Source organism: Vulpes lagopus, chromosome 9 (genome assembly GCF_018345385.1).
Source record: "Vulpes lagopus strain Blue_001 chromosome 9, ASM1834538v1, whole genome shotgun sequence".
NCBI classification, from domain to species: domain Eukaryota; kingdom Metazoa; phylum Chordata; class Mammalia; order Carnivora; family Canidae; genus Vulpes; species Vulpes lagopus.
The window spans coordinates 1,499,210-1,602,624 of record NC_054832.1 but is presented as its reverse complement, the minus strand read 5'-3'; the positions used below and the strand labels follow the sequence as shown (position 1 = coordinate 1,602,624).

General features: G+C 66.4%; 6 protein-coding genes across 9 annotated transcripts; 2 read left to right on the top strand and 4 right to left on the bottom strand.

Annotated features, from left to right (window-relative positions):
- Nucleotides 1-23,464: 23,464 nt before the first annotated feature.
- LOC121499128 (maestro heat-like repeat family member 5) lies at nt 23,465-49,071 on the bottom strand. 3 transcript variants are annotated; one of them, XM_041769663.1, is made up of 10 exons: nt 35,294-36,815; nt 34,738-35,017; nt 29,367-29,515; nt 28,251-28,425; nt 27,580-27,696; nt 27,127-27,246; nt 26,513-26,662; nt 26,263-26,385; nt 26,059-26,135; nt 23,465-25,492 (listed from the first exon to the last, which is right to left on the bottom strand). In XM_041769663.1, exons 1-10 carry the CDS (start codon nt 35,366-35,368, stop codon nt 25,157-25,159), a joined length of 1,602 nt encoding a protein of 533 aa, XP_041625597.1. In that variant the 5' UTR covers nt 35,369-36,815; the 3' UTR covers nt 23,465-25,156. The 3 variants fall into 3 exon arrangements, with proteins under 3 accessions (XP_041625597.1, XP_041625598.1, XP_041625599.1); XM_041769664.1 differs by having other exon boundaries at nt 28,251-28,334; XM_041769665.1 differs by lacking the exons at nt 34,738-35,017; nt 35,294-36,815 and adding an exon at nt 48,423-49,071.
- Nucleotides 30,502-34,862, bottom strand: LOC121499130 (collagen alpha-1(II) chain-like). Its single transcript, XM_041769666.1, has 2 exons — nt 32,022-34,862; nt 30,502-31,861 (listed from the first exon to the last, which is right to left on the bottom strand). The coding sequence occupies exon 1, from the start codon at nt 33,652-33,654 to the stop codon at nt 32,590-32,592; it is 1,065 nt and encodes a 354-aa protein (XP_041625600.1). The 5' UTR covers nt 33,655-34,862; the 3' UTR covers nt 30,502-31,861; nt 32,022-32,589.
- Nucleotides 49,072-55,474: 6,403 nt separating the features above from the next.
- On the bottom strand, nt 55,475-58,997 carry ARC (activity regulated cytoskeleton associated protein). Its single transcript, XM_041768525.1, has 3 exons — nt 56,890-58,997; nt 56,525-56,649; nt 55,475-56,298 (listed from the first exon to the last, which is right to left on the bottom strand). Exon 1 carries the CDS (start codon nt 58,694-58,696, stop codon nt 57,506-57,508), a length of 1,191 nt encoding a protein of 396 aa, XP_041624459.1. The 5' UTR covers nt 58,697-58,997; the 3' UTR covers nt 55,475-56,298; nt 56,525-56,649; nt 56,890-57,505.
- A 19,013-nt stretch (nt 58,998-78,010) lies between these two features.
- JRK (Jrk helix-turn-helix protein) lies at nt 78,011-90,620 on the bottom strand. Of its 2 annotated transcripts, XM_041769218.1 has the most exons (3): nt 90,569-90,616; nt 89,871-90,020; nt 78,011-88,716 (listed from the first exon to the last, which is right to left on the bottom strand). In XM_041769218.1, the coding sequence occupies exon 3, from the start codon at nt 88,281-88,283 to the stop codon at nt 86,658-86,660; it is 1,626 nt and encodes a 541-aa protein (XP_041625152.1). In that variant the 5' UTR covers nt 88,284-88,716; nt 89,871-90,020; nt 90,569-90,616; the 3' UTR covers nt 78,011-86,657. The 2 variants fall into 2 exon arrangements, with proteins under 2 accessions (XP_041625152.1, XP_041625153.1); XM_041769219.1 differs by lacking the exon at nt 89,871-90,020 and having other exon boundaries at nt 90,569-90,620.
- A 142-nt stretch (nt 90,621-90,762) lies between these two features.
- Nucleotides 90,763-93,103, top strand: LOC121498936 (collagen alpha-1(I) chain-like). The gene is made up of 2 exons (XM_041769351.1): nt 90,763-91,011; nt 92,149-93,103. The coding sequence occupies exons 1-2, from the start codon at nt 90,980-90,982 to the stop codon at nt 93,044-93,046; spliced, it is 930 nt and encodes a 309-aa protein (XP_041625285.1). The 5' UTR covers nt 90,763-90,979; the 3' UTR covers nt 93,047-93,103.
- A 3,616-nt stretch (nt 93,104-96,719) lies between these two features.
- On the top strand, nt 96,720-99,921 carry PSCA (prostate stem cell antigen). The gene is made up of 3 exons (XM_041769606.1): nt 96,720-96,847; nt 98,026-98,133; nt 98,946-99,921. Exons 1-3 carry the CDS (start codon nt 96,796-96,798, stop codon nt 99,158-99,160), a joined length of 375 nt encoding a protein of 124 aa, XP_041625540.1. The 5' UTR covers nt 96,720-96,795; the 3' UTR covers nt 99,161-99,921.
- Nucleotides 99,922-103,415: the final 3,494 nt, after the last annotated feature.

Sequence of the window (103,415 nt, the reverse complement as noted above, 5' to 3'; positions counted from 1 at the left end):
TTCAAGCCTCGACTCCAAGCCTGGCCCTCAGGAGGGTGCAGGCGACAGGGGGGCCTGTGCCGGCCCCTCATTCCCCAGAGATGAGGAAGGAGGCTGGAGGCCCCTGGGAACGGGGTGCAGGTGCAGAAAGTCCTGAGCCCTCCCCCAGCCCCTCCCCTCCTTGCACAGGGCTCACCACTGCCCTTGTGGAGTGACCCGGGCAGGATCTGGCCAGTGACCTGACCCCCTGCTCACATCTGCAACCACAAAAAACCCTGAAAGGAACCCAAAAACCAAGGTGGACCCAAGCCACCTGCTGCCGCAGGGACAGTGGGGTCGGGGTGGTGGCGGGGGTCAGGGTCAGCCGCCAGCAGGCTCCGGCTCCCCTCCACCCCGCTCCCTCGGTCCCTCCGAGAGGGCTGTGTCTTTCCAGGAGAGGCCGCGGCCTCGGTGACTCCTCCTGCCCGCCCCGAGTGCAGGAACCTGCCAAGGAGTTTCCCCCGATTCGGCCTAGCGTGGGTCAGCGTGCACCCCCTTCTGCGGGGCCCCGTGCGGGCAGGGCTTCGGGCCGACGGCCAGCAGGTGCTGGGAGCTGCTCTCGGGGTGCCCTCCCACCCGGTCATCCTGCTGTTCACACTGCGGTGCTCTGGGCACTGGACCTGGTCCTGATGAGGAAACAGAGACTCGGGGGCCTGAGTGATGCTGCAGGGGGCGGGCGTCCCGGGGGGTGAGCCCCGCTCCCAGGCCCTAATCCCTGGCGCGCCCCTCAGGGCAGCCTGGGCCTCCCCCTGCTGTTCCCTCCACCAGCCACTCCTTTCCCTGGACCTCTGTGGCCTCGTCGCCCCTGCATGTGCCATCCTCCTGGGCCACCCTCCCCTGCCGCCCGCGGTACCACCGTGCCCCAAGGATGGGGCGACCGTGCGGCGGTCACCGTGGCGGCAGAAGCGCATGCAGCCAAAGCTGTGAGGAGGTTTCACGGCTGGAGCCGGGGCTCGGGGCTCGGGGTGCTGATGGAGGGGGGCGATGTCGGTGCTGGCGGCGGGGCTCCGGGAGGCCAAGGGGGACGTCACCAGGCCCTGTCCCCACGCCCACCGAGGAAGGGAGGAGCACCTGGAGGGTGGATGGACGGGGGTGGAAAGGAGGGCGCGAGGACGAGGACTGGCCCCAGTCCCCCGGGGGCAGGGCCAGGAGGGGTGGGCAGCCAGCGGTCCCTGCACCCCTGCGCGGAGGCAGGTGGGCACCCTTCCTGGAAAAGCCCTCGCCACCACCTCTCAGGAAGCCCCTCTTCCTGACCAGCCTCCGGCTGCCGCAGCGTGGGCGGCTCCCGGCCGGGCAGCAGACGGTCCTCGGGCTTCCCCCCCCCCCCGCACCCGGTGGGGCCACGCCGCAGCATCCTCCGCCTCTCCTGGCCTCATTCGGGACGAAGGACCCGTCACCTCCCAGGCCCCGCATCCCACGGGGCGCCCACCTCCACAGAGAAGCCAATCCACAGGGTGCCTCGTGTTCCGGGACTTGTTCTAGAACCTTCCACCAGCTGAGAGGGCCCTTGCTGCCCCGCTGCCCCACCCCCTGCTCCCTGGGTCCCCCTGCTGACCCTGGAGCCGTGTCTGGGGACAGAGGCACCTGTTGGGCTGCCCTGAGGTGACCAGGCAGCTGGGATCCCACAGACGGAGCCGGGAGGCCGCCAGCCAGCCTGCTGGCCACCCCACGGCCCTGGGAGCTTAGCGGGCTGCCGGCTCCAAGCTGTGAAACCCGGGGTCCTGGCTCCTCTGGGGGTCTGAGCTCCTCACCCTGAGGCGTCTTCACCCCCGGGCCCGGGCAGCGCCGGCCGCACTGGCCCCTCCCCGCGTTACGGCTCCGCCACCTGCTGCAGTGGCCAAGGGAGCTCTCAGCCCCGCTGGGGAGTTGGGGTCCCCCCTCCGTGTGCCTCTCCCTACACCGGGGGCCCAGAGGACTGGCCGGGCTGCTCCAAGCCCACGGAGGGGCCCACAGGGGGGCTGGCTGGGGGCAGGAGGCCTCGGCCAGGGCCGGCCCCGCCCCCTGGGCCTCGGTTTCTCCCCTGGCACTGCGGCGGCAGGACAGGGTGACCGACATCCCTCCGGGGCCAGCAGTCTGGGGCTCTGCCGCCTCTTGAGGCGTGGGGAGCCGCGGGCTCCCCAAGTATTTTTCAGGATCTAAAAATAAGCCGGAGGGGAAGGTGTCTCTGAATAGCTCAGGAATGTGCCAGTCACTGCCCCACTCGGAACTGCCTCCAAATAAGGCTCTAGCGGAGCCGGAAGCCGAGACAGTCACTGCTCGCGTCAGCCTCCCAGCTGCGCGGCTCCAGAACCTTCCCTCCCACCCAGCCAGCCCTCAACCGCCCCAAGGGTCTCCCCCCAGCGCCCCGAGCCGCCAGGTCCTGGGGGCCCCTGGGGACAAAGAGTAAAGAAGTCACAGTTGCGGACTCTGCGACTTACTCTTCTAGAAACTTCCATTTACGCATCTGGGAACTTAGGACCATGCAGTTCAGACCCCTCCCCCCAAACCTCAGAAGACGGGAGAGCAGGGCCCCCCCCAGGAAGGGAGGGTGGGCTTTCAGGCACCCCTGGGCGTCCCGGGGAGCGGGGGCAGCCTGGCACCTGCTCAGACCAGCCGCAGGGCGCAGGCGTCCCCAGCTGTCCCAGGAAGGCAGAGGCGGTGTTGCTGGACGCGGTATGGCTCTCTGGGAACACCATCTGGACCCTGCCCAGGAAGGGGAGTCGGGAGGAGGCAGGGCGCCGCACCCCACCGGCCGCACCCCCGTCTCCGTCGCCAGGAGGCCCCTGGGGGTCAGGGCTCCGGACGGTGCCGCGGCCTGTGACCTCTGGGGGTCTGGGGTTCCTCCGCCCGGCCGTGCCCACCTCTCCTCCCCCAGACCCTTCCCAGCTCAGGGGGCCCCGACCCTCAGAGGGGAGGCAGCTCACAGACTCCACCCCAGTCCCTCCAAAAGGCAGCCCTTCAGCTCCCAGGCGGACGGGATGGGCTTGGGGGCAGCAGGTGGCAGGACAGGAAAGAGGAGGGGTGGAGTCGCGGTGGAGGGGGGCCGCTCCCCCGGAGGGGACGAGGGGACATGGCCTGGGGATGGTGCCCGAGAGCCAGAGCAGGGACGGGACCCACCCCCGGGTTCCCTGGAGGAGGGGGACCAGGCTGAGCCCCGAGGCCAGTGGGGTGGCAGGTGGGCACCCAGGGGGCTGCAGGGGCCCACCTGCCCTGGAGAGGGAGGCTGTGCTCTCAGGCCCCACCCGGGGACCTCCGGGGTCACCCCGGGGCCCGACACGTCACCAGGACGGAGGCGTAGCTGGGTCACACGGCTGGTCCCGGCCCCGACCCCCATCATCCCCGCAGCCCCCGCCCGTGGCTGTTGGACATCCCTGGCGTCGCCCCACCCTCGGCTCTGAGTCTCTCTAGAGTCACCATGTGTCCTGCGTCAAGGGTTGGTGTCGGGGTCCGGCCCCCCTCAGACAGGGGCCACCCCAAACCCCGGCGTGCACATGGGATCTACTCCCCCGGCAGCTGAGGGGGTCCCAGGAAAGGAGCCCCACCAGACCGTGCTGGGAGGGTGTGCAGAGCACCCCGCATGCCCCAGGATGTGCCAAGGCGGTGGGGCGGCTGGCGGACCAGGGGAGGACAGTGCAGCGGGCGGAGAGGGCGGGACAGGGAGCGGGGACAAGGCACGCTAGGCTGTGGTCCAGGCTCGGGGTGCAGATGCCGGGGGCAGTGAGCCGCCAGGCTCCCAGAGACAGTCAGAGTGGGGGGGCTCCTGGGCAGGGGGGACGCAGCGGGTGGAGCTCAGTGGGGACCAGGCGTCACAGAGTGACCGGCCAGGCGCTGGCCCTGAAGGCAGAGGCGGGTGATGGGGGGCATCCTAACGGCCCGCAGGCCCCCCGGGAGGATGTGTGAGTGCCGGCCCCCTCCCAGATGGGGAGACTGAGGCACGCAGACGGGGTGACTTGCCCAAGGTAGCAGAGGCACTGCGGCTGCTGCGGGGTCTGCAGGAACGGGGTACTGGCGGGGACAAGAGTCGTGTCCCCCGTGGGACTGGAAGCAAAGCGCGGAGTGAGACCCAGGTCGACAGATTTGTTACCGCGGCCTCGGCTGGTTTTGTTTTTGAAGATTGTGTGGATTTATTCGTGTGAGACGCAGAGAGACGCAGAGCCGCAGGCAGAGGGAGGAGCAGGCTCCACGCGGGGAGCCCGACCCGGACTCGAATCCGGGACCCCAGGGTCACGCCCTGGGCTGAAGGCAGACGCCCAACTGCTGAGCCACCCGGGCGTCCGGCTGATTTAAAGTGCCAGCGGGGGCAGCTGGGGTGACCCAGTGATTTAATGCCACCTTCAGCCCAGGGCGTGATCTGGGGTCCCGGGATCGAGTCCTGCGTTGGGCTCCCTGCGTGGAGCCTGCTTCTCCCTCTGCCTGTGTCTCTGCCTCTCTCTGTGTCTCTCGTGAATAAATATATAAAATCTTTTAAAAATAATAAAAAATGAAGTGCCAGCGGGAGGCGGAGTTTGCGCACACGCCAGGCCCTGACGCGGACTTGGGCACAAGGAGGGCGGCGCCCGCTTCTCCGCTTCTCTCTGCACCCGTCTTCCTCTCCCTCCCCGGGACAGACCAGACGCCCGCTCTCCCCTGATCCCGCTCTCCCCTGCGGGGTCCAGTGTCCTCGCCCACACCCGCCTCCAGCGCCCCTCCCTGCAGGCGCCTCAGACCAGGGATGCCCCCTCCCGGCCACCACCTCACCCCCAGCTAGCGCCCGCTTCCCCACACCCCATGCAGGCTTTGCACTTCTTCACCCGCTTCTCCTAGGGCGTTGCCTCCTGTGAGGGCAGCACCTCTACTAGGCTTTCAAATGTGTCGGAGAGAAATTGCTCAGAAAGTTCTCTTATCACCCTTTGGGCTTCTGACGGGTCTGCAGCGGGGTCCCCTCTTGACCCTGCGCCCCGGGGGGGCCTCCTCCTGCAGGACCCTCACCCGCCCCGGCTGTGCGGGCCCCTCCAGCGGCTCCCCTCTCTCCGCTCCCGCCCTCGTCCTTGTCCCGCTCTCCTCCCTTCGTCTTCGGGTTTATTACGAACAAAAATGATTCCCCAGGCGGGTGCTAGGACAGTAGCCTTCGGCTTCCAGCATCTAATATAGGTCTTCGGGCGACAAATTCCCCCCAAAGCGTTGCTTCAGAACAGCCCCCAACTTTCCCTACGTGTCATTTCCATCATCATTCAGCTTCAAAGGCCTTTATTTATTTACTTACTTACTTAGGAAGGGGGGGGCATGAGTGGGGGGAGGGACAGAGGGAGAGAGAACCCTCAGCAGGCCCCACGCGGCTCCACCTCACCACCCAGACACCACGACCCGAGCCAAGATCCGGAGTCGGGTGCTGAGCCGGCCGAGCCACCCCGCACCCTGAACGCCTTTGCAAACAACACGAGGACTCAGACCATTTTAATCCTTCTCTCTGGACTTAGGGGCCTATTACTGCAGCTCTGTGTTTCTGAGCTCCATAAATTAGACACTTTTTTAAGAATTACTTATGCGTTGAGCAGTTACCTTGCTCACCATTTGGTGGGGTTCTGACCCAAATCCGGGTCGTGGGTGTTGGGGTGGGGGCCCCTCCTCCAGGCAGGGCTCGGGACGCTGCAGGATGCCCTGCGACCCAGCTCAACTCTCACACGGCATCTGAGCGGAGGCGGCATCCGAGCCGCAGGTGGAGGGCTCTGTCCCAAGGACGCCCCCACTTCAGGGGCCACCTGCAGGTCCACCTTGTCACCTGCGCTTCCCACCAACCACCCAGCTGCAGGTCAGGGGTTCCTGTGCCCCCCACGGGGTTGGCTCATTTGCTAGAGCGGCTCACAGAACTCCTTAGGGTCCCAGGAGGATCTAACCCAGAGCAGCCGACGGAAGAGGCGCGCGGGGCGCCGTGCGGGGAAGGGGTGCGGGCTTCACTGTGTCCCCCAGCACCCGGCGGGGCTCACCAACCGGGAGGGGACTGAAGGGATCCTGGGCTCCCCAAGGTCAGGGGCGGGGCTGGAGCATTTCCAACCCTCCAATCCCAGGGCGGGCTCCCCAGGCTCCAGCAGGGGAGGGGGGCACCCAAAAGTCATCTATTAACACCACAAACGACGCCTTTCTGGGTTTCCTCACTTAAATTCCAAGGTTTGAGTAGCTCATCCACGCGGACTAGAAACCACAGCCTCACACAGTCCGCCTTCTGGGGTGCATTCCCTCAAGGGCCTGGTATGAGCGGAGTGGGAGACAAGCAGCCCCTGCTCAGCCCCCACCCTGGCCCCTGGCCCCCGCCCCACCCCACGGCCCCCAGACTCGGGCCCTGCCCTGCGCCCATCCCTTGGTCCCCAGACCTCTGGCCCTGGCCCCCCACCCGCACCCCACAACCCCCAGACCCCTTTCCCACCCCCATCCCACAGCCCCCAGACCCCCACCCCGGCCCCCACTTCACAGTCCCCAGATCCCTTCCCCAGAGGACCCCCCCAGCCCCCCAACCCCCCACCCCAAGGTCCCCAGACCCCACAGCATCATCCACAGGTCCCCCCTCGCCCCCTGCTCCATCCCCCTGCCCCACCCCCCATGGTCCGGGGCCCAGCCCCTAGCCCCCCCAGTCTCACACACCCTGGCCCGCAGTCCCAATCCCTAGTTTATTTCTCCCCTTTTGCACCCATAACCCTCCCACCAGCCCACAAACGACTACTCTAATTTAGCTAATGTGTCCTTTTTGTTTGTGCTTTCGGGGGAAAAAAAAAAAAGCTCTTTTTTTTTTTAACTTTTTAAAATAATTTCAGGCATATGGAAGAGTCGCAAAAATAGTACAGAGGTTCTGTATGCCCTTCACGCGCTTCCTCTAACGTGAACATCTTATCAAAGCGTAGAGATTTTTAAATGTATTGAAATTAGATTATATAGCTCATTCTGTTTTTAATTTTTCCCCTCTAAGCACGTTAAAAAAAAAAAAAAGATTCGTCTGGGTTGCTATGTGTCTGATCTGTTATTTTTTTAAAGGTTTTATTGATTTCCTAGAGACACAGGGAGAGAGGCAGAGACACAGGCTTTCTGCGGGGAGCCCGATGTGGGACTCGACCCCAGGACCCCGGGGTCACACCTTGAGCCGAAGGCAGACGCTCAACCACTGAGCCACCCGGGTGTCCCTGTTATTTTTTTTTTATTTTTCTTCACATGACTTATTTCAATTTAAAAAATACTGCTGGGGTTGAGTTTTGCCAAGTGCGCGCGTGCGTACCTGCAGAGCCCAGACCGCGACTGGGGGTGGGGTGGGGGGGGTGGCCAGGGCGTCGTTGGCTCTGCAGCTGCCGCGGTGCAGGGCCCAGTCCTCTGTGGCCTGCGGGGCCTCCTCCCCCCCTGCACCTCTCTCCCGCGCCCCCAGATTTGGCAAAGCGCAGCTTCTTAACCGGAAAGAAGTCAACCCTAAAGATTGTGCCTTCGGTGCTAAACCTCCAAACTCGCCGTCCCCCCTCTCTCCGCCCCTGCCATCCCGACACCATGGACTGTCTCCTGTGTGACCTTCCAGATGTTTCCTAGTTCTGCGTTTTGCCTTCAGCTTGAGGACCCACTGGGATTGGCGCCTGTGACTGCTGAGGCCCCGCCTGGATTCCCCTTTTCCTCTTTGAAGGAGGGGGGCCGGGGGTCTGGCCACCTCCCCACGAGAGGACGGGCTCCCCCCCGCCGAGGATCGGCTGCTGTGATCGGGCGGGTGCGTCTGGGCCCCCTGCTCTGTTCTCCTGACCCGTCGATGCCCTTTTCTGCCAACACCTCTCACTGTCTCGAGACTCTGTCCCTTTTCTGTCCCCGATTTCTCTACTGAGAGGTTCCGGTTTTGCATCATCGCACCGCGTCTTGGGGTCACAGGCGTTGGCTCGCTGAGGATTGAGACGGGTGTGCATCCTCCCGTCCCTGTGTCCTCGCCCCATGCGACGTCCGTGTTCCTTCGAGGATCAAGCCAGTCTGGCCTGCGTCCTGGACGCGTGGACCCCTGGCTGCGAGACTGGGTCCTACTGACGCTCTGCGGAGAATCTTGGCGGGGGCCTGTCTTCGCAGCGGTCAGGCCGGGTTCGTGCTGCCCGTCCCACCTTCTGTGAGCTGTGGTCCTAACATTCGCCCCGTCTGAAAATCCTTGCCCCATGGGGCACCTGGGGGGCTCAGCGGTTGAGCGTCTGCCTGCTTGGGCCCACGGCATGACCCCACGGTCCCGGGATCGAGTCCCGCGTTGGGCTCCCTCCGTGGGGCCTGCTCCTCCCTCTGCCTGCGTCTCTGCCCCTCTCTCCGTGTCTCTCATGAATAAATAAAATCTTTTTAAAAAAGAAAGGAAATCTTTGTCCAAGCTGTTGGGCTCTGTCTCACGTGTGCACAGGGGCAGGTCTACCCCCGTCCCAACTCTCTCCGCCACCACCAGGCATCAACCCGCTCGCCGGCCTCTGCACGCCGGGAAGGCAGAGCGCGGAGCACCGTTTCGTTCCCTGGGCACTTCCCCCGTGGCTAGGGAGCGTCGCCCTTGCGCACGCCTGTTGGCTCCGGGCGTCCCCCCGCTGTGGGAATGCCCGCTGGTCTTTGGGCCCCGTTCCTCTGTGGGGTGGCTGCTGCCTCCTGACCCCCACCGTCTGCTCCGCCGTGGGCAGCGCCCTTCACCCCGCACGAGCCCCCGCGGGGGCGCCGCCCGCCTCTCTCTTCAGCTGCGTCTCGTGTTTGCAGGCCCCTGTGGGTGGCATCAACCGCGTCCATCCCCGCCTCGCGGTGCACCCGCCCGACGCCGGTTCTCGGGGCCCTTCCTTGTCTCAGGTCCCGGAGAGATTCCGTCTTGAGGGCCCGGACGTGGCCGACGCCTGCCCTGTGCACCCGGAGGTGCTGGGGTGGGGGGGTGCCGAGCCAGCTGAGCTCCTCTCCGCCAAGACCCGTTATTTCCAACGTGACCACGGAAACCACTTGTCCTTCCTCCGCTCCTTTGTCCTGCCGTCCTTCCCGCGCCCCTGTCCCTGCCCCTGCCCCCTGGGCCTCGGCTGCTCTGTCCACCTGCCCCTAAGCCAACATTCCCTCTTATTTTACTGTTTATTTTTTATTTATTATTTATTTTTCCTCCTCCACCGGCGGCCACGCCTGACGGCACCTCTTAATCCTGGGGAAGAGCCCCAGGGCTCCGCTTGATGCACGCGGTGCCCCCATCGGTGTGGACGCGCGGCTCCCCCCAAACCTGGGGAGTCCCTAGTGATTCCCTACACAGCTGTGCCCCCGTCGGAGCCTCTGAGATTCTAACGTAGCGACTCTATTTCCCCCAAAGCCCTGTTTGCTTCTTTTCCAAATTGGCCGGGCCCCTCGTGGTGTTTACCTTCGGCTGTTCCCGGTTGTCTGAGGAAGAACCTCCGGGGAGGGCCGCGGGGGACGGCCCCCCACCCCCGCCCTGCCCGACACCCCAAGGGCTCCACGTCCCCGGCAGACCTCAGTGCCTTCCGGCCCCGGGGCGTGCACCGGCAGCCTCCTCCAGGCTGGCCTCTGGCTTGCCCCTCCCCACCACGCTGCCCTCAAGTTCCCAGCTGGAGTCTCCGGCTGGTTCTCGGCCTCGAACAGCTGCCAGCTGCCGGGGTGCACCCGCACTCCTCCCCACGGGCCCGCGGCGCCTCAGGAGGCTGAGAGCCGCGTCCCAGGCACCGGCTTACTCACTGGTCTGACTCACATCCACCAGGCGCTTACCCCGTGCCCAGAACTTTCTGAGCAGCCGCGGATGCCATCCCCAGAAGAGCCACAGAGACGAGGGGGGCCGCAGGACGCAGCTGGAGGGCCCCTCCCCGGGGGCTGGGGCGGGAGGGGGTTAGGCCCAGTTCGGGGGGCGCTGGGGGAGAGAGGAGGCAGCGGGCCGGCCAGCGCAGGAAGGTGGGGGCCAGGTCCCAAGGGTCCCAGGACCACGGGGGGAGCAGGAGGAGAGGCTGGGGGTCCGGACCGGGGCGGGGCGCAAGGGGAGACTAGCAGCTGGGTCGTGGGGAGCACTGGGGGGCTCAGCACCCGCAGGCGGGGTTCTGGCTCACGCGGCCAAGGCGCCCCCGGCCGACGACCCCGGGACTGAGAGCCTGGGCCCATGAGGCCACTGGCCCACGGAGCGGCGGCGGCGGCACAGCCCGGGAGGCCACGGCGACCTCGGTCACGTTTAATAGAGAAATCTCACAGCCGGTACGCGGAGCCGGGTGCCGGCAGCCGGGCGTCACTGCCTCACGAACTTCGACAGTTCAGTGATGTCTTCCAGAAAGTTCTGGTAGAACCTGCGGCTCACGGAGTCTGAGTCCTGCTTCAGGACCTCCAAGTCTGCAGCAGAGAGCCCAGGGCTGATGGACGGGCCCCGGGGGGGCAGGGGGAGCAGCCTGCTGCGGGTGCTGAGGAGGGTGCAGGTGGGGGGACACAGGCCTGGCCCGGGAGCTGTGTGGGGTGAGCGGGGGCCACAGCCCTGATCTGGAACTGAGTCCCCAGGAGAAGACGATGCCCCGCCCTTGGGACAGACTAGTTGAGGGGCCTTAAGAGACGGGAGACAAAGAGGTCCCATGTCCTTGGTCCCCGGGGGCTCACATTTCTTGAAGATTTTCAGGTCGCCCCTCTTCAGGGAAAAGCAGAGGTCGGTAAAGTAGTCCTGCAGGATGCCCCCTGGATCAGTGGGGAAGGCGGTGGGTACGGCTGCCCCTGCGGCCCCGAGGGAGCCAGCCCGGCGCGAGGGGCCCATCAGCGGGTGGGGGGGGCGCGGAGCTGCAACCGCCCACCGCCCAGGGCTGCACCACGGGCCCTTCGGGCTGACCCCAGGGCGCGGGAGCGAGGGGCGCCTGGGGAGGGGGTACACGGCCCCGGGCCGCACCTACCGATGAACTTCATGGCCATCCGCTTCAGGTTTTTGTGGGGGCTGCCCAGGTAAATCAACGCCTGCATGAGAAACTGGTGGTAGCTGCCGAAGTTGCTCTCCACCTGGGGAGGGGAAGAGATGGCCCGAGGCTCCTGGCCTCGCAGCTGGCTCTGCCCCAGGCCCCGCCGCCCCGCAGTCCCAAGGCCATGACCCCGCCTGGGTCCCTGGCTCTGCAGCACCAGTTCCCCCCCCCCCCCCGGCGCACCTGGGGGGCGGGGGCCTGCGTCAAGGCACCTGGGACCTTCCCCACGGTCACCCCGCCACAGCGTGCCCGGGCGCCCTCCCAGAGCTCCAGAAGTCACCTTCCCCCTCCCAGCAGCAGAGCCGAGGGGGTCGGGGATCCTGTGCACCAGAGCTGGGGCCCCCTCGGGGGTGGGGCTGCCCTTCCCAGCAGAGGAGAGAGAGCTGCTCCCGGACAGGGGCTGCCTCTGGATCCCAGGACAAACCCTCGAGGGAGGTGGCGCAGGGAACGCACGCAGCCGGTGCTGGGCCAACCTTTCTGTGGCCACGTCCGCGGAGCCTTTTCAGGGGTAGAACCCGCTTTGTTTCAGCGGCCAGGCCTGCCTCCCCTGGCTTTTGTGCCCTTGGCTGCTCCGAGGATGAGGATGCCCCCGGGCTCACGCACTGCGCGTGCCTCCGCCCCAGGCCACCCAGCCGCAGGGAGCCCCGGGCCCTGCTGTGTGGCCCAGGCCAGGCTCCCCGAGGGGTGCTGACTCAGGCCGCGCCCCCCAACCACGGGCCCCCCGACACGACGGTGTCCTGGAGCCCTGCCAGCCCCAGACAGCAACTGCTTCCTTTTGGGCAAAACTCCAGAACTCCTGGAAGGTGTGAAGATGGGAAAATCTCTGCAAACCCAGGACGCCTCCGTGGGGAGGAGCCGGAAGGACGGCCCTGGGGGGCGGTGGCGGTGGGACTGTGCCCACGACCCTCCCCCAGCGCCCGGGCCGCCCCCAGGTCCCCATGGTCACGCCGAGGCTGCTGGGGAAGGGCCCCACGCCGGTCAAGATGTCTGTGGTGGACACAGAAGCACACGCACACGGAAACGGGTAAATCCACGAGTGTAACTTAGTCACAATAAGACTAGATGAGGAGGTAGATACCGACGGCAGGCGCTCCTGCCTGCAGCCAGGGGCACACACGTCCCCGAGGGCGGACGTTGGGGGACAGAACTGAGCCGCACCCCACCCCACCCCGCACCTCCAGGCAGGGCTCCCGGGTCCACGGGGCGGGGGAGGGTCCCCACGTGGTGCACCTGCTGGCCGTGAGCTCCGTGCCTTGGTCCAGGGGCTGTGGGGGCCCCCACCAAGCCGGCCTGCAGTCCACACCCGCTGGACCGAGTCCGATGCCACCCGCGGGGCCTCCAGCATCAAACCCGTCCCACCCAGGTGCCCTTTCGAGGGTGCCAGGCCAAGCCAGGTCCCGGAGGCCCCTGAGCATGCACGGCCCCTGTCCACCTCCCTGGTGGCCTGGCCCCCCGGCCCAGGAGGGCGCTGGCACCTTACCATGTAGATGAAAATGTCGTTCTCGGCGCCGAGGCCATGGCCCCACGCCAACTTCCCGAACAGCTCCTTGCGGAACTCCCACTTGAGCAGGATGGCACAGCGCAGGAAGGTCAGCTTCGTCTTCTGTGGGCACCACGCAGCGAGAGGCGGGGCTCAGCACGTCCCATCACCAGCGCCTCCCAGGGACACCCCAGGGAGTGGCCCTCTGCACGGAGGGTCCCGGGCCCTGCAAGGGCCCCACTCGGCTGTGGCCAGGCCGGGGGGAGCTGCCCCCGTGGGAGGAAGGAAGGGGTGCCCCACAACAATGCCCTCACCCCATAAGCCCCGTGGCTGTTCTGCTCGGGGTCCCTCTAGCACCCCGGCCTCCTTTCTGGCCTGAGGGACTCTCAAGGGCTGGGGGGCGGGCACCCAGGGAAGGACCACTGGCCCCTCGTTCACCCGCCCCGGAGCCACAGCCTTTAGGAAGTGTCTGTGCCCCCATGATGAGCAGAATGGTGTCTCCCCACATAATCCCCAGGCCCTCAGCAGGTGACTGTCTGGGGGTGGGGTCCCCACAGGGACCAAGGCAATGGGGTTCCTGGGTGGCCCTGGGCCATCTGACTGGGGTCCTTCCGAGGAGCCGGAATCTGGACCACGGAGGGCACGGGAGGGCTCGGGGCCCCCGCCCAGGAGGGAGGCCTCGGGGGACCAGCCCTGCCACACCCCAAGGCCTGCGCTCAGACAGGCCTGTTCCCAAGCGGCCTCCCTGGTTGCTGAGCTGAGCAGGGACTGGCCCACCTGGTCCTCTCCCCGGGGCCCTCAGCTTCCTCCTAAGTCCATCTGCCGGGTGCTCGGGGCTCCGTCCCCAGGAGACTGGGCCCCATCACAGGCCGGGCACTTTCCTGCGCTCGGTCCCCCTGGCTCAGAGTGACCGTCCTCCGCCACCCGGGGGCCCTTGGCCTCGGGCCGCTCAGCCTAAGATCCCAGCTTCTGAGCCTTTATTTGTAGGCCAGCCTCCTCCAGGCAGCCTCCCCTGCTGACCTTGACCCTCTCGGAACTTCCAGCTGCACCCGTCCACCTCCCACCCGGCGACACCCCTGCCTTCTCCTGGTCTCCCGTGCACCCCACCACTCATCCCTCCCTTCAGCCACATAGGCAGGCACTCGGCAGCCACCTGGCAGAGGGTCCAGCGGGCTGGCTCCCGGTCCCACAGGTCCGGGGCAGGGGCAGAGAGGAGGCAAGGGGCCCGGGAGCCCCTCTGGAAGAAAGAAATGGGGCAGGGCGTCCTGGGGGGGATGCTGGGGGGAGTCACTAGAGATTGAGGGTGAGGATCGGAGGGGCGGGCCCCGGAGGGCGGGCGGGGGCACTCGCCATGACCACCGCGGGGCAGGAGTCCACCAGGTGGAAGAGCAGGGGCACCAGCGCCTGGAAGGCCTGCCTCTTCAGCGCCGGCCGGTACTTCTTGCCGCCGCTGTGCACCACGTCCCCGAACAGGGAGATGGCTCCGCCGCGCACCGGGGCCTGCTCCTGCGGGAGGGGGACCCGCAGCCGCTCCAGCTCGGCGCCCCCGCGCCCCCGCCCCCTCCCATCTTCCTCCCTGGCCCCTCTTGCCCGCCCTCTGCAGCTCGGGGGCGGTGGACTGCACCCCTGCGCCCCGTGCCGCGCTGACCTCTATGCCTGGGGCCCCCCACACCCCGGCACTGACACTCCGGCCTGTCTCACCAGCGGGGCCTGTCCCCGCGCCTCGGGCCACCCCCTCCAGTGGCTGCAGGCCTCCTACTCGGTGGGTCCCCGCTTCCCTCCTTGGTGAGTTCTCTGGGGGGCCTCGGGCCACGGCGGCCACCTGTCCACTCCCAGGCACACCCGCTGGGGGCTGGGGTGCAGGCCCTGCGCTGGACCTGCTACTTTCTAGCTCTGCCATCCGGGGGGGCCGGGGATCCTTGGGCTTCGGGGCTTCGAGCTGGGGGTCATGATGGGGCCTCCCCATCTGCTGTCAGCTTGCAGGCTGCACCCCACCCCCTGCACCACCCACCCTGTGCTGGCCTCCCTGATGCCCTGGCCCCAGCCACCTCCACGTGGCTGCCCCGGGAGAGGGGAACTTCCTAACCTCCACAGTTACACCCCTGACCCCCACCCCTGCCTCAGTGCCCCACAGCCCACCTCCCAACTCTCAACTCCAGCCCTCCATGTGGGGGAGCACATGGCTTGGGCAAGGTCACAGTGAGGCAGCCCAGAGGCCTCCCAGAACCTTCCATCCCACAGGCCAGGCTCCGGGCTCCCGCACAGCTGCCCCAGCCCTCACATCCTCAAACAGTGACAGCAGGTGCTGGGCCATCCTGATGCTGGTGGCGCCGATGCCCTGGGTGCCCAGGCTGTGCAGGATGTCGCCCAGGATCTCCATCAGGCCCATGAGGTCCTGGGGCTCGGGCCCCGTGAAGCTGTCCAGCAGCCCGGCCAGCTGATTGCGGAGCAGCACCACCTGCGGGGCGGGGGGGAGCCGCAGCCACTCCCCGCCCGCCCTGCTCCCCCCTCTGGGACGCCCTCTGCCTTCCGCACCTGCTCCACCCGCCTCACCTCCCCAGCTCCGGGCCCAACCCGCCTCCCTCCACCTGCACTGTGGGGCATGGACTCATCCTTATGGGCCTAAAGGGCAGGACCAAGGACATCCCCGTCCAGCCAGGTGTGAGTCCCCCATGTGCCGGCTGGAGCAGGCACGGGCCCACCTAGGAGGCCAGAGTCCAGCCTTCCCAGGCCCCTCCAGCCCTGTGCACAACAGCAGGGTTTCCCACACATGCCCACCCTCTCCTGCCTTGGCCGGGCTTGCCTTCTCCGTGCACCCCTCCCAGCCAGACCCGCCGGGGAGGCTCTCCTCGCATGCCTCCTCCTTGAAGCCTTCCGGGCACAGGAGCGTGCAGCCCCTCCTCTCACCTTCTTGGGGTCCATCAGGATGCTGGTGAGGCCCTTCAGGCTCATGGCGCGCACCAGCTGGTTGGGGCTGCTCAGGCCCAGGCTCAGGAAGTTGTCCATGGCTCTCCGGGACATGTACTGCGTGAGCTCTTGGCTGTTGAGAAACTGGGTCGGGTTGGCACCGTCAGCTGCAGGGGAAACCGGCCCATGGCCCAGCGCGAGGTAGCGGGTTAGACGTCGGGAGCGCCTCCAGGCAGCGGGCAGTACTGGAGGGAGGAGTGGAAGTCCCAGCCTCTGACCTTTCAAGGGCCAGAGGACGGTGGTGAGGAGCAGGGCCAGGGCAGAGCCCAGGAGGGGCTGACCTCGGTGATGATGAGGATGGCCACGATGTTGTCCCGTTCCTCGGAGCTCTTGAGGGAGATGACGGCCTGCCCCAAGACAGCCTTGACCTCGCAGTCGTAGTGGGCCATGGCCCTGTCAGACGGGACGGGCCTGAGGCCTTCATCCTCCACCAGGAGTTCCCCCCAAGCTCCCCGCCCCCCACAGACCTCGCTCGCTCAGGGACCCGGCCCAGGTGAGGGAGTCTAGAGTGCAGGGCCCGCTACGGGGTGCGGGGGCCCCTCGGGGATGCCGTCTGGGGCCAGGCCCCTCCAGGCTGTGCTCACCGAGCCAAGAGGGTCACCCCCTCCGGGAAGGTTTCCAGGTGCTCGAAGAGCTCCCAGCCTCTCAGCAGCTGGAGGTAGGCAAACACCTCCCAGTAGTTGGTCGTCCAGAAGAGACCCTTGAGGGCCTCCAGGCAGGTCCTGGGGGCATACGGGGGTGTCTAGGGGAGGTGAGTCAGGGCTCAGGGCCGGTCCCCCACCCTGTGCCCGCCCTCGGGCCTGGGCCTGGCTGCGCTGCCGCCCGCTGAGCGCCCTCTGTGCCGGGATTCCGGGTCCTGCTGGCCTTGGGCTGCTGGGCCCCTGCTCCCCGCTGTGGACCACACACCCCCAGCAGGGGGTCCCAGGGGTGTGTGGAAGGAACCCAGGACAGGGCGTGGCTTGGGGTCCTACGGGGGGTGGGGGCAGAGTCCCGGGGCCCGGTCGGAAGTCTACCTGCAGGGGCTGAGAGGCTTCGCTTCCAGGCTGTCCTCCTGGTAGTCCGAGATGCCCTCCACCACGTCCAGCTCGAACAGGTAGTGGAGCTGTGTGAGCAGGCCCACCAGGATGCCCGCGAAGGCCCAGCGCACCGTGGCCTTGTACTCCCGTGTGTACAGGAGCTCGTAAATGGTACCCAGGGCCTGCAGCGGGCGACGGGGCCAGACTCAGAGGGGCGGGTGCCTCCCTCGGGGGCTGGCCCCAGTGAGCAGAGGAGCTGGGAGCAGCAACCACAGGGCGCCCCGACCTCCCCCACCCCCCACTCTGAGCCCAGGGCCCTGCTGTCCAAGCCTGGCTGGGGCATGGAGAGTCCCAGGGGCTCCCACTCTGGGGCTCAGCATCCAGAGCCCTCGGCTGCTCTTGCTGGGACCCTCCGCCTGCCAGGTCACCCTGGCACCACCCTGGCACCCGCAGGGTCCCCATGACAAAGCCCTTGGTGGGGAGGGTGCTCACCAGCAGGGAGATGAGCTCCGTCTGCTGGCTGAGCCTGACGAGCTCCTTGGGGGGCCGCAGCTTCAGCTTCATGTAGAGCAGCATGAGGACCTTGCGGGCCAGCTGGTTGTTGCTGGCGAGGGCCTTCCACAGGGGCAGCACCTGTCTGGGGAGGCAGGGAGCCCAGGCCCACCAGCTGGCTGGCCACACGGGGTGGGGGGCCGGTGGGACACAACCCTCAGGGCAGCGGGATGACCTGCCAGGCGTGTGGAAGGGGAGATGCCCAGGCCCCACGGGAGCAGGAAGCCTGCCCTCCCTCGGGGGGTCCAGGAGGCTGTGTCCGATGGCACTGAGCTTCAGCCTCCTGCTCGAAGCCCTGAGCAAAGGCTGGCTTCCCCTAATGTTGGTGCTTATTCCCACTTTGCCCCAATCCCCTGCCGTGTGACCCTCGTCCCTCCCCAGCTCACTTCCTCCCTGGGGACATGGGGCTCACCCCTCTGGCGGCCTATGAACAGATGATCCCCGCAAAGTGGAACCTCACTGGGTGTGTCTCCCTGGGGAAGGAGGGGCTCACGGACCTGCACCCCTGGGAACTCTGCTCCCTGTCACGGGCCAGTGAGCCCCAAGATACTCCCGGGGGCACGCTGGTCCCCCAGCACCTCTCAGACTTCAGAGTGCTTAGACTGTGGCTTGTCCTCAGCAGCCCGGGGCCAGCCCGCGTGTGTCACGAGCTCCAGCCTCAGGCTGCTGGGCCTCATCTGATGTCCTGAGGGGCCGTGTGTGGGCCCGGGCCAGCTGGAGGGGGTTGCTGGGGGCCAGTTAGGATTTCAGGTCACCCAGCTGACCTCCAGCCCCTCTGCTGTTTGGCCCCTAAGGGCCTCTGAGCCTGAGGAACCCGTCCATGCTGAAAGCCCCCTTCCTGGGACTGCTGGAGCCTCCGCCCTAACCCCTCAGCCTGGAACAGCTCCGGGGACCACCCCCGCGCCCCCGGCCCGGCCCGGGTACTACAGTCTGGGAAGGAGAGGAGAGTTGGGCCAGTCTCGTGCACACCGCTGCCTGCCCGGGGGCAGTGTGTGGGCTGGGAGGGCAGACCGCAGACCAGGCACAGGTGTCCACCTCGGGGGTGTGGTGCAGGTGACCTACCTCTCAGAGGGGTGGCACAAGGACAGCATCACCTCGACTGTCTCCTGGGTGTGCTGAGTCCCCAGCACGGTCACAGCCTTCATCATGGTCTGCAGGATGTTCTTGACGATAGAGGGCAGCTCCTGGTACAGGCCCTGCAGGATCTCGGCCACCTGCCCGTGGGAGTGCAGGCCAGGAGAGGGCCTCGGAGCTGCACCCCAGCTCCCGCTCTGTCCCCTGCTGGGGCTGGAGTCCGCCTCCCCCACAAAAAGTCTCTCAAGCCGGTGATCCCCACCCCACGACATGGCATCTGGACACGGCCGGACCCGATGGGGCAGCAGGTGGGAGCGGCTCTGCGGCTCATGGCTAGTGCTGCCCGCCTCTGCCACAGCCTCACCCCAACCCCCTTGTTCCGGTGAAAATGAAAAGCAGCCCCGAGGAGGGTTGATGGGCCTGGCGGCCCCTGAGAGACGACAGTGTGTGCGTGGGCTGTGGACCAGGTGGGCCAAGCCAGGTCCCGCGATTAGATCCCCAGGGGCTGGGCGGGGCCGGAATCGTCTCCCCCACTGAACAGGGCTGAGTGAGGCTGAAGGAGCAAGCGGGGCGGCCGTGATCACCCCTGGCAGGGCCCTGGGGCATCACCGGGACTCTGCCCCCGACAGTGGGGCCACGGGGGTTCGGGCCCAGGAGCAGGGCTGTGCACTGCCGGGGGCTAGGGGCGCCCTGGGGCCCCACCGCCTCCGCGGCTCGGGGTGCGGTCTGCATGGGCCGCGGGCGCACATACACCCAGGAGCGACCTTGCGCACACACTGGCCCCCTCGCCACGCCGCCAGCCCGCTGCCCACCTGCTCCACCTTGATGCTTTGGTTCTGGAAGATCATGAGGAGCAGCTGCGAGGCCAGGTCACACTGCAGGTGGTCGTGGCTGCAGAGCCCTCCCAGGAGGGTGAGGATGAGCTGTGTGTGCTGGGCCGGCGTCAGGCTCCTGTCCAAGGCCTGTGCCAAGGGGTCAGGTGAGGGCCCGAGGGGTCGGGTGAGGGCCCGAGGGGTCAGGTGAGGGCCCGAGGGGTCGGGTGAGGGCCCGAGGGGCACCTTCCCTGCTCTGCAGCTGCCCAGGCTCCGCAGCGTTGGGCCCGGGACGGGGGTGCGGCAGGGGCACTGCTCTTACCCAGAGGTCGAACGGATGCCAGGCCCGCAGACTTGCAGGGACCCCCGAGGGCCCCCCCCCAACCGCCAACCACCTTGGCTACAGGCTGCCCTGCTCTGGAGATTGCCCTGGGGACGGGGGGAGTCAGCAGTTTTGTCCAGGGGCCAGTGATGACACGGGTACAAGGGTCCAGCCCCTGCTCGAGGAAGGGGTGCGCTTCGTGCCTCCATGCCCCTGTGGTCAGGCTGAGACCCCCCCGCCAGGCTCTTCCCTGCCCTGCCCGGCTCCCCTCACTCCCTCTTCCAGGGCACAAAGCTTCGTCCTCATAACTGCCCTGGGACTCCTGTCTCGAGCTCTGTTTCTGGGGACCCACCAGGACAGTGGGCTTCTGAGCCCCCAGGTCCCTGGGTGCGGCTCCCCGGGGACGTTCGTCTGCACGGAGGTCGTGAGGTATTGCTGCACCTGTCCCAGCAGGCCTGGGCAGGTAGGGGTCAGGCCCAGTGACCCCCACTGGGAACGGCAGGGCAACCGAAGCGTGAAAGGCTTGAGCAGCCACCCCATTATTCCAGGTGGAGCTGAGACTCGAACCCAAACCCTGGACTCCGAGTCCACCTTGAGGGCAGGGCCCGCTGGGAAAGCACGGGACTGAGCAGAAGCGGTAAGCGCGGGACGGTCCCGCAGGCCTGCTTGTCACCCCCGTGAGGAGCCACAGGGGAGAGGACACAGGGTTGGGGGGGTTGCCAAGGGGGAGACGTGGATGAGAGCCCTAGACTCTGGCCTTCTGGTCACGGGTGGGAGGGTGCAGGCCCAGGCCTTATGGGGCAGAGCAGCAGGGCACAGTCCCCGAAGGGAGCGTCCGTGCCCCAGCCCCACCTGACGGCTCCCCTGCGCCCGCTAAAGGATGGGCCGGCCGGTGGGGGGCCAGACGGGCCGCGCTCTGGCAGCAGCTGGCAGCCTGGGCACCCGTGCGCCCCTCCCCGCTGGGCCCTGAGCGCCCACCTTCACCAGGTTGTAGAACTTCATTTCTGACCGTCGGAGGGCCTTTGCGTCAAAGTGCTTCATTTTATTCAAATGCATGAACTGCCCCATGCTCCCTGCCGAGGGGTCACCAGGTCAGAAGGCCCAAGCCCCCAGCTGCCCGTCCCCGGAGGGGCTCCCGGCTCACCCTTCTGCTGGATCAGAAGCTGCAGGAGGAGGTAGATGCATTGGCGCGAGTGGCTCCGGGTGACCGGGTCCCTGTCCCGCCACAGCAGCGTCAGCAGGCCGATCTGGTGGCCCAGCATGGAGGGGGTGGCCTCGTCCTGCGGCGGGCGGGCAGCGGTGGAAGCCTGTGCCTGCATGTGCCCCTGCTGCCCGCCGGCCTGTGACCCGGCCTGCGCTCACCCTCGGCCGCACCCCGCCACCCAGTCTCCGTCCCCATCTCCCTTCGTGGCTCTGCTCCCGGGCGGCCTCGCCATCGCCATCTCCCCAACCACCCGCCCTACTGAACTGTGGCCTCCAGCCCGGGAGCGGGGGCACCCCAGGGCCCTTGTCCTGTCCCCCAGCACGGGGCCCAGAGGCTCCGTGCTCCTGTCCTCACACAGGCCCGCCTGCCCCCGGGGTGCCGTGGGGCCACTCACAGCGAGCTTCACGTAGTCCACCACGTACTTGAGAAGCAGGAAGATGGTCTGCACCACCCGCTTGCACTCGTGGCTCTTGTCCGACTTCAGCCAGGGCTCTGTGTGCTGCGACGGGGAGGAGGCCCAGGCCCCGTCAGCCCCGTGGACCCACCCCCGTCGCCCAGACACGGCCCGGGACGCGGCCCTTGGGTGTGAGTGATGATAAGGTGACCTACGGTTCGCCCTCCCTTGCTGGGCGGCCAGCAGCCCAGCTCCCCCGGGTGAGGCCCGGTCTGGGACCACGGGACAGCCTCCTCGGTGACCGGGGTCACCCTGGCTTTGCCGCAGCAGCCGTGGAGGCCAGCAGAGGGAAGCCAGGATGCTTGAGGGCAAGAAGAGCCCACTGACCCCTCGAGTCTGTTCCTCCCTGCCCTCGGGGTGCAAGAAGCTGAGGTCCGTGGGCCGCTTTAGTGCTTCTGACACCCCCACTGCTGCCTTTATAAGAGATGACACCCCCAGAGCACCTGGGTCAGCGGTGGGGGCAAAGCTGCCCTCTTGCCACCCCTGGACACGTGGGGCCCACCCTGAGGGTAGTCCAAGGCCAGGGTCGAGGGGCACAGGGAGGCCATTCTGCACCCCGTGGCACCCCAACCCTCACCTGCAAGAGGAAGCACACCTCATCCATGCTCTTGTTCTCAGAGATGAAGGTCTGGAGGAGCAGGTCTAGCGCCTGCATGGACTTCTGGTACAGCACCTGACGGGACAGACGGCGGCCTGGTCATGCCACCAGGTTGGCCTGCAGCACCTCGGCACACGGTCCACATGTCCCGAGGGACCCGGGGAACCGCCCCCCCGCGAGGGCTCGGCCGCTCCTCCCTGCAGGGCCCAGGCCTCACCCAGACCGTGCCCTCACGCTGCCAGGCCCCCAGATCATGTCGGGTCTGTCCCCACGAGCCCAGGGGGGCGGGAGCCTCACGATCCGAGCGAGCTGCGGATGCTCCCGCGGGCACGCTGCCCCACCCCGGGCTCCTCGGGCCGCACCCCTAGGTGTTCCTCCCAGCTTGGAAACTGAAGCCAGAAAGCACTTTGAACTGAGTGACCGTGAAAACACTGGTCGGACCTGATCATGTCCGTGCAGAGCAGAAGCATTTGACAAAGTCCGACATCCATCCTCATCAACATGCTCAGCAAACTGGAAACGGAAGAGAACTTTCTCAACCTGACCAGGAGGGTGGAAGGACCCACGACAAGCACAGCGACCGACCGACCGCCTGACGGTGAAGGTGGGTGCGTCCCCCCGGACCAGCCCAAGGGCGTCGTCAGCTCCCGCCGCTGGGCCTTGCCCACGGAGGAGGAGGAAGGAGACGGTTCACCGAGGTCACGTCTAAGACCCTGGGGCCTCTACACAAGGCTCCAAAAAGCTAATAAGAGGCTCAGCGGAGTTTCGGGAAGGTACGAGATCCACGCAACGGAAGTCAACTGTGTTCCTGTACACTAGCAACGGACAGACGGAAGCTAAAATTTTAAACATTATTGGCAATATCAGAAAAAAATACAAAACATGCAGGGAAGAATTTGACCAAAGACGTGCCAACGCTGTACGCAGACGGCGGGGGAGCCCTGTGAGGGGCCCGGAGAACCTCACTGAGCCGAGCGGTGCGGTGAGCTCCTGGATGACACGACACAATGAAGTCAGAATGACGGTTTCCCCCAAATCGACCCATAGATTCAGTGTGACCCCAATCAAAATCCCAGTGTTGCTGCTTAACAGAGGGTGACTGGCTGGTTCGGACGTTCACGCGGAAATGCACAGAACCTACAACAGCAAGACTCTCTCCCCTGCTGCTCCTGCCTCCTGCCCTCTTTCTCTCTCTCAAATAAATGAATCCATCTCACAAAACGAAAAACAGGGATCCCTGGGTGGCTCCGCGGTTGAGCATCTGCCTTTGGCTCAGGTCGTGACCCGGAGTCCCGCGTCGGGCTCCCTGCATGGAGCCTGCTTCTCCCTGTGCCTGTGTCTCTGCCTCTTTCTCTCTCTGTGTCTCTCATGAATAAAAAAATTAAAAACAAACAAAAACACCAACAAACATGTCAATAGGCCCACGGGAAGGAATAAAGAGGCCGGAAACGGAAGCAGATACATGACCAGTAATTTCCGGAGGTGCAAAGATGACCCAGGAGAGAAGGGATGGTCTTCGCGACCTGTGAGCTGGGACCTGGGTGGTCCTGGGACAGCCCGGCGTCCGCATGCGAGAAGCTAAACTTTGGTCCATGTCATTCGGCACCTAGGGGCTCAGAACAGGTCTCGGACCGAAGGGTAAAACCTACGAGACAAATCTTTGTGTCCTTGGTTAAGGAGACGACGCCTTGATTCAACACCAGAAACACGATCCATGAGAAAGAAATAGGTAAATTGAGCTTCCTCGAGATCCACAACGTCTGCTCTTCGGGAAAGGCTGTTTCTTCACGAAGACAATAGGAACCTAAGCCGCTGATTGGAAGCAGGTAGTTTCAAATCACTGTGCGGGGGCGGGGGGGGGGGGTTGGGTTCTAGAAACTCAACCAAACGAGTGATGCGGTTTAGGAACAAGGTTTGAACTGACGCCTCCCCAGGGAGGATGTACAGATGGTGAAAAGCACGTGCAAGGATGTTCCACATCTTAGCCGAGAAAGGACTTTTTTTTAAAAGATTTTATTTATTTATTCATGAAAGACACAGAGGGAGAGAGAGAGAGAGGCAGAGACACAGGCAGAGGGAGAAGCAGGCTCCAGGCAGGGGGCCTGATGCGGGACTCGATACTGAGACTGCGGATCCCGCCCTGGGCCCGGGGCAGGTGCTCAACCGCGGAGCCCCCCAGGCGTCCCGAGAAAGGACATTTTAAGCCGCCACCAGACACCACCACGCACCCACTGGAGTGGCCAGACTCTAAGAGCCGCTACACCGCGGGGCGACCAGGGCGTCCAGCGCCCCGGGCACCCGATAGGAGCGGCGCGGCCAGTCTGGTTTGGACGGCGGTTCGGCAGGTTAAACACGCGCCTGCCTTGTGACCCGGACGACCCGGTCCTGGGATCTGGATCCCCCAGATCAAAACACAGTCAGTACGGGGACCCGCACACGGACGTGCACGGCGGCTGTATCGTAGCAGCCCAGCCTGGGAGCATCACGACGCCCCTCGTCCTGTGAGGACGCCGGACACGCGGGAACCCGGACAGACACGGCTCCGCGGCCAAGAGGGACGCGCCGTGCACACGAGCTGCGGCGGAGGCGCGTCTCCGAACCGTTGTGCTGAGTGCAACGAACCGGGGCAAAAACAAGCGTGTCCCCGTGTGATCGCACTTCTACGGAGGTCCAGGAGACGCAGGCTGTGACGACGACGGCAGCGAGGAGAGGGGTTCCACGGTGGCGTGACGAAGCTTCGGGGGGAGATAAGCAGCTCATCGTCTTGATCTGGGGGATACTTTCACCAGTAGAGGTTGCAATGTCTAGAACCGTCCACTTTCGCGCCGCTTTGTGTGTGTGGCGATCGGCTTCCTGTGGTTCATCCATCCCGTGGCCTCACTTCTCCTGCCCTGGCCCGTCCCTCCCGGGACTGCGCTCCCGTGACGCATTAGACTCGGGGACCCCCAGGCACCCAGTCCCGGCTGCTGGCCGCTCAGGGCCCGGCCGCCAAGCTTCCGTCCCCTCACAGAGGGCCACCCGTGGCCGGTGGCTGGCCGGGGGCCTGGCGGGGTGGTGCTCTCGTGGAGCGGCCTGGGCGCCAGAGCTCCCCAGCGGGCAGCCGAGTCCTCCCCGGCGGTGACCCCACCCTGCCCTCTCGGCTCCCCACGGCCTCCCCGACTCTGAGCTCACAGTCTCTCCCTGGGAGCCCAGCCCCTGCCGCGTCCTGTCTCCAGGCGGGTCTCCGTGTCCTCCTGACGACACCCCCCCCACCCCGAGCAGGAACGTGTGCGGCCCTCAGCGCCCCGCTCAGCGCAGCGCAGCGCTCGGTGGGCGCGACGACTCCCTGCCTGCCCTGCTTTGTGTTCGTGGGACCTAACCTAAAGTCCTTGAGAAAAGTGGTTCTTGGGGGACCCTGTCACCCAGGCCTCCTGTCGCTGCGCACTGGAAGGACACCAGGACTCTGGCGGGGCTCCCGTGGACGGGAGCTCTGGGCATGGCCTTGTGACCTGCCTGCCTGGTGGCACGTGGGTGGACGTGTGTCTCTGCCACCCCGGGGGGACAACGTGTGGTGCAGGCGGGGAGCTGGGTCACGCTGGGCCTGACGGGTGGGGATTGGGGCCGCCCTGTCCGCACATCGCAGGCCGTGTTTGTTAGGGCTGCAGGAGCCCGTGGGTAGGCAGCTGGAAGCTGCACACGTTTGGGGGGCTCGGGGGAGTGCTTTTGCACCCTTGTCCCATCTGAGCCACAAAACATCAGTGGGCCGCGTGGACACCAGACCCCACCAGAACTCAAGACGCAGACTTTTCCAGAGTGAAGACAGGGCTGTGGTAAAGTTGGGGTGAAAGCTGGGCTGGGCCAGGGTCCTCTCTCCTGGGCTCCCTCATTCTCTCCCGCAGCAAGGGCTGGACAAGCCAGCCCAGCCTCCGGCCCCCAGCCCCCGGCCCCCAGCCCCAGAGACGGGAGAGCGACGCCCAGAACAGGCGGTCACCATGACGTCCGGGGCCAAGTCCAGCGGGGGTAAGCAGCTCTTCAGCATCTCCATGGGCGGGAGCTCGTACAGGCTCTGCAGGCAGGTCTGCAGGATCCTCGACTTGACCACGGGTTTGAGGCTGGGCCGCAGCTTGCTGGAAGAAACGCGAAGACCGTGGACTCGTCACAGAGCCCAAGGTCCAGGAGTGAGAGACGCGGCTCGAACAGGTCCCCTGCAGGGAGACGCTTTCACGACTTAAAAAGTGGAAGTGGGCCTGGATTCCAGGCAGGACTGAGACCCTGGCTTGGTGCGGGGATGCTGTTGGGGAAAACAGAGCTCGTGTGAACTGGGGGAGGCCACCCCAATCCATCCACGTGGGTTTACTGACATTTATTTGTGAGAAAACTTAGGAATTATTCTGTGGTCAGTGTCAGCTCTGTTAATGGGATCAGGGGTCAACCTGTGAAAAAGGTCAGGGCTCAGCGTGTGACCGGGGTCAGGGCTCAGCGTGTGACTGGGGTCAGGGTCACGGCGTCCCCGTGGTAACAGCCCGTCTCAGATGGGAGCGAGGCCCTCTGTCCCTGACCATACGTGACGTGGCTTCAGCAGGCCTGCCCCACACTGTGGCCCCTTCGTCACACCCCGTCCCCGCACACATGGGCTCCCACCGCACACACAGAGGACTTGGCCCGTCTGTTCCTGGAGCCAGAGGGGAGTTACCTGAGCTCCATGATGACCAGTATGATCTTCTGCCGGAAGAGCGTGGCCAGGAAGTTGGGCTCCTTCTGGAGGATGGCCTGGGGGGTCAGAGCAGGAGGTGCTCGGCGGCAGCTCGGGCCCAGCTCGGTGTCCCCCCCCCCACCCCCCCGCCGCCCTGGCTGCCCTGGGCGCCCCTGCTGGCGGGTCCCCGCGCAAGCCCCTCACCAGGAGACACTGGATAAGCTCTGGTATCTGCGTGAATCTGTATCTCCGGGCGCTGTGCTCCTGCTTCAGGGCTTTCACAAGCATGACGGCCGCCGACACAAAGCTGGTTTCCAGGACATTGTCCTGCCCGCGCGGATCAGGACAGCCTGAGGGGGGGTCCCTGGCGCCCCGCCCCGCGGCCCCGCCCCCCCTCCCCCCCCCCTGCCAGAGGACGCCCGCACCCCCTGCTGCCAGGCGGGGCAGGGCTCACGTAGCAGCCGCAGGAGAAGTAGTAGACCATCCTGGAGATGACGTTGTCCACCCAGGGCAGGATGCGCTCCCCCGCGTGCACGGCCATGTGCCCGTAGCAGAGCAGGGAGGTGCTGCTCACCCACCTCCAGTGCACGTCGGCGTCCGGCTCCTGCCAACGGGGCGGGCGGCCTCTGGGGACTGTGCCCTGTGCCCTGGGTCGGGATCCCGCTCCCAGGCCCAGCGCCGGCCCCACCCCGCCCCAAAAGCCCCCCGGCTCTCCCCCCCCAGCGGGAGTCACCGCTTCTGCAGGCAGTGCCTCTCGCTCTTCCCAGCACGGAGCCTACGACTAGCAGAACGGGGGCGCCCGGCATCCCCCCCAGGGCGGGTGCCCAGGTGGGGAGCTGGAGGTGCAGGCCACGCCCTCCACCCCGAGGCCGAGCTGGCCCACGGTTCCGGCCATCAGCCCCTAGAGAGGCTGTGGATCTCATGTGTGGGGCCCCAGGGACCAGGCTCACAGGTGCCCGCCCCTTGGGGAGGTGGGCAGGGCAGGGGTCACCCGCGCAGTTCCAGGGAGCGAACTGAGGCTCGGAGTGCCCGGACGACAGTCTCCAGGTCCCAGGCCGCCCTCCCTACCTGGTAGTCCGGGGACGTGCATGCAGTCCTCAGGACCCTGGTGCGGCCCAGGTGCTCCAGCGTGGCCCACACCTCCTGCAGGTGCGAGGACGACGCTATGCCGCTGGCCACTGCCATGCCCTGCCGGCCAGAGGAGCCTGTGAGCTGGGCCCCAGGTGGCAGTGGGGGACGTGGCCTCTATCCCCTGCCCCCTCCTCCTGAAAGCCCTACAAAGGTTGGCAGGTGAGGCCTGCTCCGGCCCTGAAGGGCGTGCACCCCACTGGGGCCACCGGGTCAGGATGCAGCCGGGACGTGGCTGAGGACGGGACGCAGCCCCGCGGTGATCAGGCCAGCGCTGGGTGCTGAGGGAGTCACCCCAAGTGGTGGCATCAAGGGCAGAAGGGCCCCCACCGTCAAGTAGCAAAGTCCACGCCGCGGGCTCGGGCGTCCTGGGGGCCCGGGCTGCGGACGCACCTCCCGCTGGCCAGCCGTCTGGTGCGACAGCTCCAGGAGGCGCGTCAGGTGCCTTCTCACCAGGTCGCCACTGGCACACTCTCTGAGGATCAGCCCGTAAACCAGGAAGAGGAAGGCCTGGGAGGAGCAAGGGCAGGTGCCAGGGAAGGGGCAGCCCCGTGGCGGGTGAAGGGGGAGCCCCTCCCGACCCGCACAGCCCCTGCCCCGGGCCGCAGCGCCCCTCCCCGCCCGCCTCGCGTGGCTTCCTTGCTGGACCTGGGCCCCAAGCTTTGCGGCTCCCGTAGGGCAGCACCCAGGCCCTGTGCCCCGGACGGGCCCTTGAGGCCCGACCTCACGTCGTGTGGGTGCAGGAGGTGCCCCCGGCATCACCCAGGAATCCCCGTTGGCTTTCTCTCAAGGATACTGAGCGGGTTTCCCAGAGCGTGAGGCCCACTGCGTGCAGGCCCTGCCGCCCTGGCCTCACCCAGCAGGCTGGTAGCCGGCGCTCAGCAGGCGTAACGTGGCCCCCGGGCCCCCATCCCCTTGTGGTAAAGGCACCCCTGCTGCCTGTCCGCCGGGTCGCGCACCCAGAGCTTCAGGTCGCAGCAGCCACACGCTCCGCTGCCGGCAGAGGCTCGTGGGCGTCTCTGGGCACTCGTGGGGACGCCTGGGCACGCCGCCCAGCCACTGACCTTCTCCACAGGCTGCTGGGGTTCCAGGTTCAAGGGCGCCAGCAGCTCCCGGATGCCGGGGTCGGCCACCTCCTTCCAGAGGAGCTGCAGACAGAACACAGTGCTCGGGCCCCAGCTGACCTGCCCGGGGAAGCTGGAGCCCGAGTCCACTGGAGCCCCCAGGGATGGTGGTCACCTGTGGGTGGCAGAGAACACGAGCTACTCCCAGGGAGGTTAAGGAGAGATTTGGGGGTGCCCCCCGCCAGGGGGCTCACTCAAAGTGTGATTCCGGCCAGGCCGACCTCTGCTGATCCCTGCAGCCCCTACCTGCAGGACACAGGTTGCACCCCTTAAACTGGCTGGTGAGCCCATGACGCCTGGCCCTGCGGCCTGTCCTGAGAGTGCTCCCCAACCCTGCCCGGCCACCACCCTGCTGGCCTCAGGGCCTTTGCACGGGCCTTTCCCACCGGCTGGGTTTCCCTTCATCCCCAGTCCGAGCCAGGGTCTCAGAGGACGGGCTGGCCCTCGGCCAGTTTCCAGGGCCCCGCAGCCAAGCTCTGTGGCCTTGGAGCCGGGGTCCCTCTGGGGCACAGGTCCTGCCGTAATCCCTCCTGCTCGATCCTGTCTGGCAGTCCCACCCTACACCCTCCAGAGAATCTGGAACAGGAATGGGAAGGACCGGGGGCAGGATGGCCCTGCCCCACCCAGCCCCGTGGCCCCGCACACCCCCCACCCAGGGGTGGCTCAGGCCCTCAGAAGACAGAGCAGGGCCTGGCCCCCACAATCGCAGGGGCCTGAGCTGGGGAGCCCTCTGCGCCCCCCAGGCTGGGAGGGACCCGGCTGCAGATGCCACCCTGTCCCTGCAGCCCCCAAGGCCGAGAGGTGGAGGCAGGCTGTGTGTGGCTCCGTGGGGCTCCGGGCACTGAGCACCCCTGGCATGGTCTCTGGGTCCCACCTACCCCTCACTAGTGTCCCAGAGACCTCCTGCCTTCTGGCACCTTCTGCCACACTTCCCAGAAGGTCAGGGGCGTCAGGGACCCGGAGGCCAGTGGGGGCCGAGAGGCAGTGCGAGCCCCGGGGCCCCGGGGTGGTGGAGGTCGGCATCCTGTGGGGACGACCAGGGGCCCCGGGCCCCACCTGAGTGTGCTCCTCGATGCGGTGCTGGATCACCTCCAGCGCTCTGCTCCTCTGCGAGTCTGACATGGCCCTGATCTGGCCCAGGAGTGCTTCCTCCCATGGTGATCTGTCACCCAGGGACTCGTCCAAGGTCGCCCTGCCCGGGTGCCCTGCGGAGGACAGACAAGCAGCCCTGCACTGGGGGTGCCCCTACACCTCTCAGCTCCTGCCCTGGCGGGGCCCACGCCACTGTCTTTGTAGTGTGTCTGCGGAGAAACGGTGGGAGAGCAGCCAGGAGGCTGCAAGCATGGGACGGGAGAGGGCAGAGGCCACTGGGGCGCTGGGACACGGCCCTGGGCACAGCCGCCTGCAGATGCCAGCCAGCCCCGCGGAGGCAGAGGGAACGCAGCTCACGACAGGAGCACAAAACTCCAGCCCAAGACAACGGAGTCCCGAAGCTCATCGTTTGGAAGAAAAAACAAAACAAAAAGAAGGAGAAGGAGAAGGAAAAAGAAGAAGAAAAAGGAGAAGGAAGAAGGGGAGGAGGAGGAGGAGGAGGAAGAAGAAGAAAAAAGACTAGCCTGGGTCCCTACTCACAGCAAAATCAAGAGCAGGCTGTTACAATATTTGAATTTCCAAACAACAACTTAAATATACAGAGCAGACTGGGCTTTGTTGTTTTTTTTTTTGTTTTTTTTTTTTTTTTTTTTAAATTCATGAGACACACAGAGAGAGGCCAAGACCCAGGCAGAGGGAGAAGCAGGCTCCCTGCAGGGAGTCCGACGCGGGACTCGATCCCGGGACCCGGGACCCGGGGCCAGGCCCTGAGCCGAAGGCAGAGGCTCAACCACTGAGCCCCCCGGGCGTCCCTGGGCTTTGTTATTAGGAATCCCGGAGTAGAGAAGGGCTTTCTAAATAGGGCACCAGGGCAGAAACAAAGGGAGAAGAGTTTTAGGGTTCGTGGCCCCGACCCGGGGCGCAGTCTGCACGGCCGGCCACGCGGGGACCCTGAAGAGATCTCAGCCGTGGGCACAACAGCTCAGACTGTTGTCTCGGTGTCGGGAGAGGCAGTGGAGGCGCCCCGAAGACCCCGTGGCCAGCGGAGAAATGGGAAGGCGTGCACCCCCGCACCCCCGCACCCCCGCACCCCCGCACCCCCGCCTCCCGCCCACCAGTGATAAAGGAGATGCAGAGTAAAAGCACAAGGACCTAGGACTCCAGCCAGCAAGCGGAAGCTGGTCTCCCACCCCTGGGGCCGGGGGGCGGGGGGGGGGTTGGGGGGTGGCGGGGGAGAGGGTTCATCTTCGAAAGGTAATTTAGCACCAGGTCTCAAAAATAAGCAACGACCGTGCTCGGGCCGGCCGGGCGGGCTTCCTCGTACACTAAATGCCGCCTGGAGCCTTTGGTAAAAGCGAGCGTCCAGGCTTCCGGCGGCCTGACCCCCGGCGCTCCTCGCAGGTAACCAATACCCCCTGATCAGCCCAGACCGGGGCGCGCGGCCAGCACCCGCCGGGACCGGACACAAAGTCAGGTCTGGGGTCGGGCGCCTGTGGGCCCCGCGCTGCCCGTCCCCTCCCCGGGCCTCACGCCCTCCCGGCCGCGCGCGCCCCACGGCCCCCGGGCCTGCTGGTGTGTCCCAGTGTGTCCCACTCGGGGACCCCCACCCCCGCTGACACCCGGAGCCAGGGCCACCGCTCAGAGCGAGGGCCAGGCCCAGGCTTGAGCTGCTGGTTAGGCGACCTCCCTGCTGGCGCGGCCCCGCCGCCCGTGGACCCGTCCGTCCACCCTTTTGTTCCTTGGTTCAATCAGTAGAAGCTTCTTGAGCATCTACCACTCACTAGGCACGGGAACCACAAATAAACCCAAAATGCTCCTGTTTACCACACTCTCGAGGGGTCTGTGCCCCCAGGGCAGGTGGGAGCCCCCCCCACCCCTGCCTCACGGGGCTGCAGGAGGGGCAGCTGGGAGGAGGACGCCAGGGGCTTGCTGCCCAGCGGCAGGCAGTGCCCGCCCCACCCCCACCCGCACCCGCTCCCGGGTGGCCGCAGACCCCGGTGTCCTCTGGGTGCAGGGGCGGCTGTGGCCTCTCGTGGTGCTGCAGGCAGGTGGGGAGAGCAAGGCTCTGAAGCAAGCCTCGCCTGCTTGCGATGTCTCCAGACACAAGGCCCTTCCAGAAGTTTCTGTCAGGTGCCAGTGGAGCTGTCCCTCCACCCCCAGCAGACACGGCGACCCGAAGGAAGGCCCCCAGGGAAGGGGTGTGCTCCAGGCCTGGAGGACCAGGACAGTGCCATCCAGCGACAGCCCAGCAGGCCCTTGAACGCCCTGGTCCCCGCACTCCCAGCCCCAAGCCCGCCCTGCTCACCGACATCCCACTTCTGCTCCTCTGTGGGAGCAGAACAGTCCAACAGGCAGGTGGACCTCCACTGGGACCCATGGAAGCCGTCGCTGGGCGCAGCCACCATGGACAGGCTCTCCTGATGGGAGCACAGGTCCTGGGGGGCAGGGGCGGGACCACACTGGCCCCCCCACCTCAGTCAGGCATCCCAACTCTGCTGGGCCCACCACCCCAGCCAGACACCCCAACCCTGCGGGGCTCCCCACCTCGGTCAGACCCCCCAAGCCTGCTGAGGCCCCCCCACCCCAGCCAGGCACCCCAACCCAGGCTGGGCCCCCCACCTCGAGCATGCAGCCTCACAAGCTCCAGGTGACCTAGGGAAGGAGGGACAGATGAGGTTCCTACTGTGAGCTGATGTTCAAGGCCCCCCGTCCTTACCAGGCCCCCCTCCCTGGAGGCTCTGGGATCCCGTATCCACACTGTCCGTACCGGCACGTCCCAGGGACACTGCAGAGGGGCCAAAGGGGCTTGACCCCCGTGGCCTGGGCCGGGTGGAGAGGTCATGCACTCTGAGAGGCCTGGGGGCCCCGTGGCAGCCTGTGCCCTCCCCGGCCCTCACCTCCCCTGGACCGTCCATGCCCACCCCCCGAGGGGCCTGGTTCTGGGGGACCTTCTGGTTCAGAGGGTCCAGGACAGGCCGGAATCGTCTGCCAGTCTGGGGTGAGGGGCACCCCGGGACGCCTGCAGACGGACGTCCCTCAGGCCCTGACCGGGCTCTTCCTCTGGGGGCGGGCACCTCTGAGCCCAGCAGCCACGCTGGGGCTCTGGCTTCCCTTTGTCCCCTAGTGACTCCCCAAAACTGTGCACTCACCCTCTCACTGCCCCCGTCTGCCTGGGCCCCAAAGGGACTCACACGTCTCCTGGCACCTCCCCACCCCCGTCCGGTTCCCTCCCCTCTGAGGGGGGGCGTCTGCACTCCAAGGCCCCAACGCGTCCAGGGACGGACGAAGGCAAGTGGATCCATGAGCACGTGCCCGCCAGTGGACGCACCCGAGGGTGAGCCAGAGAAGGCACCGGCCCCTCCCCAGGCAGGGGCACCGGGCCAGGAGCCCTGTCCACCCGGCCTCTTACGCCCACTGGCCCAGAACCAGGAGAGGTGGGAGCCGGCCTGGTACTCAGCCCCACTCGCAAGAGCTCACCAGCCAGACCCGGTCTCGGGGCCCCATGCACCCCATGAGTCTCCCTGCACCATCCCTCTTGCCACCTTTCTTCCTTCACTCGACCAATGTCCCATGTCCCTCTGCCCAGGCCTGGAGGATGTGACAAGTGACAACCACAGCCCAGCCCTGCCCCCCACCCCAGGCCGAGCTGGCCGGTCTCCCATCCAGGGCCCTCGTGGCTCCTGCCCGACCCCGTTGGCTCCACTCTTGCTCTGACCCGGCGATCCAGTCCCAAGGACGCCCTCAGCACCCCGTGCTCAGGTGTGGGTCCCTGTGGAGACCCCTGTGACCTGTGCTCTGGCTCCGGGCTCTGGCGGGGAGGATGCCCGTGTGTTCCGAGAAGACAGTTGAGCCCCTTCCGCAAACTGCTGCGGGGAGGGGGTCCAGGCGGTTCACCAGGGCTGAGCTGAGGCTCGTGGGGCTGGCACCCCCAAGAGACGCCCCTGAGGCCCGAGGTCCTCCCGAGAAGCGAGTCCAGAGACCAAGGCTCCCCTGTGGCCCCCAACAGCCCCGAAGGCCTGAGAATTCCAGCCTCCAACCGACGCCCCGGGCAGTTGGGGCTTTCCCCCTGCGCGTGGCCGTGGGCTCGGTTATCCGAGGCCCAGGGGGACCCCGGCTGGGCGCTGACCCAGACTGGCCCAGGGACAGTGTGGCCCCCGGGTGGCCTCGCTCCAGGGCTCTCCTCTGAGACAGGCCGGGCCTGCTCCTGACCAGCACCCTGACGACCTCTGGGGGTGCGTGTCCCCCGCAGCATCCGGGGCCCACCCGCCTGAGATCACCGGACGGGTTTGGGCTCACGGGGTCACTGGGTCGAGCGTCTCAGTTCCCGCTTCCCAGGGCTGTGCCCTGGAAACCGGGAGAATATAAAACGGGTCCAGTCTTCCTGCCCCCCACCCCTGCCCACCGCTGCCCAAGGAGCATTCGGTGACATTCTCTCTTTCGGGTGCACACGGGAACCGGGGGCTCTCAGGGGTGGGGCTAACCAGCTGCCCCTTGGAGGGGCCTCTGGGGAGACAGCCCCCTCCTGTGCTGCCCCCCAAGGGATCCTCTTCCCATGTCCCCCCTCCCTGGGGCAGCTTGCCCCAGCCCCGGGCAGACCAGTGGTCCCCAGCCTGGCAAAGCCACACGGGGCCTGGGGCTGACCCTGCACCCGGGACCCCCTCCCCCAGCAGGTGCCTGCAGGGTGGCTCCCCTGAGGAGCTTCTGCCCGCGGAGAGTTCTTGTTGGAGGAACTTTCTGGCCTGAGAGACGCCCGCGCCCGCCAGCCGCCCTGGGGCAGCTGTGGGACCCTCACTGGTGTGGGGCCGCTCCCGGGGGCATCTCTGATGCACAGTGGGCTCCCCAGTTCCTGAGGCAGAGTCCCAGAGCCGACAGACAGAGGCCCCCCGCCTCGGCCGAGCCCAGGTGAGGCTCCAGGAGGCGAGGCCGCTCCAGGTCGGAGGCGGGCAGTGGGCAGACAAGAGGATGCGAAGGGGCCACCAGCAGGGGCCCATGAGGAGCGTGGCCCCCAGGAGCTGGAGACGGGGACCCCGGGCTCAGACAGAAAGGGGAGCGGGGGGCTGCAGGCTGCTGTGGCCGGTGTCAGGGCCGGTGTCAGGGCCGCGTGTAGGGGAAAGCCCCGGATGAGGCCTCCCTGGGTCGGCAGTACCACCTTGGGGGGCGTTTTGGAAGCTACAGCCAGAGGGACCGTGTAGGGGACACCAGCGCGACCCAGGCCAGGCTCTGGGGCACTGTGGGGTCACATCCACGGTTCCCAATCCCTTCAAACCCTCTGGGTCATTTGTCATGAGCAGAGGGGCCCGAGTTGACCCGGGGATGTGTCACGGTGGGGACTTACCAAACATGCTCGACACCCCGGAGCACGGTGGGGTGGAACCGGACCTTCCGGCCACACGGGGTGATGGGACTCCGGAGGCACATCTGAATGGGGCCCTCAGTCCCTGGCCCCCGGTGGCATGCCCATCTCCGTGGCAACGAGGGCCGCGTGAGGAAGAGGTGAGCGGGCGCCGGGCCTGCACGTGGGGCTTCGAGGCTCGGAGCACGAGGGCAGGCCGCAGGCGGGGACCCCAGGCAGGCCGGGGCTGGGCGGGCAGCCACTTGAGGGCAAAGCCAGCCGCCTGGGGACAGATCGGAGCAGAAGTGGGCAGGTGCCGGGGCCCTGAGAGGTGCCTGTTGGCAGGGGCCCCCCGGCTTGGAACCCCCAGGCCCTGAGCTCAGTGGGCACGCCCACCCTAGCCTGGGGCCTGGGAGAGGGTGTCCTGCTCCTGACAGCCCTTCCCTGGGCCCTCACCCAGCCTGGAGGAGGCATCCCGGAGGAGGAGCTGAGCAGGGCCGAGGAAACTGAGGCCTGAGGACAGCTAGAGATGGAGGGTGCAGGGCAGGCAGCGACCCACCTCCCCAGGAGCAGCCGAGGGCCTCGCACGAGACAAAGGCTCTGGGGGCCCTGGGGCGGAGCTGGAGAGGCCCATCCGAGCCGGGATCAGAAGCCAAGCAGTGACCAGGACTCAAGGGGCAATTTCCAGACAGGGTGCAGGTGTCAGTGGTGCAGCCCTTGCCCTGGGGTGGGAGACCAAAGGCCTGAGGAAGCGAGAGGGTGGCCCTCACCCCGGAGTGGGTGCGGCATCAGGGGCAACCTGGGAAGGCTTCTTGGAGAAGGCAGAGAGGGACAGAGGCCCCTGGGTGCTCTTGGGGGGACCACGTGAGAGGAGGGGCGTCATGGGGGTTCACGGTGGCAGCAGTGGGGAGCAGGTGCAGCCTGACAAAGGATCCCCGCTCCAGCAGTGAGGCTCCGTGGACGCAGAAGGGCATGCGCCTCACGCCGAGGTCTCCTGCCCCCTGACCCAGGTCTCCGCTGTCCCCCAGGCACCTGTCACTGCTACAGTTTGAGGGCCCGGAACCCCGTGTATGGAAATCTAGATTGACCGCTGGACAGAGCGACCCGGGGCGCCAGCACCTCCATGTGGGGCGACCCCTGGGCCCGGGAAGGCCCTGAACACCAGGGAGTCCGGGCGCCCACGCTGCTCACATCACGGAGGGGCTGGCTCGGCCTGGGGCCCGCGCTGTGCTCAAGACTTCGCTCCTGCCCCCCGAGGTCCACACGGGCCGGCAGCACAGGGGAGGCGGGGGGGGGGTGGGGGGCGCAGTTTCTGCTGGATGGATCCCTCCCTGGCGGGGAGCGGCGGGATGGGGAAGGCAGGGCTCCTCCGAGTCCCGCTGCAGCCCACGGCTCCCGGCGACAGGCTGTCACCATCTGACTCACTCGCTTATTCAGTACATGATAATCGAACGCCCAGAATGTACTGTCCCCCCGTCAGCTGGGGAGAGGAAGACGGAGTGAGCGACGGGCTGTGCCCAGGGGCTCCGCCTGGCAGGGAGACAGACTCACTGGAAGGAAAGGGGAAACCGTCCAGGTGTGCCTGGGGGAATCAGGGCAGGCCTCCTGGAGGAAGGGGCATCCGAGCCGGGGCTTGCAGCATGGGTAGGAGCTCGCCAGATGGCGAGGGAAGAAAAGGTGTCGCAGCCCACGCGGGGGACAGCCCCAGCGAGTGTCAGGGCAGGGGGTGGTGTGCAAGGGCCCAGCCCGGGGCGGGGGATGCACCTGCGGGGGAGAGGGTCTCGGCCACAGGAAGGTAGCGTCTGCTCTCCAAGCTCCCCGCGTTCCCCCCGGGCCTCCTCCTGCTCCTGCTCTGGCTCCTCGGGGGCCTCGGCCCACAGCCCTGCTGCTGCCGTGTCCACCCTGACTCTCCAGGGTCCGGTGGGGCCAGGGAGGGGGAGGCCGGGGCGGGACAGGGCTGTGGGCGGCTTCCAGATGCTGCAGCCCAGCAGCCAAGCCGGGCCTGTGCCCCCTGCGGTCAGCCCGGCTGTGGCCACATCCGGAGGCCTCTGCTCTGGGCTCAGGCGAACACCTGCTGGTCCCCCACGTGCTGTGTGGCGCGGGGCACATTCCTCGGCCTCCCTGTGCCTCGGCCTCGGCCACACGGCCACACGGGGCATGAGGCAGATTACTGGGCGTTGATGACTAAAACGCTGGGCAAGCGTGCTGGGCAGGGACAGCGGAAGTGCGAGGACGCCCGGGGAGGAGTGGGGGGTAGACACTCAGGGGCCCTGGGGGGGCGGGGAGGGGCGAGGGCGTGCAGCCTGGGCCTCGTCCTCACACCGGGTAACATCAGGAAACAGCGGCTGGGACAGGAGGAGGAAGCACAGCCCAGCGAGTGGAGCAGAGGACGAGCAGGTGGGCGAGCGAGCGAGCAGGGAGCCCCCCACGTTTGCGTCCTTGCCCACGGCCGCCGCCCATCCGCACAGTCTGGGCCCTTCAGCGTCTCAGGAGATTTCTGGGCGCCTGGAATAACACACTCTGCCCTAGTTTTCTGGCAGCCCCGGGCTCAGTGAGGAGTGAGTAGGTGAGCGGGGAGGTGAGGGGGTGAGGGGGTGAGAGTGAGGAGGTGAGCAGGAAGGTGAGCGGGGAGGTGAAGGGGTGAGGGGGTGAGAGAGTGAGGAGGTGAGCAGGGAGGTGAGGGGGTGGGGGGGTGAGAGTGAGGAGGTGAGCAGGGAGGTGAGGGGGTGGGGGGGTGAGAGTGAGGAGGTGAGCAGGGAGGTGAGCGGGGAGGTGAAGGGGTGAGGGGGTGAGAGAGTGAGGAGGTGAGCAGGGAGGTGAGGGGGTGGGGGGGTGAGAGTGAGGAGGTGAGCAGGGAGGTGAGCGGGGAGGTGAAGGGGTGAGGGGGTGAGAGAGTGAGGAGGTGAGCAGGGAGGTGAGGGGGTGGGGGGTGAGCAGGGAGGTGAGCAGGGAGGTGAGGGGGTGAGGGGGTGAGCAGGGAGGTGAGTGGGGAGGTGAACAAGGAGGTGAGGGGTGAGGGGTGAGTGGGGAGGTGGGGAGGTGAGGGAGGGCCCTGAGCACAGGAGGGAAGCTGGAACGGGAGCTGCTGGCTGCGGGTCACCGGCCATGCCCCAGCAGGAGTCCGAGGTGGCTGAGCTCGAGCCAAGGGCCCCAGGTGTGTCTGCGCCCCTGACACTGCCGGTCCGCCCACGCTCACCCCAGTGCAACAGTCTCGCCTCAAATAAGTGGCTTCCTCTCGGACCCGAAGTCGGGGCGGGCGGCACTGCATGCCCCCCCACCCCCCGACCCCCCTCCTCCTGCCTTCTTCCTGCAGGAGCTTTGTTCCTCCCTCTGTCCCCCAGGGGGCTGCCTGCCTCCGACCATCACATCAGACAAAGGAGGTCACATCCCTGTGGCCAAAGGGGTGAACAGTTCCGAGTCCGCTGGAAACGAGCCCTCCTGTCAGCTGTACGCAGGGACCCTTATGCCACGTCGGGAGGAAACGGGCCACGTGGCCACGTCGGACACACCAGGGCTTCCGTGGGAGGGACGGGGTGTGGACGTCGAGCCGGCCACCGGCAGGATCCGTAGAGGGACGCGGGTTACTCAAGGGGAGTCCTTGGGTCTGCATCCTCCCGCGTCCTCCCGCGTCTTCCACTCGGCAGCAGACCGACACCATGTCCCCACCGCCGCTACGTCACCCACTTCACACGTCTGCCAGCGGGAGTCTATCCCCCCACTTGCCTGCGAGCCCCGCTGCGGTCACCTCAGGGCCCCCGGGGCCCCACAGAGACACAGATGTGGCTGACGGTAGATGGGGACCCGTCCCCAGCGGCACCACCACCTCGGCCACGGGGCTCTCCTGACGCCAAGCGCATGGGCGCCCCCCCCCCTGCCAACCGGGGGTGAACTTTATGGCCCTCGGGTCGCAGGCAGTGCGTCCCCTCAAGGAGCCCCTTGGTGGCAGCAGGAGGTGACGGCCGAGCCCCCCCCCCACCCAGGCTGATGAAATACCTCCCGGGGCCTGACGGTCAGTCGATTCCTTCCCTGTGTCCCTGGCCACCGCTCCGAGGCTGACATGACGCCCCCCCATCCACAGGCACCTCCCAAGGGACCAGCTCACTTCAGGTGAAGCTACCTGGGCGTCCCCTACCTTGGGGCCCAGAGGGCCAGCCTCCTGCCTCCCCAACAGAAGTCCCCTCCACAGCACCCCTGGCCCGGGTCACCCCAGACCGGCTCGGGGACCTCCAAGGCCGGCGACCTCCCGACCCCTGCAAACACGTAAAGGCAGCAGGGAGGGAGGCGGGACACGGGTCATCGCACACCCGGACACCCATCGAGGGCGGCGGTAACGAAGCCACGCTGTCCCCCCAGGGCCACACAGAGGCGAAGAAGCCGTCCTCACGCTCTCCCGGGGCGCGGCTGGGTGGGCACAGGCCAGAGCCCCCCGGAAGACGGCAGCCACGGGCACAAAGGACGCGGTTGGGTGGGCCCAGCAACCACCCACGCCACCCAGCGGAGGAATCTGAGCCCAGGTGTGTTCAAACCCCGGAGCAGCACCGGCCACAAGATGCCAACCCCAGGCCCCCTTGGCAGCCAGGGCGCTGGGCCAACCCCACGGTCCCCACCCTTTCCTCGAGGTGGTCAGTCCGGGGTGGGGGCCTCCTGCACACTTGTGGGGTCGCAGAGGTCACGGGGGTCGTGGCAGTCATGGGGTCAGGGGGTTTCCAGCCACCTGGAGGCTTGCAGGGGGGCCCCCTTGCAGGGCAGGCGGAACAAGCCGGAAAGCTTGGGGGGCCCTGTCCTGGGGGCTGCGCCCTGCTCCCCCTGCCCGCGCAGCCGCCCCGCTGCCAGCACCCCGCAGTCTTGATCACGGCAGCTGCTGAGAAGCCTTGATATCGGGGAAACTGACTCCTCCCGCTTCATTCTTCTTGTTCCAAACTGTGTTCGCCAGTCCTGTTCCTTCTCCTTTCCCTGCAAACGCCAGAATTTTTATTTTTTTATTTTTTTTAAAAAGATTTTATTTATTCATGAGAGACACACACAGAGAGAGAGAGAGAGAGAGAGAGGCAGAGACCCAGGCAGAGGGGGAAGCAGGCTCCATGCAGGGAGCCCGACGTGGGACTCGATCCCGGGACCCCCGGATCCCGCCCTGGGACGAAGGCAGCGCTGAGCCGCCGAGCCCCCGGGCCGCCCCCTCCTCCTCTTCAACGTGTGCGTGTGCGTCCGTGTGCGCCTCTCGCCTTCGTTCAGTAGCTATAGGATTTCCACTATTCCCGAGCTTAGTGGGAAAACCTTTGGCCTCAGCGCTGGTGCCTGAGTCGGGGTCCGTTCCTGCAGACTCCCCTGCTGGGGCTGGAGGAGCTCCCCTCTCCTCCCGCTTTGCTGGGTTTTATCGTAACCCGTAGCCCGTAACCCGTAACCGAGCGTTACCTTTTCTCACATCAAGGGATGTGATCCGGCCCCTCCTGTCCCGAAGCCCCTTAGTGTGCTGAGCGACGGGAAGCACCTGCTGGCGCGCGGCTTCGGAGGCGGCCTTCAGCTCCTGGCGCCAGGCCTCGGTCAAAGCCGGGAGGAGGTCGGGACCAGGTCGGGGACGCCAGGGCAGCACCCGGATCCCGGGCCGAGAACTGCTGAAAGGAAGCTTGGAACAGACGCGGCGACATCGGCCGTGTGCCGCCACCCTCCAGACGTTCTGTGGCCGAGCAGGGTCCGCACGGCGACGGCTTTCCACTCTCCAAGACTGGAAAGTCGCCCAGAGGCCTCCCGGGAGGGTGGCGGCGCTTCCCGGGGCAGTGCGGGTGTCCGAGGACGTCCCTGCTGGGCGGGGCTGGGCCCTGGGGCTGGGCGCTCTGCACGGCCGAGTCCAGGGCACAGACAGCTGGCATCTTGGGGGCAGGTCTCCAGACATCTGAGCTACAAAGTCCCCCCCCCGGGGACAGAGCCCCTCCCCACAGACGTCTGGTGTCCAAGGCCAGGGGTCAGCGAAGGCCACGAGCAAGGGTTCAGTCTGTAGGTTGGGCCCAGAAACCCCTGCGGCAGCCTCGCCCTGCTCTGGATCCCTTAGTTCTTCGGACTAAGGGGTCACCAGCTGGTTGGGGGGGCCGCAGGATCCAGCCCTGGGCCCCTGGGCCATTTCCCTGACCTGACACCGGGTGCCCAAGCCAGAGGCACAGGGACATGTAGCCTGCAAAACGGGGTGGGGACAGAGAAGACCCCCCCCCCAGGGCCTGGCTGTCATCAGCATCACTTTCGCCACATTTGGAAGCCTGTTAGAAATCCCCATTGCCCTCTCCTGCCCTGCGGGGAGCAGCCCAGGAGGCTCCAACCCAAGTCCTAGGGGCTGAAGTGCCAGGGGGGCCCCTGGGTCGGGGAGGTGCTGGGAAGCCGATCCCAGAGCGCTCGGGCCTGGTGGGCGTGGGGTGCAGCCAGGAAGCGTCCAGAGCCCGAGAGGTAGTGGAATGGGCTGTGGGCAGAGAGGGGCTGGGGTGCGTGGCGTGGGGCTGGGGCCGTGGGTGGCATGGCACGAGCCCCGCGCCCCAGGCGCTGTGTGTTTTTCCAGAGGGGCCCCTTTTGGCGGATAAGCACTGAGCTGGCCTACGATGCTGGAAGCAGACCGGCTCCCCCGTGGGGTCCTGGATCACCCCAGGTGATTGCTTGGGGCCTCGTGGCTCTAGGACAACACCCCCGTGGGATTCTGGCCTCAGAGACGGTCCTGCAGCCGGGGAAGCCGGAGCTCCAGAGACCCCCGTCACTCAGCAGTCAGCAAGCCAGCCCCTGCCCCTCTGCAGGGGCATCCCTGTCCTGCACCCCCCCCAGGGAGGCACGCAGCACTGGCGACAGGAAGAGGGAACTGCAGACGTGACTGAAAATTTTCTAGGAGCCACAATAAAAAAGAGAAATTTGTGTTAATTATGCAATTTGTTTAACCCAATATATCCAAAGCCTGTCAGGGCAGGGGGTGGTGTGCAAGGGCCCAGCCCGGGGCGGGGGATGCACCTGCGGGGGAGAGGGTCTCGGCCACAGGAAGGTAGCGTCTGCTCTCCAAGCTCCCGCGTTCCCCCCGGGCCTCCTCCTGCTCCTGCTCTGGCTCCTCGGGGGCCTCGGCCCACAGCCCTGCTGCTGCCGTGTCCACCCTGACTCTCCAGGGTCCGGTGGGGCCAGGGAGGGGGAGGCCGGGGCGGGACAGGGCTGTGGGCGGCTTCCAGATGCTGCAGCCCAGCAGCCGAGCCGGGCCTGTGCCCCCTGCGGTCAGCCCGGCTGTGGCCACATCCGGAGGCCTCTGCTCCGGGCTCAGGCGAACACCTGCTGGTCCCCCACGTGCTGTGTGGCCCGGGGCACATTCCTCGGCCTCCCTGTGCCTCGGCCTCGGCCACACGGGGCATGAGGCAGATTACTGGGCGTTGATGACTAAAACGCTGGGCAAGCGTGCTGGGCAGGGACAGCGGAAGTGCAAGGACGCCCAGGGAGGAGTGGGGGGTGGACACTCAGGGGCCCTGGGGGGGCGGGGAGGGGCGAGGGCGTGCAGCCTGGGCCTCGTCCTCACACCGGGTAACATCAGGAAACAGCGGCTGGGACAGGAGGAGGAAGCACAGCCCAGCGAGTGGAGCAGAGGACGAGCAGGTGGGCGAGCGAGCGAGCAGGGAGCCCCCCACGTTTGCGTCCTTGCCCACGGCCGCCGCCCATCCGCACAGTCTGGGCCCTTCAGCGTCTCAGGAGATTTCTGGGCGCCTGGAATAACACACTCTGCCCTAGTTTTCTGGCAGCCCCGGGCTCAGTGAGGAGTGAGTAGGTGAGCGGGGAGGTGAGGGGGTGAGAGTGACGAGGTGAGCAGGGAGGTGAGCGGGGAGGTGAAGGGGTGAGGGGGTGAGAGAGTGAGGAGGTGAGCAGGGAGGTGAGGGGGTGGGGGGTGAGCAAGGAGGTGAGCGGGGAGGTGAAGGGGTGAGGGGGTGAGAGAGTGAGGAGCTGAGCAGGGAGGTGAGGGGGTGGGGGGTGAGTGGGGAGGTGGGGAGGTGAGGGAGGGCCCTGAGCCCAGGAGGGAGGCTGGAACGGGAGCTGCTGGGAGCTGCTGGCTGCGGGTCACCGGCCATGCCCCAGCAGGAGTCCGAGGTGGCTGAGCTCCCGCCAAGGGCCCCAGGTGTGTCTGCGCCCCTGACACTGCCGGTCCGCCCATGCTCACCCCAGTGCAACAGTCTCGCCTCAAATAAGTGGCTTCCTCTCGGACCCGAAGTCGGGGCGGGCGGCCCAAAGCGAGCTTGGACACTGCATGCCCCCCCACCCCCCGACCCCCCTCCTCCTGCCTTCTTCCTGCAGGAGCTTTGTTCCTCCCTCTGTCCCCCAGGGGGCTGCCTGCCTCCGACCATCACATCAGACAAAGGAGGTCACATCCCTGTGGCCAAAGGGGTGAACAGGTCCGAGTCCGCTGGAAACGAGCCCTCCTGTCAGCTGTACACAGGGACCCTTATGCCACGTTGGCAGGAAACGGGCTACGTGGCCACGTCGGACACACCAGGGCTTCCGTGGGAGGGACGGGGTGTGGACGTCGAGCCGGCCACCGGCAGGATCCGTAGAGGCACGCGGGTTACTCATGGGGAGTCCTTGGGTCTGCATCCTCCCGCGTCCTCCCGCGTCTTCCACTCGGCAGCAGACCGACCCCATGTCCCCACCGCCGCTACATCACCCACTTCACACGTCTGCCAGCGGGAGTCTATCCCCCCACTTGCCTGCGAGCCCCGCTGCGGTCACCTCAGGGCCCCCGGGGCCCCACAGAGACACAGATGTGGCTGACGGTAGACGGGGACCCGTCCCCAGCGGCACCACCACCTCGGCCACGGGGCTCTCCTGACGCCAAGCGCATGGGCGCCCCCCCCCCTGCCAACCGGGGGTGAACTTTGTGGCCCTCGGGTCGCAGGCAGTGCGTCCCCTCAAGGAGCCCCTTGGTGGCAGCAGGAGGTGACGGCCGAGCCCCCCCCCCCACCCAGGCTGATGAAATACCTCCGGGGCCTGACGGTCAGTCGATTCCTTCCCTGTGTCCCTGGCCACCGCTCCGAGGCTGACATGACGCCCCCCCCCATCCACAGGCACCTCCCAAGGGACCAGCTCACTTCAGGTGAAGCTACCTGGGCGTCCCCTACCTTGGGGCCCAGAGGGCCAGCCTCCTGCCTCCCCAACAGAAGTCCCCTCCACAGCACCCCTGGCCCGGGTCACCCCAGACCGGCTCGGGGACCTCCAAGGCCGGCGACCTCCCGACCCCTGCAAACACGTAAAGGCAGCAGGGAGGGAGGCGGGACACGGGTCATCGCACACCCGGACACCCATCGAGGGCGGCGGGTAACGAAGCCACGCTGTCCCCCCAGGGCCACACAGAGGCGAAGAAGCCGTCCTCACGCTCTCCCGGGGCGCGGCTGGGTGGGCACAGGCCAGAGCCCCCCGGAAGACGGCAGCCACGGGCACAAAGGACGCGGTTGGGTGGGCCCAGCAACCACCCACGCCACCCAGCGGAGGAATCTGAGCCCAAGTGTGTTCAAACCCCGGAGCAGCACCGGCCACAAGATGCCAACCCCAGGCCCCCTTGGCAGCCAGGGCGCTGGGCCAACCCCACGGTCCCCACCCTTTCCTCGAGGTGGTCAGTCCGGGGTGGGGGCCTCCTGCACACTTGTGGGGTCGCAGAGGTCACGGGGGTCGTGGCAGTCATGGGGTCAGGGGGTTTCCAGCCACCTGGAGGCTTGCAGGGGGGCCCCCTTGCAGGGCAGGCGGAACAAGCCGGAAAGCTTGGGGGGCCCTGTCCTGGGGGCTGCGCCCTGCTCCCCCTGCCCGCGCGGCCGCCCCGCTGCCAGCACCCCGCAGTCTTGATCACGGCAGCTGCTGAGAAGCCTTGATATCGGGGAAACTGACTCCTCCCGCTTCATTCTTCTTGTTCCAAACTGTGTTCGCCAGTCCTGTTCCTTCTCCTTTCCCTGCAAACGCCAGAATTTTTATTTTTTTATTTTTTTTAAAAAGATTTTATTTATTCATGAGAGACACACAGAGAGAGAGAGAGAGAGAGAGAGGCAGAGACCCAGGCAGAGGGGGAAGCAGGCTCCATGCAGGGAGCCCGATGTGGGACTCGATCCCGGGACCCCCGGATCCCGCCCTGGGACGAAGGCAGCGCTGAGCCGCCGAGCCCCCGGGCCGCCCCCTCCTCCTCTTCAACGTGTGCGTGTGCGTCCGTGTGCGCCTCTCGCCTTCGTTCAGTAGCTATAGGATTTCCACTATTCCCGAGCTTAGTGGGAAAACCTTTGGCCTCAGCGCTGGTGCCCGAGTCGGGGTCCGTTCCTGCAGACTCCCCTGCTGGGGCTGGAGGAGCTCCCCTCTCCTCCCGCTTTGCTGGGTTTTATCGTAACCCGTAGCCCGTAACCCGTAACCCGTAACCCGTAACCCGTAACCCGTAGCCCGTAACCCGTAACCCGTAACCCGTAACCCGTAGCCCGTAACCCGTAACCGAGCGTTACCTTTTCTCACATCAAGGGATGTGATCCGGCCCCTCCTGTCCCGAAGCCCCTTAGTGTGCTGAGCGACGGGAAGCACCTGCTGGCGCGCGGCTTCGGAGCCGGCCTTCAGCTCCTGGCGCCAGGCCTCGGTCAAAGCCCGGAGGAGGTCGGGACCAGGTCGGGGGACGCCCAGGGCAGCACCCGGATCCCGGGCCGAGAACTGCTGAAAGGAAGCTTGGAACAGACGCGGCGACATCGGCCGTGTGCCGCCACCCTCCGGACGTTCTGTGGCCGAGCAGGGTCCGCACGGCGACGGCTTTCCACTCTCCACGACTGGAAAATCGCCCAGAGGCCTCCCGGGAGGGCGGCGGCGCTTCCCGGGGCAGTGCGGGTGTCCGAGGACGTCCCTGCTGGGCGGGGCTGGGCCCTGGGCTGGGCCCTGGGGCTGGGCGCTCTGCACGGCCGAGTCCAGGGCACAGACAGCTGGCATCTTGGGGGCAGGTCTCCAGACATCTGAGCTACAAAGTCCCCCCCCCCCCCCCCGGGGACAGAGCCCCTCCCCACAGACGTCTGGTGTCCAAGGCCGGGGGTCAGCGAAGGCCACGAGCAAGGGTTCAGTCTGTAGGTTGGGCCCAAAAACCCCTGCGGCAGCCTCGCCCTGCTCTGGATCCCTTAGTTCTTCGGACTAAGGGGTCACCAGCTGGTTGGGGGGGCCGCAGGATCCAGCCCTGGGCCCCTGGGCCATTTCCCTGACCTGACACCGGGTGACCAAGCCAGAGGCACAGGGACATGTGGCCTGCAAAACGGGGTGGGGACAGAGAAGACCCCCCCCCAGGGCCTGGCTGTCATCAGCATCACTTTCGCCACATTTGGAAGCCTGTTAGAAATCCCCATTGCCCTCTCCTGCCCTGCGGGGAGCAGCCCAGGAGGCTCCAACCCAAGTCCTAGGGGCTGAAGTGCCAGGGGGGCCCCTGGGTCGGGGAGGTGCTGGGAAGCTGACCCCAGAGCGCTCGGGCCTGGTGGGCGTGGGGTGCAGCCAGGAAGCGTCCAGAGCCCGAGAGGTAGCGGGATGGGCTGCGGGCGGAGAGGGGCTGGGGCTGGGGTGCGCGGCGTGGGGCTGGGGCCGTGGGTGGCATGGCACGAGCCCCGCGCCCCAGGCGCTGTGTGTTTTTCCAGAGGGGCCCCTTTTGGCGGATAAGCACTGAGCTGGCCTACGATGCTGGAAGCAGACCGGCTCCCCCGTGGGGTCCTGGATCACCCCAGGTGATTGCTTGGGGCCTCGTGGCTCTAGGACAACACCCCCGTGGGATTCTGGCCTCAGAGACGGTCCTGCAGCCGGGGAAGCCGGAGCTCCAGAGACCCCCGTCACTCAGCAGTCAGCAAGCCAGCCCCTGCCCCTCTGCAGGGGCATCCCTGTCCTGCACCCCCCCCAGGGAGGCACGCAGCACTGGCGACAGGAAGAGGGAACTGCAGACGTGACTGAAAATTTTCTAGGAGCCACAATAAAAAAGAGAAATTTGTGTTAATTATGCAATTTGTTTAACCCAATATATCCAAAGCCTGACCCAGTGTCAGGGCAGGGGTGATGGGGACGGGCAGTGGCAGGGCGGGGGGGGGGGGGGGGGGGGGGGGGGGGCAGGACCAATCCGAGGCCAGCCCTGCCCTGGGAGCTGCTCTGCAGGGGAAGGAGCCCCCCCCCCCCATCCCTCTGGAGACCCAGGCAGCCCCACTGGCTGGGCCCGCAGGGGTGGGAGAGGCTGCAGGGGTGGGGGCGGGCACAGGGGCAGGGAGGAGCTCCAGGCCTGTGAAGGCGGCCCCTGCAGCTCTCAGCTGTCCTGGGCTCTCCCTCCCCTCTGCCCCCTCCCCTCCTCTCCCACCCACGCGGCTCATGGGGCTCCTGGCAGGAGCTCCCAGGTGGGTGGAGGCCTATGACAGGCGACAGGGGGGCTGCTGTCAGCAGGCACCCAGCGGGCCCCTCTCCCCGCCGCTCCCCTCCCCCCACCCTGGTCTGGGTCCCAGGAGCAGGGGAGGGCCCTGGAGACCAGTCACTGCACAGACTGCCAGAGGGGGCGGAGGAAGCCCCAGTCAGCAAGGACTTGTGCCCGGTGAGTGTGCAGGGCCTGTGGCTGGGGACCCCGTGACTGTGGGGGCGGGGGCCGCAGGGCGGCTCCGAATCCCCCTGACACCTGCCCCAGAGGACAGGCTGCGGCCTGAGCCCGGGCCTGGTGCTCAAAGGGGAGGCGGGAGGGCAGGGACCGCCCCGCGGGTGGGCGGTGGGTCAGGAGCAGGACCTTGGCGGCCACGGGGTCACAGCCCCGCGTGGAGGCCGGGCCAGCATGGGGTGGCTTTCCCACGACCACCTGCCCTCTGCCCGCTGCTCCGACCGCGGACCCCACGGCGCCTCTCGGGGCCGAGACACACACGCGTGCACCCCCCGCCACGCTCGTGCACACTGTGCCACACGGCACACGCCCTACCACACACACTCAGACACACACACCCTATCACACACACTCGCACAGGTGGGCCCTGACACTCATCCGTCAAGGATGCCACGGGGAGCACAGCCTGGTTCCCATGGCAACACCCGGATGGCGGCAGGGAGAAGAAATGCAGACAGACTCTAAACACAGAACACACCTTCCACACCTGAGCCCCCAGGGGGAGGGCAGCGTGGAGGGGGCCCGAAGGTGGGGGCGGGGTGCAGGGTGGGCAGAGGGCGCCAGGAAGCAGAGGTGCTGGACCCCGTCAGGGGAGGCCCTGAGGCCTGGAACCCGGGAACCCAGCCCCCCACGCGGCCCCTCCGCCCCCTCCGTCCCCGGGCCCCTGGCAGCCGTGCCCACGGCCCAGCCCGGCCCTTCTAGACGGGAGCCGGCACAGCAGTGACGTTGCTGCTCAGGGGAGCAAAGCCCAGGTCGGCTCTCCTCAGGCCTCGAGGACGGAACAGCAGGCCGCTGCCCAGGAGATGGGGGGGTCTGAGTGGACCACAAGCTCTTGCTTCATCCAGGGATCAGAGGACAGCTGGGGCCGAGTTCTCACTGACGACACCTCACGCACCAGGGCTCTCGGGAACCACCCACCCCCCCGAGGCCAGGCCCTCTCCTGAGCGCGGTGGGGCACAGGCGGGCCCACGGTCCGGAACCCCAGTCACCCTGCCGCCGGCGCCCTAGGCCCTCCCGGCCTCCGTGGGTGGGGCCGGTGTCTCTGCAGTGGCCAGGACGCCCCCGGGTGTTCTCTTACCGCCAGGCTGACGCCCACCTGCTCCAGGGTGGCTCTTCGTCCTTCGCGGGCTTTGGACGGCTCCCCCGAGCGGGCGCAGACAGACTGACGCTCTCTGGCAGAGCCGTACCAAGCACAGGGCGAAACAGAGGCAAGATAGTTACGGGACAACAGAGGCTAAAAATAGCCTCCTTCACAGCCAGACTCCTGCCGCGGAGGACGCCAGACGAGCCAGCAAGAGCAGGGGAGCCCAGAGCCCCCAGGGGCGCACCCCCGCCCCCGGGCACAGAGGGCGCCGCTGGGTCTGTGTTCAGCGAGCACCAAGCAGGTGCAGGGACGGGAGTTGGGGGTGCCGGGGGCCCACAGAGGCCATGGCAAGGGTAGGGGTGGAGGGTGGCGTCCATGGGGGGCCAGAGAGCAGGGCGCCGGGGGAGGAGGAGGGGTCCGGGGTGCAGTGGCCATTCCTGCCCGGTGAGACCCACGGAGAGGCAAGCAGGGAGGCGGCCCTCACGGGGCCCTGCTCCGACCCCCCTCCAGGCCTCCCCCACACCTCGGGGGGGGCGCGCACCCCCTCCTCAGGGTGCCGCTGTCTGGGGGAACAGCGCTGCCCAGGCCTCCCTCCCCCAGGCCCCCCACCTCGCCCTGCCTGGGGCCGCGGCTCAGAAGGACACCGCCTGGCACCCAGCGGCCTCTGCAGGTCCTCCCACGGTCTGAGCCCAGCCGGGGGGGGGGGGGGGGGGACGGGCCCTCGGGGGAAGGGGTCCGGGAGGGACACCCAGCACCCCTGCCCTTGCCAGGGCTGAACCGAGGCAGCCGGTGCCAGGGCCCAGGGCTCCTGCACACAGGCCGGTCAGAGGGAGGAGGCACCCTGGAGCACTTCCAGGTGGACAGAGGTGGACAGAGGTGGGCAGCGGGAAACAGCCGGGAGCCGGGCAGAGGGCGGGGCCTGTGGGGAGGACGGGGGAGGAGGGCTGCTTCTAGGGGGTTCTGGAAGGACAGGGCAGCTGGCAGGACGGGAGGGGCCAGAGGAGGCTGGAGGGAGAGGAGGAGGGGCAGTGGCGGGGGGGGGGGGGGGGGGGGGGGGGGGGGAGCCGCACTGTGGGGCCCGTGGGGCCAGGAGAGGGGTCGGAGCTGAGGCCCCGGGGGAGCCGGGGAGCAGGGCCTTCCTGCTCAACAGTTTTGTTTCATAAACGTCTGGATTCCGGGAAGAGGGTCTGGGGGGAAATCAGCACAAACGGACACAGACACGGAAGCAGAGGCCGTGGGCCGCGTGTAGGACTGAGGGGCCTCGGCCGCAGGAGTGTGGCGCGCACATTGGTGGGGGCTGGCAGGAGAGCAGGGGCGGGGCGGGGCGGGGCAGGGAGTAGAGGGCAGGGGCAGGGCAGGGGCAGGGGCAGGGAGCCGCCCAAACCCCCCCGGGAAGAGCAAGACCCATACAGAGGCAAGGAGCTGCCAACCCAGACCCCACCCCGGGGGAGGAGTGTGCCCTGAGTGTGGGACCCAGGCGGGGTGCTGGCCTCTGGGGAGAGGAGGGGGCGGCTGGGGGGCGGCTCCAGGGAGGGGGTGTGGGGGGACGGCTCCTGGGGGGCAGCTCTAGGAGTGGGGCTGTAGTCACAGAAGAAACAGGCACCTGAGCCAGCTTGGCTGGGGGTGGGGCTGAGCAGGGAGGCTGCGCAGGGCCAGGGCAGGGTGGGGGTGTCCAGGCCCTTCCTGGGCTCCCAGCTGAGCCTTGGGGGCCGCTGTGAGCCGGGGCTGGGGGGCCAGGCCCAGGGTATCTTCCGTGCAGCGTCCATGGACGGGGACTCATGGGCGCAGAGAAAAGAGCAGGACGGGACGGCAGCCGCGGGGCCTCTGGGGGGTTCAGGGGAGCGGACCCCACCTGCGGGGACTTTGCTGCTGGAAGGGCCACCCCGGCCTGCGTCCGGCTTCAGCCCCGCCCTCAGGCCGCGCCGACATCACCTGGGTGCCCCAGGGTGGCCCACCCCAGCGCCTGGGGCGTCTGGCCGTCTGGAGGGAGGGTTTGGCGTGGCTAAGGGGGCAGGAGAGGCGCGAGGGCAAGAGTGGGGCCCACCCAGGAAGGAGCGCTGGCTGCCGCCGCCCGGCTTCCACCCTGCTCAGAGGCTGGGCCCGAGCTGGCCCCGGACTCACCTGATGACCGCTGCCCCTGGACCTCAGCCCCCCCAGTCTGGACAGGCGGCCAGGGGGGCGCCCAGGCTCCAAGGCGCATGGCGGGGCGAGTGCTCCCCGAGGGCCACGTGGGGCCTCCAGCCTGGGAGGCTGGGTCAGCCTGGCCTCCGGAACCGGAAAGTCGGGTGCTGGCTGGGAGAGCCACAGCGTGGTGGTGGGGTGCTGGGCGTGCAGGAGGGTCTGGGGCGCCTGCTCTGGGGCCTCCGGCAGGGAGGACAGAAAAGCACGGGAGCCTCAAGGTCAGGCTGGTCTGCACTCGGGGTCCCTGCAGGCAGGGCCCTGGGGACACTGGTCCTGCAGGCCTGCGACGCCCACAGCAGAACCACCGTCCTCAGTGCCCGCCTTTCCCTTTGCTGTTGTGGAGAAGAGCGTGTTCCCAGCAGGCCCCCCGAGGCAGCTGCAGAGAGGGGGGGCTCAGAAGCACCCCTGCAGTGCGGCCATTAGTTCCAGCATCTTCCAGGCAGTAGGCAGGCGACCAGGCGTCTGGCTGGTTCACTGCAACCTTGGGCACATCCTTGCACCTCCCTGTGCCTCCCCTCCCAGGTTGGGAAGATGGGGCCCTGGAAGGAAGCCCGTCCTGGGGGGGCCATCCTGGGGGAGCCTGTCCTGGGGGAGCCGTCCTGGGGGGCTGTCCTGGGGATTCCTCCTGGGGGGGCCTGTCATGGGGAAGCTTGTCATGGGGAGCCTGTCCTGGGGGGCCGTCCTGGGGGAGCCCGTCCTGGGGGAGCCCGTCCTGAGGGGCCATCCCAGGGATTCCTCCTGGGGGGCCCATCCTGGCGGAGCCTGTCATGGGGAAGCCATCCTGGGGGCCTGTCCTGGGGGAGTCCTCTTGGGGGGGCCTGTCATGGGGAAGCTTGTCATAAAGGAGAGAGAGAGACAGAGACACATGGAGACAGAGACAACAGGGACCCAGAGACTGCCCCCAAAAGGCCAAAGGGAAGAGGAGAGGAGGGGGAGGAGGAGCCTAGGTGGGAGCAGAATGTGGGGTGAGTCAGGGGTGGGGCATCGGAGAGCTCAGCTGGACGTCCCCAGGCCCTCAAGGGACCCGGAGCTCTGAGCTCAGGGGAGGCAGCCCCCTTGGAGGGAGCTCAGCTGTGCTCGGCTGCGCCCGGGACCAGGGGCTCAGAAGCCACTTCCTCCTTTAAATGGGTGCTGGAGCTCCACGTGACAAGTCTCCAGGCCTCGTCCCTTCAGATTCTTTTTTTTTTTTTTAAGATTCTATTTATTTATTCATGAGAGACACAGAGAGAGGCAGAGACACAGGCAGAGGGAGAAGCAGGCTCCCTGCGGGGAGCCTGATGCGAGACTCGATCCCGGGACCCCGGGGGCAGACGCTCCACCGCTGAGCCCCCCAGAGGCCCCCTCCCTTCAGACTCTGAGGGACACCCGCGGTTCTACACGCTCTCCGTAGCGGTTGAAGGGGACTTTAAAATAATGTTTGGTCCCACTGATGTCCTCAAGCCTTTTCAACTACACCCATTAAATCAACATATTCTGCACGGAATCTACTTTGTCAAACTTTGTGAAATTTCCAAGTACTTAAAAATGTTTATAAATTCAATAAATTAGGATAAAAAATATGGTGATTCTTAAGCTCTTTCCAATGTTCCAACACTGTACATAAAATTTTTACGTGATTTCTACCTAAAGTCACAAACCCACACCAGCGGGCCAGTTAGACACTTCACATCGGCATCACGAGCTTCCCCGTTACTTCTATCAGCCAAATTCTCTCCAGTGTGAAAAAGCTCAAAATATGAAACACATACAAATTGTTAACAAAAATGGTAATATTTTTAGTTTGATTTTGTTAAATGTCTATGTTAATCCTAAAGCCCCTGGAGTTAGTCTCTTACAGGCTAGGAAGAGTCGTGTCACCTGCGACGTTATATCACCTGGGAACAATCCTCGAGACCACCCTCACTGGTCATGCCAGCTGCAGTCTGGGGTCCCCGAGACCCCGTGGGGCTCGCTGATTCTCTAGAAGGGCCCCCGGAGCTCACGGAGCCGTCGTGCTCAGGGTGACGGCGTACCACAGGGAGAGGACCCAGACCCCCAGCACCCAGGGGAAGGGCGCCCCGGGCAGGGCCCCACAGGGTCCAGACCGCCCTCTCCCCGCAGAGTCGTGGGCAGCGTGGGCTCCCCTGGCGGCGCAGTGGCAGCGCGCACCAGTGTGGCCGCCCAGGGAGCCCCCAGCCCCGGTGTCCCAGGTCTTCGTGGGGCTTCCCTCACGTGGGCCTGGTCGGCTGCCCGCGTGGCTGACCTCAGCGTCCAGCCCCTCGGGAGGCCGAGCCCATGCCGTGCGGCCCAGAGCCCCAGGGAAGCAAGGACACTGGACTCAGGGCGTCCACGGGCTCGGCGGCGACCCCCCTGCAGCCGAGGGCGGAGGCCGGGCCTCCCTGGGGCAGGGTGAAGTTCACATCCCTCCAAACGGTTTTCCGCGTGGCTTTCTGCCCTCGGGCTGTCCACGGAAGCCCTCCCTACCTCCCTCCTGCTCGCCGCCGCACGTGGAGCTGTGATCGCAGTCCCTGTGCAGGTGCCCGTGGCAGCGTGGGGCCTCCTCCCTGGGCCTCTGGGGCCCAAGACTGGGGTACGCCCTTCCTGGCCCTTCACCTTCCCTCTGGCCTCAGCGGACACAGCCAGGGGCTTTGGAAGCTCTGGATAAACACGGGCCCGGCACCCGCCACACGTGTATGTTTGTGGGCCTCTTTGTCACGTGGCTCGGCACCGCGCGGATTCGCGCACCTTCCAAGCCGGGTTCCGGGCCGGCCCTTGCGGGGTGCTGCAGTCTCCCCAGCACCAGGCTGAGGGCCCAACCCCGAGAGCACATTCGTGGGACAAGCAAGGCCTCCGTCTCAGCCGAGGCCCCAGGGGACGACCGGAGTAGCAGCCCGAGGGCCCACCCAGCCTGGCGCCCTGCCCGCGGACCCTGGGCCAGCCCTCGGGCAGACGTGGTTTTATAGAAGCGGCAGCCCTGAGGCTTGAGCCTCATCCTTGGCAGCCCCGCACCCAGCTGGGTCTGCAGGGTGAGCCCCTCGGGCTTCCGGACACCCCGTCTCCAGTCCAGCTTCCAAGGGAGGCAAGCAGGGCCCCTCCCTGTGCCTCAGTTTCCCCATGCACTAGGCAAGAGAGGAGGCGGGGTGGTCCGCGATGCGCATGGGCGGGATGGGGAGGGGTGAGGCGGCCTGGGGGAGGGGGGCGCATCCTGTCCCCGGGCTTCCCTGGGTCTGGGCCCCTCCACCCCGCCCCGCCCCGCCCCGCCCCCGCCCTCCTCTAGGACACAGAGGCAGCGTCTCCAATTACTCCAAGTGCTGGGTTAGTCTGTCTCACCATCATCCAATTACAGGGAGTAACTTTTTTATTATTAAAAAGAAAAAGCACCTACAGCTTCCAGCCTTTGATGCGAGCTGTAGTATTTCTCCCGGCGGAATCTCTGCCTCTCAGGCATCGCCACGGGGCCCCAGCCTCCAGTTGCCGTCAACTTCCTTTCCCCATTCTTTCCGAGCTTCCATTATTGAAAAGACATAAAAGGGAAGAATAGGGAAGAGGCTCCTTTTCACCACGGAGCCCCTGGCTCAGGGCCGCCAGCCCCCTCCACGCGGAGGGTGACGACATTTCCTCGTGGCAGGTGTTTCTTTCTGCTCCGGCTCCCTTCCTGCCCCCGCAGGCCTCCCTCTGCGCCCCGCAGCCCCCGCCCTCCGCCGTGACCCTGCAGCGAGGCTCCAGCAGGAGGAGCAGCCCCCCCCCAGCCTGGGCTGGACTCGCACTGCCTGCACCTGGCCTCGCCACCTGGCCCCGCACCCCATGGAGCAGGGCAGCCCCTCTGGAGGGGAGGACCTGCGCTGGGTAGGTGACGAGCACTGCCTGTGACTGCGGCACTTGTATTGGTCAGTTGGACACGTCGGCCTCGCTAGGGGACCGTCCCCAGACATTCAGTCGAACCCTAATGTAGACATTGCTTGGAAGGCCTCTGGCAGGTGTCACTGAAGCCCATAGTCAGTGGACTTTAAGTAAGGAAGATCCCCGAGGGCATCTGGGTGGGCCTGGCTTAATCAGCCGACGGGCCTAACTGCGGAGCTGAGCCGTCCTTGCCCGGGAAGAAGAGATCCCACAGCAGCTCGCCTGACCCCGGGCTTCCCCACCAGGGGAACTGCCCCGCCACTGAGCAAGCAAGTTCCTGTGACCAACGGCTCACTGTCCGTCTCCACTGGGCCTGCTTCTCCTGGAACACTGGCTGGTCCAGGGGTTCGAGCCCCCTCCGGGCTAGCTCTCCCCTCTCCCGGCCCTTGCGGCCCCACGGAAGCAGATGAGGCCGACCACCCACCGGGCACGAGATGGCCCTCGTCTCTCGGTCCTTGGACCCACACGTGGATTTATACTAGTGACGGTTTGCTCATTTGGCAGATGAGGAAACAGGCTTGGGAAGAACGAGCTTATGCCCCAGGACTCGTCAGGGTCACCTCCCAGCGGGGATCTTGCCTTGCCTGGGTCTCCAGGGCTCGAGGCCAGAGAAGACCCCCAGGCAGAAGCCCTCGGAGCTCTCAGGACACCCTTGCGCCCCAGCAGGGGGCGGGCAGGGGATGTTGGGGGGCCATCCTCAGCGCAGCCGGAAGGTCTCCACCTGTCCCTCCCAGTGCCGCCTGGCTCAGGCCGGGAGGCCACGGGGCACTGGCTTCCATGAGGGGAGCCCCGAAGGCCCTTCTACCCCGAGGATCCAGGACCCCAACCAACTGGCCTGTGGGGTGATGGGGCTGTGCTCCCCAGGCCCCCAAGACCCTGCAGTCTGTCCTCACGGGGCTTCCAGGGGCCCACCACCCTGAGCTGCCTCCCTCTGCAGCTCGGTGCCAGTCACCCCATGCCAGCAGACAGACAGCAGCACACGCCAAGAAGTTTCATTGTTTTATTAACAAAATCTTACAAAAGAGTCTGTCTTCAGGTAAGGTGGCAGGGGTACACACGACCTGGCCTGACCCGCTGGGGACGGGGGGTGGGGGGGGGACCGGCCACCGTCTTGAGGACCCCGGGGCCTCCCTGCAGCCTATGCCAGCCTGTGAGTACGGGTTATGGCTTATGTGCAAAAATAAAATCTGGGGGGGAGGCTGGCAGGGGTGCAGGATGGAGGGGTTGACAGTCACCCGGAATCTGGGAACCCCCTCTGGGCAGGCAGAAACGAGAACCCCCAGCCAGGGCCTGCTCGGGCTGCAGACACACGAGTGGCCGGCCAGCACCGGGGTGTGGGTGCCGGGAGGGGTGGGGGTCCGTGCCCGGGGCTCAGTGGGGCCTGGCAGAGAGCCTGCTAAGCCCCAGGGCGAGGCTCCTGTGATCTCCTGGGGCGGGGGAGCCTGGGCCTGCGGGCGGGGCTGGGGCTGTGGCCTCAGCCTCAGAGCTCCTGGAAAGCTCTGGCAGGAGGGGGCGGCCACCATTCGGTGGCGGGGGTCCTGGGCTGGAGCGAGACGGGGCCCAAGGAGCAGACCCCGACGCCAGCCGCAGGGGCCCTGGGGGCGGGCGGGCGGGCTGGTGGCCAGCGGGGCAGGCCTCGTGGCAGCCCCGGCCCTCACGCTGGCCCGTCTTCGTCAGCAGCCCGCTGCCGGGCCCACCCCCTCGCCGACCTCAATGTCCCCTCGTCTCCTGTCTCCTCGGTGCAGGCAGCTCGCAGGAGGAGGGGGGCAGCTCCAGGCACAGCAGCAAAGGCTCTGCGGGAGCCTGAGACCTGAGGGAAAGACGCAAGGAGGTTAGGGGGGTCAGGGCCAGGCCGGAGGCGGGAGGGGCCGCACGGGGGGCTGTGGGGCGGGCGTGATGGGCTGTGGCCCCCGTGATGGGCCGCCTCTTGGCTTGCCCGGGCCGAGCGCTGTCTGCATGGGGGGGGGAGCTGGGATCCTGGGGGAGCAGGGGGGCCAGCTGAGGGTCAGGGTCTCCGTGGAGAGACAGCCACGTACCTGTCGTCACCCTCCTGGCTCCTCAGCTGAGTTTGAGGACTGGGGCCCTGTGGGACCCTCCGCCTGCCGGGGGTGAGTCATCGCGCCCAGCCCATCCTTTTCCAGGCTGGTGTGAATCACTGGTGCTGAGGAGAGAGAGTGCACGGGGTCATGTGAGAGCCGCACCCAGCCCAGCCGATCTCCCCGAAACCTGGGGTCTGGCCCCCCCCACCACTCCCCATCCCTGCAGCCCCCCCCATCTCTGCAGCTAACCTGCCGGGGATGTCTCTGGGCCTGGGGGGGGTTCACCTGGAGAGCGGACCTGGCCCGGGGCCCTCCCTGCCCCGCAGTGCCCCCTGGCGGCCGTGCCCGGGGCAGAGCCTCACCTGAGGGGCCAGGAGGCACCAGGACGCCAGGTCTGCGGAGGCTGCGGTGCTGCCGCGCTGCGTCTGCGGCTCCGGGTCTGAGGCTGCGGCTCGGGGCCAGCAGGAGGGAGCCGCGCTGCCTGAGGCTGGCCGGATGCCCTGGGCGGCGGCGATAGAGCGCCAGCCGGCGGCAGCAACTGCCAGGAGGAGGCGGCGCCCCAAGCCAAGGTTCCCGTGGTGCTGTCTCAGCTTCTGCTCTGGGGCGTCCCCTGGGCGTGGTGCTCACTGGCCTGCGCCATCTGGACACTTGATTCCTGAGTGCCCAGAGGGCCCGGGCGTTGAGCAGAATAACGAAGCTGGGAGGGCCGGTCGTGGCCTGAGGGTGTGCGGGGTGGGGTCAGAGGCCAGGAGAGACAGACAGAGGGAGGGGGCCGGGGGCCCGCGGCCCTTCGGCGTTTGGGGGATTGTGCCCACAGCTGGATGACATGTGTCTGTGTGAGGCTGGGAAGCTGAGGTGGGGGGCCCAGCCGGATGAGGATGAGGGGCTCCCCCGTGCAGGAGTCAGCCCAGCTTCAAAGTCCTGGTCGGCAAAGGCCACAGGTGGGGTGTGGTGGGCAGCTGGGGCCCGGGCTGGCCTCTATTCGGGCTGGGTCCGGTCACTGGCTACAGACTCGCTGGTGAGGGCTGGCGTGAGGGCCTCGGCCTCGTCCTCGGCGGGGAGGCGGGGGCCCGCGGGCTCGGCCGCCTGCTCCAGGCCGTCCTGCACTTCCATGCCCCTCTGGATGAGCTGCTCCAGGGTCTTGGGCAGCGGGTGGCGCAGGAAGCGCTTGAGTTTGGGCTGCAGGGTGCCCACCACGTACTGGATGATCTCCTCCTCCTCGGCGTCCACGTAGAGCGTCTGGTACAGGTCCCGCTTGCGCCACAGGAACTGGTCCAGCGGCTCCCCCTGCTTCTGCGGCAGGTCCAGCTCGCGCTGGATGGCCTCCCGGGACAGCGTGCCCTCGCTGTACTGCAGGAACTCTTTCTTGAACTCCACCCAGTTCTTCACGGAGCCCTGCTTGAACTCCCACCACTTCTTGGCCGGCCCGTTCATGTGGTTCTGGATCTGTGACAGCCAGTACTCCTCGGAGCCGCCCACCTGTCGCAGGTACTCCTCCAGGTGGCTGAGGAACTCCCTGGGATCCTCGAAGATCTGCGTGTCCACACCGGGGCTGGGCTGCCCGTCCTCACCGGGGCCCCAGGGCGGGTACTGCTGGGCCTCGGCGGGCTCCTGGCCGGGCAGCTCCCCGGCGGCGGGCGGCGGGGTGATGGCGTAGGGGCTGACCGTGTAGTCGTAGCCGTCGGCCTCCTGGCAGTAGCCCTCGGGCCCCCCGACGCCCACCGAGACGGTGTGGCGGGCCGGCTCGTTGCCCACGGGGTACTTGCCGCCCATGGACTCCAGGCGGTCGGCCCACCTCTCCAGCCGGTAGAAGACCTCCCGCCACACGTGCATCTCCCGCTTGACCCAGCGCTCCAGGTTGGCGATGGTCTCCTGGCAGCGGCACAGGCAGGCCTTGATGGACTTCCTCCAGCGCTGCGAGTCGCCGCTGGGCACGTAGCCGTCCAGGTTGCTCTCCAGCTTCCCCACCGACCTGTGCAACCCCTTCAGCTCCCGCTCCACCTGCTTGGACACCTCGGTCAGCAGGTGCCGGTGGGTCCTGCGCACGTGCTCCAGCATCTCGGCCCGGCACTTACCGATCTGCAGGATCACGTTGGGCTTGGCCGCCGGCCCGCCCCGCGGCCCGGGGTAGGCGTGGAGGCCGCCGCTCGTCATGTGGTCCAGCTCCATCTGTGCGCAGGTGGCCGGGCGCTCGGACGGGCGGGAAACGGCTGCGAAGGGCTCCCGGGCGGGCTGCGGTGGGGCCGGGGCGGTCCCTTCGGTGCCCGCGGCGCTGCGGCAGCGGAGGAGCGCGGAGGAGCGCGGAGGAGCGCGGAGGAGCGGGGAGCGGGGAGCAGCGCGGAGCAGCGCGGAGGAGCGGAGGAGCGGAGCTGCCCGCAGGAGCCGAGAGCCGCGGCGCCGAGCTCTGCGCCCTGCCGCGGCCGCCGGCTCTTTATGCGGCAGCGCGGCCGTGGGCGGCCCCTCGCCGAGCCCCCACTCCCATTGGCCCCGGCCCGGCTCCCCGCCCCGCGCGCCCCGCCCCCCGCGCCCGCCCGCGCCCGGCGCCCGGGAGGACCCACCCCCTGCACGCGCCGGCGGCCCGGGTGACTAATCGCCCGCGGGCTCCCGCGCCCCCTCCCCGGCGCGCTCGGCCTGCGGGGCGAGGGACGGTGCGGGACCGGCGACCCCCCAAAGCGCAGGGGCGCGCCCGGGCGCGCAGGGAGGTCTGGAGCGAGCCCCTCCCGCAGGGCCTGCGCGCTCCGCGGCCGCCGTCCTCGCTGCGGGCCGGGGCGGGGGGGGGGGGGGGGCTCGACCCCGCCCTCCCGGGCCCTCGCTGCCCCCGCGCCCGCCCCGGGCGGCTTGGCCGGACGTTCAGCCACGGAGGAGCCCCGGCGACCCCCGACGGCCCTGCAGACCCCTCCCCGGAGCTGAAGGCTTCAGGGAGCCTCCCCGTGCCCGGAGAGTGCAAGCACGCCCAGGTGTCAGGTGTGAGTTCCCAGGTGTGGCCTCGGGCTCCTGCCCACCCCTGCCTGGGGGCTCTGGGTCCGGGCGCCGCGCCCCCCTCCTGGGTGTGAGGGACGGACTCCCCGGCCCGGCAGGGGTGCGGATGTGTGACACCAGTGTGGCGATGGCTGGACAGCACTGCCCGGTGCCCCCCTCCCACGTCTTTGGTGAGACCCAAGATTTCTCCATGTGATGCCTCCAGGGAAAGGTGGCACTGGAGGGAGGGCATGGGGAGGAGATGACGGGTACTGATCCCTGAACCTCGCAGGTCACAGAGGGAACCAAGAAGCTCCAAGACTTCTGAGAGGATGGAAGAGGGTTGGGGGGAGGAGGGGAGGGAGGAGGAGGAAGGAAGGAGGAGGGGAAGGAGGGCCGAGGGGGAAGGGAGGAGGAGGGGAAGGAAGGAGGAGGGGAAGGAAGGAAGGAGGAGGGGAAGGAGGGAGAAGGAGGAGGGGAGGGAGGAGGAGGGGGAGGGGGAAGGAAGGAGAAGGAGGAGGCGGTGGCGGATGGAAGGGGTGCTGGCAGCCTTATGCAGTCAGGAGAGGCAGAGAAAAGCAAAATGCCATATAAGGAATGGGGCTCCGGAAGCTGAGATTCCCTCGGGAGGGAGGCCCCTTCTGCCTCCCTGGCAACAGTGGTGGGGGAGGGACATCCTTTCTGGGTTACCCCAGGATGGATGGTTCTGGGCCCTGGGTCCTCTGATGTTATGGGGGCACAGTAACACACTGCCCAAAGCCCTGGGCACACAGACCCGCAACCATGAGCCAAGACGCCCTAGCCCCTCCTGTCAGCTTCCCACCCCCTCCGTCAGCCACACACGGCACACTCATGGGCTCCTCTCCTACCCCCACCCCCAGGCACACTCATGGGCTCCTCTCCTACCCCCACCCCCAGGCACACTCATGGGCTCCTCTCCTACCCCCACCCCCAGGCACACTCATGGGCTCCTCTCCTACCCCCACCCCCAGGCACACTCATGGGCTCCTCTCCTACCCCCACCCCCAGGCACACTCATCCCCCCCCACCCAGCCATCCCCCAGGCACACTCATACCCCCACCTGTCCCCATCCGTGTCCAGCCCCACTCTGTCTGATTCACACAGTCTCTGGAATCCCCACTCCCAGCTCCCCCACTAGGCCCTGCTCCCTGCTCCCCTAGAAGCCCTCCTCCCCACCGCAGAACCAATCTCTTTCCCCCACTCTAAGCTTCCACCCCTACTTGGGGGGAAATGTCTTTCTGGCAAAAACTTGCCCCAAATCGCTCTCCTGGCATTTCTAATTAAAGGCGAGTGGGTGGGCAGAAAGGGAGGCGGAGGGGCAGCACGGAGTAGGGAGGGGAGGGGGAGCGAGGCAGAGAAGCTGCGAGAACAGGAATCCCGGAGCTGCCCAGCCCAGGCTGCGTTCCTGAGAGCAGGAGGAGGCAGCGGGCACAAGGCCTGCTTGTGCCCGGTGTGAGGAGTGTGAGTCTGTGTGGTGGGGAGCTTGGGGCCGCGTGTAGCTCTGAGTCCGTGTCCACGTCCGGGGTGAGCTCGGGCTTGTGTCAGGGCCGTTGTCAAGGAGGACCCCTCATAAGCCCGCTGTGCAGGGACCGCACACGTGCCTCTGTGTGCGCCTGTGTGCTGGGAGGGCCAGAGAGCCTGCACTTGAGTGACCAGCGGCTTGCAAAGACCACGTGAGCCCCAAGGGTGACTCTCAGGCCCGGTCCCGATCAGCTGGGGGCCCGGGCGCAGTGACCTCCAGCCCCGACTCCGCCCCAGCCCGCAGGGCTTCCTGGAGGAGGGAGCCCAGGCGGGACCCAGAGGGTCGGGAGGGGTTGACCAGACCCCAAGAAGCAGTGAAGCCCTAGAGGGGCTGGGGCCGCGTGAGCATCCCCTTTGTGGGGGGACCCGGCTGGGGGACAAGATCTCAGACCCGAACCCCTTGGGACCCCCTCCCCCGTGGCCAGACCAGCCTGACGTGGGCATGAGGGAGCAGGGTCCAGCGGGAGGGGGTGCTGGTGGGTCACGCGGAGACCTGGCAGGACCAGCACGGAGGCTGCGCAGTGCTGGCCGTCACAGGTGACAGGCGACAGCCTCTGCTCGGGAACACTTAATCGCTGCCCAATTATCGCCCCAGAAGCCCTCGGCAAACCCCCGCACTGGAGTCTTGGGCTCCATTCTTCTGCTGCCTCCGGAGAAGAGGTCAGGCTGGCTCCCCGCGGCCTGGGAGGGGGGGTTCTGGCCCGCCCTCCGCTGTGCCCCCATCCCCACAAGCAGGGGTGAAGGCGCAGAGTGCCGGCCTCCTGCCCCCGGCCCTCCCCCGCCTCACCCAGAGCAGGCCGCTCAGGGCTGCAGGGGCGGGGGAAGGGGGGGCTATGCAGCAGGGGGAGCCTGGGGCTTTCTCCCCGCTTAGAGCCAGCTGCTCAGCTGCTCCTAGGGCCTGCCTTGGGAGGAGGGGGCTCTGTGGGCAGGGAGGGCAGGCCAGAGTGACCACTCGGTGGGGGGCGTGTGTGGCCAACGCTAGGATTCAGGCAGCAACACCCCGCTCCATCCCCTCCGGGGTGCCGGCTCCCAGACCCCAGGAGCTGATCTGTGATGCTCAGAGGCCTGTTTGGAGATGAGGCCTCCCTCCCCAATCCACGCCCCCCACCGCACCCTAAACAGACCCTGGGCCTGCGCAGGGCCTACCTTCCCCTGGCCGCTCCGTGACCCCGTCCCTTCTGGCAGACTCGCACCTGCCCCTGGGGACCCCGAGGTGCAGGCTCCCTGGCCCCACCGCCTGGCCCCCAGGTGTGCTGCGGGTAATGCTCACCCGGGCAGGTCAGGCTGCTGGTGCCCGGTGGACTCGCAGGCCTTGGGTTTTCCAGACTTCCCCTGTTGGCACTGGGCTTCCCTCGCAGCTAACCGCCCGGGAAATCTCCCGGGGTTGTCGCCCGTAACACCACTTAGCACCCAGGGCGTGAGCACAGGCTCCTCCGGGGGGTGCAGGGCTCCGTGGCCACCGCAGACACGGGGACTCGCCTGGCCCTTCCTGCCCAGCCTCAGCCCTTGCTCACGGCCTCCACCCTGTGGGGCCCCACGCCACTGCCACCACCACCGCTGGAGCTGGGGAGCCAAGAGCGAGGCCACCCGGATCCCCGGTGACCCCCAGGCCTAGTCCCCTCCCCACGGCTCTGCTTTGCCACTTGCTGGCTCTGTCTTCGGAGGCAGCAGTGGGGCCGGGGTGGCTGCCCGGGGCGGCTGCACAGGCCCCAGTGATGCGGGGAGAGCAGCTGGCACAGGGCCTGGGATCTGAGCCCTGGCAGCTGGAGGACCCCTGGGCCCTCCGGGTGGCCCTGCCCCAGCCCGCCCCCCCACCGCAGGGCCTCCCTGCTGCCCACCCTCCTCAGGGCCTCCTGCGGGAGGAGCTGGGCCACAGGAAGCCCGGGGAGCCAGGGCCGGGCTTGGGTTAGAGGTGACATTGGGCCCAAGGGCAAAGAAGAAGAAGGGACAGGTGGGGCGGGGAGGGGGGCAGAGAGCTGGAGACGCCAGGAGATTGGGAGAGACAAGGGCACCCGTTCATGTCTCAAGGGGACACCCTCACCCTGTTTTTACAGAGATTCCAAGAGGTGGGGGGCCCTGCCCTGGGGCCTTTCAGCCGGCAAGTGAGAGGGAGGGGGTCCCTGGGCCACACCTGTCTGCTGCACCTGCCAGAGACCCCTGGGCGGCCAGGGCGGGAGGCAGGGGCGGCAGGAGCCCTGTCAGTCAGCACCAGGCGCACATTGTTGAGACACCTGAGATGGGGGGCTGAGCGCTGGCGTGGGGGGCCCCTTGGGAGGCAGAGGTGCTGGGAGGGGGGCTCCGAGTGAGCACCCGGAGCTGAGGCGACATCTTCCCAGTCCTTCCCCCCACCCCGAACTTCCTCTGTCTCAGGCTTGGCACAGGGAGTGCGCCGCGTCCTGTCCCTGGAACAGGCAGCCTGTTCGTTCTGGGCCCCCACACACCAGACCCTCTCCCAGCTCCCTCCTTCCTGCCTCCTGCCTCAGCGCCTCCCTCCCCACCCGGCCTCCAAGGAAAGTTTTGTATTTTTCCGAGGAGGCTGGCACAGAGGTGCCGGAGCCGCTCCTGGGCGCTGCAGGCAGCCCCGCTGGGTGGGGAGGCCGGGCCCCGGGCCCCAGAGGCCAGCCTCGCCACCACCCTCAGCCAGTGCAGAAGGGGGAAACTGAGACCCGGGCGGGGCGAGCCAGGCACCCCTCGCATGCAGGCCCTGTGTGCGGAGACCTGCAGGCCCCTGCTGCACCCGGGTGCTCAGTGCGCGCCCTGTGCAACTGCGCCTGGGCCCCTTGGCCCTGCCCCTTCTGGGCATCCACATCCCTCCCTGGAAAGAGTCCTGGTCCCGCTCAGCCAGGAGGTGGTCGGTCAGTCGAGAACAGGCAGGCGCCAAGCACGGTGGGTGCAGGGGGTGCACATTGCCCTGTGACGGAGGGGCCTCGCCAGGACCCCCGCACGCCCTGAGGACGGGGCCCCGAGGACGTGGGCTGCTGGCTGGGCCCCTGCTCAGAGGCTCGGGCTCCTCGTGGAGCAGCCCCTCGCCCCCAGGGAGTCGGGCTGGCTCCCCGCTGCCCCAGCAGGAGGGATCCCACTGTGGCCTGGGGCAGGTGTGCAGGGTGGGAACCCCGGGTCAGCGCCCGGCCACGCTCCACACTCACTGCTCGCCGTGGGGCCGCCCACGTGGTGTCTGGATCCCAAACGCGCCCCCGCTCGGCAGGTGCCCCTGGCTGAGTGTGAATCGGGCACCTGCGTCCCCGCCCGCTTCTCCCCAGGCACTGTGTGGCCTCCTGCGGATCCCTTGACCCCTGTGGCCCCGGCGTCATCCTCGTCACGCAATAGGCAGGCTGTACCGAGTGGTGGGTGGTGAGGAGTGGGCTGGACCTCTGCCCTCCCTGCTCGCCCCACCGCGAGTGCCCGACCCCACCCTTGCGCGTCGCCCCTGGTTCGGGTGCCAGGGCCTCTCCGGTTTGAAGAGCTAAGCACAGAAGCTCAGCGCGGGTTTACATGCTGTGTAAACCTGAGCCCACAGTCACCGCCTCCAGGAAGGCCTCCCAGCGGGAGGTTAGAGGTTAACCAGGTCCTTTGTGACCTTGTCCTGCCCCCACGTGCCATGCTCAGAGCCCCTGAGCGCCACGTCTTCCTCTGTGTGTGTCAGTTTACGAGTGTTTGTGAACGTGTCTGTGCGCACGCGCATTTGTGTGGTGAGTGTGTACGTGTGTGCGTCGGCGCCCTCCCGATCTGTCCAACCCAGGCAGGCTCTGGCTCCCTGACTGTGCCAGCCTCTGAGCCGGCTCTGGGCACGCGGAGTGGACCCCACCCACCTGGTCCCTGCCCGGAGGAGCCTGGCCCCCCAGATCCCAAAAGCCCGAATGCTCTGGGGCCGGCCGCCCAGAGGAGAGCTGGGGGTGGGCAGGGGTGCGCTGGCCACGGGGGGCAGGGGGAGCAGGAGGGGCAGGGCCTGGAGGGGGCATTACGAGAGAGGCGGCAGGTCCTAAGGTGGGGAGACCGGGGCCGCCAGCCTGGGTCTGTGGCCTGGAGGGGGGACAGTGAGTCAGGCAGGGGCGGGAGCCCGGGAGCCGCCTGTGGGGGCCGGAGCCCGTGGCCACCCCCTCCTCTCTGCCCCACTGGGCCCCCAGCCAGGCTGTGCCGCCCCCGCCGCCTCCCTGGACGCCCAGGGCCGTCAGATCAGATGGTGCAGCAGAAACCCCCAGCGTGGCCGGCCCCTCAGGACGAGGGGGGACACTGCCAGCTGGCCCTGGCCGGACACCCCCAGAGCTGGGGGTTCAGGACGTCCAGGGAGGGGGTGGCGGCGACTCTCCTGCTGTCCTCTGCATCCCCATTTACACGGCTCCGGCTCGGAGCACCAGCTCCCAGGCACACTTCCGGAGCCGTAGAAGGAGAGGCTGAGAATAGCTCAGTGTGACGCAGCCCGGAGCTTCCCCACGCACGCAGGCCCGCGCTGCGCCTGCACCCGGGAGGGGCCGTCCTGGAGGGACCCCGGCCCCGCACCACCCCCTGCCGGAAATGGCTCGGGGTCCCTTGTGCGCCGTGTCTGCTCTCCCCTTGGGGCTGGGGCCTGGGCCCCCCGATGTCCCGGGCCATCCTGTCCAGGGGAGGCCCTGTCCTGGGGTCTGGACCTGGATGTCCCACCGCCGCCTGCCCGGCCACCCTGCTCGGCTGCAGGCCCCGCAGCGGCCCCGCGCTGGCGTCCGGCATCGTCCCGGCTCCCGCTTCTCGGACGTGGACGCCTCCCTGCCCGCTGCGGGCCTCTTGGGTGCCAGGCGTGAGCCGTGATGATTCTGGGTCCTCGGGGGCCCAGTGTCTGCTGGGCACAGCCCCCCCCCGGTCTCCCAGATGGGGCTCATTGTCCCCAGCGGCACTCTCCACAGGGGTGCCTCGATGACATCTGTCCCTAGGGCCTGTCCCCTCTCTGTGGTCTCCAGGCCGCGCTCTACCACAGCCGGCCTACGGTTCTTACTAACTTTGAACAAAAGGCCCCCATTTCTGTTTTGCTGTGGACCCCACGAGCCAGTGCCACCTGCCGGGGTCCTTCCCCGTCCCGGGGGTGGGGGTCTGCTGTCCTGTGATCTCTCTGGACAGAGTGTGGACGCAGAGATCAGATCACGTAGGACAAAGGGGACCCTACTGCATGCTGAGCATCTCCCCGAAGCTTGGGCTAGCTGGGCGGTGGGGGGTGCTGGGGATCCTGCCCAGGGAGCCCGCGGCCCCTGTCCTACCCTGTCCACCACCGTCCACCACTGTGCAGCGTGGGACTGAGCTACTCCAGACGCCCCCTGAGCCTTGGCCTCTTTAGCTGCGGGGGGTGTCGCTCCGCAGAGGCTCACCGTGGCTGACGGACCCCGTGGTGGCTCCGCGGCGCCTGCAGGACCCCTGACCAGCTCGGCCGGCTCACACCCCACATCCCTGGTGCTGCGTTCTTGGTCTTCAGATCCGTGTCCGGGGCAAGCGCCTGACCTGGGAGTTTGGGGGGGGCAGGGTGACAGCGACCTCTGCACGTGACCCCTACTGTTGGGGGTGCTCCGAGGTGGGACATGGCCTCTGTGGCACTGTCCGCCCTACATGCCTCCTCCGGGTTCTGGGACACCTGTCTGTACCCCGCAAGCCAGTGTGGACGGCAGGGCTCGGGTGGGAAGGCCAGGGTGTGACCACTGGGCTCCTGCCGCCATCCCTGGATGGGACCCAACCTCTGTCCCTTCCTCCCTTCCCAGCGGAGTTCCAGGCTGGCCCCTGAGACCCTGAAACCCCGAGGGTCAGGAATTGCCCAAGGTGGCTGAGGAATGGAGGCACAGCACAGAACAAAAGGCTGTCTGCACCCCGGCCTCCTGTCTGGGCTTCTCCCACTCCGTGGACTCCTCCCAACACACAGCCCCTCTCCCTGGCCAGGGTGGGAGCGGTGGGGGGGCGGCATCTCAGGGGACAGGCCCCCAAGACAGGGCCAGGGCGGCGGGGGCGGCAGGGCAGGGGGCTGCCTGCTGTGCACTGGGCTGGGTGAGGCCGCAGAGTGAGGAAGAGCTGGCGCCAGCCATCCCAGGGGGTCAGGGCCACTGCCACCTGCAGAGCAACTGTCCCCTCCCCTCCACGGCAGGTGTCCTGGCGGGGTGTAGTGCTTGTCCCTTACCTGGCGGTGAGGGGGCTCTGGGACCCACCAGGTCTCCCGTGGAGGCAGGGGTGGGCTCCAGGGCTCCTCCCATCGCAGCGCTCTCTCCCGCACCCGTGGCCCTGCCCTCTGCTCTGTCCTCTGCCCCTGACCCACCGGTGGCCTCCTAGGCCCGTCCAAGGCCCGGGCGCCACCTGCCGGCTGCGTGCCCACCTAGCGCTTTCTCTGGCCTCCCGTCCCCTCTCCCCGTCCCCTCTCCCCGCCCCCCTCCTTCTCCCCCTCCCCGCTCCCCTCTCCTCTGCTCCGCTTCAATTTCCCTGTGTCCCCGCCTGATGTCCCCTGCCCTGACCCCTCCGCCCTCACTGCAGATGGCGGTCACTGTGGCCACTTCCCTCGCTGCCCCCAGGAGGAGGTCAGGCCCCCCCTGTGTGGGGCTGGGGCTGGGGACACACCGCCAGGTGAGAGACGAGAGGAGCGGCTTGCGGAGGGTCCTGGATCTGGCCTCTGGGGGCAGTTGTCTGCCCCCCAAGCCTGGAGCTCAGGGCGAGAGTACAGGGCCCCTGAGGGTGCGCCGGACCCACTGCAGCTTCAGCTCCCCACACCCACACCCAGACGTGCCCCCTGGAGCTGAGAAAGAGGCCCCTTGTGCCCAGCAGGCCCCCAGACCCAGTGCTGTGAGGGCCCAGGACACACCCCCTTCACCTTCAAAACCTCAGCTGAAGCCGCAGCTTCCTCCTCCCGCCCAAGGACAGTGGTGGGGGACACTGCGGCCCTGGGAGGTGCCAGCCAGGCCCTCGCCTCCCTCTCCACCGAGGGATGCTCACCCGCCGACCCCGGACCCCTCAGGCTGTCCTCAGGGCCCCTGGAGCCTCCACAGGTGGGGCTGGGGTCCTGGCTCCTTCAGACCCGGATCCAGGCAGGGCCGGGAATCCGGGGAGCCTCCGGGAGGAAGTCAGGACCCAGACCCTGGGGCAGCCGGGCTGGGCACAGGGCAGACAAGGGGCTCCCCTCCCCAGGCGCCCCCTCGACGCCACCCAGGCCAGAGATGGTGGCAGAGGCTTCGACGGGGACTTCCGGCGGACCTGCCCCGGTTCCATAGCAGGCGCAGCTCAGGAGCTGCCAGTGCCCTGCCCGCCCCCCACCCGCAGCCGAGGGGAGCCACCGCGAGGGAAGCACAGTCCCAGTCCCGGCCTGAGAGACGCTGCTTTTTTCTACCTAAGAATGAAATGCCGTGACAGGAGCCTACAAAGACCTCCGTGTCCTGTTGAGAGTGAACCCCGACGGGAAGGACAGGGGTCTGGAGAGCCAGCCCACGGCCCCAGGCTCAGGCTGCCCCTGGTAGGAGCAGTGGGGCCGCTCCCCGGTGCCGCGCTCAGCAAGGAGGCGCTCCCATACACCCGCTGCCACGGGGCCCAGGGCTGCGCCGCAGCCTCCCTGGAGGACAAACCTACCAGAATGAAAATAACTTCCCCTGCCAGCCCACATCCGGGGCAGGAGTGCGGGGCAGGGCAAGGCTTGAATCTGCAGACAGTCATCTGGGCCAGCCCTGGAAAAAGTTCTCGGTCCGCTCAGCCCCAGAGCCTGATCTCACTGTTACCATCCTTGGCCCCACCCTTGGCATTCACCTGGCCAACGTCCTCGTCACTTCCACCAACGCCAAATGCCAGTCATCGATGCCATCATCCCCAGTTCCAGCACTCCTTCACCATGTCACTGACAGCACAATCATCATCACCGCCACCATCACCACCATGACCATCACCATCGCCACCATCACCACCATGACCATCACCATCGCCACCATCACCACCATGACCATCACCATCGCCACCATCACCACCATGACCATCACCATCGCCACCATCACCACCATGACCATCACCATCATCATCACCACCACTATCATGATCATCTCTATCATTACTACAGTATCATCATATCACAAATAACCTCCCCACATTGTGGCCACATTCTTCTTATCATGATGATGTGATCATCATCGCCCTTTATGATTACCTTTCCCATGATCATTATTGTCAGTAACACCATCCTCATTGCCATCGCTTGCATCTTTACTGTCACCATCACCATCATGACCATCATGACAACCACTTTCATCACCAATACTCCAGATACCCAACGGCTCATCCATTTTGGCCTTATCTAGGTAACTATGAACCCCACAATCATAGTGAATCCTTCTTCCATCCTTCCATCTACCACCTAACCTTCCAGTCTTCCATCTCCCAAGACCTTCCCCACCCGGCTTCTGTCCACCCATCTCTTCAAGCTTTGAGGTGCAAGGATGGTTAAGACCAAGCCACAGTCCCCACAGAGTCCAAAGTATGCAGACCTCTGGGGCACAGTCCATGGGGGACTAAAAGTGTGCATCAGGGCTCATGGGACCAGAGGAAGAACCATTGGTCTTCTGGGACAGAGCGCAGGACAGCTACTAAGGAGTGGGTGGACGGACGGTGAATGTGGCTGAGCGTGGGCATCTGTGTGAGCCTGGGAGTGTCTGTCCATCCAGACAAGGGTCAAGAGGCTCTGCAGGGAGCCCCAGACCTGGGAGGTCTAAGGTTCGCAGAGAGCACAGCTCCTGTGTCCTGCCCTCAGTGACAAGCTGACTCCTTACCAACTCCTCCTTTGTGTGTCAAAGGGCCTCCCCATTTACCCATCTGTTCTATTCAATTCTTTATCGGTGACATGCTTTGGCCATACAGGGCGTTGGGAAAGTGCGCAAGTGACTCATCACCTCTGCTCTGGAGGCATCTGGGCTTGCTCACAGGTGGCTCTCACCCGTGGTGGGAATGCTGAGGGCTGCAGAGGTCCAGGGGTTCAGATGGCTCGGCCCTGGGGCAGGCAAACATCCAAGAACAGGGATCTCCGGGAAGGCCAAGCCTGTGGGGGGCCACCCAGCCACCTCACGGGGAGAAGGACTGCGGTCTGGCAGGTACCCCACAGTGGGCCGAACCCCACCAGCCCAAGCATCCCTCTGCCTGGCCGGCAGCGCTCCCACAGCGCCACCCCGCTCCCCCAGACCAGCTCCGGCACCCAGAACCGTAGGCCTGGCCCCTGCGCCTGCATCTGTGCTCCCTACGCAGCGAGGCTGCCAGCACACAGGAGCCCTGGGGGTGGTTATCTGCTGAATCACCGCAGAGATGTCACTGAGCCCCGGCGCCCAGCTGCAATCCAGGTTGGGAGACAAAGCTCCCACCTCCAGCTCCCCGTGCTCGCTCGCTCTCTCTCTCTCTCTCTCTCTCCCCTGAGCCCCTCCCCAGAAGAGCCTGGCCCAACCCCAGCAGGAAAAGGAGGCTGAACCAGGGTCTTCAAGCATGTGGGCCAAGGTTTTTCCATCCAGGGCCTGGCTGGATGGCACCTCCCCTACGCCGTCTGAGTGACAGGGCCTTCAGCCGAGCCCTGGGCAGAGCAAACCTGGCCATGCGCATAGCTGTGAGCAGCCCAGGGAGCCGCCCGGTCCCCCAACAGCACTCCACCACTGTCGGGGGCCCGTCTCGGCACCCATGGGCTTGGACACCAAGGGCCCACCTCTGGGAGTGGCTGAGGGTGGCCATGGCCTCCGGTCAGCTTCCTGGGAGCAGCGCCCAACATCTGTTCCAGCGGTTCACCGAGGGGGGCTCTCAGGAGAGCCTGGAGGGGGCACAGCTCAAGTCCAGCCTCAGCAGCCCCAGCGGAGCTCCAAAGGGTGAACGTGGCTCCCAGAGCCAGTCAGTGGCCGCCGTCGGCCTAGAGGGGGTCCCTCACTACCGAGGGCAGTTCTCCAAAGGAGGGGCTTTGTGATTGTCCCCAGCCAGCACTCACAGCAGCTGGGGCGGCACCCCAAGTGAAGGGGTCTGGGTGGGCCCGACAGATGGGGCATGTGATTTATGTCTGCGGTGCCACGAGCTGCCCAGAGCTCAGCAGCTTCAAGCAGCAATCCCTGTATTTCCTCTCGGCGTCCAAGGGGCAGGAACGTGGAGGGCCTGGGCTCACACGGGGCTCTGCTCAGGGCCCCAGGAGGCTGGTGCCCGCATCACCTGAGGGATGAACCCAGGACCTGTCTGCTCCTGAGCCCCATGCGTGGCTGCCGGTAGGAGGCTCCAGCTTCTCCCTGGTTGTTGGTCAGGCTGCAGGGCATGCTGCTTAGGGGGGGAGGAAAAGGAGAGTCAGGGAGAGAGCCCTTAAGTGGGATCTGGGCTCCTCTAGACGCGGCCCTACCCCCTCCTGGATGCTGGCCCCCCCACAATGGCCCCCCGTTCCCTCCCAGGAATTGACCTTTTGCCTTCACCGGGATCTTTTGCCCTCAGTGTCCCCCTGGGAAGCTTGTCCAGGCTCTTTTCTGCACCCCCAGCCCCTGGGCTCAGGTAGGTCTCTCCACAGGCCCCTCCAGGTGGGAGCTGAGCCCTGTGAGCACGGGGCCAGGCAAGGCGCTGAGAGAAGGGAGCTCCTGTCCCCGCAGGGGGCCCCGGCTGACCCTCTAGGCTCTCCCTCACCCTGGGACCTACAACCTTCTGACTCCCCAGCAACAGGGCATTGACTCCAGCTGGTGACCAGGAAGGGCCAGAGCCCAAGACCCTGTGAGGTGGGGGGGAAGGCGGGCAGGTAGCCACTGAGGGTGGAGCGGGCACAGAGAGAGCTGGTCCCTGCAGGCCCCTGCCCGCTGTGCCCCCTGGATGTGCTCCAACCTGCGGGGAAGCTCCTCCAGGAGCCACCTGGACTGCTGGGATCGGAACTTGTGGGGAGCCCAGCTCTGACTCCGACACCTCCCCCGGCTCTTCAGTGAGTCAGCTCCATGACCACTCATCCACCCCCACACCCGGGACGGCTACTGTCACCCAGAGGACCTGGAACCGCACTCAAAGTGAGAGTTGTGACAGAGGCGGAGTGGGGGGAGTGTTTTGGCCAAGGAGAGCACTGAGTCACACGTGGGGGAGGAGGCAGGTCAGCACAGGCTCTTGGTTTTTCTAGGTTAAATGTAAAACACATATAGGGGCTCCAGGCTCCCTGGTCTTGTCCTCTTTATAAGCTCAGAAAATACAGGGGCCAGGGTGGGAGCTCAGCCTGTGATGACCTTCAAGGATTAGCATGTGACCAGGGTCAGGGCTCAGGGTGGGTGACCTGGGTCAGGGCTCAGAGTGTGACCAGGGTCAGGGCTCAGGGTGTGACCTGAGTCAGGGCGCAGAGAGTGACCGGGGTCAGGGCTCAGGGTATGACAGAGTCCAGAGAGGTGGGCACACTGACTGGGCATCACACAGGGGGAGGCCCGTGGTCAGGTGGCCTCGGGACCCCTGTGAATCGGGCCCTTGCAGGGCTCCTCCACACATACCTTCCTGGACTGGCCTCGCCCCCTCCAAAGGCCCCTGTACCTGAGGTCTGGTTGGGACCAGAGAGGTGGCAGGGAGCAGCACAGGTCAGGAGGACACAGAAGCCCTGTGACTGGTCTGTGCATGTGCGACCTGCATGGGCAGAAGTGGGCTGTCCCCGTGCCACGGTCCCAGGTGGGGAGTCTGATGTCTGGTTTCCTGCGGCTGAGAGGGCTCCTGACCCGCAGCCACCCTCTAGGCCTGTGTGACCCCGGGCAAGGTGTGTCCTGGTTCCAAAGGGCGCTGGGGGAAGCCACGGCCGGGGTACTGCGGGCAGTAGGGGGGACGGGTCAGGAGGCAGCAGGACAGGACACCTCACAGCCCAGCCCACAGCACGGGCCCCTCTGCAGGCTGTGCCCGTCTGTGGCTGAGGGTGCCCCCTGCGCCCCCCCTGCATCCAGAGTGACAGCAGTGACCCACGAGCAGTCACCCCCCGGGCATCTCCAGGCACCTGCTTTCTGCCTCAGAGGAAAGTGTTCCAGCGGCCCCGTGGCCGAGGCGCCAGCTGTATGCAGGGGGAGCAGAAGGGCCCCCATGCGCCTGGGCCTGGGGTCCAGCCTGGAGGCTCGGGGGGGGGGGCCCTCCTCAGGCCACAGGGAAAGCCGTCGGCGGGGTTGGGGTGGGGTGGGGGAGGGCCCATGCCTGGTCCCCCTGCCCTTCCCAACATTCCCCGCTTCCGGCTCGGTCTCCCCTTTCTCCTGGAGCATCTTAGAGCGAACCCCACACCCCACATCCTTCTGCCTGTAAATCCGTTGTTATGCGTCTGTGAGAAGCCTCTTGGAAACAAAGGGATGTCACTCAGGACGCCAATAACATTTGCCGAGTCCCCGCTAGGATCTGAGCCCCGGCCACTTGGTTTGTCCAGTCCAGGGTGACCAAGGTCCTGCATCGTGTGTGGTTCCTGCTGGGCCACCCTCGCTCTGGGGCCTTGGGGGCCAGCCAGGAGACAGCCCTCCGTCCCGGACGGTGAGACGGACGCCTGCGCCAGGAAACCTGTCACCAGCAGGTGCTGAAAGCCCGAGAGCCACCATTGTGGGGTGGCCAGGGAGGCCTCCGCGGAGGTTCCTGAATGGACTCAGGCTCCGAGGAAAGCACATGCAAAGGCCCTGAGGCAGGAAGGAGCTTGCCATGTTGGAGAAACAGGACAGAGTCCTGGGAGGCGGGGAGGCCTGGAATATCAGGCGGGAGGTGGGGGGGTCAGTACAAGGTCCTGCCGTGAAGGCCCGTGGGCTGGGGGCAGGTGAGGATGTGCTCTAGCCATCGGGGGGAAGGGTGGCTGAGCCAGGGCTGGGGAGGGCTACATGGCCATGGCCCAAGTTGACTGTCCCTTCTTTTCTCCATGGATTAGAGGTCCACGATGGGGAGGCTGGCCTTCTTCCCTGGGCGTCCTGTCACCTGAGGCCGGATGTCCCCGCAGAAGGGCCCAGGGCCAGAGGGGCAGGAGCCAAGGCCCCCCTCCTCTGTGGCAACAGCCGGTGGTCAGGCAGATGACTGAGGCAGACGGAGGGAGGCAGGCGGGACCCCTGAGCACCTACTGTGTCCCAGGCACTGTCCCAAACCCTGGAGCAAACACAACAGTAAAATCCCATCTCCTTGTATTTCTGCCCATTATCTACCTTTCCCTGGCACTCCTTCCCTGTACACCCAGGGGTCCCTTCCCTGGGGCAAAGTCCCCTCTTCTCTGTGTGCGGGCTCCCTGGGTGGGGGCCAGGCAGCTGGGTGGCACTAAGGGACACCTGCCGTCTACAAGGCTGGCCTGCAAGCTCCTTTGGGCCCAGGGATCCTGCTTGCTCACTGCCTTCCTCTCAAGGTCTCCATCACTAAGTGGCCTGGACCTCAAATAAGGCAAAGAAGGTTGTTACTGGTGACCACATGGCCTGGTGGCATAGCCCAGCACCTTGTGCTGAAGAGCCCATGCCTGGGCAGAGGGCAGGAGTGGCAGGGTCCCACTCTGTCCCCCACCCAGAGACCCAGAGAGCACAGGATGGCTGGTGGGCTCCAGGTGGGCAGAGGGAGACTTGCCTGTCATTCCTGGAACCCAGACTATTCCAGGGAATGGGCAGGTCCCTGGGAGTGGCCATGGGTGGGTGGATGGGTGAATGGAGGGAGGGAGGATGGTTGAATGGATGGATGGATGGATGGATGGATGGACGGGTGGATGGATGGATGGATGGGGGGTGGATGGATGGATGGATGGGTGGATGGGTGGGTGGATGGGTGGGTGGATGGGTGGGTGGATGGGGGGTGGATGGATGGATGGATGGGTGAATGGGTGGGTGGGTGGATGGGTGGAGGGTTGGTGGATGGGTGGATGGATGATGGATGGATGGATGATGGGTGGCGATGGATGGATGGGTGAGTGGATGGATGGGTGGGTAGATGGGTGGATGACGGATGGATAGATGGATGGGTGGGTGGGTAGATGGATGTATGGATGGGTGGGTGGGTGGATGGATGGATGGATGGACAGATGGATGGGTGGGTGGGTGGATGGGTGAATGATGGATGGATGGATGGATGGATGGATGGATTGATGGATGGATGGATGGGTGGATGGATGGGTGGATGGGTGGGTGGAGGATGGATGGACAGATGGATGGATGGGTGGGTGGATGGATGGGTGGGTGGGTGGAGGATGGATGGACAGATGGATGGGTGGGTGGATGGATGAGTGGGTGGATGGATGGATGGGTGGGTGGGTGGATGGATGGATGGGTGGATGGGTGGGTGGAGGATGGATGGGTGGATGGGTGGGTGGAGGATGGATGGACAGATGGATGGATGGGTGGGTGGATGGATGGATGGATGGATGGGTGGGTGGAGGATGGATGGACAGATGGATGGGTGGGTGGATGGACAGATGGATGGATGGGTGGGTGGATGATGGATGGATGGGTGGGTGGATGGATGGATGAATGGATGGGTGGATGGGTGGATGGATGGGTGGGTGAGTGGATGGGTGGATGGATGGATAGATGGGCAGATGGATGGATGGGTGGATGGATTGGGTGAATGGGTGGATGATGGATGGATGGGTGGGTGGATGGATGGGGGGGTGGGTGAATGGATGGATGGATGGACGTGGATGGATGGATGGATGGTGGATGGATGGATGGATGGACGGGTGGATGGATGGTTGGTGGGTAGATAGATGGGTAGGTGGATGAATGGATGGATGGACGGGTGAATGGATGGATGGTGGATGTATGGATGGGTGGGTGGGTGGATGGATGGATGGATGGATGGAGTGGAGGTGGATGGATGGATGGATGGATGAGGTGGATGGATGGATGGATGGAGGATGGTGGGTGGATGGATGTGGGTGGATGGATGGAGGATGGAGTGGATGGTGGATGGTGGATGGATGGGATGGATGGGGTGGATGGATGGATGGTGGATGGATGGACGGGTGAATGGATGGATGGTGGATATACGGATGGATGAATGGTGGATGGATGAATGGTGAATGGACAGGTGGATGGATGGACAGGTGGACGGATGGATGGATGGATGGATGGACGGGTGGATGGATGGATGGATGGATGGATGGACGGGTGGATGGATGGTTGGTGGGTAGATGGATGGGTAGGTGGATGAATGGATGGATGGGTGGGTGGATGGGTGGGTGGATGGATGGATGGATGGGTGGGTGGATGGATGGATGGATGGATGGACGGGTGGATGGATGGATGGATGGATGGACGGGTGGATGGATGGTTGGTGGGTAGATGGATGGGTAGGTGGATGAATGGATGGATGGGTGGGTGGATGGGTGGGTGGATGGATGGGTGGGTGGATGGATGGATGGATGGATGGGTGGATGGATGGGTAGGTGGATGGATGGATGGATGGATGGACGGACGGGTGAATGGATGGATGGTGGATATACGGATGGATGAATGGTGGATGGATGAATGGTGGATGGACAGGTGGATGGATGGACGGGTGGACGGATGGATGGATGGATGGATGGTGGATGGGTGGTGGAGACTGGCATGGTGAAGAACGAGAGCCAGGTCTGTGACGGCAAAGGCTGTGTACTCGTGGCTGCACAGTGAGATTAGGCCAAGGCCTCAAAACATCCAGGCACAAACCCAAAAAAGCAGGGCCGTGTCTAGGAGTGCCACGTCCCTGAACAGCCTGGTCCTCACTCTTGGCTGACATCAGTCCTTTTGGAGTTGCCCCTCACCCTCCTGGGCTCACAGCAAGCACAGGATGAAAAGCCAAGGCCTCTCCCCTCACTGTCTCCCTCTGGCCTGGGAGTCCTGTGCCACAGGGGCTGCTGTCACACAGAATCCCGAGAGTCACCACACAGTGGGGCCTATTAGGGTGATGAAAGGGACAGAGGAGGGATGGTGGGCTCGCCGCCTCCCAGGACCAGGCCTGCCCCCCAAGGGGTGGGGCAGGAGGGGCGTCTGGCCTCTTGCCTGTTTCTCTGGGCCTAGGTCGCCCATAGTAGTTGTTCAGTAAACGTCTGCCCACAGCAGGACCAAGCAAAAGACCCCAGTGCCTCCCACCGCGCCAGCCCCACCGCCCCCTGGCCGGTCCCTCCTGTAAGCTCAGCCACGGTCTTTCCCAGGCTCTCCTCCCTGTGGCCTGGGCGCTGGGTGGCTGAGGGCATGGGGTGGCAGGACAAGAGGGTCAGGCTAGGGCACCTCTCCCCACACCCCACTCCCTGCATTGCCTCCTCTGGCTGCGGTCCCCGGGCGCCCGCAGCCCTGGGTGCCTCCCTCGAGCCGCCTGGCCTGCTGCTGCTCGCCTCTCGGTGGCCTCACCTCCCCGCGAAGGCTCCTCCACGCCCCAGGCCTGGACCATCAGGTCCCTGTGTTTGTTTCCTATAACCATGTTTTTAGGGATCCCTGGGTGGGGCAGCGGTTTGGCGCCTGCCTTTGGCCCAGGGCGCGATCCTGGAGACCCAGGATCGAATCCCACATCAGGCTCCCGGTGCATGGAGCCTGCTTCTCCCTCTGCCTGTGTCTCTGCCTCTCTCTCTCTCTGTGTGTGTGACTATCATAAATAAATAAAAAAATTTTTTTAAAAGTGTTTTTATTGTGGCAAAACGTACACACCCTCCTCAGCATTTCAGTGGTGTTCAGCGGCACCGATCACATTCACGTTGTGCAACCATCACCACCATTTCCGAACTTTTTTTTCACTCCAATCAGACACTCTGTGGCATTAAGTGCCAATTCCCCACGGCCACTGGCCCTGGCACTCCGTGGAGAGGCCCCAAGCAGAGCGCCTGGCAGGGCCACACGCCCTGGGGCCTCACTGGGGCTTCCAAGGAGGACCTGAGACCCAAGGGTCACACACCTGCCCCCGAAACAGTGGCCAGAAATCCTAACTCAGCCCCTACCCTGCTCCCCACTCCTGACTCGGAATCACCCAGGGCTGCCCAGATGGCGCCCGGAGTGGGGACAGAAAACGTGGATGCGAACGAGAGAGAGGCCCGTAACGCATTTATCACGTGGCAGCCAGCGCGCTGGAGAAGACGATTAATTGAACACTTTAAGTTCAGTAAACAGAAAGGCTGTTTTATTGACTTAATTGTTTGAGCCGCAGTAAAGCGTGTGCGCGCCACTCCCCTCCCGTCCTCGGGAAGGGGTGGACGTGGCCGTCCCTGCAGGGCAGCGTCTTGCACGAATGACAGAGTGTTTCAGGAAAGAGGGGAGACGAGGCAGGCGGGGGCTGAGAGGCGCCCAGCGCAGGAGGGCGGGCCTGGCCGGAGGCTCCTGCGGTGGCAGCTGGCCCAACCGCCCCCTCCAGCCCCGGGCCCCTCCCGCTGGCACCTCCCCTTACCTGGCGCCCTGGCCCCTCTCTGCTGTTCTCACATCTGCTTAATTAAAGAACGAGGCACAGCGAGAGCCCATGGCCTCATTTTTGGAGCCACAAATAAGAGAGGTTCATGGGTGCCCTCAATAGAGCTGCTGGCAACGGGCACGTTCCTGAGCTGAGACGAAGTCTTGCGCTCTGGGCTCACAGGAAAAAAGCACTTTATTAAAATTATTGCCCATGAACAGCGGCAGGATGACTTATTCAAGCAGAAAGAGGAACGAGGCTGGGCCTGCCAGAGGAGCAGGAGGCCGGCCCAGGGACCCAGCACCGCCCACACCACCCGCTGCCTCAGGCCCCAGCCAGGACCTCTCTTCCCCCTCAACCCCCCCCCCAGGTCCCGCACCTCCTCCCACTGGCTGTGTCCTTGGCCACCACTGACCGAGCTGCCACGGCTCCTGCCCCTGCCAGAGGCCCTGCCGGGGTGGCCAGAGCTCCCCCACAGGCCCCCACCAGTCTCTCCATGCTTGCGATGCCCCAGGTCCGGCCAGGACCCCCACTCTTGCCCCCTGCAGCAGCAGGGCCTCTGAGACCCCAAGTGGGAGGAGAACACATGGCTGGCGGAGAAGTGGGAGGGACAAGGGGCAGTGTCGGCCAGCGAGGGGCAGGTGGGAGGGGCTGAGCTGGTGCAGGGCCGTCCCACCGCAGGGTTCAGCCCGGGACCCCAGAGAGGGTGACGGTGGGGACGGAGGGCCCAGTGGGAGTGGGCAGCGAGGGCCGGCTCCTGGGGAGAAGGCGCCGTGGGCCGTGCGCCACGGGTGTGTGGGGACCGCAAGGCTGTGGAGGGCAGGGGCGGCCCCCAGCACCGGCCGATCCTGGCCCAGACACCCAGGCCACAGACGGATGCGCAGCAGAGCTCCTCTCCTCAGGGTACAGGCCGGCCCCTGCTTAGGGACCCCCACCCCAACCCCCCACGGCGTCCAGCTGCCTGCCGAGACCTGGGGCCCAGCTCAGGACACATCCGTCAGCGGGCAGACGTGCAGACCGTCGGGGCATGGATAGGACACGGGGGCCTCCAGCCCTGCAGGGTCCCGCCCCGCCAACTGCAGTAATGAGCCCACTGAGCTCAGGGCGGGGGCGGCAACGGGGTGGCCCGGGAGCCACCTGCAGCCTCTGCAGGCCCCTGGCTCCCAAGGTCAAGGGCCCCCAGTACACACTCCCCTGCACTCCAACCCCGCAGGGCAGGTGCACTCACCCCACCTAGTCACAGCCTCCCTCCCGCCACCTGTGACCTGCTGCAGGCCCGTCCCGAGGCCCCCCCAGCCCAGCGAGCTCACGGTCCCCATTTCAGGGTGGACCCTGTGACAGTGGTTCCCAACCCGACACACGGGCCGGGCTGAGGCTTGCTCCGGTGGCATCTGGGGGCCTGTCTGCTTGAGCAGGGGTGAGGAGTGGGCCCCGCAGGGTGTCCCAGGGGGTGCACTGGCCACAGCCAGGCCCTGGAGAGTGAAGGGATGCTAGTCACGACTGCGCCCAGGCAATGGGGACCCGCCAGGTCCCCCCGCCCAGTAGAGCCAGAGCCCCGGGGCCAGGCACGCACCTCCAGCCGCAGGGAACGCGGCGGGCAGCTGCACCTGACAGCTCCGACCACACAGCCGCGCCTGGCACAGGGCTCCGGCTCCCAGCGGGGGCCCACCTGGCAGCCACCCAGGGAGGGCACTGGCCTCGGGGCGGCCTCCTGACACGGCCCAACAGCCCAGGGCCAGCGCCCCTTCATCCCCCCGTTATCTCCGACACACTCAGGCCCCTCGGCCCCTGGTACTACATGGATCTCCGTGGGGTGAGCAGCCTGGTGACCCTGGTGGGAACAGCACGGCTGCTCCATGGCCAGACTCCGAGGCCCTCGTGTCCTTGGTGGGTTCCCCTGGCCCGTCCGAGGCTGCTCCAGGCCACTAGACCCAGTGAGCTCAGGTCCCCGGGGCACAGGCCATCCGAAGCCCCCCCAGATTCTCTCTCTCCTGGGCTTCCTGCTGTAGACTGGGGCGCTCAGTCCTGGAGTCACCCCGCAGACAGGTGAGGAGGCGTCTCTGATGGGGACAGGCTAGGGAGGAGCCAGAGGCCACCCTCTCAGGCCACCGCGACCCCACCTGCTGGGTGTCGTGTCCCGTGTGCCCTGCTGCAGCCCCCCAGCCCCCGTCTGTGCGTAAGCCCCTATTCCCAGACTCAGCCGCAGAACGCCGACGTGCCCTCCCAGGCCTGCTTCCAAGCTCACCACCTCCATGAAGCCCTCTCCATTTCCCACAAGCCTCTCCTGCAACCCCAACCTTCTGCTCAGCGGCTTGAGGGGTAGCTGTCAGGCTACACTCATCCTGTCACCTCTGTCCCACCAGCCAGGCAGCCCCCAGACCCTGAAAACCCTCAAAAAGTCCAGTCAGTGACCCCACCCCACAACTCTGGGCCCGGGTGGCACTGGGAGAGCCACCTTTGGCACCCGGCACAGGAGACTCGTGGGCTCCAGCTGGCTCCCGGCTCCAGGCTGGCTCCCGTGGAGCGGCGCTGCCCTGCTCCTCCCACGAGCATTTAGCTGGGGCGCTAACTTGGGCTCCCTCTCCTCCTGCCTCCCTGGGCCTCTGGGGCTGCAGGGCGGGGTGCAGCACAGCCCGAGGCCTAGACGGAGCCAGCACGGGGCTTCCGCAGATGCTCCTCGGCTGCAAGAACCGCTGCCCGCCCTCGCCTTGCTGACATTCCTGCGCCGGCCGGTGTGGGGCCACGACGCAGCCTGTGCTGACCTCCGGAGGCCCCCAGTCTAGACGGATGTCCACATGCGTAGAGGCCCGGGGGCTGGGTCTCCACTCCGAGCAGGAGGCTGGAGAGCGTGGGCTGGGGGGGCAGCCCGCCCCTCCCGGTCCCACCTGCCCGCCTGGACGGGCCCTCACCCCCGCAGCCCCCTTCCCAGGTCTCCCCAGGACCCAGAGGCCAGAGCCGCTCATCGTGCTCCACCTGCCGGGCCGGGCACCCTGGAAATTACCGGGGTGGGAAAGAGCATTGCTCTGGGTGCGGGGGGCTGGATGCCCCGCGGGGAGGGGGCACAGAAGCGCACACTGCCCTGTACGGGTGCCCGCAGAGGAGCGGCGTCTCCCCCCTGCCCATGACACGTGCCTCAGCGCCAAAATACAGAACAGGTTCTCTGAGGCAAGTTTACTGAGAAAAGGTCAATTTTAAATGAATCTGTGCCCGAAGTGCTGTGCAGCCCGCAACGGCAGGGGGGACACGGTGTCCCAGGTGCAAAACAGCTCAGGGCCCCGCCCCTGCCCTGTGTGGCGGGGACACCCCGCCGCCCTCCGTGTGGGCCAGGAGGCTGCGCAGCCCCCGCCTTCCTGCCCCGTTCACGTGCTGCTTTCGCGTGGTTTCGTCTAACGAGCACTTGCGCTTCCCTCCGGGACGGATCTGTTCGCTGCTTTCGGGTTACCTCCTGAGTGCTTGCTGAGGCGGACGGGAATGCCCCTGGGACGGCGCCCGCTCCCCTCCTGCCGGAGCCCCCCTCGAGCAGCCGACACTCGGCACCTGCGAACGTGGCGAAGCCGACACGACCACCCCACGGAACGTTATGCAAGCTCTGAAGGGGCCGCGGGGCACCGGGGGCTCAGTCCGTTAAGCGTCCAACTCTCAGTTTCGGCTCGGGTCGCCATTGGGGTCCCGGGCACGAGCCCCACGTCAGGCTCTGTGCTCAGCGGGGAGTCTGCTCCAGATTCTCTCTCCCTCTGCCCCTCCTGCTGGTGCTGTCAAATAAATAAATAATTCTTAAAAGAAAAAAAAGCTGCAGCCAGAAGAAAGGGAGCAGGGGGTCGGTGCCCTAAGCCAGGGGTGTCCAGGGGTCAAGTGCATGCCGTCTCCTCTCAGGACAGAACTACCTTCGCCGCAGCTCCTTGTTCTGGGTGGACTTGATCTGCCGTCTGGGTCACTTGCTCCGAGGGCAAAGGTGGGCCTCGCAGCCGCAGGTGTTTCTGTATACCCAGAAATCGTTCACTCGCTTTATCTTGGGTGGACGAGGGCTCGGGGCCATGGTCTCCTCTGAGCACGCGGACCGTGCCAGCCCTGCCCACGCCCTGCCACCAGCCTTGCTGGGCACGCTCAGACCCGGGGCAGCTTTCCCCACGTTCCCGCCTCTCCAACCCACTGTTCATCCCACCGGACCTCAGCGAGCCTGCTGATTTGTAGATGAACATTTCCCAATAAATCTGGGGGCTTGGGGGACACTGTTTTTCTATTCCTGCCTACTGCCCTCTACTCCAGGGCTCCGACGGCCTGCACCTGGGCGCCCCTGCGCCGTGTGGTCACCTGGGTGTCCAGGTCAGACAAGGTCGCTGGTTCTTCTTGCTGCTGAGCCCTTCTCGGGAACTCACTTCGGACCTTGTACCGTTCGGCCCCAGAACCCCACTCGGTTCTTCTGGAGGGTGGTGATTCCTATCCTCCCGTGGATGCTGTGGTCTGTGCCTTCCTACCCTCTGACCGTGTGCACAATGGCCAAGTTCAAGTCTCTGCGCAGCCGGTTCTGTAACCTACTACCTTTCTCCTGGGGTCTGGGCCATTCTTCCTTGTTCTTTTTATGTTCAGGTGGGAAACTGGTCCTGTTAGGGCGCGCACTGCAGCAGTCTTGGATCCTGGCACCCTGCGGGGTCGCGTCACTGCTACCCTGCAGCTTACCTTGTTTGCTGGTGCTGCACGGGGTGGGGGGGCTGCTTGTGCCTCGCCCGCGCCCCCTGCAGCCCCTCTGCAGCCCCAGGCTCGCCCACAGTCACCCTGGGAGGACAGCGGCTCCGGCGAAGCTGCTGGCCTGCTCCCTCCCACACCAGCTCCTGGGCTCCGCTCCTTGGTTGCTGAGTGCTGTGTTTTCAGCAGTCACACCTCGGCGTAAATGGTTCGGAGCCTAATCCAACAACTTTGGCTTCGAAAGAACAGCTCCTGAGATCAGCGTTGGAGATTTTTCCTGACCCACAGCCCGCCTACGGCTCAGCCTGTCACCAATAAACCCACCGCTCCTCCCACGTGCTTTCTCTACGAGCTCCCCCCTTCACGAGCACCACTGAACCTCATGCTCTGCTGCAAGCGGTCAGTCCTCTTGTGGAGGGAGGGGGACTGCGCCCCAGCCGCCTCTCCCCTGGAAGAACCTCTGAGCTGCAGCCCGGCACCAGGCACGGACACAGGGCTGCTCCTCCCTGACAGCTCTGGGGGTGGGGGGCCGCCCTCCCAGCCCCCCAGGGCTTGCCCCCGTGTAGAGCCCCCACTCCAGGACTCGAGGCAGCCCCGCATCGCCTGCCTCCTCCCTCTACACGCTGTGTCCTGGCAGAGGGGGGCTGAGGCCAGAACGTGGCTGCAGGTGAGCCGTGGTGCAGGGAGGGAGCCAGGAGACCCTGCCTGGCCCTCCCAGGCTGCTCCCTCGGCTTTCTGCAGCCACACTGCCCAGACGTCCTCGTGGCTGCTGGTACCTGCGTGACAGGGACCTGGCCCCAAGTACAGGAGCAGAAGTCACCTGTGCCAGCTGAGGGGATGCTCAGGGGAAGCGGCATGCTTTCCGCTTCTCCAGGCAGGAAGATGGCAGGGTGGCTATTGGAACTGTCCTGACACGGGAAGTGGGAGCGCCAGGTGACAGGTGGCACAGGAGCCCGGCACCCCGGATCAGCCTCCTGGACTTGCCGGCTGCACCTGGGGCAGGTGGGAACCTGGCTTCTCTCTCCTGCCCTCACGGACCTACTAACACCCAAGCCACCTCAGCCCCTCACCTGTGTCTCAGCCTCCTCAGCAGTGTCCTGCCCTTGTCGGTAAACCCGTGCTCCCTGGAGGCAGGACGGGGCCTTGATGACCACTCCCCGGCCTCAGGCTGAGCACAACGCCCGGCACACAGCAGGCACTCGATACCTGCCACACTCTAGGCTACACGATGGATGAAACATGACAATGTTCACAAGCCAAGAAAGCCCAGGAGCTGGCACCTGTGACGGCGCCTCCCCGAGCAGCTCAGGCTGGGCCTCAGCGGCAGATCGCTGGACCCCGTCTGCCACACACTCTGCTTCCTGCGCACACAGGCTCCCAGGAAAGCACACATCTGCCTCGTGGCCATCCCAACCCTGAGCTGCCTCCGACGGATCTCCTTCTGGCCCAGGTAAGACGAGCCGGAGGGTGCGAGCACGTCCCAACAAGATAGAGAGGCCCCCAGATGCCTGCTGACCCCACCGCCGGGGCTCTGGGCCTAGTGCTCGTGGGAGAGCAGCACCCAGGCTTCCTGAGGTGCCTCAGCAGTGACCAGAGAGGGAGAGAGGGGACTGGTCCCTCCCAGCTCCCATCTCACACCCAGAAAGGCCTCGGAAAAAGGATCCTGAGGCCAAAGCACTCTTGACCACCCGCACCTGAGAGTGCCGAGTGAGGCAGCTGGGAAAGGCCCTGGGAGGACGGGTGGGTGCAGAGGTCTCTGGCAGGAGCACGGGGCACCGGGACGGGGGCAGAGGCGCTCACCAGCCGCTGGGCCACACGGTTCTGCAGACGGCCCTGCATGCCCCGCAGCCAACTGCAGCCCGGGGCACCTAGCTCCGCCCGAGGCCCACATGAAGGGAGGCACGCTGCCCGTCAGAGGGGGAGGCAAGCGAGGCCAGGTCCGCTGGGCCCCAGAACCTCCCAAGGAGCCTGAGGCTTCGACCTGGCTCCGTGGATACTTCTGGAAGGAGCGCCCTGAGCACAGACACCCCTCAGGCCGTCCGGTGACAAGCAGTTACTGACCGGCCACGAGACGGCTGGGCAGGTGCCGAGGCAGGATGAGAATCCACGGCCTGGGGTCTACAGTCTGGACAAAGCCTCCCCAGGGGACCCGGGAGCCCACCTGTCCTGCCCCTGCCCGGCTCCACCCGCCCCGCAGAGCCGTGCTGTTCAAGAGCCATACAGGCTGTGGGGAGACAGCTTCTCAGCGTCTGTCCACCTGCCTGTGCTGCCACCGCCGCCACCACCACGAGGTGAGGGCAGACACCCCCGTGACTCTCGACACCTCACTTCCCGCGGCACCGCAAGCAGCCACAATTCAACAGCACGGGGCCACACGAGTCCACTGTGGCAGCCAAGCACACAGGGGCAGATGTCACCCCGGTGCAGGAAGGAAGCCGAGGGACAGCGGCTTAGCCCCAAGGCTGTGTGCCCCCAAGACTCCGCAATGAAAATGGCCCTGCTAGGTTCCCGATCCTCACGTGCATTTAAAGCAGGAAGCACCATGTCCAGGGCAGCACCACGGCAGCAACGGCCGTCCCCCTGGGGTTTGCGGAGACGTAATGCACGAACCAGACACTGCATCCCCTCAGCCGCCGGGGGAGGCCCTAACAGGTGGAGGAGCCAGCGGGGTGGCCAGGCTGGAACCCGAAGGAGGAGCAATGAAACACAGTCACGGCCCAGAGGTGCACAGGGAGGGTGCGCGCCTCCGCCTACGGTCACTGCCAGCCTCAGCGTGGGCGGCGGGGAGGCTGCCGGCAGCCACGGGACGGACACTTACGTCTTCCCACAGGCAAGCCGGGCACCCTGCTCTTCCCCGCACGGAGTACTGAGGGGCAAGCAGCCGAACACAGAAGCCGACACTGCTAGAGATCTGACCAGCTCGCTTACTGCTGGGTCGCACGTACACACCTAAGACTAACTTCTGGACGCCTCGGCAAAATTTAGGAACAAACAGGCAGTAAGTGCAATCTTCCAGGGACTACGCCGCAGACCTGGAACCAAGCCCACGCACGCCCACGGGGCCACCAGCCTGTCCTCGGGGCAACCTGCAGGCCTGGGCAGACAGTCTGCTTGCGTTAGGGGGCACGGCCCCGCCCTGCCAACCCCGCGCGGCCCCCACGTCCTGCAGGCCCAGCCCCAGGGGTGAGACACCCTGGCAACGTGGAGGAACTCTCAGGAGCCTGATGAGGCTGAGCGAGTCCACGGCAGTCACCAGCAGGGTGACGACGCACCACCCATAAAGCCACAAGTAGGGATGGCCACCACATGGCAACCGAGTCCCGAGGGAAAACGCCAGCCCGTCATCTGGCTGCGGGCACTGCCATCAGGTGGCTCAAGGGCAGGCTTTCCTCCCTCGGACAGACACCTCCACCCATGCGCGCGGCTCGGCCGGAGAACACGGGGCCAGAATCTGCCGGCACGGTCCTGGGTTCTGGCCATGGGATGCTCCGGTCAGCTTCGGGCGTGGTGGGCCCTTCCAGAACGGTGGCTCATGTTCCCATGCCAGGATGGAAAGCACAGTAAGCCCGTGATGACACAGACACACGGGGATGGGCCATCCTGAGCAGCCGAGACCCCACGCCGGGCGCCCCGACCTCCTGGGCCAGCTCCGGGCCACCTGCGTGGGCTGTGCGGACGTCAGTGCTCGCCGGCTGTGGATGAGCAGGGCAGAGGGGAGGCCTCCGGGGGGGTCTCGAGTTTGACCACGGCCCTGAGGGCCACGCGCCGCCGCTTCACCTGCCGCTGCCTGGCAAACACCGAGCGCAGTGCGCGCAGCTGCCCCACCTCCTGTGCTGTGAAGCAGGGCTGCCCCTCGGCGAAGCGGACCACGGCGTCAAAGGACGCCGCTGCCTGCTCCCAGGCGGCCTCATCACCGTCCTTCTCGGCTGGCTCCAGGCTCCCCGCAGCCAGGGCCGGGTCCTCCCCGGCCGCACAGCCTGGCCCGCTCCGCTCAGTGGCCGTGCCGCGGTGAAGCCGGCTGCCGGGGCGACCGGGGACCTCCCTGCCCAGCTCCAGGATGTGCGCGAAAGTCTGATCGTGAGGCTTCACCTGGAGGCCATCTGGCTCCTCGTCAGAAGACGAGCCTTCGGCAAATGTGACCGCGGGCCACAGCTTCTTCCAGGCGCGGCTGAAGACGTGGCCTGGCACAGCGCTCCAGGCACAGGCCACGTTGAAGACGGCGTCGTTGGTGCTGTAGCGGGGGTGGCAGCCCTGCAGCGGGCCAGGGGGGTTGAGGAAGTGCCTCATGAAATCCCTCCGAATGCCCTGGTCCATGGGCTGAATCAAGGAGGTGACGCTGGCAGGCAGAAAGATGGTGAAGATGTTCCCAGAGACCAACTCGGCCTCCCGTGGCCGGGCGCGGGCGTGGTCCAGCAGCAGGATGGCTTTGCCGTCCTCGGGCAGACCCGCCGCTCTGAAGTGCTCCTTCACAGATGGGACGAAGATATGATGGAACCAGTCAGAAAAAATCTCCTTGTCCACCCACGCGTTACCCTGGGCCTTGTACGCCACAGGCAGGTGCTGGATGCCCCCGAAAGCCCGGGGGGCGCCGCATTTCCCGATCACCAGGGGTTTGATTTTGTGGGAGCCGGTGGCGTTGGCGCACATCAGGACGGTCAGCCTGTCCTTGTTCTGCCGGATGCCAGGCGCCGGACCGCCCTCCAGGCCGGGATTCGGCAAGGACCGCCAGAAAAGGCCGGTCTCATCAGCGTTGTAAACCTGCTCAGGGGACAGGCCGTGCTCAGCGGTCAGGCTCCGGAAAAACCCACAGAACTGCTCGGCCGCTCGGTGGTCGGCCCCCTGTCTTTCCCCGGACGCGTCCAGCTTCTTAATGCCGTGTCTGGCCTTAAACCGCCACAGCCACCCACCAGAGAACACGCAGGGCTCCGTCAGCTGCATCTGCTCGTAGAAGTCCTTGGCCTTTTCGATGAGCATGGGGCCGGAGACGGGCACGCCCTCGGCGCGCTTGCCCAGGAACCACTCGTACAGCACGCGGTCCAGGTGCTCGAGCTTGGGCGTGTGCAGGGTGCGCCGCTGCTCCAGGGCCTTGTTGGAATCCGAGTTGGCAAAGAAGCGGAGCAGCTGCGCCTTGTGCGCCTTGATGTCGTACAGGGTGGACATGCCCACATTGTACTCCTGCATCAGCACCTTCCTGCTCTCCCCCTTCTCCAGCCGCGTGCAGATGTCAATCTTCTCCTTCAGGGTCAGCACCACCCTCTTGCGCTTCTCCCCCGGGCTCCTCCCGGCCGCCTGCTTGGAGGCCATTGGGGGTGGCTTGTCCCCAGCGAATGGGGGGACACACGTGGGGGGGGGGCTGGCAGACTCCTTGCCCCCTCTCCTCTGCTCCCTCACCTACCTGTCCCGTCCCACCAAGCCTGGGTCACCATGGGCACAGCCTCTCCTTCGTTCCCCCCTCCAGTGTCAGCCGCCCTTTGCCCCGGCTGTTGCTGGTCTTCCGGGCTCCCGGTCCTCTCTGCAGGAGGGGATACTGGCACACGGGGGGTTCCTGGGGGACCTGTCCACCTGCTGGAACCTCTGGCCTTCTCTGAGGTGGATGGTGGCAGCTCCTTCCTTCAAACGTGGACCATCGAGTACCGGGATCCTGGGGACTGGTTTCTGGTTGAACAAGGTTGTGTGGTCTGTGCTAGGGACGCCTTTCCGGGCTCACGGCGCTGTCTCGCCCGCCGTGCTTTAGGAACTGGAAAGCACAACAGAGGAAAAAAGGACATCACGGACCATGTACCTGCGCCACCTGCATGCAAGTCCTCACTACCTCGGGCACGCGGGGAAGCTGCAGCAGAGCGTTGCAGGGGTGACCAACACGGGAGCTGGCCGAGGGGCGTGACGTCCAGGAGGCCGCCCAGCTGCGCAGCGGGCTCCTCCAGCGACCTCCTGGTCAGCACAGCTCCTCCCGGCTGGACGCCTCCCTGTGCTGCTGAGCAGACGCGTGGGGCAGAGTTGAGGCATCCTGGCTGGATCCTTCAGGAGCCGCCCCCGCTGCGCCTCGCCGGCTAAGATGCCACCGTCCTCCAGCCCGTGAGGAGTCGAGGGCTGCTGCCCTGACAGTGACCGCCCCGCTGGCCTACTCGGCGCAGTTTGCTGGCACGGTCGTCTGCCGCACAGCCTGCGTGTCCCCTCACTTCCTTCATGACCTGACCCCCCGCCCGTCACTCCGCTCCCACCCGGGAGGGATGGCCGGTCACCAGGGCGCCCACTACAGCCAGCTCGCTGCCAGCCATCACATCCCGCAGCGAAGGGTGTGCAGGACTCACGGGTGGGCTTCCAGCAACTCCCCACCCCACCTGCCACCCAGACCCTTACGGTGGCTGTGTCCTACCTGTGGGGATGCTGAGGCCACGGGACCACTTGTGCAGCCCCTTGAGACCAGAACTCAAGAAAAACGAAGTTTATTCAAATGTAGGGACGGCACCAAAGACGGACCGTAGGCCCGTCTCCAGCCAGCTCTGGGCACGTCCTCCCCCCGAGTCAGCCTCCTGGCCACGTGAGCGCGCTGCTCCTCCAGGGATCCTAGCTGCATCCTACTTACTGGGCACGACTGTGTGACTGCAGAGACGGAAAGGCCTCGCCTGCCTTGCGATGTTCCCTCAGCAGCACAGGAAGAGGACCAGGGACTAACTCCAAGCACAGCAGGGGGCGGGGGTGGGGCGGGAGATGCTGGGGCTGCAGGATCCGGGGGAGCCTCCCCGCCCTGACCCGCCCTGACCCTCCCTGACCCTCCCTGCCCCGGGGGCTGTGCAGGGGGACGGTCCAGCTCGCCAGACAGACTCTTTAAGCTGAAACCCACATACTCTGATGTTCTGGAACAACTTCTTAAACCAAAAGCCAACTAACCTCGCAGAGCAAGGGAACGAAGGAGGTGTCCGTGTGGGGATTCAAAGCCAGCACTGAGGCCGGGGCCACAGAGGGGGCAGGAGGGCGCGGAGGGCACACCCCTTCACAGCTCCCTTGTCCTTCCAGGGAGGAGGGGACCTTAGGCCCGGCCTGAGGGGTTAAGGAGAAGGAAGTGGAGCGGCGGGGGCAGGGGCTGTCTGGAGAAATACTGAAGAGAAGAGGTGCCCTGGACGCCCCCGAGGGAGAGGAGGGAGGGAGGGAGACAAGGGAAGGCTCCAGGGGGGAGGAGGGCTGAGGAGGGAGCGCTGGGGGCACCTGCTGGGGACACGGGGCAGGAGGGGGTCATGGGGGGCTGCCCGGGGGGGGGGGGTCCTGGGGGCCCGTCTGGGTGAGGGGGTCCTGGGGGGCTGCCCGGGGGGGGGGTCCTGGGGGCCCGTCTGGGTGAGGGGGTCCTGGGGGGCTGCGGGGGGGGGTCCCGGCGGGCAGCGCAGGCCGCGGCGTGGCGGGAACCGGGCCCGTGTTCCGGCAGCGTCTCCTCCGCGGGGCCGCCCGGGGCAACGGGACACACCGGGAAGGGAACAAGGGAGACGGTGCGAGTCCGGGACCCCCCCTCCGCGCCGCGGGGCCGGGACAGAGGGGCCCGCCCGGGAGCCCGCCGCCCCCGCCGCCCCCGCCGCCCCCGCCGCGGCCGCGCTCACCTGCCGACCCGCCGCCGCCGCCGCCGCCGCCGCCGCCGCCGGAAGTGCCCCGCTGTCCCCGCCCCCGGCCCGCGCCCGCCTCCCCGGCCGCTTCCGGGCCGCTCTAGGCGGCGGGAGGACTGGGCCGGCCTCTCGGTGTCCGCGCGGGCCCCGCCCCGCCCCCTGCACCTGCCGCCCGGGCGCACCTGCCGGGGCCGCGGACCCGGGGCTCCTGCCCACCCGGCGGACCGGGGCGCGGCGGGGCGGGCCCTTCCCTCCGCGGAACGCGGCGGCCGCCGCGGCTTTCGTGCCCCGGGCCGCGTCCTCAGCTGGCGCCGCATCCACGCGTGACGGTGACGTGTGCGACTTCAGGGCTCGCGCCACCTGCCCTGGGCCTGACGCCGCCGCGAGCGGAGCCCGCTGGGGCCTGGGATGGGGCGAATGCGGCTTGGTGGCGGGGACAGGTGAGCCCTTGGAGCCCAGCGAGCCCCCCACACCCCGCCCCAGAACCCAGGGGCCGTGACCTCAGGGGCAGCGGGGGCTTTGCAGATGGGGAGTCGAGATGGGGTGGGGCAGGCAGTGTGACCTCGGGACTCGGGGAGGGGGGGGCAGTCGGGGAGCACCTGTCGGCGGGAGCAGGGGACAAGAGGACATGTCAGGAGACACAGGCCGGAGTGTGTGCCTTGCAGGTGAGGAGGGGCTGCAGGCCCGGGAGCCTCCAGGAGGAGCAGGGCCCTGCCCCCAGTGTGGTCCAGGCCGCGGAAGGCCTAGTGTGACACGGCCACGGGGCCTGAGACACTTCCATAGCCCCCCATTCACTCTCTGCCCTGGGCTCCCTCCCCCCCCAGGATTCCCCGCCTCCCTCCCCACACCCTCGCCCCAGGTGACCTGGCAGCACCAGCGGGCACGGACGTCCCAGCTACCCCCCCCGCCAGGACCCCTCTGGGGAACCCTCCCCACACCTCCGTGTGCACTGTCCACATTTCCAGACCCGAGTCCTGACGCCGCCCAGACTTGCCCCTGCCCCACGCTCCCCACCGCTGCGGTCCCTCGGGCCGTCCCCACCCCGCCCGCCCGATTGACCAGCAGCCCTGCCCAGCCCCACCCTCCCCACCCGTCTCCCCACTCCCACGGCCGCTCTGTCCCTGGCCCTGGCCCGGGTCGCCTCACTTCTGTATCCCCCCATCAGCCATTGATGAAGCACCCCAGAATCAGTGGCTCCAAACAGTAACCATTTTGCTGCACATGGTTCTGTGGGTCAGGAATTTGGGGATGCTAGAAGATGTGTTTGACACGAGAAAACGGGACTGAGCGGGGTCTCCTGGGGCAGCCAGGTGGCCCCCCCAGGAAGGCTGGCTCCATCGCCCTGTGTGACGGTCTGCTGCCACCTCATGGACACGGGATTGCATGCACCTCCCAGACCCTGCACGGGCTCCCATGGTCACCCAGGGACCCGCTCTGGCGGAGAAGGGGTCAGAAAGGGAGGAGGAGGAGAAAGAACTGGTGTCTCCTGGGAACTGGCACTCCCATCACCCCCAATGCACAGGACTGAGCCCCCCGACCACACCTGATCACAACAGCCTCCCCATCCCTGTTCACAGCCAGAGTGACCTTGAGAGCATCAGCGGGCCCCCGTCCCCCCACCGGCTTCCCAGCGGGCCCCACAGAATGGTCCCCAGCAGGCCGCACCACGTCCGCCTCTCACCGTCCCCTCCAAGCCCACGGGAGTTCCTTCCCAGCGGGCGGTCCCTCAGCCCGCAGGCCTCCCCCAGGAACAGAGCTTCTCACCCAGACTCTGGAGGCCTCAGCGGGGGACACATCACCAGCCAGTCCCTGGAGGGGGCTCTTGGGGTGACAGGTGTCTCCTGGCAAGGAGGGGGGCCTCAGCTCCAGGTGAGGGTGCCTGTGAATTCCACACCCTGTGGCCGCGGGGTGGCGCTGCCTGAAGCAGGCTGGGGTGTCCTGGGCTCAGTGACCCCGCTCCAGGAGGGAAGGGAGCAGGGCAGAGAAGACGGACCAGGGAAGGAGCAGGGGGCTGGACTGAAGGCCACAGGCAGGGCGGGGGGGAGGTTGGGGCAGAGCCCCGGACGGTGCCAGGACGCCTTGGAAGAACCAGGGGCCCGAAGCCCTTTGCAGGATTACAGGTGGACGGGCACCCGGGCTGCGGTGGGTGGGCCGTGGGGGCTAGGCCACGGTGGGTGGCGGGTCATACGCAGGCCCCCAGGGCCCCCCGTGGGACCAGTGCCCCAGTACGCACACACACAGCTCGCTAGATGCCTTAATCCCAAGAACCCAAACTGCGTGCGAGTCCAGGCCCTGACTGTCAGTGGTCTGGCAGCGTGCGGATCCCCCTCTGGGTTTTACGAATGCGCTTTTCTAAAGGCAAAGTCTACAAAAGTGGAAGGTGAAGTCAGTGGTGCTTTTGTCATTAACATACCATCTTTATTTTTTAAATTAATTCTGCATAAAATGAGGTCCCTGGGGGGCTCAGTGGTTTAGCGCCTGCCTTTGGCCCAGGGCGTGATCCTGGAGACCCGGGATCGAGTCCCACGTCAGGCTCCCTGCATGGAGCCTGCTCCCCCCGCTGCCTGTGTCTCTGCCTCTCTCTCTCTATGTCTCTCATGAATAAATAAATAAAATCTTAAAAAAAAACAATTCTGCATAAAATATAAGATTCGTCCAAAATAGTGTCCACTCAACTGTGGGACAGGGCCATGGTCAGCGACCCCCCCCTCCCAGGGCCTGGCCCTGCTGCCAGTCCCCCCCCACCTTCCCTCCTGGCAATGGGGGAGAGGGGAATGTGAGCGGGCGGGATCTCAGGAGAACCCAACGGGTTGGGCGGGTCGGTGGAGAGCCAAGAGAGAACAGGAAAATCTGGGGCCCAGAAGGTGACAGCAGAGCAGAGGAGAGGACGGGGGCTAAGGGTGAGTCACGTCAGAGCCACGCCCTGAGCCCGTCCACTGCTGGGAGGGGCTGCAGGGAGTCGTGCCCCTTAGCGACAGACCTTCCCGGGGAAATGGGACACGGGGGGATCCAGGCTCGGTCTAGGCCGAGGGGCTGCACTCAGTGTGTGCCCAAAGCACGGATGGTGGGCCAGGACGCAGTCAGGGACGGGGGCAGGTCCTCTGGGTGGCCGGGTCGGGGCTTACTTGGTGAGCAGGGTCGGAGTTCAGACTGTGAACCTAGTTCAGGCCGGGTTTGGGGCTGAGGTGAGAGGTCAGCCTGCGACCGGGGGTGGAGTTTAATACCCGAGTCTAGGGCGTCCCTGCGGTGGCTGCAATATTTGAGCCACGGCTCCCAGGCCAGCGGCCCTGTCAACTCAGGCTGTCGTAACAAAACACTCCAGACTGGGTGATAAAAACAACACGGTTCGTTTCCCACGGCTCTGGAGGCTGCAGGTCTGAGGTCGGGGTGCCGGCAGCGTCGGGGTCTGGCGAGGACCCGCTTCCTGGCCTGCAGACAGCCCCGCTCTCGAGGTCCTCCCGTGGTGGAGGGAGCTCCATGTCTGATCTTATCAGGGCACGAACCCCATGGCGGGGGGGGGGGGGGGGGGGGCACCCTCATGACCTCATCGGAACCGGCACCTCCCAGAACACCGTCAAGTCACCTCGGGGTTGGGCCTCCAACATAGGAATTTTGGGGGCGGGGAGGGACATAACTCAGAGCGGAGCAAGGTACACCCATTCCATCCCAACAGCCCCGAAGTCCTAACTCATTTCAGCGCCAGCTCAGACTAGTAAAGTCCGAAGGCCCGTCCGGGACCATGTGAATCAGGTCTGGGCGAGACTAGGATCCTCCAGCTGGAAACCTGGGCGAGCAGAGGAGTCGTGTGCTTCCGGAAGACAGCGACGACGCCGGCACGGCCACTGCCTCCCGTTCCCCAAGGGAGCGATGGGAAGGAAGGAGGCTGTGGGGGATCCCAGGCAAGCCCCGGGGCCAGCCAGGCCGACTTCGTTGGCTCCTCAGACCCCAGGCAACCCCGTTTGGTCTGATTCTCTGCCCTCCGTACCCATCCGCTCTGGGCCGGCCCCCACCCCTGCAGGTCTGCCTACATCAGGCTGGCCACGTCCCTGTCGCGGCGTGCCCTGTGCGGGGTACTGAGCAGCATTGTCGGCCTGCACCCCCGGGAAGCCACTAGCAGCCCCTGCTGGGACACGGCATATCTTCAGGCATCGCCAAACGTCCCCCGGGCACAGAAGGACCCTGCTTGAGAACCTCGGCCGCAATCCCCGCATATCAAATCAGATTGACAAACATTTGTGCACCTGTCAATATTTGAGGAATGAATGTTCCGGGCTGGTGCTAGGTGCTGGGTGCCTTGAATAAAAAGGCAGATAAGAAAGGCTCCAGGGCAGGGCACCCCTAGTCCCGGGGAGGGAGCTGGGGGTGAGCAGACAGGCAGACTGCCACGCACGAAACGGTGAAGTCACACACGTTGTGCCCCGTGCCGCGCCTGAGTGATGGGACTGGGGCTGCAGTGGGGGTGTCCAGGGAGAAGGTTCTGAGCGGTCAGGAAGGAGGCTGGCAGAGGGGCCACGCTCCCCCACCCCGCAGTGACCCTGAGCAAGGTCCTGGCCCTCTTGGGGCCCCAAGATCCTCACCTGCCAAGGGAAAGACCCCCCCCAGGAGGGCCCAGCGCAATGGGTGCTGGAGGGGGGCGCTGTGCAGAAAAGGCCCTAGAGGCACAGCGAATCCCAGGGAGCCCAGGGTCTCACTCCTGCCCATCACTGTGTTATCCTGATCCGGGACTCATGGTGAAGGGGTGGGAGCTGCCCCCCGCCAGGACCTGGGGCACGGAGCCCGCTCCCTCAGCCAGTGCCCTGCCAGCAACATGTGCTCGGCCCCGCCGTGTCCCAGGGGCAACCCCAGGACGGTGAGGTCAGATGAGAAAGTGAGGTCAAGGGATCCCTGGGTGGCGCAGCGGTTTGGCGCCTGCCTTTGGCCCAGGGTGTGATCCTGAAGACCCGGGATCGAATCCCACATCAGGCTCCCGGTGCATGGAGCCTGCTTCTCCCTCCGCCTGTGTCTCTGCCTCTCTCTCTCTCTCTGTGACTATCATAAATAAATAAAAAATTAAAAAATAATAATAATAATTTAGAGAAAGTGAGGTCAAGATGCCCACCCCCCAGGGCCAGGAGAGCATCGGGAAGGGAGAGGTGCTGCCCCCACCCCTGCCAGCCGCCAGATGCGTGGGGTCAGCGGTGGTGGGCGGGCCCGTAGCTGCCAGCACCCAGCTGCACACTCCAGGGCACATGGGGAGGCTGTTTACAAAGGGAGGGTCATGTTTAGAGGAGCCCCAGGCCATGAGCAGCAGGAAGCCACCGACCCCAGGGCTTGGAGGGGTGGGAGGACAGAGCGGTTGCCACGGGCTGGCCAGGGCCGGTGGGCAGGGAGGAGGCTGGTCCTGTGCACATGGCCACTCACGGCCCCTGCAGCCGGAAGACACGGCCCGGCCTCTGCACGTCCCCCCGGGGTCTCCAGCCAGAGGGAGCCCTTCCTGCCCCTTTCTGGGCTCCAGGGCACAAGCAAGGAGGAGAGCAGGCCTGGGCGCAGACAGTGTCCAGCCTGGTGCCGACCCCCGTCCTCCTCCTCCTCCTCCTCCCCATCCTCCAGAGGCTGCCAACGCTTGATTTCGCAGACTCCCTTGCAGCTAAAGCTCCGTGTTGTGTGGGGACTAAGTAGGGTCTGGAGGGTGCAGCGTGCACCCGGCCGCACACGTTTCCTTGCACCAAATCTGTGCACTCGGGCTGTGCCGGCCGCCCTCCAGCCTCGGGCGCTTCCCCAACCGGCCTCCCTGCCCCCCACCCCCCCACCCCCCGGCACCTCGATGCAGCCATTCGAGGCCTGTTGCCCCTGGGCGACCAGGAGGCCTGGGAGCAAGAGCAGCCCAGAGGGAGGCTGGCCCTCGACCTTGGCTGAAGGACCAGGGGAATGAATGGTTCTCAGGAAGGCGGTCACCCTCCTCTGGCCTCACTGCGCCCCCTGGGGTGGCTGGGACCCGGCCGTGGGTGGGGAGGGTGCCCCTGCCCCGGGGCAGGCCCTGCCTCCCGGAAGCAGACAGGAGAACAAAGGGAGTGGCGGGTGCAGCCTGGCAGGGTGGCCAGAGATTGGGATCTGCCCGCCCCGCAGGCCTTGCTGGCCGTGGGGAGCCCGTCCGTGTTGACAGTGGGCTGCGGAGCCCCCCCCTTGCTGGTCAAAGCGATATAAAGCCACCCTGAGGTCCAGGCCACCGCTGCCCGCTGGTGACCATGAAGGCCGTCCTCCTCGCCCTGCTGGCCGCTGCCTTGGCCCTGCGGCCAGGTGAGACCTCTGCCACCGTGGGGCGGGGCCGTGGGAGCTGGGATGGGTGGGGGCAAGCCAGGGAGCCCAGAGGGGCACCCAGAGAGAGGACCCACCCAGAAGGACAGAGAGGAGCTGGAGGTGGGGGCACAGGGAGGAGGACGCGAGGTGGCAGGTAAGCGAGGCAGCGGCAGGAAGAAGGGGCTTCGGTCCTTGCCGGCGTCCCCCTCGGGGCAGGTGCAGGAGGGACTCACCCAGAGGCAGGCAGGGCACGGGGCTTCTAGTCCTTTACCCGCCGTGGCGCGGGGCCTGGCTCTCCGACGGCCAGACCGCCGGACGGACGGCGGCGCAGGGAGCCTGCAGGGTTGGGGGAGGCCCTGGGGAAATGCCTCGAGGTAAGAAGTGCCACAGAGGCAAGGAGGGCAGAATGGGGTGGTGGGGGCCCTGGGGGGCATCCCGAGAGCACCCGAGGCCCGGCCCCGGGTCCGCTGTGGGCAGCCAGGACAGCAGACACAGGCCACGGAAACCGGGCAGGCCTCTGCTGCTCTGGTCCTGACGCCGGGCCCAGCTGGGGCTCTTCCCGCCCTGGAGCGTCCCTAAACCTCTTAGAGACTTAGCTTCCTCCTCTGGGAAGTGGGGATCATGACGATGGCCCCCAAGGCTGCTGGGGGTCGGCTTGTGTGTGGGCACAGGGCTGGCTGCACGGGGCTGGCATCCCAGCTCCATCAGTCTGCTGACCGGAAGGGACCGCATCATGACCAGCACCCAGGGGCCCACGCAGGGTCTCCTGGCACCGGGGATGCCTGGGAGGGGTTGGGGACTGGGGGGCTGGGCTGGATTCACACAGGCTGTTAGAGACCGTGATGGAAGGGCCTGGATGGTGGCACGAGTGATCCTGGGAGGAGTCCTGCCCACCCCACCGCCCTCAGCTGCCCAGCACCCAGCTGGGCCTCCTGCCAAGTGGGGTGAGCCAGTTCCCACCCTGGGGCGTGTAGGCCCTTCCCTCTCAGACCACAGGCTGGGGCACGAAGGGTGGATTCCCGGCGCCACGGCAGCAAGTGGGCAGAGAAGCCTCCCTGGTGACACCCTGGGGCCGTCCCGGCTTGCAGTGGGCTCTTGTGCTCTTGCACACTCTCAGCACCTGGAAGGTGGTGCTTCCCCACTGTGGGAGGGCAGCCTCTGAGCACCCCGCCCCGCAGGCACCGCCCTGGAGTGCTACTCCTGCAAGGCCCTCGTCAGCAGCCAGGACTGCCAGCGCGTGCAGAACTGCTCCCACTCCGAGACGCAGTGCTGGACCGAGCGCATCCGTGAGTGGCCCTGCCGCCCCCGCAGTCCTCCCGTGACCTGCCCAGACTCTCCCAGGGCTGGGTGTGGCTCTGCCCTGCCTCCCGCCATCCCTTCTACTCCCTGCACTCACCCCCGGTGGTAGGGGCTCAAAAAACCTCCTGTCCACCTGCTGACTTCTTCATCTATCCACCCCCAGATACAGGTGCTTAGCTTCCCATCCATTCATCCCCCGTCCCTTGTCTGTCTGTCCATCACTCAACCCTTTACCGTCCATCCCCCCTCCATCACTCGTTCATCCACCCATCCATCCCCCTCCCTCATCCACGCATCCATCCATCCCTCCTTCATCCATCCATCCCCCCTTCCATCACTCATCCATCCCCCCTTCTGTCACTTATCAATCCCTGCCATCACTCATCTACCCATCCATGCATCCATCCCTCCTTCATCCATCCATTCCCTCATCACTCACTCATCCACCCATCCATCCCCCTCCTCATCCACCCATCCATCCCCCTCCCTCATCCACCCACCCATCCCTCCTTCATCCATCCATCCCCCTTTCCATCACTCATCCATCCACCCATCCATCACTCACTCACCCATCGCCGCATTTGTTCACTCATCAGGCATGTTGAGTGCCCAGCAGGTCTGGCTGGGCACGTGGACATGGATGAGGCCAGGTGCCTGCCCTGACACTGCTGGCAGTCTGGGGCAGTCAACTCTAGAGTTTCAGTTAGAGTGGGGACAGGAAGAGGGCCCTGGGCATGGGGACAAGGCCAGGTGGGTGAGCATCCAGGACCAGCCCTAGCTGAGCGGCCCTCACTCCCAGGTGCGGTTGGCGTCCTGACCCTCATTAGCAAGGGCTGCAGCTCGCACTGTGTGGAGGACTCGCAGAACTACTACGTGGGCAAGAAGAACATCACGTGTTGCTCCACTGACCTGTGCAACGCCAGTGGGGCCCATGCCCTGCAGCCAGCCACTGTCACCCTGGCACTGCTCACTGCTCTCGGTGGCCTGCTGCTCTGGGGCCCTGGCCGGCTGTAAGATCCAGGAGGACCCCACTGTCCCACGCTGGGCATTGATGTGCAGGGGTCCAGAGCACCCTTCACACACCTGGCCCAGTTGAGACTCCTCCGAGACCCTAACTCAGCTTGGACCGTGCCCCTCTGCCCTCTCCAGCCTTCTGTGGCTCCCCCCACGAGCCCTGCCCAGCTCCTACTGCTCAGCAGGCTGGGTTCTATTGCTGTGGCACTGTCCCAAATCAGTAGAACCCAGCCCGTACACAGTCTGTCCAACCCCCAGACTCCAGCCTACCCCACAACCCTCGCTCAGGCATCTCTTCCTCCAGGAAGCCTTCCCTGCCCACCCCCTCCGTCAGCTAAGCCATGTCCCACCCATGGTGTCCCCCGCCCCCAGCAAGGAGTTGGCACTCAGGAGGGCCCCATGAAGGCTGAGGGGTGTAAGGTCCCATGGGCCCCAAAAGATGAGGTGTGGAAGGGGTTCCAGCTCCCCATGGCCATGGGAGTCCTGGGGCAGGAACCCCAGCACAGGGTAGGCCCTTAATAAAGTCCCCTTGACTTAGCTGCAGAGAGCTCCGTTCTTGCATGCCCCTGCGTGGGGTCAAGGCTGGGGTGCAGGCCTGTGTTGGGGTGCCACCTGGCCCCGTGTCCATGGGCTGTGGCCACGTCCTTGGCCAGCCACGTAGGGTGGAGCTCCGGCCTGGCAGGAGCACGTGATGGACGCCTGGAGGGAAGCAGCATCCTGGGGATCCCGGCTCTTGCTGTGTGGCCTCACTCATGTCCTTCGACCTCTCTGAGCCTCAGACACTTACCTGTGACCCCTGTGACCTGTGCTGTGAGGATTGAGGATTCACAGGACACGGGTTTCTGGGTGGGAGGGGCTGCTGCTGAGTGAGGTCCCCACGGCGGCCCCGCCCTGTCCTTCCCCTTCATTTGAGGACAGCCCTTCCGTCTGTTTCTTAAAACTTTTTTTGTCTGTTGTAAATTCTCCACATCCACAGTGAAAAAGTCAAACTACGCTGAAGGGTCCCCAGCAGATGGGCCTCCCCGCCCCTGACCACCTGTCCCTCCCCGTTCTAGGAGCCCCCAATCACTCCTCTTGGGGCTCCCCTCAGAGTACCTGTGGCCTGGGGGAGGCCACCCGAGGGGGGTGGGCCCTGAGGGCCACAGGCCAGGGCCGGGACCTGCACGAGGTGCTTCTGGTTCTGGTCCAACACACACCACGTGGTAGCTGCGGCAGGATTCGAACTTGGGCTCTGGAGCTCTGGGTGGGGGCGGGGCCAGAGGCTCCAGGTCTCCCCCAGTGTGTCCCCAGGCAGGACACCGGGTCCCAGGGTTGCACCGTCGGGAGGGCAGAGTTCCCCACCGTGCCCTTCCCAGCCCAGGCGCCCGGCTCCTGTTGGGGGGCTCTGGGCCGGGGCCTCTGCCACAATGCCCCTCTGACTCCAGTCCGGGGTCCGGTCCAGGGCCCAGAGTTCAGGGCCAGGCCTCTGTTTCCTGGGAGGGCACCACAGACCTGGGGTCCCTGGGCAGACCCTTAGGTCCATCGGGGTCTGGCCCGGGCTGGAGCTTGGGCCAACAGCAGATTGAGGACTGGTGGGCACCAAGGACGGGGCTTCCAGTGGAACTTTGTGCCTCCCTCCAGTGGGCCCAGGCCTGTCGACTCTGTCCCGGTGACCACAGAGGACACTGGGTGCATCTGCCCAGCAAACAGTTGCGGAGCACCTACTCTGTTCCAGGCGCTGTTCCAGGCACCCAGAAACTGCAGTCGCCTGGGCTTGGACGGATTCCCCCCGCCCCCCCCCCCCCCCCCCCCCCCCCCCCCACCTCTCTTGAAGCCCTGGAGCCACCCAAGGTCACGGAGCTTACAGGACAATGGGGCCTGGTGAACAACACAAATATAGAAATACGTAGCGTCAGCAGGCGAGCTCGAGAAAGAACACAGCACGGACAGAGGATCCCAAAGAGCGGTGTGGCCGAGCCTGGAAGCCCAGAGGGATGGGCCACCGCCCCCCGAGCAGGGTGGCGCACCCACGGCGGCCCACACGTCAGGCACACCCTGGCAGGGGTGCCCCTCCCCCAACCCCCCCCCTCCCCCACCTGGGCTCCAGCAGGAGGGGAGAGGGCGGGTGCTGGGACAACAGAGCTGGAGCTGGGTTCTCCGTGTCCATGGGCCACTGACTCCTCTGACCTCCTGGGCTGTCCCCAGGTTCACGTGGCCTCACGCGGAGAACCCGGGCACCGGCCTTGCCCCTCCCCCCTCCCCTCCCAACACAGCACTGCCTGGCGCTGGTCCTCCGCGGGGGCTCCTCCTCTCAGGGTGGGGTCAGCAGGGGCCTGACCACGTGCAGAGCAGCCCTCCGGCCCTGCGCCCCTCAGCAGCTGGCCCAGGGCAAGGTCTTGGGGGGACCCTCCTCTCCTCTCCCTGCACCGTCTCATCTTTATGAGCTACAGAAAGGCAAGAAAGAAGGGGTGCAGGATGCAGATCCCTGCACCCGAGGCTCGCATCTCCCACCATCCCCGGGGTGCTTCCTGTGCACACACACACAGGTGCACGCCAACGTGCACACCGGGGTCACCATGCACACGCTCCCCAGTTTCTAAACATAGATCCTTGCACAGCAAGGACTGGTGTCCCTCACGGCTGCGTCTGGAGGCTGAGGGCTCCCCTGGCCGGACAGACCTGGGGTCGTTTATACGATGCCGTGTCCTGAGTAGTCACGGTGTTGGGGACGCCGTCTGGGCCTCTGGCATCAATCACAATAGGTGACAACAGTAGCAAGCGTACCCTTTGCCACAGGCCCAGGCTCCCCCACGGGCCTCCCGTGCGAGCATTCGATTCCCGACCACCCTGAACAGGGAAAAACCCAAGGCGCAGGGATGTGAAGGAGCAGACCCGAGGGCACAGGGCTGGCTCCTAGCCGTCCTCCCCGGTGGGCTCATTCAGCCCAAATCGGGCCTCCAGGGGCATCACCGGGTGGGCACCGCCGGCCCTGGCGTCACGCCCAGCCTCCTGTGCTGTGCTGCCCCGGGCCCGCTGGCTCGGCCTGACCATCTGCCCAGGCCTGTCTGGCGGCTGCAGGGCCGGGATCGATGCTCCACCCCCGGCCGGCGAGGCCTCCACCTGCGATCGCTCAGGTGTTTGTAGAGCACCCGGCCCACCTGGCCCAGGACCAGGGCGCACAGGTCACTGTGTCGGTCAGCGGCCCGGGCCCTGCTCTGCGAGGTGCCACCCCTCCCTGGCTGGACTTGGGGTGCAGGGGGAGGGCTGCTGAGCGGGGGCAGGGCGGCTGCCGAGGGGTGACGCAGCAGCCCCTTTGGAGGCCAGGAAGCGGGGCAGGCAAAGAGCTGAACTTCCCCTGCCTCGGGAGGCTCCGTCTGTGGCATCTGGCTCCGAGCCCCACCTCCCCCTCGGCCTGCATCTCTGGGGCCCCTTCTCTCCGCTGCCGGGAGCCCACCTACCTCCTCGGGGCTCCCCTCTTTCCCATCCTGAGGCCACGCAGGGTGGACACAGCCGCAGCCAGGAGGCAAGCTAGACAGGAAAGAGCCCTGCATCCCTGGCTGGGGTGCGGGGGCCCTACGGGGGGGCACAGGGGCCTGGTGCCCCTCGCCAGTCCTGAAGAGGCTCAGCGCCCCTGCCAAGTCCCCAGAGCTGCAGGGCACAGAGCTGGGATCCCACCTGCCCACTCCACAAAGGCCACAGTGGCGGGGGGCGCCCTGTGCTGCTACCCGAGCCCTGAGCCCCCGAGCTGGCCGGCTGCCGGGACGTGGAACACACGGCCTGCCTCACGGCGCAGCACTCCTGCCCCCAGCCCAGGCATGGGCACACGGCACCCAGAAAACAGCCCCAGCGGGTGACCCCGCAGGAGCAACAGGCTGACTGTCCCCCGGAGTGCATCCCAGAGCTGCAGCGGAGCCACCACCAGCTCGCGACCTCTCCCTTTCCACGGACCTGAGGCTCCAGTTGGATATGGGCCCCCCCGCCCCCCTTCCCGGCTGGAATCTAGACAAACGGCTCTGGGCCCTCTCAATCCCCCTTGGCGTTGCAGGGTGACTCCCTCACAGGCAGTGTGACAGTGGCCAAGGCCTGGGGCCGGCCTGGGAATGGGGCTGGAGGGGGCACCGCTCCAGATGCTGGCACCGCGGCTCCCATTCCACTGCGTGGCGCCACGAGCCCACGCTCCCCCTCTCCCTGCGCCCCGGGAGCCCTGAACCCCAGCGGCAGCCACCTCTGTTGGCGACGCCAGGCGCTACCCAGATGGGACAATTCTGGAGGAATC

What these genes read in the sequence shown, in the direction of transcription:
- LOC121499130 (XM_041769666.1), bottom strand. Translation starts at nt 33,654, where the DNA reads ATGCTGCGGGGGACACGCACCCCCAGAGGTCGTCAGGGTGCTGGTCAG.
- LOC121499128 (XM_041769663.1), bottom strand. Translation starts at nt 35,368, where the DNA reads ATGGGCCTCTCCAGCTCCGCCCCAGGGCCCCCAGAGCCTTTGTCTCGT. An exon ending in AGACGGCTGGCCAGCGGGAG is followed by an intron (nt 27,247 to 27,579) that starts GTGCGTCCGCAG and finishes TCTGGCCGGCAG; the next exon opens with GGCATGGCAGTGGCCAGCGG. An exon ending in AGCTTATCCAGTGTCTCCTG is followed by an intron (nt 26,136 to 26,262) that starts GTGAGGGGCTTG and finishes CTGACCCCCCAG; the next exon opens with GCCATCCTCCAGAAGGAGCC.
- ARC (XM_041768525.1), bottom strand. Translation starts at nt 58,696, where the DNA reads ATGGAGCTGGACCACATGACGAGCGGCGGCCTCCACGCCTACCCCGGG.
- JRK (XM_041769219.1), bottom strand. Translation starts at nt 88,283, where the DNA reads ATGGCCTCCAAGCAGGCGGCCGGGAGGAGCCCGGGGGAGAAGCGCAAG.
- LOC121498936 (XM_041769351.1), top strand. Translation starts at nt 90,980, where the DNA reads ATGGGGCGAATGCGGCTTGGTGGCGGGGACAG. An exon ending in CGGCTTGGTGGCGGGGACAG is followed by an intron (nt 91,012 to 92,148) that starts GTGAGCCCTTGG and finishes CCCTGTTCACAG; the next exon opens with CCAGAGTGACCTTGAGAGCA.
- PSCA (XM_041769606.1), top strand. Translation starts at nt 96,796, where the DNA reads ATGAAGGCCGTCCTCCTCGCCCTGCTGGCCGCTGCCTTGGCCCTGCGG. An exon ending in TGCCTTGGCCCTGCGGCCAG is followed by an intron (nt 96,848 to 98,025) that starts GTGAGACCTCTG and finishes CCCGCCCCGCAG; the next exon opens with GCACCGCCCTGGAGTGCTAC. An exon ending in GTGCTGGACCGAGCGCATCC is followed by an intron (nt 98,134 to 98,945) that starts GTGAGTGGCCCT and finishes CCTCACTCCCAG; the next exon opens with GTGCGGTTGGCGTCCTGACC.